The sequence below is a fragment of the Petromyzon marinus genome, chromosome 56 (assembly GCF_048934315.1).
Source record: "Petromyzon marinus isolate PM22_M1 ecotype Great Lakes invasive population chromosome 56, UKy_Petmar_22M1.pri1.0, whole genome shotgun sequence".
NCBI classification, from domain to species: Eukaryota; Metazoa; Chordata; class Hyperoartia; order Petromyzontiformes; family Petromyzontidae; genus Petromyzon; species Petromyzon marinus.
Genome location: NC_133722.1, coordinates 1366563 through 1510741, shown reverse-complemented (window position 1 = coordinate 1510741; position 144179 = coordinate 1366563). Strand labels below are relative to the sequence as shown.

General features: G+C 48.3%; 2 protein-coding genes across 2 annotated transcripts; both read right to left on the bottom strand.

Moving 5' to 3' along the window:
* Nucleotides 1–9633: 9633 nt before the first annotated feature.
* On the bottom strand, nt 9634–15692 carry LOC116954650 (frizzled-2-like). The gene has a single exon (XM_032975330.2). It carries the CDS (start codon nt 15404–15406, stop codon nt 13568–13570), a length of 1839 nt encoding a protein of 612 aa, XP_032831221.1. The 5' UTR covers nt 15407–15692; the 3' UTR covers nt 9634–13567.
* Nucleotides 15693–62826: 47134 nt separating this feature from the next.
* On the bottom strand, nt 62827–126867 carry LOC116954644 (pituitary tumor-transforming gene 1 protein-interacting protein-like). The gene is made up of 7 exons (XM_032975317.2): nt 126600–126867; nt 113377–113429; nt 112160–112268; nt 71030–71129; nt 70150–70218; nt 68879–68925; nt 62827–65975 (listed from the first exon to the last, which is right to left on the bottom strand). Exons 1-7 carry the CDS (start codon nt 126679–126681, stop codon nt 65929–65931), a joined length of 507 nt encoding a protein of 168 aa, XP_032831208.1. The 5' UTR covers nt 126682–126867; the 3' UTR covers nt 62827–65928.
* Between the last annotated feature and the right edge of the window lie 17312 nt (nt 126868–144179).

The following is a 144179-nucleotide window of genomic DNA, read 5'->3' as shown; positions in this document are numbered from 1 at the left end:
TTCGTGATCTGATCCCATCCGTGAAGGATGTCATTCCTGACTTACAGTACCCCGGGGTTTACAAATTGAGTTGTACCTGCGGTGATTGCTATATCGGGGAGACAAAGCGACATGTCTCTGACCGAATTCGCGAGCACAAATCAGATTTGAAACACGGCAAAACGAATTCTTCCGCCGTGGCTGATCACTGTTACAACGCTGTGGGTGATCACGATATAATTTTCTCCGATACCAAGGTTCTTTGCAAACCCACGGGTTTTTATCAGAGATTTGTTCACGAGGCAATTCAGATCTACAAACACAGACACAATTTCAACCGAGAAGATGGTTTCAAATTAAGCAACCATTGGAAAGATGTTTTAAATCGAACTAAACATTAAAATAATTTCAATGGTACAGTATATTTTTCAAGTAGTGGTACCCCAAACTTTCGCAGCTCTTATAAATTGCCTTTTCACACCATAAATAGGTAAACTCCCCCCCCCCCCCCGCGGCAAACGGCAAGTCCACCGGCATGTACACCACCTCTTTTCTAAAATCGGCCAATCAAATGCTAATTTTTATGCTAATTTCTTTGTCAGGACACCTTGTTTGCTCGCACACAGTTTAAAGGTCCGCGGTCTGAGCGTGGTTGTGTTTCGCTAAATTCTCCTGTTTGATTTGTACTAGGTGCCTCGGTGAATGTATATGCTCTGATTTTAACATAGCTATTTCTGTGACCAGTTACAAGCTAATCACTCAGCAATTTCAATGCTAAATTCTATTCTAATTCCTTTGTCAAGGGGTGCCTCTGCGGATGTGTATACTTTAACTTAGCTATTTCAATGAGCCATTTCAATGCTAAATTATATGCTAATTCCTTTGTCAAGGCGCTTTGTTTATTCTCACACAGCTTAAAGGTCGTGATCTGAGCGTGGCTTTTTTCACTGCAGCGCTGTCCTGCAGACAGTCTCGTCCCTTCACCTGATGAAGGCCGCTTGTGTTGTGGCCAAAACGTCGTGATTTTTGTTATTTTATTTTTTACCTACGTGACTTTACCCAATAGAACCAAAGAGTATGGATCCAGGCAGTCACGAAAGCTTTAAATCTAGAATTGGTAACCTCTATGGGGAGGGCTTTCACCTATCTGTTAGAGCTTTTAACAGACAACGGGACAAGAAGTCACAGCTCATCGAGAAGCTGACCTTCCTCAAAAGATGCCGCGATCACAAGGTAATACCCATCGCTTTCACACTCACTTCTGCTGCTGTATCTTCTCCGAATTCTAAACAGATTCTGCTTAAGGCCTGCCTATCTTTAATCTCAGAGAGGATAAGGCTACTCCGATTTGAACTCGATACTTTAGACAGGACTCTCCTACAAGCTCATTTAATGTTAAAACAAAAAATGTCACCTTTTGATTGGAATCACGTAGACAACATGACTGCTTCTTCTGCTGAGTCACTGTCAGTCAAATGTAAAGCTAACCTGATTTCTAAATTCAACCACCTATCAAAGAAGAACCCAGTTTCACATATATCAAAACTAGATGCTAACAAAATCGTCATTAATCAGAGTAGCACCCCGATTTCGGACAATCTGAAAACAGTACTGGCTAAGGGACTAAATTTTGCTGTCACTCCAAAACACATACCAGTAGATGATATCATCTCTCAGGTTGATGTAGCCCTCAAAGGCGTAGGACACATCGAAGCAGACGTTGCGAGAGCTGAAATAGCCACTATTCTTAAGAATGCTAAGAAACCCATTAGTAACATCAGCAAAAATGAACGCTCTGAACTCGCGAATAAAAAAAACAGAAGTGATATAGTCATCCTCTCAGCCAATAAAGGCAACGCTACTGTTATTATGGATAAAGATTCATACAACAACACAATCCAGAATCTGCTCAACGATGGAAGTTACTAAAAAAAAAATGACCCTACTAATAGCCTAGCGATGAAAACCAACAAGATCATCACAAGTTCGACCTCCCTAATCGACCCAACTAAACGTCCCTCCCTAAAACCTTCTGCTGCAAGACCCCCTAGATTCTATGGTCTTCCCAAGATTCATAAAGAAAGCACCCCACTACGACCCATCGTATCCACGATCAACTCCCCTACCTATAGACTAGCCCGTTTTCTGTCAGATACCTTGCTGCCTTTCACTGGCAAGACCGCCTCAGCAGTACTTAACTGAGCCCAATTGGTCTCTATGGTCAAAGATGTTGTCCTGTCCCCAGACGATATCCTTGTCAGCTTCGATGTCGTCTCTTTGCTCATCAAGGTCCCAGTACCTGATACCATTGAAATAATTGAAAATTTGGTCCAACATGGACTAGACCCCGACACACCTGCACTGGTTAGGCACTGCCTCAACAATACCTACTTTACTTGGAATGGCTCCTTCTACAAACAAAATGAGGGTACCCCCATGGGATCCCCCTTATCACCATTGATAGCCAATATTTTCATGGAAAAATTTGAATCAGACGCCATCCAGACTTCCACCCTCAGACCTTCCCTGTGGAAGAGATATGTGGATGACACTTTCGTCATTTGGCCACATGGCCTCCCAGCTCTGAACCTTTTCCTACACCACATCAATTCCAGACATCCCGCCATCAAATTCACCATGGAAGTGGAAAAAGATGGCAAGCTACCATTCTTAGATGTTCTGTTTGAGAGGAGACCTGATGGCTCATTGGGGCATTCTGTCTACAGGAAACCCACCCACACAGATTCCTACTTGAAACCTGATTCCCACCACCACCCAGCCCAAAAGAATTCTCTCATCAAAACTTTATACCATAGGGCTCATTGCATTTCGGACCAACACCACCTGACCAGTGAATTAAAACATGTACACCTGGCCCTCAAAAGGAATGGTTACTCTGACCGTACCATTCGCCAAGCTGTTTCTCCCTCCATACAGAAACAACCACTTGATACTCCGGTCAAAACCATCACACTACCCTATATAGCAGGCGTTACTAAAAAGATTTCCAAAATTCTAGACAAACAGAAGATCCACGTCCGGTTCAATACAGTACAAAAAAATTCGTGATCTGATCCCATCCGTGAAGGATGTCATTCCTGACTTACAGTACCCCGGGGTTTACAAATTGAGTTGTACCTGCGGTGATTGCTATATCGGGGAGACAAAGCGACATGTCTCTGACCGAATTCGCGAGCACAAATCAGATTTGAAACACGGCAAAACGAATTCTTCCGCCGTGGCTGATCACTGTTACAACGCTGTGGGTGATCACGATATAATTTTCTCCGATACCAAGGTTCTTTGCAAACCCACGGGTTTTTATCAGAGATTTGTTCACGAGGCAATTCAGATCTACAAACACAGACACAATTTCAACCGAGAAGATGGTTTCAAATTAAGCAACCATTGGAAAGATGTTTTAAATCGAACTAAACATTAAAATAATTTCCATGGTACAGTATATTTTTCAAGTAGTGGTACCCCAAACTTTCGCAGCTCTTGTAAATTCCCTTTTCACACCATCAGTAGGTAAATTCCCCCCCCCCCCCCACGCCAAATGGCAAGTCCACCGGCACGTACACCACCTCGTTTCTAAAATCGGCCAATCAAATGCTATTATTTATGCTTATTTTTTGTCAGGACACCTTGTTTGTTCGCACACAGTTTAAAGGTCCGCGGTCTGAGCGTGGTTGTGTTTCGCTAAATTCTCCTGTTTGATTTGTACTAGGTGCCTCGGTGAATGTATATGCTCTGACTTTAACATAGCTATTTCTGTGACCAGTTACAAGCTAATCACTCAGCTATTTTAATGCTAAATTCTATGCTAATTCCTTTGTCAAGGGGTGCCTCTGCGGATGTGTATACTTTAACTTAGCTATTTCAATGAGCCATTTCAATGCTAAATTATATGCTAATTCGTTTGTCAAGGCGCTTTGTTTATTCTCACACAGCTTAACGGTCGTGATCTGAGCGTGGCTTTTTTCACTCCAGCGCTGTCCTCCAGACAGTCTCGTCCCTTCACCTGATGAAGGCCGCTTGTGTTGTGGCCGAAACGTCGTGATTTAGTTATTTTATTTTTTACCTACGTGACTTTACCCAATAGAACCAAAGAGTAACAACTATCCAGTAGCGTAATATCGAGTGAAGATGGCAGCCACGATGGCGACGAGACGAAAGCGACGATGGCGATAAGACGGTAACAACAATCTTGAACAGCATGGCGGGGATCCCAACAGCCACAAGGTCCCCCACAGGGGCCCCTCTTATACTCTCAGCGTTGGCCTCGCTCTGCCCCAGCCACGCACCCTCTCTGGAACCTACTAGCAGGTTCCCGATGCTTCCCGATTGGCCCCCCTCTGTGACCTTTCCCCTAGATGTCCCCTCTCGTGTATATTATGGCCTGCTGACCTCAGTCCGGCTGTACACCGCAGATCCCCCTGTCTCTCCGCCCCACTTCCTATTCCCTTCTATTTCCACCTCCTTTCTAATCCACATCTCTGCCTAGCGCGCTGTGTGCGTGTGACGTTTGTACCCTTTAACCCTTGACCCTCAACTAGTGTATTCCCGTGCGTGTGATTGGTGTGTGATATGTTGAGTGCGGAGATTGTATTTCTGTGTGGTGTGAGTGTGTGAGGATGGCTCGGACATCCTATACATCACCCCCCCACCCCCCCCCACCCCCCCACTTTGAGACAGAGCCATCCTCGGCTCGAACAACTGTATGCCTTGGCCAGTAAAAACCCAACCATGGCTAGGCGCTTGTAATTTTATGAGCAAAAAAACCAGCAAGCAATACAAATGTGTAACAAATGCAAAAGTAACACAACAACACAATTACATCCCCGTCCGCTTGTCAACACGTATGCCGCCTCTGTCGCCAACATCCTCCATGATCCGACCCCTCGACCGAACACAACAGGGTCCCAGGGATGTCCATTTCCATAGCTGCGACGATGCGGCATGAGCGTGAACGGGTTAAGGGTCCCTGTCCTGTAGGCCAAGTCCTCGGCCGATGCTGCGGTTGCGTCTTCAGCCGCGGACGCCGATGGATCAGATGCTGGCATCCCATTCACCTGTAGTCCTGCAGGATGGACAGTAGCTGCATTGCCAGTTGGACATGTAACCGGCCGTGAGTGTCACAACCTCCTTCCAGCTGGCCGAAGTGACGATGAAGGCGGTGAAGGTGAAAATGCTCGTAAGGGCGGCTGGGCCGCGATGTGATGTTTTAGCCTAGAAGGGTGAACGTACCACCTACATTTCCCCAACTGAATTCGAACACATTGAGGTTGCAATACCTGCACCACTGTGACCGGGCTCTGCCAGGGCCGGTGCAGCTTTGCTGATGTATGTAACGGTACCTGTGGGCAGTGCAGCCAAGCCAGGTCACCCACCGCAAAGGGATCCGCGACCGGCAGCTTAGCCCACAAGCGCTCGATCGTAGCCTGCGCAGACGTGGATGCTGCCGAGGCCACCTCGCGAGCCTCACGCAAATACTTTAGTGAGTGGAAAAATGCAGCTGGCCAATCTCCCAACTGTAGCGGGACAGGGCGCAACTGTGACTCAATCGGAGGGCTCGGCTCACGCCCATACATCAAGAAGAACGGTGAGTATCCCGTTGATGCATGTGGCGCCGAGCCTTTGGCTGTCAAAACCACGGGGATGTGCAAATCCCAGTCCGTCTGCTGGTCATTCACCAAGTGAAACAGCATCCTCTAGATTGTGCAGTTAAAGCGTTCAACCATCCCGTCTGTTTGTGGGTGGTAAGTAGACGTCCACATCTTCTTGACTCCCAGCATGTAACACACTTCCTGCAAAAGCTTGGAGGAAAAGTTTCTGCCCTGGTCCATCAGCAGCCACTCAGGAGCCCCCTTGTCAGTTACATACCCATTTTTAAAGGCGTCCGCTATGGACGCCACAGTCTGGTCGGGCAGGCAAAGGGCCAGTAGGTATCCATTTCTTCGAGGAGTGGCGGGGAAGGTGCCCACTATATCGAGGGCCACAAGCTCTTGATTTAAAGCTTTCGTGACTGCAGGGATTCATATTCTTGGTTCTTTCGGTAAAGTCACATAGAAGGAAAACAATAAAATTGTCTCATATTCTCAGAATTGCATTGTTTTATATTTTTATTATTTTATTGTTTCCCTTCTACGTGACTTTACTGAAAGAACCAAGAATATGGCCACAAGCTCGTTTCCCCGGGAAACTTTAATGGACTGCAGGGGTGCGCTTCGCATGACTGGCGGGGGCTTCCTGCGCCCACAGTCCACGCATGTCGACACCCCATGGAGGATATAATAGCAAAGGCGCAGTGCTGCCTCGGTCTTATGGCTGCCTAGATGGAGCATAGCTGACTCTGCAGGTAAGAGGGCACCACCAGGACTTAATGGTTCATAGTCGTGTCTCAGCGCATCAACAAGCCTTCCCACATAAGGAAAAACTTCCTCGACGTGGGGAGATCGCCAGCGTGTGCCGCGTCCACTAGTCGGCAAAGCGGTGCCAAAGCCGCATCTGTCTGCTGCCGATCCCTCCATTCCCGCAGGGTGAGCCCCAAGTCCCTATCAAGCGATACCAGTGACCCGGTCCATGTCCCTGGCAGAAATCGGCACCATGACCTGGGGTTGTGCTGCGGCCAGCAGTCTGCAGCGCGCAGATCCATCGCAGCAGGCACAATTAAGGGGGCTGGCAACCAGGACAATGCATCGGTGTTGGTATGCCTGATTCCTTTCCACGGAACTATTATTACATAACATATTGTGTTCCATGTAACTATTATAACATAAATATTGTGTTCCCTGTAACTATCATAACGTAACGTATTGTGTTCCAAATATCTGTTATAATGTAATGTATTGTATTCCATGTAACTAGCATAATGGAATGTGTTCCATGAAACTATTATAACATGACATATTGTGTTGTATGTAGCTATTATAACGTAACATATTGTGTTCCATGCAGCTATTGTAATGTAACGTAATGTGTTCCATGTAGCTATTATAACGTATTGTATTCCATGTAGCTATTATAACATAACATATTGTGTTCCATGTAGCTATTATAACGTCATGTATTCTGTTCCATGTGTAGTGACATAGAATGGGTCACTACGGTGCATAGCGCTGGTTACTGACAGAGAGAGGGAATGTGGGCGTAACGGCCGACCTGCCGGCAGAGCAGGGTGTGGCAGCGGTTCTGCCAGCAGAGCATACATTTCTACAGAGTGGGTCACTTGGGGGTGTGGCGCTGGCTGCTGGCAGAAGGGGGCATATGAGGATGTGGCACCCCGGCCGGCTGGTCGAACACGTGATAGGCCAGGGTAAAGGATGTGGGGCAAAGATGACCGAGGGGACACGTGAGATATATCCCAGAACCTTCTGGTGGCTTCCAGAAGGGGGCGTGGCTGAGGGCGGAGCCAGGCAGTGGACACATGGAAAGTGGCCCAGAACCTTCTGGTAGGTTCCAGAAGGGGGCGTGGCCGAGGACGGAAACAGGCCACACCAGGGGGCATAAAAGGGAAGTCCCGAGGCTGGATAGGGGCTGTCTGTCGGTTGAATGGAACCCAAGGTGTTACGTCTTCGTCTTCGTCTCCGGCGTCGTGGGTCAGACAGCATGCCGGCTGTTCTGACCCATTTATAGTTATCCCATGCGTGAACAGTGTCCAAAGGTGTAGAATAAACGTGTGTTGCCTCCTACTATTAGTGTCTCAGAAGTGACTCACTACATTTGGTGCCAGAAGTGTTAACAATAAATTTTAAAAATTAGGGAAATTAAAAATTAGAGTTTCGATGTTGACGCTGAGGAAGACACTCACCGTGGTGTCTTCGGACGAGGAAGACGGCGGGGAGGTGATTCCCCAGACAGCCCCAGGACCCGGGACCCCAGAGAATAATCCCGAGGAGGCGCTCCCGGCGGATTAGTGGGAGGAAGACTGCGACTCCACACTGCCGCCTCACGGACCTGCTGTCTGTGGCGGCAGCACTGTTGGCGGAGATGGACGTGGAGGAGCTGGCAGAAGACGTGGTGGTTCAAGAAGGGCGAGTGGACAGCCCCGCCGTTAGTTGTCTGCGTTTATTATGGACGTGTTCCTTAATGGGTATGTGTTAGATAAAGGGGCACTGGAACGTCTCCTTACGGATCAAGGTCGGAATTTTTATTTTAAGTTGTTGAAGGAGGTGTGTGATCTGTTGGGTACGAAGAAAATCCGGACTTTGTCCTACCATCCTCAGAGTGACGGGATGGTAGAGTATCTGCACAGGACTCTTACGTCCAGAATGGCCCCTCACGCCTCAACGGGGTTATCCTCCTTTTTCCTCATGTATGGGAGGGAATGTGATCCCCCATGGAGGCTCAGTTGAACATGGATCGAGGCAAAAAGGTCGCGGTGCCCATGCAGCTAACAATCAAGCGGCTGACGGAAGCATGGGAGGCATCTCGGGATAATTTGGCCAAATGGCAAGCCACCAATTAAAAGCTTGTGGGACTCCATGGATCCGGAAACCCATGGAACCTTGGGGACAAGGCGTGGCTGCATTTCCGCCAGGTGCCCCTGGCCACGTCCCCTAAATTGCACAAGCGATGGCAGGGCCCGGTTGAGGTGATTGAGGTCAGGAGGCCACAGTGCGTGCGAATCCAGGTCAGTCGCAGGCGTTGGTATGCGTACCCATCACGGCTGAAACCCTATTCTCCACCTTGTGATGTCGCTTCATCCCCACTACCTGAAGGCCGGGTGTCTAATGTGTCCGACAAGGCCAGGCGTACGGTCTCGGAGGGTGTGCCTCAGCTGAACTCCGTTCTTTTGCCTACAGGATCCCAGCGCATGACACCCGCGGACCCACCAGCGATGCTGTCCACAGACGGATCAGGGATGACGGAACAGCCACCATCCACTTCTTCTTCCCCTTCATCTCTTCCCGGGAGGTGCCGCGCCCGTTCGGCCATTTACAAATTGTCCGGGGGGTCCTCAGGAAACCCATTCTTGTCCCGCCTGGGAGCCCGGCGATGAGGACCCGTTCCAAAACTGTTCGTTTCAAATAGCCCGCCGCCTTCCCGTTGTTCCATTTAGTCCCAACGCCGTCTGGCGGGTGGCCACAGAAGTGAGCCGGGCTGTGGCTGTCGGTTGATCTGAAGTTCTTCCCTTGCTCGCGGGTATTGTTGTATCCCTGGGAGTCGGGTTTATTGCTGTGCATTCGCGATTGTTAATTGTCCCGGTGAGTATTGTTCTTTGTTATTTCGATTCGCGGGGGGTATGTTGTTATTGTTCACTCGCGAGGGGGGGCTAACGGTTGTTGTTGTTGACACGTGAGGGGGGGGGGGGGGGCTAACGGTTGTTGTTGATGTTGTTGTAATCGGGATTGTTGTTGGTTGATGGTGGATCGGCCCGCTGTGCGAGGTATGGAGGTCAGCCGGGACGGCTGATTTTTTTTTTAAGGGGGGGTGATGTAGTGACATGGAATGGGTCACTATGGAGCATAGCGCTGGTTGCTGGCAGAGAAAGAGATCTGTGGTTGCAGCAGCCCTGTGTGTCAGCAGGTCACGTGATAAGCAGAGAGAGGGATGTAGGGCAAAGGTGATAGAGGGGGCACGTGACCAGAGAGACAGACTGTCACACACTCCCACTCACGACCAGAGAGACAGACTGCCACACACTCCCACTCTCAGAACGTGACTCGCACGAAGTAGCTCGGGTATATTTGAGTAACTTCCATCAGCGGATCCTCTCACTCACGTTGTCATGAACGTTTACAAAAATAGGCAGGTCGAGTCTTATCGTTCATCACCATGACTTGGTGTCCACGAAAAGCGACGTATTATCATCTTACCTAGGTATAAATTGCTGTAGTTGATAAGGTACCGACAAGCAGCGTGGACGGGAAGTCCGTGACACCGCTGCAACCTCTATGAGCATACCAACAATCTTTAACACGAGGGGGTGGTGGGGGGGGGGGCGTGTAGACACTTCCCGACCGGCCTGCAGCGCTTCCGCACTGCCAATAGCAGACGGGTGGTGTGGTAGCCACTGCGTGAACCACAACCCCACGTGTTCGTCACAAGCACGCAGCTAGCACATGGCTCGGAGCAGCCCCGTGTACGACTCGTACACGGATGACCGCACACACGGCTCGCACACGCCCGCGTCTCCAGCCAGGACCACGAGATGACAGCTCCTGCTGCTCCTCATCCTGCTTGGCCGCGTGCACGGTGCAGCAGGGGCCCACTTGTAAACCATCTACATTGAAATCGAATGTCTTTAGAACTGCATTTTGCGTTTTTAGTGTGTTGTCCTTCACCCCGCACCTCCGATTAGCACGGTTGGTTACGTACGGTGCGAAAGAAGTTCAACACACGTACACAGAGGTTGTGAACAGCGCGCAGCACGCAGACGCGGAGTGTGTCCAAGGCTTTCTGCGCAATTAATGTACAACAAAACAAATTTTCAATAACACTGCTTTCACGTTTCAAAAACACTGCCGACGTTTCAGACAACGGCCTTTCTAAATGATAGCTCCATGAATAAGGACTGTTGCCCAAAACATCGCTTAAAATGTATAATTGTCCTTGTTAAGCCCACACATTGTTATGGACGAACGCGCCGAGTTGTATGTATGCTGAACTCTTTTCGCACCGTACGTAGCCAACCGCGATACACACGTAACATGCCAGGGCTCCGCCAACCCCAGTCCGCGCTGACCCAGCAACTTAACCTCCCACGTCCGACAATCAATATAGTCCTTGCACGCTGCACGTGCCGAATGATTGCTAAACGCGTCCAACTTGACGTACGGTGCTCCCGATGGGAATTGAATAGCGCTCTATACGTTACGCGGGGAACGCGTGTGGTGCACACACCGGAATCTTAACTTAAATCAAGAAACTCAACACATTTGTCAATAACACTGCCTTAAAAGGGAAGAAAAGAATTGCGACGTTTCTAGAAAATTTGACTTTTTGAGCCATGAAGGGCCATTGCCCGAATCGTCGCCTTCGTTTCCCATCAAGGCCACAGTGGTATTGACGAATCTGTTGAGTTATTTGTGCTCTACGCCTAACGCAGCAGCAGCATCAGAAAATTATCATATTTTATTTCAATCACGGCTCACTCTCTCTCTAGGACACGCTAGGCGTGTTTACCAATCATCAGCAAGTGCAGCGCGAAACGAATCGGATTTGCACGGGCACAAAGGGTTCGAAAGGCAGGCGGTGGCTGGCTTGGGGGGGGGGGGGATGCACAACGGAGGGTTCCGAGCGCTGGAGCGTGGGGAAACTCAATCCATGCCCCCCCCCCCATGGGGCGATACATCTCACTCCTCGGTACCACTCCCACACCCAGAGGGTAGCGTCACATTCGAGGTTCCAATTCCTCTATGCGGCCAATTACAGCCCTGGTGCGTGTGGTGGTTACCGCCGCTGCCTGTTCACCCAGCGCTGTGGAGGCAGCAGCGAAGGGTTGGTGGATCACCGCAGATGTGATGTAACTAACCTATCCGTGCTGTGTCTACGAGGTTCCGTACACGCCATCCCCATCCATCCGTCTCAGCAGGAGGCGGTACAGCGAGTGGATTAATCTCCATCTGATGCGATTTGTACGAATAAAACCACATTTTATTTTACGAGGTAAGACCCACTGAGCTATGTAGCTCTTTTGAAGAAGCCACCTGGCCACGAATGATACCACAACGAGGTGGCTTGTCGTGTGGAAATGTATTGCAGTCAAATACTCTAAACGCGTGGTTAAACATGTGGAGGGAAAAATGCGGAGGGCTCGGAGACAAATCCACGTGACCACGGGGAGAGAGACAACGCAAACTCCCAATATACAGCAGGCGTCAGGGTCGGGATCGAACCCACGGCCTCCTGTATAACAGGCGAGGTCGTTAACATCTCGCCACAAGTATCCACCGCGTGTAATGCGTGTCATTGTTTAGTGCCACTCATTGGAGTGCCATGGTGGCGAGATGCGAACTACCTCGCGGGGTATACAGGAGGTCGTGAGTTCGATCCCAACCCTAACGCCTGCTGTGTAATTGGAGTTTGCGTGTCTCTCCCCGTGGCCGCGTGGATTTAACTCCGGGAATCAACATGCGTTTAGAGTATTTGGCTGATATAAATTTCCACGTGGTAAGCCACTTTGTTGAGCTATCATTTGTTAATAACCAGGTCGCTTCTAAAAATAACTATTTAGCTCAGTGGGCCTTAACTGGTATAATAAAAAAATTAGTGTGGCTAAATAAGTAAAGTTCGCCCCACTCAACTTGTTTTTCAGAAAATGTATATTGATAACCATTTGCAGTGAGTGATGCTCTCAAAGACATCACTCTTCAGTCTTATTATCCGTATAAATAAATCTGTACGAATAAAATACGCTTTGCTGTCTGAGGTGGGGGGGGGGGTAACCAATTGTTGTTACTCTGGCCTCTCTTCCCCATGTGGCGAGGCCGAGCCGGCAGCTCACTTCCAGTGGTGGAGGTATACGATTAAGACAAAGATGACCAACGTGTGGTCTTCAACAGATTATTGTTGAAGGCCTGCACGTCACCACCACACCCTTGCCACCTCGTACCGCTACAATGATGTTTACACAGACACACAGAACTAGGTACGGTGCTCCTTTAAGGCTGAGTCGACCTAGGGGAGGCCCGGCACCAGTTACAAGATATTCGTCACCAGTGTTGGTGGCCGTAAGCCGGAATCGAACTCGGGTCACCGGGTTTTCGTAGCGCGGCCGCGCTAACCGTTGCGCCATCGCTCCCACTCCACACGAATGCGCGTGTGCATCGCATACGGCACAAACAACAACACCACCACCAACACCACCATCAACAACACGGCGACACCTACACGCGGATGACACATCGCCACGCGCGTGCACAACGCCCAGCGAACACCGATCCGCCTGCGTCTCTGTGTGTCTGTGTATCTCTGTGTGTGTCTGTGTGGGGAGCGGTGGTGTAGTGGTTAGCGCACTGCGCTGCGACCCTGGCCACTCGAGTTCGATTCCTGCTCACGGCCAACACCACGGTGACGATTATCTGAACAGGGTCCTGGGCCTCCCCTAGGTCGACTCCGCCTCAAATGAGTACCTGGTGCGGTGTGTAAATATCGCCACTGGGGAGACAAAGGCGGTCGGGCGTGGTGCTGGTCACCCACCCCCTCGTGTGCCGTTCCGGCCTTCATAGGTGTTACTCGCTTGCAGCACGTGCCCCAACAGTCCGTTCAGGTTACACGGGGGATCTTTGTATATGGCTGTATGTATGTGTGTCTCTCTACGATGCGCGCCTGTGTGTGTGTGCGTGGCACTTTATAAGTGCTTGCTTGCAGCACCTGCCCCAACAGTCAAAGTCTATGGATGGGAGGGGGACCACTTTTGTGTGTGTGTGTTGTGTGCGAGCCTCTCTGTACGAACACATCCGCGTGTCTGCGCGTGCTGCTGTCACTCAACAGTCTATGCTGTTTGTTGCGGTTGCACGTGACTCAAGAGCCGCATGGCTCACAGGGCTATACCTAATAAATGAAACTTGGCGGTGGTCCGTCTTCTGCCTGTGTGTGTGTGTGCGGGCACGCGCGGGCAACTTCTCTCTCCGCCGTGCGCTCAAACCGTGGTCTCCCCGCCCCCGCCACGTCTGCAGACCCTCGCGTAGAAGTTGCGCCACGACTGCAGCGTCTTGCCCGACCAGATCCAGAAGCCCGAGGTGATGCCCACCACGAGCGTCATCAGGTACTTGATCATGAGCACCGCGAAGTCGGGCTTCATCGGCGGGTACGGGCGCAGGGGGCACGCGACGCCCAATTCGCGGCAGCTGCGGGTCGCCCAGCTGCGCTCCCACTGCGCGCGGAACGCCTGCTCGTAGAAGTAGCAGGCGATGACGATGGTGGCGGGCACCGTGTAGAGCACGCTAAACACCCCGATGCGCACCATCAGCTTCTCCAGCTTCTCGCGCTTGCCGCCGTCGTCGTCCTTCATGACGGTGCGGATGCGGAAGAGCGACACGAAGCCCGCCAGCAGGAACGCGGTGCCCACGAAGAGGTAGACGAAGAGGGGCGCCAGCACAAAGCCGCGCAGCGCGTCCACGCTGTTGAGGCCCGCGAAGCAGACGCCCGTCAGCACGTCGCCGTCCACGTGGCCCGTGGCCAGGATGGTGATGGTCTTGACGGCGGGCACGGCCCACGCGGCCAGGTGGAAGTACTGCGAGTTGGCCTCGATCGCCTCGTGGCCCCACTTCATGCCCGCGGCGAGGAACCACGTGAGCGAGAGGATGACCCACCAGATGGAGCTGGCCATGCTGAAGAAGTAGAGCACCATGAAGAGGATGGTGCAGCCCTCCTTCTTGGTGCCTTGCACCACCGTGCGGTAGCCGCCCTCGTGGAAGCGCTCGTTGCACACCACGGCGTCCTCGAGCACGTAGCCCGCGATGTAGGCCACCGAGACGGCGCAGTAGCAGCCCGACAGGAAGATGATGGGCCGCTCCGGGTAGCGGAACCTCTGCAGGTCCACGAGATAGGTGAGCACCGTGAAGAGGGACGACGCGCAGCACAGCATGGACCACACGCCCACCCAGACGCGCGCGAAGCGCAGCTCCTGCTGCCCGAAGAACATGAGGCCGTGCGGGGTGGCGGACGTCTCGCAGGGCGCGCCGCAGTCCGCCTCGCCCAGGAAGCGGTAATTGAGGTAGCTGGGCACCGCCAGAGCGGCGGGGCACGCGAATCCCGGGGAGCCGCCTGGGCGCGTCGAGGCACCGCCGTGCGGGGTCGCGCCCGGCGGATCCTTGTGGCCCGCGCGCGCCGTGGCGGACGGCTCCGTGGGTGGTGCCGCGCCCTCGCTGTGGTTCTGCCCGACGCACAGCTGCTCGGCGCCTTGCACGGGGAAGTTCTCGCAACGGAGCCGCTCGGGCCACTGGAAGCCGAACTTGTTCATGAGCGTCTCGCAGCCGTGGCGCGCCCTGTCGCAGAGCGAGCGGCACGGCGGGATGGCCTTCTCGAGCACGGTGCACACGGGCGCGTACATGGAGCACAGGAAGAACTTGAGGTCGGCCGAGCACTGCACCTTGACGAGCGGGTAGAATTGGTGCACTTCCAGCCCCGCGTCCTCCTGGCTGGTGTGGCCCAGCAGGTTGGGCAGGATGGTCTGGTTGTAGGCGATGTCCGCGCACAGTGGGATTGAGATGGGCTGACAGAACCCGTGGTCGGGGATGGTGATGCCCCGTTGGTCAACCGTTCCCGGCTGCTGCTGCTGCTGGTTCGGCTGCTGCTGCTGCTGGTTCGGCTGCTGCTGCTGGTTCTGCTGCTGGGGGTACTGAGCGAAACTCTGCCGAGTAGCGAGCGCGAGGGTCGCGGCTGTCGCCAGGATGAGGAGGAACGCAGCGCGGCGCGGAGAGAAGCGGCGCCAAGCCGCGTGCCCACCACTGCCCCGGGCGCGTCTCCTCCTCGCCATCGCGTTCACCAGGGGAACTCCTCGCTCACCCTCTCACTCACTCGCGTTCACTAGGGGAACTCCTCGCCCACCCTCTCACTCGCTCGGCCACCCTCTCACTCGCTCGGCCACCCTCACACTCGCTCGGCCACCCTCTCACTCGCTCGGCCACCCTCTCACTCGCTTGGCCACCCTCTCACTCACTCGTCCACCCTCTCACTCACTCGCCCACCCTCTCACTCACTCGCTCACCCTCTCACTCGCCCACCCTCTCACTCGCTCGCCCACCCTCTCACTCACTCGCCCACCCTCTCACTCACTCGCTCACCCTCTCACTCGCCCACCCTCTCACTCGCTCGCTCACCCTCTCACTCGCTCGCCCACCCTCTCACTCGCCCACCCGCCCACTCACTCGCTCACCCTCTCACTCACTCGCTCACCCGCCCACTCACTCGCTCATCCGCCCACTCACTCGCTCACCCTCTCACTCTCTCACTCACTCGCTCACCCGCCCACTCACTCGCTCACCCTCTCACTCACTCGCGCACCCTCTCACTCACTCGCTCACTCACTCGCTCACCCGCCCACTCACTCGCTCGCTCACCCGCCCACCCACTCACTCACTACTCACCCACTCACTCACTCACTAACTCACCCGCCCACCCACCTACTCACTCACTAACTCACCCACCCACACACGCACTAACTCACCCGCCCGCCCACCCACCCACTCACTCACTAACTCACCCACTCACTACCTCACCCACCCACTCACCCACCCACCAACTCACCCACCCACTCACTAAATCACTCACCCACTCACTAACTCACCCACCCACTCACTAACCCACCCACTCACTAACTCACCCACCCACTCACTAACTCACCCATCCACTCACTAACTCACCCACCTACTCACTAACTCACCCACCCACCCACTCACTAACTCACCCACTCACCCACCCACTCACTCACCCGCCCACCCACTCACTCACCCGCCCACCCACTCACTCACCCGCCCACCCACTCACGAACTCACTCACTCACCCACGAACTCACTCACACACTCACTAACTCACTAACGCACCCACTAACCGCCCAATCACTCATTAACCCACCCACTTTCTGACTTAGGAAATTAATCAATTGCGAACCTACCCACCCATGAACGCACTCACTCCCTCTAACGCACTCCCTCCCTCTAACCCACTCACTCTAACCAACCCTCAACTACCCCTATCACTAATTCACGAATCCATCCACCTAAACATGAAATATCACCTCCATCCACGAACCGCCTCACTAGTTCACTGACTCAATTACCCAATCATTGACTCATTCACTATCTCACCCACACACTGACACAATGACAAAGTCGCTCACCAACTCACTTACCCTCTCACATACTAACTCGCTAAGTCAATAATTCGTTTATGTTCTAAATAACTCACCTAATCACTCACTAACTCACTCACTCATTAACTCACTCACTAACCTGGCCACGCCTGCCCACCACGTGGGGTGATGATGACATGAGCCTGACGTGAGTGTGTCACAGCGTGCAGTGTGTCACAGCGTGCAGTGTGTCACAGCGTGCAGTGTGTCAGTGTCACAACGTGCAGTGTGTCACAGCGTGCAGTGTGTCACAGCGTGCAGTGTGTCACAGCGTGCAGTGTGAGTGTCACAGCGTGCAGTGTGAGTGTCAGCGTGCAGTGTCACAGCGTGCAGTGTCACAGCGTGCAGTGTGAGTGTCACAACGTGCAGTGTGAGTGTCACAGCGTGCAGTGTGAGTATCAGATTGTGCAGTGTCACAGCGTGCAGAGGCGGTCTAGCAGGGCTCGCGGTGAGCAGAGCACTGACAGAAAGTTTGGTTATCCGCCTCCCGTGCTCCCAGCGCCTCCTCCACCCTCTCCTCCTCTCCTCTTCCTCCTCCTCCTTCTCCCCTCTAGTCCTCCTCCTTCTCCCCTCCCCCTCTTCAAGAGCAGCGCTGGGCGCGAGGCTGCAGCGCCGCCTCCCCACTCAGCCCCACCACCTCCAACCCTCACCACCCCCACTCCTCACCACTCCCAACCCTCACCACCTCCGTTCCTCACCACCCCCGCCCCTTACCACCCCCACCCATCACCACTCCCAACCCTCACCACCCCCACCCCTCACCACCCCGCCTCTCACCATAACCGCCCTTCACCATAACCGCCCCTCACCACCTCCACCCCTCACCACCACCGCCCCTCACCACCCACGCTCATCACTACCAATACCCCTTGCAATCCACACACACACAACACAAACAATGCAACCGCACCCTCTGCATCTCCCTGCATCGCGTGTTACGCTGCTGGCTCATCCAGGACAGAGCTTGCTCGCAGGATGAATATGGGGGAAGGGGAGCGGCAGAGTACAATGGCGCAATTATTAATTTATTTACACGATATTTAAAACAGGACACGGGTTGGTGCGTCCCTCTGCCAACGGGCGACGTTAACTGCCGTGCACGTGGAGTCACGCGTGAGCGCCCGTGTGCTTCTGCTCTTTATCAGGAGCGACCTGGCCATCACGAATGATGATAGCCCAACGAAGTGGGCTGATATCATCGTGCGGAAATTTATAACAGTTGCCAAATATTGCAAACGCGTGGTGATGTTGATTCTAAATGTGGAGGGGGGAAACCCGGAGGACCCGGATAAAAAATGCACGCGACCATGGGAAGAGAGAGAGAGAGAGACACCGCAAACTCCAAATATACATCAGCAGGCGTCACGGTCAAAATCAATCCCACGACTTTCTGCATACGAGGCGAGGTAGTTAACATCTCCTAGCCACCGTGATGATGATGAGAAAGACACCCTCCTACCGTGGAGCATAGCTCTCCCATCTCGGACTGGATCGTCTCCACGGTAGACTGCAGTTTGGTCATATGGCCGCGTACTTGGGTCACCTCCCCGCCAACTCGGGTCACCTTGTCGTCTACTCGGGTTACCTTATCGTCTATCCCCCCGATGCCAGTCTGTATCCCGGCAACCCATCCCGGGGTTGTCTCGCGGGGTCCTGGGGGCTCCCTTTCCCGCCCCCTTACCGTCCTCCTCCTCTGGAAGCATGCTCGCGATGGCGCGCTCTCGTCCCAGCCCTCGGAACTGCGCGCGCTCACTGGAGAGTATCTCGCATGCACGCGCCCGCTCAACTCACTCGCCACAAGGTGCGAGCCAAATACCGCTGGGCCTTCTCGGCCGCGAGGTCCTCAATTATCTCTGTCGCGTACCCCAGGCGTGCGATCTGTGTTAGCGAAGCGCACGTCCTCGGCATAGTCGCGAAAGTCCTCGCCGGGTTGGCGGCGGCGCGCCTCTAAGGCCGCCTTCGCCTCCACATTACGCGCGCCGAAACGTAGGTCGAGCCGGCGCATTAATTCCCCCCACTGTGTTTGTGTGCTTGCGGGTAAAGCTTCCACGAAGTCGGCTGCCCGCCCATCCAAATGCATATTAAGCTGCTGTAATGCCTGTGCGTTCGTCTAGCCATTGATCTCTTTAGCACATGTGATTTTGCGGGCAAACGATTTCCATGAAGGAATCCCTTGGCCGGTGAATACACATCTCACCTTAGCGTGGAGTGAGGTGCCTCTTTCCCTTGGAGGTGTGGGGGATCGTCCCACTTCTGACACCAATTTATGGGGGCTGCTGCCCCCCGACTCCTCACTCGTGTGAGGGCTGCAGCTCCCCGACTCCTCTCCCCCTCCCTCCTTCCCTTCCTCCCTCCGCGCCACTGCCGCTCGAGTCTTCGGCCTCGCTGCCTCCGCGTCCTCCCTGTGAGGCATGACTCGTGGCTGGCGCTTGGCCACCTGGGGTTATCCACACACTCCCCGCGTACACTCCCCCAAATGTTAGGAGGGGACTCCCTGCACGTGCGTGCCCGTGCACGCTGCTGCCCACACTCGTGCACGCGCTAAAAATAGCCGTACGAATATGCACGGCCGCGGCGCAGCACCAGCACCACCAGCAGTACAACCACCACAACCGCCATCACAATAACCACCACCACAACAACCACCACAACCACCACCACAACCACCACCACAACCACGTGCTTGAATTTCGCACCCGCCGACACCCTTAAGGTGAACGTCACCACAAAAATCTACAGCATAAAACGCACGGAGTAAATAAGCCCCTGCTCTCAAACACCGGACAATGATGAAGGAACGTCGACGGGATTCGCGCGCAGTCAGCAGGATTCGCGCGCAAAACCCGGGTGAAATGATGGGGGAACGTCGACGGGATTCGCGCGCACAAACCGGGCCTAATGGCGAGCTATTACCGATGACACTCGTGCGTCAATTCATTGTGCAACCGCGCGTGGTTAGCATGGCGCAAACGCAACGACGATCGAATCGAAGCTGCCTTGCGTATTTCACCCGTTACTCATGCATACATTGAACGTCTGTGATCGTTTATCAATGAATGTGTGCCAGTCATCACACTTATGCGCGTGCTCACACCACCCCACGCTCTCTCCACACCCACAGGAACCACACAACGTCGGTATTTTATGCTAGAATTTATTCCCGATGCGACTGTAATTACACACTACCTGTCTCGGAGTCAGAAACACCCAGCAAGCAGCGTTTCCCCTATTTCTATTAAATCCCTCGGTAGGTCCCTACGCTACCTCTCCCCTCTCTCACGTACTCACGGTTCTGCCCGGACGCGCGGGGAGTCGGGGAGGAGCGAGGCCACACGAAGTTTCTTTCGGGGACAGGTCCTGGCTGTGCTGCGACGTGTCACTTGGACGCTCGAGTGGCCGGAAAATTGACTGCCCCGATTGCTGACTGGAAGTGAACCCTACTCGGTGCTCCTCTCCCGGGTTTTATGCCGTTCCACATCAAAGGGGTCCTTGGCCAAGCTCGGGGGGTTCCCAGCCAACCAGCATGCTCCCCTACGTGCCTTATCCTTCCCAGTACCCTCAGCCCGCCCAGCCAATCAGACGTTACCCGTCGCCTAACCCCCTTCACTTCAAAGAGACCCACGTGGGCTGCTGCGTTGTCTTTGGTGCTCCAGCGCGCTCGCCCCCCCACTATCTGGCTCAGGCCATTCTCCATACGCCCGTCTTTTACCCTGCCCCCACTCACTGCTCGCTGGAAGCTCGGCTCCCTTCCCCTGTGCGGGGTGTATTCTCACGGCGGTTGCTTAGTGGGCTTGCCGTGGCCGTACAATTTTAAGTTAATTTGCGGCGCCGCAGTGCCATTCGACCTGGGGAGGGTCCGCCAATTCCCCAGCGCTGGGAAACCGTGAGAGCTCCCCATGAGGGGGGGGGGGGGGGCTCTCGGGTGAAAACCCAGGCGCCGAGGGACCCTCCCACGAGGTCCTACGTGGGGGTACGTGTGTGCATTCGTGTGAGGGGTTGCGAGGGGGGAGCAGTGCCGGCAGAGCTGTTTCGTTGCTGTGGCATCACATACCCGCTGAGACGCTAAGGGCGAATTATTGACATAGAAACTCGTACAGGGGGCCAGGGAAACAGGCCTTGGGACAACGACAATGCCAGGGAAACAGGCCTTGGGACAACGAGAATGACCGGGTATGCAAGCGGCAGCAGAGATGAGGGGGACGAGGAGGAGGAGGAGGCGGAGGATGAGGTTGAGGCGGAGGAGGATGTGGAGTTTCATCAGTGTAAAACTTATTCTTATTTTTCATACTTTTGATACTGGCAAAACTGTATCCCGTGATATAGCTGCTCACCACGAGCTATAAATGCCCTGATACGTGCATTGTCTTTGCACTGTTCGCCTTTTGGCGTTCTCTGGTCTGACGCTGGTGAGACGAGGCCATATAAAGAAGGCAGTCTCTGGTGTAGGCCAATCAGTTTCAAAGACAATGCATCATATATTACACTGGTCTACAATTTTTTAGACGTCGTCTGCTTCAGAGATTAAATGTGCTGTTTATTATGGATATTGATGTGCTGAATTCAAATATGACAATTAAAACAACTGATTGGCTACTGTTCCCAAGATATTTTAGTTTTTACATTTTACGTCTATGTATATTGTGTAGACAGTAGAGTTTTACTCGTACATTGTAAACCTAGGTCTTTTCATGTGTTTATCGTTGCTTTACATGATAACATGTCACCTTTCCTGTTCATGTAACACTTTACAAATCAGCAAAAGGGTTATATAAATAAAATGTATTATGAAATAAAAAGCAAAAAACAATTATGTATATATAACTGTAGTGAGTTCAACTGAGTCGCAAACTTACTTCTTGGTGGCAACACATTTATGATAACCAACACACTGGGTACTACCGCTTAACAAGCTAACAACCTATAGTGGTGGACTACCAGGCTAACCGCACTAATTACACTGGGAGTAGCTATGATGGACCGGACCCTAGCTTGGGTTCCGGTCCACGTGTTGGTGGCTCTTGTAGGACGTAGAACGTAGATTATTCAAGATGAACAACAGCACCCGGTCCCTCTCAGGGACCCGGCTTATATCTTCCGTGGTGGGGCTGGCTCCGCCCTTAGCCACGACCACCTCGAACCCTCAAACAGGATCTCGGCCCTGACACGTGACTACCCCTAGCCCCCACCTGGAGGCCCTATGTAGACTTTACCGTTCACGTGTCCTCTAGGGTCAACCAGAGTGCCACGGCCTATAGTAACCCCATTCCCTTGGCCGGCACCCTGACACCCCATCCTGTAGGGGTCGGCACTGCACACAGTGTGGTGCCATCCAGCATTGTCGGTCAGTGCTCATCGAGCCTCTCTAGGGCCGGTACTGCACCCACATATACGTGGTGCCCGCGATGTCAATACATTGCATGCTGTGCCTCTATAGAGCCGGCATTACACAGTGACATCCGCGATGTCACTACATAATATATAGTTTAGTCCTTATTTAGTGTCTACTCGGCGCTTCTTGGCTTGTCTCTTGTATTCATTAAATAGAGCATCTCTTGTCACTGTCCAGCAATAGTCTGCAATAGAGGCCGACCAAAACTGAATTTCTGGTTTCGGCCGAAACCGAAACCAGACCGAAAGTAAAAAAAAATACTTTCGGCCGAAACCGAAGCCGAAACCGAAAGTTTAATTTCACTTTCGACCGAGACCGAAACAGAAAGGTATATAATCGAAGTTACTGAACACAAGATTGATTAAATATGTCATGATGCAATGCTACTTTAATTTAAAATAAATATATAACTAATCATTCAGAGCCTGCAGTAAGAGTCGCTAAATATCAAATATTTAGGTGTTACTTAGTAATTATATCCAAACAAACGAATGTTGTAGCTAAGAAACAACAGTTTTTCCGCATTCAGCCAGACAGGCTGCCGTCTATATACAGTAGCAGATCATGGTTGCGGCTGTAACCTCGCTCCCAAGCTGCTGCTGCTGACGTGTGTGTACGTGTGTGTGTTTGTGTGTACGTGTGTGTTTGTGTGTGTGTGTATGTGTGTGTTTGCAGCCGAGCGGCAATATCTTTTCATCGGTTGCGTAATGCTGTGTGGAAGCTACCTGGTCTGTCGCTCCGCACTAAGCTTCAGGTCTTCTCGGCCACGGTCATTCCCTCCCTTCTCTACGCTTGCGAAACGTGGACCCCCCTAATGGAACATCTTCGCCGGTTAGAAACATTTAGGTTGGCCTGCCTACGATCCATCCTGGGTTTAACCAGACTGGATTGTGTGAGGAGCTCACAAATCCTTGAAAGATCTGGGCAAGGTCCCATTGGTGAGCTCCTCCGGCGGGCAAGGCTGCGATGGCTGGGTCATGTAGCCCGCATGCCCAGCCACCGCATGCCGAAACAGCTTTTGTTCGGCCGGATTGAGGGGGCAAAGTGGGCGTGGCACGGGCTAGAGAAGAGATGGAGTGATGTGGTACAGGAGGACGTGGAGCTGAGTGGACTTGCCGATGACTGGTACCAGCGGTGTCAAGATCGGCCTCTGTGGAGGAGGCTCGTGAAGGATGCTACTGGGCAGTTGGAGGTAGTCGCCCTCCAACAACAACGGAGGGCGGAGGAGCGATGCTCACAACAACGAGCGGAGCGCCGGGTGGCTAAAGCACAGCGGGTTGGCACAGTAGGGGGCACAGGTGGTGCATCAGCCAGTCATCTCAGTCAGTCGACCCGTGGCACCTGGGTCTGCCCCGTGACCTCCTGCCAGCGGGCGTTCGACACTTCACGTGGCCTCAGGGTGCACATAGCCTGGCACAAGCATCGTGGTGACGTCACCGCCACTTAGTGGCGAATGGCGGTTGTTGTTGTTGTTTGCAGCCTATCGCATAGGATTGCCTAGCGCCGACTGACCGGCCGATAGGCAGAGTGATAGACGTAGCACTAGCGTTATATTCTAAAAATAGATCTTCGGTTGACGAATGATGACCGAAAGTCAATATCAGTTTCGGCCGAGACCGAAACTACACCGAAAGTTAAAAACTGACTTTCGGCCGAAGCCGAAAGTATGCCGAAAGAGGCCATTTGCCAACTTTCAGCGCCGAAATCGAAACCGAAACCGAATTTCGGTCGGTCTCTAGTCTGCAAGCATTGATGGGCTCCATTTGCCCTGATAGCGTTTCTCCATTGTTGCAATGTCCTGGTGAAATTGCTCGCCATACTCGTCGCTCATTGCTCCGCAGTTCGGTGGGAAGAAATCTAGATGAGAGTGCAAAGGCTTTTGTATGCTTTGAGTAGGTTTTCCACCAACTCTCTGTAGTTGTCTGCCTTGTTGTTTTCGAGAAAATGTGTTGCCATTATCTGGAAGGCTTTCCATGCCGTCTTTTCCTTGCCACGCAGTGCACTGTCAAATGCATCATCTCGAAGAAGTTCACGATTCTGAGGACCAACAAAGACACCTTCATCTATCTTAGCTTCTCTTAACCTTGGAAATTTTTCACGGAAGTACTTGAAAGCTGCTTGTGTTTTGTCCATGGCTTTGACAAAGTTCTTCATCAGACCCAGCTTGATGTGCAAGGGTGGTAACAAAATCTTCCTTGATTCAACAAGTGGTGGATGCTGAACACTTTTCCTCCCAGGCTCCAATGACTGTCGGAGTGGCCAATCTATATTGATGTAGTGGGAATCTCTCGCACGACTATCCCATTCGCAGATAAAACAGCAGTACTTTGTGTATCCAGTCTGCAGACTAAGCAAGAGATTAACAACCCTCAAATCGCCACAAAGCTACCACTAATGTTGGTCATAATTTATGCACCTCAAAAGTTGTTTCATGTTGACATAAGTTTCCTTCATATGGACTGCATGACCAACTGTAATTGATGGCAAAACATTGCCATTATCCAGCAAAACAGCTTTAAGACTCATCTTCGATGAGTCAATGAACAGTCTCCACTCATCTGGATCATGATCGATGTTGTGGGCTGCCATCACACCATCGATGTTGTTGCAGGCTACGAGAACACCTTCCCTGAAGAAGAATGGGACAAAATCCTTTTAACAGTCACGGACCATGGAAACCCAACATCGCCCACCAGGAGATTTCACTACTGCAATCTAGAGCCCAACAGCTCTGCCTTACTCTTGGGTAGTTCCAAATTCCTGACAAGGTCTTTCAGTTCACCTTGTGTTATGAGGTGTGGTTCAGAGGAGCAGGATGGGAGAAAAACTGGGTCATGTGACCTTGATGGTTCAGGACCAGAAGTTGTATCCTCTTCCTTTCTGACTCAAGTTAGAATGATTCTGGTGCATCAGGAACCACAATCCTTCTACGTGGGGTACGGGGCGTATAGCTGATGGAATGTTTTTATAAAGCACAGTCCAATTTTTCTTCCTTGACACACCTTTCCCAACTGGAGGTGCCATGCAGAAGTAACAATTGCTGATATGATCTGTTGGCTCTCTCCAAATCATTGGCACTGCAAAAGGCATAGATTTCCTTTTCCTGTTAACCACTGGTGAAGATTTGTTGCACAAGTGTTGTACCATATGTGTGGGGCCCACTTCTTGTCCTGATCTCCAATTTTGCAGCCAAAATAAAGATGATAGGCTTTCTCAACCATAATGGTTATATTGTGCTTTTGTGATGCAAAAGTCACTTCACCACAAACAAAGCAAATTTATCTGCTTTGTTCACACAAGTACGAGGCATCTTTGCTCACTTTGGCTAAACAGAAATGTGTCCCTTTGCAAAATCAAACATTGACAAATAAGAGAGCACTACACTGTATGATTTGTAGAGCTGATATAGGGCAATTTGTTCAGCAGAGGGATGAAAGCCTATTTATGATTGCGTCATCCATGACTTCTAGGTATAACACGATGCAATTCATATCGTGTATGATGCAATAGCAGGTTCAGATTGCATCATTCATTGTTTTGCTCAAAAAGCAAGTACTGTCCAAAATCCAGTCATAGATTTATTCATAGATCCAGTCAAATATGTATTTTAGTCATTTCTGGTTTAAATTGAGATCCCTTCCCTTCATAACTCACTTATCGCTAATTCCCAAGTCAAGGGTCGTATATACTGACCCAGTATCATATCTTGAAAACTAGAGACAATCAACAATTTTAAGCACCTTTTTCATTCTCACTGACCCATAATTAGTAAAGTTGAACTGCGTTTATTTCGGAAGCATTTTGGCTGTAGACCAGTGTTATCGAAGCATGTTTGTTTGCATGTTTACCACAATTACTGTGTGTGGTTGATGCAGACTCGATTTCTTGCAAAAAAGTTTCTATTTAGTGTTTGAACATCTTAAACACCTCGTATTGCCAGAAAGGGCAAAACCTATTCTTATTTTTCATACATTATAGTTTATATTTTCAGTCTTATGAAGCAACGCTTTGCTGTCATAGATGTCTGAAACGCCGTTGTTGTTGTTGATCCACGTTCGCGCGTCGCAGAATGAAGACTTTTAAGTGGAGCACTCAGCACACACTCGGCGTTGAACCCCCCCTGCCGCGTTTGCAGAGGCGTCACGGTTCGGAAAAAATCCAGGTGGGGCCCGCCCTGGTTATTGCTGCGGGGAAAACGTAGAATGAACTACGAGGATACCTTCTGCTTCGTATGCCAGCGCCTTTACTCGCAGTTGGATGCTCGAGATAGCCCGGGCGTCGTTCGCAAAGAGGAGGCCATCGTATGTCTGGCACCAATGGGTTTGGGTTCGGACTGTGCCAACGTTCACAAATGACACCGCTAATGAGTCACTTACATGGAATGAGTCCTGGATTAATGGCCCCGGGAACACTCCTGCAAAATGAGACTGGAAAATAATAATAGGGGTTTAGCTTTTCTGGCGAAAAAACAGGTCTTAAGATTTTCAAACACTAAATAGATGTTAAAGCTTACCCCGAGCTCTCAATACTCTGATGATGCGTTGTCTTTGAGTTGTGCGCCTTTTGGCGTCATCTGGTCCAACACCATGTGAGACTGGGCTCTAAGAAAAGCTGTCTCGAGTGTGGACCAATCAATTTCAAGGACAGTGCATACATTATGAGTGTTGTCTTTTTGTTTGCATTTTGACCGCAAGTGTTGTGGTTAATGCAAGCATGATCCCTTGTAAAAAGGTATCAGTTTTGTTGCCAGATAAAAGGGTAAAAACCTATTACCAAATAGATGAATAAGATACCCTTTGCCACAAACATGTGTGGTTGATGCAGCTTTGATGCCTTGCAAAAGACATTTATTTGGTGTTTGAACATCTGAACACATCCTGTTTTAGTATTGCCAGAAAGGGTAAAAACCTGTTCTTTTTTTTGGTCTTTTGGTATAGCCACGTCAATAGAAAAATAATAAAATTATCACGACGTTTCGATCGCAACACAAGCATCGAAACGTCGTGATAATTTTATTATTTTTCTATCTACGTGGCTTTACCGAAAGACCCACAGAATACGAATTCCTGCAGTCACGAAAGCTTTAAGTCAAAAAATAAACCGAACAGAATCTTCCACCCTGCTCATCCGTTTTTCGGCTTCCCTCCCCTTGTGTGAGTCCTTCTTTCTCTCCTTTAAACTATAAACGAAACATTTTTTTTTATTTTAACCAGGTAATGCCACCTGAGCTGGTGACGAAGGGATGGGTGGCCGGCACCACGCCTGGCCGCTTCTGCCCCCCCCTAACTGCACCAGGTAGTCATTAACGGCTGAGTCGACCTTGGGGAGTCCCATGCCGGTTAAAAAATTCGCCACTGTTATTGGTCGTGAGCCGCAATGGGACTCAACAGTTTATTGAGGCTACAGGAAGTGGGTGGGGGCTTTGTCTTTATTTCGCCTCTACACACAACGTCTTCATAATCCTGCATGAGTATTTAGACGTTGTACAACTATACTAATCATCATACATTTGTATGATTATTGCCGACGTCGTCGTTTAATTCACAAAAGCCACTCTGCGCTCGACCTCGTGAAGAGTTCCCGCATTCCTGGCTCTTCCAGCAACCCTCCAGCAACCCTGCCCGGGCCCCCAGCCCACGAATGCAGGAGCGGCCCGGGCCTTCTGATGGATCCGTGAGCCCTCCATTCCCGTGCGCCGCTCCACTCTCGCTGGCATTGGAGGGGGGGGGGGGGGTGCTCGCTGCTCCGCGCCGGTCGTTCACGTATGCCGGGAAACAAGTTCCCGAGGGTGGGAGGAAGGGAGGGGGTGCGTTGTGGATGTGGGAGAGGAGTGGGGGTGTCTGGACGAGCCAACAACTCCACAGTATTGGGGGTAGGGTGAGCGGGGTAGGTGGGGGGTAGGCGTGGTGGGGGGCGCTCACACGGAGCGAGGGGCAGTGGGGGGGAAGAAGGCGAATAACCCAGTCCTGACTAGGAATATCTGTGACAAAGCGCTTCATAGCTCATCAGATTTCTCCAGGATAAATATAATTTCTGATTCTGTGGGTTATTTCTTTGTTTAATGTGGTTGGCAAAATCGGAGGTACCGAGCATGATGAGCCACGCGTTCAGCGTGTGGGAGTGTGAGTGAGTGTATGTGTAGTCAGTGAGTGTGGGGAGCGGTGGTGTAGCGGTTAGCGCGCTAAGCTACGAACCCCGGCGACCCGAGTTGGATTCCCTCTCACGGCCAACACCGGTGACGATTATCTGAACCGGTCCTGGGCCTACCCTAGGTAGACTCAGTCTCAAATGAGTACCTGGTGGCAAATGTGGCCGGGCGTGGTGCTGTGTCGTTCCGGCCTTCAGAGAATGCTACTCGCTAACAGCACTTGCCACAAGAGTCTGTTACAGGTTATACGGAGGATCTTTTATGCTTTGCCTTTGTATGTTTTTTTATGAGATCAAGAAGCTCTGTTTGCTTTTGTTTAGAAGAACCTCGTAGTGGCCTCTTCATCAAACAGCACGGTTTGTTTTGACAAGAGTCGTGTGGCTTGGTACGCTGCGATGTGAAACCTCCTCTGCACAGCATGCGACTTTGATAACTCATGATTCATTCTCCCCACGCCCCCCCTCCCCCCTACCTCCGATCCCGGAAAGGCAATGAATGGTTTGACTCAGTTCGAGGTTGCGATTTAATTGAAGGGTCAAGTTTACGATCTCGTAGTTATTATTACGTACTGTATGTTGAACTTCGTAGCCAACCGTGCTAATCGGAGGGTGCGGTGGTAGGACAACGAAGTATGGGGTCTCCATGTGAGTCTATGGGTCTCCATGTGAGTCTCCGGGTATCTGTGTGAGTCTGTGGGTATCTGTGTGAGTCTATGTATGGGTCTTTGTGTGAGCCTATGTATGTATGTTTAACTTCTTTGGCACCGTACGTAGCCATCCGTGCTAATGCCGAGAGGATATCGTCATACATAGACCTACGACTGATAAAAACATATTAAGCGAATTCACGAATACAGACGTTCTCATGACACAGATAATACGTTTGTGATGATGATAGATATTTCTTATAATAAAAACATTCGGGGATTATGATTGCCCCAGCCGCTACCGAGAAGTTACACGCACATCCTAAGTCCTACAAAACGTAGTCAGAAGTGGCCACGGCCTGCAATCGAACCGACGTTTTGGGGTTCGTACAGCGCAGTGCATTCTCGAGCCACGACGGTACACAAAGACAAAGATCCCCGTGTAGCCTGTGACACAGACTATTGGGGGCAAGTGCTGTTAGCGAGTAGCAGCAGCACCTATGAAGGTGCCGGCACTGTGGCACACGAGGGGGTGGGTGGCCAGTACGACGCGCCCCTGCCTTTCTCTCCCCAGTGGCGATGTTATACACGGCACCAGGTACTCCTTTGAGGCTGAGTCGGCCTAGGGGAGGGCCAGTACCAGTTCAAATATTCCTCTGTTATTGATCGTGAGCGGGAATCGAACTCGGGTCGCCGAGGTCGTAGCGCAGTGTGTTAACCACGACACTACCGCTCCCCATACGCGAAATACAAAGCTCCTCTGTATAGCCTTAACAGACTGTTTGGGCAAGTGGTGTTAGCAAACCACACAAACACAAACCGCACAAACGCACAAACCACACACACACAAACCACACACACCACACACACACCACACACACACAAACCACACACACCACACACACAAACCACACACACACAAACCACACACACACAAACCACACACACACAAACCACTCACACACAAACCACACACACAAACCACACACACACAAACCACACTCTACACACATACAAACCGCACATACGCACAAATCACACACCCAAACCACACACTACACACACACAAACCACACACACACCACACAAACCACACACACACAAACCACACACACACAATCCATACACGCAAATCACACACACATCGCACAAAAATCACACACTCACATCACACACAAATCACACACTCACATCACACACAAAGCACACAAACCACACACACAAACCACACACTACACACACACAAACCACACACACACCACACACCACACACACGCACACCACACACACCACACACACAAACCACACACACACCACACACACCACACACACCACACACACGCACGATACACACACACACAAACCACACACCCACACCACACACACGCACGATATACACACACACAGCACATACACACGCCACACACACACACAAACCATACACACACACCACACACACGCACGATACACACGCAAACCACACACAAACCACACACACGCACGATACACACACCACACACACACCACACACACGCACGATACACACACCACACACACACCACACACACGCACGATACACACACACACCACACACACGCACGATACACACACACACAGCACACACACACCACACACACACACCACACACACACACCACACACACACCACACACACACAAACCACACACACACGCACAATACACACACACAAACCACACGCACAATACACACACACACACCACACACACACCACACACACACACCACACACACACTCCACACTACACACCACACACACCACACACACGGACACCACACACACCACACACACACGCACACCACACACACGCACACCACACACACCACACACACACAAACCACACACACCACACACACACAAACCACACACACACACAAATCACACACAAACGACACACACAAATCACACACACGCACGACACACAGCGATCATCTGGCAATGAGCGCTTTGACTGCAAGGAACGAGCGCAGAATTATCCGTCGGAGTGCGCGGAGGAGGAGGGAGGTGGGGTGAGGGGGGCGGGGTGAGGAGGCAGCGAGGAGTCGCACTCACAGCGTGGAGCTGCCACGCAGCCGCCGTGATGTGAGCCGTGACCGAGGGCGATGTCTCTCAGTGGGACGCGCACGCAGCCCCAATCGACACCCCGGCGAGGCGCTTTCACGCTCACCCCGGGGTCGTAGTCCCCTCCTCCCCGCTCTGTTACACCGATAGACGGGCACTGTTCACCAGCTACGGCACGTCCCGCATGGGGAGCGCAAGGCTGCGGGCTCGTTCAGTTCTGGTGTGTACGTGTGGTGTGTGTGTAGTGTGTGTGTGGTGTGTGTATGTGTGGTGTGTGTGTGTGGTGTGTGTGTGTGGTACGTGTAGTGTGTGTGTAATGTGTGTGTAGTGTGTGTGGTGTGTGTGTGGTGTGTGTGTGAAGTGTGTGTGTAGTGTGTGTGTGGTGTGTGTGTGGTACGTGTAGTGTGTGTGTAGTGTACGTGTAGTGTACGTGTGGTGTACGTGTAGTGTGTGTGTGTGGTGTGTGTGGTGTGCGTGTAGTGTGTGTGTGAAGTGTGTGTGTAGTGTGTGTGTGGTGTGTGTGTGGTACATGTAGTGTGTGTGTAGTTTACGTGTGGTGTGTGTGTGGTGTGTGTGTGGTGTGTGTGTGGTGTGCGTGTAGTGTGTGTGTGAAGTGTGTGTGTAGTGTGTGTGTGGTGTGTGTGTGGTACGTGTAGTGTGTGTGTAGTGTACGTGTAGTGTACGTGTGGTGTGTGTGTAGTGTGTGTGTGGTGTGTGTATGTGTGGTGTGTGTGTGGTGTGTGTGTGGTACGTGTAGTGTGTGTGTCGTGTACGTGTAGTGTACGTGTGGTGTACGTGTAGTGTGTGTGTGGTGTGTGTGTAGTGTGTGTGGTGTGTGTGTAGTATGTGTGGTGTGTGTGATTTGTGTGTGGTGTGTGTGTGTAGTGTGTGTAGTGTACGTGTAGTGTACGTGTGGTGTACGTGTGGTGTGTGTGTAGTGTGTGTGGTGTGTGTGTGTGGTGTGTGTGTAGTGTGTGTGTGGTGTGTGTGTGGTACGTGTAGTGTGTGTGTGTCTAGTGTGTGTAGTGTACGTGTGGTGTACGTGTGGTGTGTGCGTGGTGTGTGTGTGTAGTGTGTGTGGTGTTTGTGTAGTATGTGTGGTTTGTGTGTGGTGTGTGTGTAGTGTGTACGTGTAGTGTGTACGTGTAGTGTGCGTGGTACTGGCCACCCACCCCCTCGTGTGCCGTGTCGGCCTTCAAAAAGTGCTACTCATGAACAGCACTTGCCCCAACAGTCTATAGGGGCAATCTCTGTCTTTGTCTGTTTGTGTTGTGTGTACGTGTAGTGTGTGTGTAGTGTGTGTGTGTGGTGTGTACGTGTAGTGTGTGTGTGTAGTGTGTGTGTAGTGTGTGTGTGGTGTGTGTGTAGTGTGTGTGTAGTGTGTGTGTGTTGTGTGTACGTGTAGTGTGTGTGTAGTGTGTGTGTAGTGTGTGTGTAGTATGTGTGTGTGGTGTGTACGTGTAGTGTGTGTTGAACTTCTCGTGGGGAGCGGTTAGTGTAGTGGTTAGCGGCACTGCACTACGAAGCTGGCGGCTACCCGAGTTCGATTCCTGGATCACAGCCACAAACACCCAGTGACGATTATCGGAACCGGTCCTGAGTTTCCCCCTAGGTCGACTCAGCCTCAAATAAGTACCTGGTGTGGTGTGTAAACATCGCCACTGGGGAGACAAAGGCGGCCGGGCGTCGTCTTGGCCACCCATCCCCTCGTGTGCCGTGCCGGTCTTCATCGGTGCTGCTACTCGCTAATAGCACTTGCCCCAACAGTCCATCACAGGCTATACGGGGGATATTTGTCTTTGTTAAACGTCTTTCGCACCGTACGTAGCCAACTGTTGCAAAACGGAGGTGGGGGGGAAGGACAACAAACTAAACACGCAAAAAGCAGTTCTAAGGAAATTGGTTTTTCAATCTAGATTATTTAAAAGTACATAGCAGCAAGAGGATGCCCAATGTTGAAACCTTGCTCAGGCTATTATCTTAATTTGTGGGTTGTTTTTGTTATTTGTTTTTTGAAAAAGTCGACCGAGGTTGCATTAAGATGTTTGGGGAAACGAACTTCCCACGAAATGTAAACAACGGGACCGAGTCGCATCAGCGGTGCCGTGTTCTCCAACGCAGCGGTGTTATAATTGGATATTGCTTCAGAGTTGGCCGTTTTGTAAAATTGTAATCAACAACAACAAAAAGCGTCCGTCATCAGGTGGGACAACCACAGCAAGAAACACGGCGCACTAGGGGATGGGTGGCCAAGACGACGCTGAATTGTTTCTTGCTGTGGTTGTCCCACCTGATGACGGACGCTTGTGTTGCGCCCGAAATGTCGTGATTTAATTTATTTTATTTTATACCCACGTGACTTTACCGAAATAACCAAAGAGTATGGATCCCTGCAGTCACGAAAACTTCAAATCTAGATTGAACAACAAAGAGCTCAACACATTAGTAAATAACACCTTGGCTTTATAGAAGAAAAAAATAGATTCAATAGGCGACGTTCCGGGTAACGTCCCTTCTTCATGGTACACGTGCCCCTTTCGCCCCCCCCCCCCCACCAAATCAGTAAGGAGTGTTACGTAGACAGAACATGCCGATGTGTTACCGGTTCAGCACTCATCCGTTGCGTGTTGGAGAGAAAACTGACGACAACGTTTACGATTCGAGTACCGTGACGAGTCTGGTTGTTGTTGTGGTGTTTTTGTTGTAATTACGGGCGAGTTTGATTTTTTTAATAGCGAATTCTAAAAAAAACCCAAAGGGGCTCTGCTTGTTATTTGGGGTTGCCTGCCCCTCCTTGGCCAACAGCACGGGGGTCAGCAAGAGGCGCATCGTGGACACAGCACGCGGGAGTTGTCACGCGTGGCGCTCTTGAACCGGAGTTCAACGATGGATGGTGGCCGGGTGGCGTGGGGCGCAGGGGAGGTTCAACACCCACAGCAAACAAGGACGCACGACGGATACACGCGAAGTGAACTCGACCTCTCCTCCCTCGCCTACGCCAGCCCCATGGCGCAGTCACCCCTCTGGACGAGGTGACGGTGGTGAGCGGTGGTGAGCCACACGACCAGCACTGGGATGGAGACAAAGGCGGCCTGGCGATTGCTGTACGCGCGCAGTACCATGTTGACTTTCGTAGGTGCTCACTAACAGTCTGACGCCGGCAGGGTGCACGGGATAAATGGGGGCGGGGGGGGGGGCTGCGGGGGTGAGATGCAGAGAGCCGCGGTGGGAGGCCCGCGAAGACTTTGCGGGGATTGGCAGCTCGGCGTTTTCTGCAGGCGGCTCCAACTTGTCACGGAGCCCCGGGCACGGCGCGGGAGACAAAGGCGGCACCCCTCCCGTCGTCGCGGCGCGTTCGCGGGCAGCGCTCCGCGCTATCGCTCCCGGCGCTCAGAGAATGGAAATGCGGCGCGTCCCCACGGAGACGGCCCCGACGCCGCGAAAATCCCCGTCGACTCGCCCTCTCCTCTACCTCCTCTCCACCGCCTCCTCCCCCTCCTCCCGCTCCGCCACTTCGTCTTCCTCCTCCTCCTCCATGGTCCGTCCTCCTCGGAATCCTCCAAACGCTCGCCCACCATCCAAACACCACCAACCCCCTCCACTCACCACCCCTCCATTCACCACCCCCTTCACTCACCACCCCTCCACTCACCACCCCTCCACTCCCCACCCCTCCACTCACCACCCCTCCACTCACCATCCCCTCCACTCCCCACCTCTCCACTCACCACCCCCTCCACTCCCCACCCCTCCACTCACCACCCCTCCACTCACCACCCCCTCCACTCACCAACCCCTCCACTCACCACCCCTCCACTCACCATCCCTCCACTCACCATCCCCCTCCACTTACCACCCCTCCACTCCCCACCCCTCCACTCATCACCCCCTCCACTCACCACCCCTCCACTCACCACCCCCTCCACTCACCACCCTCCACTCACTAACCCCTCCACTCGCCACCCTTCCACTCACCAACCCCTCCACTCACCACCCCCTCCACTCACCACCCCTCCACTCACCACCCTCCACCCACCACCCCCTCCACTCACCACCCTCCACTCACCACCCTCCACTCACTAACCCTCCGCTCACCACCCCCTTCACTCACCACCCTTCCACTCACCACCCCTCCACTCACAAACCCCTCCACTCACCACCCCCTTCACTCACCACCCTTCCACTCACCACCCCTCCACTCACTAACCCCTCCACTCGCCACCCTTCCACTCACCAACCCCTCCACTCACCACCCCCTCCACTCACCACCCTCCACTCACCACCCTCCACTCACTAACTACCTTGAGTGAGAGTGACAGTCACGCGACTATGATGGGTGCACAATTTACCGGAGCGACGATGGACTAGCAGGTGGACCTGAAGATCACTGCCTGTGGCACACGAGCCCGGCTCTGGCTCATCACTCGGCGGTGGTGAGCCTGCAAAGCGACCAGTAAGCGGTCCAACGTTTGGCCAACGTTGGCACGTGGGGTTGTCGGCCCAACCTTGGCCCAACGTTCCGTGTTGACTGGGTACAGGGACTCCTCTACTTACGAACATTCGAATTACGAACTTTCAAAGATACGAACAAACCTGTCCGTATGTTCAGTTGTCTGTTCGGACCACCGCAATAGATAGCGGTGGTGGCATCTACGTCTGCAGAACACGAGGAACAAGTGGCATCTACATCTACAGGAGATTATACAACGTTTAAAGCCATTCCTTGTGTTTGGTGTGCATCCCGTACAACATGTTTGGAATCGACAGGAGCTCTGGAACCTAACTCGTTCATAAGTAGAGGAGTACCTGTATATAATTCAAAGAAGTGCAGCCGAGAGGCTGCCGCTTCCTCGGCTCGCGTCGGAGCCGTCCTCCGTTGCAGTGCGGCGCTCCCTGCCCTACCGACTGCACCCTCGTGCGCCCTGCGAGCAGCAGCTCTTGTGCCAGTGGCGAGACGTTAACTCCCTCGCCCGGTATACAGGAGTCAATGGGTTCGATCCCGATCTTGACACCTGTATATTTGGAGTCTGCGTCTCTCTCTCTCTGTGGTCACGTGTATATTTCCCCGGGTTCTCGGCTTTTTCCATCCACATTTAGAAACACACCTTTAGAGTATTTGGCTTCTAAACATTTCCACTTGATGATGAGCCACTTCGTTGAGCCCTCATTTGTGCCGAGGCCACATCTGAAAATGATCTCCGTCGCTCAGTGAGCCTAAACCTGGTACAATTAAAGAGGTTAAATGGAGAAGACGCTGCCGCAGGCGAGCTGTCATCTCTCGCTCTGGGCTCTCACCGACCCGTCGGCACCGATCTTCGCGCCGGTCGCTTCGTTTGGGATGTGGAAGTTTGCGAAGTCTTAAGGTTAAGGCATGCGATGCACATGACCTGCCGCCGGCCTGCCCACCCGCCCGGCAGAGCCGCCTTATTAGCGACCAATGTGGCGTCGATCAATGACTGGCGCTAGCAGCTTCTAGAGGGACGCGGGAAATTGTGCGTTATGTCGTGCCCTGACGAATTGGCAGCAGACGCGCAGGCACGGATCTAAGGGAGCGTTGATGGAATCTCTCGGAGGATGGAGCCGCCTCTAGTTCAGTTTACCCGGGTTTTGTTACCGCACAGGAGAATCCAGACGGTCCGTTTGCCTGGTAGACCGTCACTTTAGTACGCGTCCTTAACACCCCCCCCCCCCCTCTCTCTATACAAAGACGGCCAGAGATCTGCAGAAGGTTTGGGAGATGCGATGCTGAGTCTACTCATCCACTGCCACGTGTTGGCACGGGTGGGCTGCCAAGATCAAAGGCGGAACAGATCCTAACCGTGTCAAGGACAAAATCTCATCGATCTCTATGGGATGGCGCAGATGTACAAGTGGGTGAGGCTATTTAATACCGAAACAGGAGGATTTCTTCACAACTCTGGATGTTGCCTGATGATGCTGACTGTAATTACCGGAGAAATGTACGGTACTCCAATTGTAAATGTTGTGGGTTTACTCTTCAACATGTGTAGTGGGTTCCAGTGACACGGAGACGGTAGAGTAGAGGCAGCACTTATTTATTTATAACAAGGGGTCACACTGAAGGGGTAGCGGCCCCTTCACCCGAATACACTTAGGAATATCCCCCTAGGCTATCTAGCCTAAGCCTATGTTCCCCGGTTCCTCCAGCTAAGGGCTCTAGGGGAGGCTACCTGATCTGGCCCTGGTTAAGCGCAGATCACGGCACCCCGCCAACCAGACCGGCCCTTAGAAGGACGTTGGCTCTGTGGCTTCTGGGGCCGTACCACTGGCTTGCCCTGCCGATCCTGAGAAGTATAGCGGTCAGGGGAGTCCCAGGGTTCTACTTAGCGGGTCTTCCTTCTTCGCTGGTACTTCATTCTTGGCCCCAACACACTGCCCCGAGCTCTCTCACTCCCCGCCCTTTATACCCACAAACCGCTGGGCGGGGCTGTAGAAGCGGACGTGGTTGTAGCCACCTAGGATCACACCAAGGATCGGCTGTACCTCTGCATCTCACAACACCCCTACATATGCAACCGGTTAGTGCTGAACTTGTATCTAATTGGCACGTTTTGTTTACGTGACAAACCTTACTAATTGGGCTGTGGTTGGGTGGTGGCGGGTTTAACGACACCATTCATGTTGATGCGATTCAACCGAACAAAAAACTTCTATTATGGGTGAGGCTATAGGGCTGATTGACGAGAATTAGCGGCGTCTCTCGCCCGCGTTCACGTGCGGTCCTTTACTACACAGGCCTGTGATTGAGTCGCCTTCCCTAACAGCCTCCTCGCCACGTTGTGTGTGAGCGCTGGGGAGCGGTCGTGTAGCGGTTAGCCTGCTGCGCGATGAATCCGGGGACCCGAGTTCAATTACCCGCTCACGGCCAACACCAGTGACGATTATCTGAACCGTTCCAGGGCCTCCCCTAGGTCTATCCAACCCCAAATGAGTACCTGGTGTGGTGTGAAGTAAACATCGCCACTGGGGAGACAAAGGCGGTCGGGCGTGGTGCTGGCCACCCATCCCCTTATGTGCCGTGCCTGCCTTCATATTTGCTCGCTAACAGCACTTGCCCCAACAGTCTGTTCAGGCTATAGGGGTGATCTTTGTCTTTTGGTGGGGTCGCACGTAGGTGGACTGCCTGGTCACGTGGGCTGCGACCGAACTGAGCTGCCCGCGTGTCCACCCCCAGATTTTTTAGGCGGTCCACCGAGCTATATATGTCTTTTTCATAAGCGACCTGGCCACAAATTATAGATCAACGAAGTGGCTGGCTACGTACTGTGCGAAAGAAGCTCAACATATATGCATCATGTGGAAATTCATAGCAGTCGAATGCTCTAAATCATGTTTCTAAATGTGGAGGTGAAAACCGGAGGACCCGGAGAAATAATCCACGCCACACAAACTCCAAATATACAGCAGGCGTCAGGGTCGGGATGAAGCCCACAACCTCCTGAATACCAGGTGAGGCAGATAACATCTCGCCGGGCAGGATCATTTCTCGAAAGCTGAACGTGCATTGCGATGTGAGCAGTGTTCTTCACTGCATGATAGTCAGGTCCCATCTGAAAAAGAGCCACGTAGCTCAGTGGACCCTTGAACAACACAAAAAATATCATCATCAGGGCCGACGCTCATTCTGTCGGTTCCTCCAAAGTCGTCTTGAACTCGCCGCGTGCTACACAAAGAGGAGGCGTTCGCTCGCTCGCTCCCCCTCGCTGGAGCCCTCCCCATGTGGACTCCGAGGGCAGAGGGAAACACAAACTCGGGTCGCTCGGGCGATGCAATCATTCATATTCAACGGCGGTGCTGCACGCGGCGCTCCGTGAAGGGTAGCGGGGAGGGGGTAACTCGCACCAGATGCCGGCTCGCACAATAGGAGGTAGCGAGCATGATAAGCCACGCGGGTTCAGCGTGTAGGAGTGTGTGCGTGGGAGTGTGCGTGTGTGTGGGGAGCGGTAGAGTAGCGGTTAGCCTTGCTGCGCAACGAACCTGGGCCATCCGAGTTCGATTCCCGCTCATGGCCACCAACACCAGTGACGATTATCTGAACCAGTCCTGGGTCTCCCACTAGGTCGACTCAGTCTCAAATGAGTACCTGGTACGGTGTGTAAACATCGCCACTGGGGAGACAAAGGCGGCCGGGCGTGGTGCTGGTCACCCACCCCCTCGTGCGTCGTGCTGGCCTTCATAAGTGCTACTGGCTAACAGCACTTGCCCCAATAGTCTGGTAAAGGTTTTTTCGGTAAAGTCACATCGGTACAAACAAATGAAAACAACTAAATTAAATAACGACGTTTCGGACGCAACACAAGTGTCCTTCTTCAGGTGGGGACAACGTAGCGAAAGCACAAACGCTTAAGTGTGTCTCAGAGATGGCTGTGACGAGGGATTATATAGTCGTGGGGCATGGAGCGGGGGGGGGGGCATGGTGAGTGTGGGGGCGGGGTGTGGGCTGGGAGGTAAAGTTGGGAAGCCGAGGGTGCGCTGGGAGGCAACGACATGGGTCGAAATTGGGGCTTTGTGATGTAGATGGCGGAAGTAGATAAGCAAGCTAGAATTAAGCCGCATTTTGTTATGCTGCCGGGTGGGTAAATTCGCAATGTGCAGGCTAACAACGTATGGAGTTCAAACTGAAATGTGCAAGCTAAAAAACAACTTGTGGTACACACTACCATGGCGATGGTAGTGTGTAAAACTGGGGGTAATAGACTGGGAATATCGGTATATTTTTTGAAAATACATCTAAGCCGGCTGTAGAGCAGTAAACTGCCCGGTAGCTAAAGTTTGACTTGGTTAATTACATATTTCCAATGATTACTCAATTTCATTTCATTATGACGGTTGAAGTTATGTCTATGTTTGTATATCTGGATGGCTTCATGGACACATCTTTGGTAGTATCCAGGAGGCTTGCAGAGCACCTTGGTATCGGAGAATACAATGTCATGAGAACCAGCAGCATTATAACAGTGGTCGGCCACAGCCAAATAATCCGTCCCGCCATGTTTCAGATCCAACTTGTGCTCGCAAATGCGATCAGAAATATGTCGTTTCGTTTCCCCGATGTAACAATCCCCACAAGTGCAACTCAGTTTGTAGACACCAGGGTACTGTAAGTCAGGAATGACATCCTTTACAGATGGGTTCAGATCACGGATCTTGTGTACTGTACTGAATCGGACCTGGATCTTGTGTTTGTTTAAAATTTTGGAAATATTTTTGGTAACGCCTGCTATGTATGGTAACGTAATGATTTTGATCAGAGTTTCAGTGGGTTGTTTCTCCACGTTTGGAGAAACACCTTGGCGGATAGCAGGGTCCGAGTAACCGTTCATCTTGAGGGCCAGATGAACATGTTCCAATTCACTGGCCAGGTGGTGTTGGTCAGAGATGCAATGGGCCCTATGGTATAGTGTTTTGATGATGGACTTATTTTGTGCCGGATGGTGGTGCGAATCAGGCTTCAGGTAGGAATCTGTGTGGGTGGCCTTCCTATAGACAGAATGTCCCAAAGAGCCATTGGGCATCCTCTCAAACAGAACATCCAGGAATGGTAGCTTGCCATCCTTTTCCACTTCCATGGTGAATTTGATGGACGGGTGTATGGAGTTGATTTGGTCTAGAAATTGGTTCAATGCTGGGAGGCCATGTGGCCAAATGACGAAAGTATCATCCACGTATCTCTTCCACAGGGAAGGATGCAGGGTGGATGTCTGGATGGCGGCCGTTTCAAATTTCTCCATGAAAACATTGGCTATCACTCGTGACAAGGGTACAGTACACAAGATCCGTGATCTGATCCCATTCGTAAAGGATGTCATTCCTGACTTACAGTACCCTGGTGTCTACAAACTGAGTTGCACCTGTGGGCATTGTTAAATCTGGGAAACAAAACGACATATTTCTGATTGTATTCGCGAGCACAAGTTGGATCTGAAACATGGCAGGACGGATTCTTTGGCCATGGCCGACCACTGTTATAATGCTGCTGGTTCTCATGACATTGTGTTCTCCGATACCAAGGTGCTCTGCAAGTCTCCTGGATACGACCAAAGATTTGTCCATGAAGCCATCCAGATATACAAACATAGACATAACTTCAACCATGATGATGGATTCAAATTGAGCAATCATTGGAAAGATGTAATTAACCAAATCAAACTTTAGCTACCGGGCAGTTTACTGCTAGACAGCCAGTTTAGATGTATTTTCATAAACATACCCATATTCCCAGTCTGTTACCCCCAGTTTTACACACTACCATCGCCATGGTAGTGTGTACCACAAGTTGTTTTTTAGCTTGCACATTTCAGTTTGAACTCCATACGTTGTTATCCTGCGCATTTCTAACTTACCCACCCGGCAGCATAACAAAATGCGGCTTAATCCTAGCTTGCTTATCTACTTCTGCCATCTACATCACAAAGCCTCAGTTTCGGCTCCAGTCGTTGCCTCCCAGCGCACCCTCGGTTTCACAACTTTGCCTCCCAGCCAACACCCCGCCCCCACACTCACCATGGCCCCCCCTCCCTCCATGCCCCGCGACTATATCATCCCTCGTCACAGCCATCTCTGAGACACACTTAAGCGTTTGTGCTTTCGCTACGTTGTCCCCACCTGAAGAAGGGATGCTTGTTTTGTGCCCGAAACGTCGTGATTTAAAGGACGCGACCTAGGCTTGGCTGTCTTCACTCCAACGCTGTCCTCTGGACAGTCCGGTCCCTTCACCTGATGAAGGCCACTTGTGTCATTGCCGAAACGTCGTGATTTTTGTTATTTTATTTCTACCTACGTGACTTTACCGAATAGAACCAAAGAGTATGGATCCTTGCAGTCACGAAAGCTTCAAATATAGAATTGAGTCGTGATTTAATTTAGTTGTTTTCATTTTTTTTTTTTACCGACGTGACTTTAGCGAAAAAAACAAATAGTATGAATCGTTGCAGTCACGACAGCTTCAAATCTAGAATTAGAGTCTGGTAAATTGCCATACTGGGAATCTTTAACTTTGTAGGAGTGTGAGAGTGCGCGTGTGTGGGAATGCGAGTATGTTATTATGTATGTCCTTGTCTTGCTAGTGTGCGGGGAAGCGAAGGTCGATTGGTTCTCAAAGTCTGTGAGTGTGCTGTGCTATGAACTCGGCGACCCAAATTCGATTCTCGCTCAGGGCCAACACCAGTGACGATTAATTGAACCTGTCCTGGGCCTCCCTTACTTTCACTCAGCCTCAAATGAGTACCCGGTGTGATATGTAAACCGCCACTGGGGTGACAAAGGCTACCAGGCGAGGTTGCTGTGTGTGTGTGTGGTGCATTGGGGAAACACTATTCCGTTCACATGGCACAGATGGAGATTAGTTCACACTTGTGGGCGAGCTATTGTACGCGGCAGCTCAACACCCACGAGGTTCACGTCTTGGTGTGCGATCCACCAACGGCCGCGTAATCTAGGAGTTTGTTAACTACCTCGCCTGGTATGCAGAAGGTCGTGGGTTCGATCTCGACCCTGACGCCTGCTGTATATTTGGAGTTTACAATCAACGTCACACGTTTAGAGTAGTTGGCCGCTATACATTTCCACATGATAAGTCACTTCATTGGGCTATCATTTGTGATAGCCAGGTTGCTTTTGAAAAAGAGCTACATAGCTCAGGGGGGACGTATGTGCCAATATAAAAATAGTTTGAAAGTGTTTTTGTTATTAATTACCTTACCGCGAACGCGTTTTTAACATTTTAACATGGCATAATCCATCTGAAAGTCTGTGCAGAGCAGCAGTAGTGAAGTATCGGCCGGTGAACTTTAGCTGTTGCTTTTGGATGCCCGCCCACCCGAGGACAAAAATCTCATTCTTTGAGTCTTTCGGTAAAGTCACGTAGATGGTTCAAATAAAATAACAAAAAACTACAACGTTTCAATCACAATACAAGCGATCGTCATCAGGAGAGATAAATCCTCATTCATCCTGATGACGATTGCTTGTGTTGTGATCGAAACGTAGTTTTTTTTTTTATTTGAACCATCTTCGTGACTTTACCGAAAGACCCAAAGAATATAAATTTTTGCAGTCACGAAAGCCTTAAGTCAGGATTTGACAGAATATGTGTGTCTGTTCGAAATCTTTAGCATACTTCCGAACATGTAACAAACTTAAAATTTGGCATGTTGTTAGCTTCCAGACTGTAAATTTCGATTTAAAGCTTTCGTGACTGCAATGATTCATCTTCTTTGGTTCTTTCGGTAAAGTCACGTAGAATGAGAATAAAATAATAAATTGATAAAATAAAACAACACAATAATATTCTCACAACGTTTCGGCCACAACACAAGCGGCCTTCATCAGGTGAAGGGACGAGACTGTCTGGTAGGACAGCGCTGGAGTGAAAGAGCCACGTTCAGATCACGGCCTTTAAGCTGTGTGAGAGGAACAAAGCGCCTTGACAAAGGAATTAGCATATAATTTAGCATTGAAATGGCTGAATGATTAGCTTGTGACTGGTCACAGAAATAGCTATGTTAAAAGTTAAAGCATACACATCAGAGGGGTGCCTCTGCGGATGTTTATGCTTTAACTTTTAACATAGCTATTTCTGTGACCAGTCACAAGCTAATCATTCAGCCATTTCAATGCTACATTATATGCTAATTCCTTTGTCAAGGCGCTTTGTTCCTCTCACACAGCTTAAAGGCCGTGATCTGAACGTGGCTCTTTCACTCCAGCGCTGTCCTACCAGTCAGTCTCATCCCTTCACCTGATGAAGGCCGCTTGTGTTGTGGCCGAAACGTCGTGAGAATATTATTGTGTTATTTTATTTTATCAATTTATTATTTTATTCCAGACTGTACACAATGCAAAAATTATAAAAATAGACTTTTGTATTTTGGAGGAGGGCGGGGGCAATAATGGATATATTTTGCACGGCAAGTGAGCGGTGACGTCACATCTGTGATGTCACCCGTATGCGGCAGCGTCACGCAGTGTACCTGCTGACATCACGCATCCTCCCCCCACCCTCCGCGTAGGCCGTGTATTAATCCAAGACAAGAATCCAAGTCTCAGGCGAAGCCGGGTAGTAAAGCTAGTCAATTAATAAATACAAGCAACGTAATTATCTTGGCGTGGTACCAAGTTTTGGGAGGGGAAATCCATCAAAGAGGAGAGGTGTTCATTGGAGAGGAATTTCCTGTGTCATGACAGCCGGCACAGTAGTCTTCAATAATAGGAGTCTTTATTTCTTCCATCACGAGACACTCACAGGGTCTTCAAGGATTCCCTTCTGTCTCAGCGCCACGAACTCCCTCGCTTCCGCTTTATATATCGCTTAAGCCCCTTTCACGAAGTATCCTTGACTGACCTCTTTCGCATCTGAGTCTTGTGCACCTGTGTGTCCACACGAGTCTCCGTGCATGGCCACCTGGGCCAGTGGTCGGATTGCTGGAAGCCAGTTTGCTGATATCCAGATTGCTGGTAGCTGGATCGGAAATAGCCAGATTGTTGATAGCCGGATTGGAGATAAGCAGATTACTGATAGCCAGAATGATGATAACCAGATTGCTGTTAGCCAGATTGGTGATAGCCAGATTGGTGATAGTCAGATTGCTGATAACTGGATTGGTGACAGGCAGATTGTGATAGGAAGATTGCTGAAAGCTGGAAAGCTGTAATACCTCTCTCTTGCATTCCCCTGTTGCAAACCTTAGGTGGCGCAACGGTGAACTCCCAGGCAAAGTTGATTGTCATAATTCAGGTTCACGATTCAATTCAAGAATATTTGATTTTGTAATTATTTTGGCTATTATACTCTTTGGTTCTTTCGGTAAAGTCACGTAGGTATAAAATAAAATAAAACAAATCACGACGTTTCGGGCGCAACACAAGCGTCCATCATCAGGTGGGAAAGCATGATCTGCTGCTGAGGCAGACTGTTTTAAAAGGTTTGAAATGGGTGTAGCTCAAGGGTTATAAAGAAGTGGCCGGGGCTAGTGATGTTAATGTGAGAAATTAGCATGTAACTGTAAGATAGGAGAGCGGCCTCTTTGACGAGGGCACGGAAGTGGCTATGTTAATGTGAGAAATTAGCAATAGAGCTCAGTAGGGTCTGACCTGGTAAAATAAAAATAGTTTAGTTTATGCGGATCAATTACATGTACGTTCTCGTAATCACACCTGGAAATGTATACCGCCCTGAAGCTTTGAGGAACTTATTCGACTACAGTAATCACCTAATCTTGCAATAATGATGATAAATTATGATTATCATGAGGATGATGATACAATCATCATATTGCACGTCGTTATTCGAGTAATGTCAAAGGAATTATCCTTTGACGTTATTTGTGATTATAATTAATCATCCATAGATTTTTAAGCAACCGCCTTTCACCATTAAGTGACGGTGACGTCACCACGGCGCTTGTGCTAGGCTAAGTGCACTTTACGGCCACGTAAAGTGTCCAACGCTCGCTGACAGGAGGTCACGGGACAGACCAAGGTGCCATGAGTTAACTGATTGAGATGACACAGATGACTGTGCCCCCTACTGTGCCAACAAACACAAACAGTTGCATACCGACACACGGGCGAGCGACGAATGTAGACGCATCTCTCTCTCTGTGTTGGTATCCAAGAGTCGTTTTTGGTACCGCAGTCGATGGCAAAGCCGCCGTCAACTCGCGGGCAAGAACGGAAATCTGCGGAAGCGTTCAAAGTCGCTCAAGAAGAGCAATGGCAAAGACTCACTGCTGCAGACGCATGCTAGACAACACTTTAATTGTGCCAAACCGCTCACAGGTGGCTCGTGCCAAATGCCTGCAATTATTAATTTAAAAACAAAAGAGAAGGGAAGGAGAGAGAGAGAAAAAATTAGCAACATTTTGCACAAAAAACTAAGTTGGCACTTCCGTAAATGTCTGCAAGGCTCACGGTGTAATGACTACCACATGGCCCTGAGAATTGGACCTCTATTCCTCTACTCCCCCTCCCTTAAACCACGCGAAAGGGAAAGTGACTTCTAGGCAAAAAAACCCACCCAAGTCTGAGCCATTACCGGCGACGCGGCACGTTCGTCCAATCGCACGCGCGCGCGTCTTTGTCTTTGTGTGCGCGCGCGCGTGTGTCAAGTCGAAGTCGAGTCGGTCGACAAGGGTACACCTGGGATGTGTCCCGTTAACTTAATGCCAGCGGAGCCTTCGAGGCTTCACGTGGTCTCAAAGTGAGCTATCCTGGCACAAGCGCCGTGGTGAAGTCGCCGTCACTTAGCGGCGAATTGCAGTTGTTTTGCGTGCACGCTGTGCTCGGAACCCGGGCACGCGAGTTCGATTCCCGCTCATGACCACCAACACCAGAGACGATTATCTGAACCGGTCCTGGGTCGACTCAGCCTCAAATAATTACCTGGCGCGGTGTGTAAAACATCGCCATTAGGGAGACAAAGGCGGTCGAGCGCGGTGCTGGTCACCCACCACCATCGCGTGCTGCAGAGTAACGCTGCTCCTCGCTAACGACGCTTACCCCAAAAAGTCCGTTCAGGCTATACGGGGGATCTTTGTCTTCTTTGTTTGGTACGTTCGTGTTGACCTGTTGAACGCAGAAAGACAATGGGCCACTTTTACCCGGGGCCGTCACTCTTTATTGCTATCGTCTGTCTTCTGCACTTCTTAGGAATATCGACTGGCAGTGGGCAACTCCCCATGATACTGACTTTGTTCCAAAGAGAACTGGGCTTTATTACAGGGCCACCCTTGTGTTACGATGATCTGTGTTATACACAGATCCCCCGTGTAGCCTGAACACACTGTTAGGTGGCAAGTGCTGTGAGCGAGCACCGATGAAGGGCAGCACTGTGGCACACGAGGGGGTGGGTGGCCAACACCACGCCCGGCCGTCTTTGTCTCTCCAGTGGCGATGTTTACTACACATCGCACCAGGTACTCATTTTGAGGCTCAGTCGACCTCGGGGAGGCCCATGACCGGTACAGATATAATCGGCACTGGTGTTCGCCGCGAGCGGAAATCGAATTGCGGGTCACCGGGGTTCTTTGCGCAGCGTGGTAACCGCTACACCACCGCTCCCCACACACTCACACGGGTACTAACTATATAGTTTATTAAGGGGTGTAGTAGGTTGGCGGGGGGGTTATCGATAAGTAATGGAGAGACACCAACTAGACCAGCATACAGACGCATAACAATGGGACATAGCAGACATAGTAGGGTGATGCAGAAGACGGGGTTGGCCACTGACCTCTTGGAGTAAGGCCACCTGAGATTGGCTTAATAAAGAACAACGGATATAGGCGTTTTAATTTGGGTTCCCTGCCCCCTAAAAAGGGGACCGCTGCCCCCATAAAAAGGAGTCCCCTACTCCATAGAAAGGGGGCTGCTGTCCCCGAGAAGGTGATCTGTGGGTTTCGTGCTGGTCTCCGTGCTGCATTGTCAGCTGCTTTTTACGCGTTTGGTTTTACTTACTTGGTTATTTTAAATGAACTCTTTGAATTATGAACTCCGAATCTGCTTGGTGTCGCTCTAGCGAGCTCTCTGAGCCGACCGACCGACCTCGTGAATACTTGCGAAGAGACGGATCGCATCGCAAGGGGTTCTCGCCGGGCGAAAGCAAGAGTTACCAACTCGGTCGGTCGGTCGGTCAAGGACGGATGAGCTTCGGAGCCGGTCCTATTCTGTTACGCAGCTCGATTGCACCGGGCGTTTTTCCTTTATTAAGGTTCGAGCTGTTGAGTGTTGGGGTCTGTGTGTGAGAGGCGAATTTACATCGCGGGTTTTCATAGCCGATACGATGAGCCCATATTTGTTGTGGGTTTTTTTGGAGGTCAGGCAGCCCACGTGGGTGATAGTTTTATGCCCGAGTAACGTCATTAACTTCTCCACCAGCCGCCGAAGATTATCACGGGGACACAGATTGTATTATTATTATTTGCACCGTACGTAGCCAATCGGGCTAATCGGAGGTGTGGTGTGAGTGTGCATGTTGAACTTCTCTCGCACCGTACGTAGCCAACCGCGTTCATCGGTCCGGCTGCCGTGCGAATGCCGTTCCTCTACTCACGCGCCCTCACTGGTGAGTGGAGGGATTCTGGGAAGTAGCTCTGCAGAATCTCCCTCCGCAAGCTGCTCGCTCGTTTCGGTGTTGTTGGTGTTGCGCTGACTATGCGGGATACAACTTCCTCTGCGGGGTCACGACGCAGACTGCACGGTCGGAGTTGAACCGGGAGAGGCGCAAAACGTGGAACACTTTCAGGCAGTGGTTCTTCACCTTTACTGCAGGTTGCACCCCTTTGGTTCTGAATCGTAACAAAAATGTAGAATGTTAATAAATACAGAGGTTTGATGAAACACAGTAAGTTGTAATTTGCGTGCCCGTGCTTAATTTGTATTTTAGATTATTTACCTTCTAAAAAAATATGGCCATGTCTCACACAGCCAGAAAGGGCATCGCGCACCACCCCCAGGGGTGCGTGCACCCCAGGTTAAGAACCACTGCTCTGGACGACTGTGCACCGGTTTTTGCCATAATTAGGACTCATCAGCACGGTATCGTGACAAAAAATGTAATCATGATTGGGTTTTATTATTGCGTTTTCGACATCTTCTCTATTCCTGTAAGATGTGCAGTACAACACGTACCGATGATACTCGCCGTTTGTATGGCGAAATATAGTAACCATGATTGTGACAATACTCAGAAACGGAGCCTAACTGATCACTGGGTGCTTCCAGCTGAAACAAATCAAATCGATACTCTTTGGTTCTTTCGGTAAAGTCACGTAGTTAGAAATAAATTAAAATAAAACAAATCACGACGTTTCGATTGCAACACAAGCAATCATCATCAGGTGGGAAAACCACAGCAAGAAAATTGTTTTTTGCTGAAGTGGGAGAGAGAGCGCGCTGCTCTCGCGCTGCGCGCCGAAGACGGCTACGACCCGAGCTCCATTCCCCCTCACGGCAACCATCACCAACCGCCACTACCACCAGTCGGAGATTTATCTGAACCGGCCTGGGGCCTCACCTAGGTCGACTCGGTACTGCAAATGAGCACCCTGTGCGATGTGTGTAGGCATCGTCACGAGGGAGACAAAGGCGGTAGGGCGTGATGCTCTGCGGGGTGGGGATCTTTGTCTTTGTTATTTTTTGTTGTCGCTTGCCACGGTGAGGATTCGCCTCCACGTCCCGGCCGCATTTGTCTTGGATTCGCGTGTTCCTCCCTCCCAACCCCCAACTCCACCCCCACTCTTCCCCGCTCTACCCCACCACCTTGCCCACTCCTCCCCCAGTCCACTCCAACCCTCGCCTCTCCCACTCCACCCCCTCACCCTCCCCACTTTCTTTCCGCGCTATTCCCGCAGGATCCATCGCGTGCGACACGTGACGCATACCCGGGGTTCTTGGGAGGAAGGCCCCGGCTCGTTGGACATCCGTGGAAGCGTCGGGAATGAGCAAGGAGAGTTGAGGTTGTGTGGGGGCTGACGCTCTCGCCTCCCCACTCCCTGTGAGCGGGCGGGGCGCGGCGTTCACCCCTTCCACCCCCCGATCCTCCTCGTCGGCCGCCTCAATGAACGATGTTAAGATTCGCAGCGTCTTTTAAGCTAACTGTCCCGACAGTTCTGTTCCTTCACCTGAAGAAGGCTACTTGTGTTGTGGCCGAAACGTCGTGAGAATTTTATTGTCTTATTTTGTTTCATTGTTTTATTCTCATTCTACGTGACTTTACCGAAATAACCAAGAAGATGAATCCTTGCAGTCACGAAAGCTTTAAATCGAAAGTTAATGCTATTGATCTCGCGCAGACACGCGCGAGCGTTGGCGAGCGGGTTTTTAACGCACCCTGCCCCCGCCCTAATATTCGCACGGCAAAACTGCACGGACGCGTGAGCGTCGGCGGCCGTTTATGGTTTAATACACGCGCGCCTCGCCCACACCCTAAAAATACCAACACCACACCGATGCTGCAGCCCTGCGCCCGCTCTCCCGCGCACACCGTCACTCACCCTTTCTCAAAATGCGTGCGGCTAACCTTAAATGTAAACCTCAGAAGTGTCACCTTCTCCAGAAATCAGTTCGGTATCTTGGCCACATTGTTGACGAATCGGGTATTGTGCCCGACCCAGACAAAACTGCGTGCGTCCGAACTTGGTCGACCCCCACCTTGGTGAGTGAGGTGCACAGTTTCATCGGCTTTGCATCCTACTATCACCGTTTCGTTGCCGGGTTGATGTCAATTGCAAAACCTCTCCACGCATTAACGGCTAAGGGTCATAAGTTTCATTGGGGGAGGAGGCTGCATTTCGTGCCATCCGCGATTGATTGGTGAAAGTTCCAGGCACGGAAAGAGAACTGCGTTTTAGGATTGGTTGGGTTTTACCACCAGTTTATCCCAAACTTTGCTGAATTAGTCAGGGAGAACCGAACCATGTAACATGGAATGGGGGGGGGGGGCAAAGCAGAGTTTTGAGGGGCTATGAAAAGCCTTGACCCACGAACCAATTCTGAAGCTGATAGATGTAGACAAAGCACTTGTGCTCCGCACAGACGCATCGGAAAACGGACTAGGTGCAGTGCTACTCCAGGAATGTGAGGGAGAGTTGTTTCCAGTACTTTATGCAACTCTTCCACAATTGAGCAGGAGTGCCTAACTCTAGTATGGGCGGTACACAAGTTGTGAATGTATCTATATAGAAGGGAGTTCATATTAGAGACTGATCACAAACCCCTCTTGTACCTGATTGGGCTAAAATGAAAAGTCGCAAGGTGTTGCGATGGGCCTTGTCACTACAGCAATATAATTACAGGGTGAGGGTTCTCAAAGGATGTGAGAATGTAGGGGCGGATTTCTTGAGTTGAAGCAAGACTGGGTCCCCACCTGTTTAAGGATGCTCAGCGTGCTAGGCAAGGGAGAGTTGAGGGAGCCTCAACTTCTGAAGGGGGGAGGCATTGTTGCTTAGTGCGTGAAACATACCCCGTAAGCTGGAGAGAGAAAATTCGTGGTTTTGGCGCTGTCCTTTGTTTGGAGCCAGGAACCGCCACAGCTTGGTCAGACCGGTGTGGGGACAGGTTTTGGATGAGAACACGCCAACCTGGGGCAGGGAATCTCAGGCCATTTATAGACGGACCTCCCACGTGATTGGCCCTGGGACGAAACAATAAACTGAGCAGCACTATAAAAGGGGTGCCCGAATCGGCAGTGGGGGCTCAAGGCAGAAGCAGCGGGGGTGGCGGCGGGAGTGGCTGGGCGAGCACTTACCCTTAAGCAGCGACACGAGTGAGGACCAGGGGATCGTCACGATAAGTAGCAGTTGAGGGCTGCCTCCAACTCTACAGAATAGGTATTTTATAGGGAAACGTTAGGTGACAGTATTATTATTTCTAGATTTTAAGCTTTCGTGACTGCAAGGATTTATACTCTTTGGGTTTTTCGGTAAAGTCATGTAGGTAAAATAAAATAAATGAAAACAACTAAATTAAATCACGACGTTTTGGAGGCAACACAAGCTTCCATCTTCAGGTGGAACAGTCACAGCAAGATAGCTGCATCAAGTGGGGAGCTCTGAGACCCTCGAGCATATATACAGGTTAAGGGGGGTTGGGGGAGGAGCCAAGCAGGGGGCGATGGACGATGATGGCCTGCGAGGCTAAGTTAATGTCTTTTGTTATATTGAGGGTTCGGGGGAAGCGATGGTTCACTGCACGGGGGCAATGAAAAAATGGTGAAAAAGGCTGTGCGCTTATAAGGTATCTGAAGTTTTGACTTGGTTTATGACATCTTTCCAGTGGTTGCTTAATTTAAAACCATCCTCTCGGTTGACGTTGTGTCTATGTATATCTGGATGGCTTCATGGACAAATCTTTGGTAATAACCTGGAGGTTTGCATAGTACTTTGGTATCGGCTAAAACAATGTCATGATAACCCGCTGTGTTGAGACAATGATCAGCCACGGCCGAAGAATTCGTTCTGCCGTGTTTCAAATTGATTTGTGCTCGCGAATTCGGTCAGAAATATGTCGTTTCGTCTCCCCGATATAGCAGTCATCGCAGATACAACTCAATTTGTAAACACCGGGGTACTGTACGTCAGGAATGACATCCTTTACGGATGGGATCAGATCACGGATTTTGTGTACTGTATTGAACCGAACCTGGATCTTGTGTTTGTTTAGAATTTTGCAAATCTTTTTGGTAACGCCTGCTATGTATGGCAGTGTGATGATTTTGACCGGAGTGTCAAGTGGTTGTTTCTGTATGGTAGGAGAAACAGCTTGGCGGATGATGTGGTCAGAGTAACCGTTCATCTTGAGGGCTAGATGTACATGTTTTAACTCGCTGGTCAGGTGGTGTTGGTCAGAAATGCAATGAGCTCTATGGTATAATGTTTTGATGAGAGAATTATTTTGAGCCGGGTGGTGGTGGGAATCAGGCTTCAAGTAGGAATCTGTGTGGGTGGACTTCCTGTAAGCAGAATGTCCCAAGAGCCATTAGTTCTCCTCTCAAACAGAACATCCAAGAATGGCAGCTTGCCATCTTTTGCCACTTCCATGGTGAATTTGATGGATGGGTGTCTAGAATTGATGTGGTCTAGGAAATGGTTCAAAGCTGGGAGGCCATGTGGCCAAATGACGAAAGTGTCATCCACATATCTCTTCCACAGGGAAGGACGAAGGGTGGATGTCTGGATGGTGTCTGATTCAAATTTCTCCATAAAAACATTGGCTATCACTGGTGACAAGGGGGAACCGATAGGGGTACCCTCATTTTGTTTGTAGAAGGTGCCATTCCAGGTAAAGTAAGTGTTGGTGAGGCAGTGCCTAATCAGCGCAGGTACATCAGGGTTTAGTCCATGTTGGACCAAATCTTCAATTATTGTTGTGGTATCAGGTACTGGGACCTTGGTGAACAGAGAAACAACATCAAAGCTGACGAGGATATCTTCAGAAGATAGTACAATGTCTTTGACCATAGAAACCAATTGGGTTGAGTTAAGTACTGCTGAGGTTGTCTTGCCAGTGAAGGGGAGCAGAGTATCCGACAGAAAACGGGCTAGCTTGTAGGTAGGGGAGTTGATTGTGGACACGATGGGTCGTAGTCGGGTACCTTCTTTATGTATGTTGGGAAGACCATAGAATCTGGGAGGTCTTGCAGTGGATGATTTTAGGGAGTGACGTTTGGTTGGTTCGATTAGAGAAGTGGAACTAGTGATGATCTTGTTGGTTTTTATCGTTAGCCTGTTAGTAGGATCACTTTAAATTTTTGAGTAACTCCCATCATTGAGTAGGTCCTGGATTTTGTTGTTGTACGAGTTTTTATCCATAATGACAGTGGCATTGCCCTTGTCGGCCGAGAGGATGACTATATCATCCCTCTTTTTTTAAATTCGCGAGTTCAGAGCGTTCGTTTTTGCTAATATTGCTGACGGGTTTCTTGACATTTTTGAGAATAGTGGCTATTTCAGCTCTTGTAACGTCAGCTTGGATGTGTCCTATGCCTTTGAGGGCATGTTTCCAGCAGCCGACCTGGGGATTGAACCAGGGCCGGTAGGACGTCTGGGACCACAAGAGCATGCCAGGAGCGGCAAACCAAGCTGGCTGCAGCCTGGCACTGGCCAAGAGTGAAGTCTGTGGCTATCTGTTTACCCGGGTGGCTGCTTGGCTGCCCACGGATATCTCCCACTGTCCGAAGAGGGGTTAGCAGGCGAGGGGTGGAAACCCCGGAGGAGGAACACGGAGCACTCTGTGAAGCAGAGTTGCGTAGGGGAGGTGGATGAGCCGCCTTCCCCCATAGCTTCTGTGTGAGTCTCGGGAAAGTGGTCAGGACATTAGGTGTGATTGGATGTGTGTGGGTGATCTTGTGTTGATTCTTATTCGTTTGATGTTCTTTGTGGTAGCCTGCTCCCAGGCTATAACTCCTTTGCTTGGAGTTGTTGGTGTCAGCTCGGGTAGAAATTAAAGCTAACATCCCTAACAGCCAAGTCTCTGAGTGGTCTAACACCAGCTCCATGCGATACACCCCAACCGTCAGCCCTCCGTGGATAGGCAACGTGACAAACTCCGGTTAAACCATCACACAAACTGCGGTTAAACTATCACGCAATCGCTGGTTAAACCATCATGCAAACTCCGGTTAAACCATCACGTGAACTCCGGTTAAACCATCATGATACCTCTGGTTAAACCATCACACAAACTGTGGTTAAGCCATTACGTAAACTGCTGTTAAACCATCACGTGCACTCCGATTAAACCATCAACTGAACTCCGGTTAAACCATCACCTAAACTGCAGTTAAACTATCATGCGCACTCCGGTCAAACCATCACGGGAACTCCGGTCAAACCATCACGGGAACTCTGGTTAAACCATCACGCGCACTTCGGTTAAACCATCATGCGAACTGTGATTAAACTATCACGTAATCTCTGTTTAAACCATCATGCAAACTGCGGTTAAACCATCACGGTAACTCTGGTTAAACCATCAGGGGAACTCCGGTTTAAACATCACGTGAACTCCAGTCATCCTCGCAGTCGCTTTTGGTTAATCATTGAACAACGACGGTGATTACCGAATCGCTCGTTTTCAGATGTGCTTCTGTGGCCTTCTGGAACGCTTTTCCTTCTGATATTAGGAAGCCACTGGAGCTATGCACTTTCAAATCAGCTCGATTCAAAACTAATTTTTTAATAACTAATTTTTGTATTTTGTTGTCCTTCCCCCCCCCACACCTCCGATCAGCACGGTTGGCTATGTAAGATGCGAAAGATGTTCAACATACATATGTAGTGGCATTGTTGGGCGCGATGCGCGATCGCCACTACTCTTGGCCTGTAATACCGGCCCCGTGTCAACAGGGAGCGGACAAAGGGCCCAACTAGATTGCCTGGATTAAGTCGGGTCGTTGGGCTCAGGTGACTCCCAGGGAGGCTCGTGCAGACCCCAGACCCCCAAGAGGGGGCTGGGGGGGATGACGTCACACTCCAGGTCCCTCTCAAAGGTTCGAGAAGGAAGGCGTGACTAGGGGCGGAGAGAGCTGGGACTCTGAATTAAAGCCTGACCCCTGAACGGGTCCGGCTGTTGTTGTCCACTTGAAGATCTGAAGACGCCACCCTGAAAACCTGGAGCCAGGGGCAGGACCCGAGGACCTTGTCTGGGTCGGGTCAGCGTTAGCTTCCCGAGACCCCGTTAGCCAGAGGACCGACACTAGAGCTGTTCCTCAGTGTGTAGGGTACGCTAGCCCGGAGGACATACCTCCCTAGAGTATCGGGTGGAACGGGCCGTTACCTCTTTGTGTCAGAGACTGTTATCGTTATTGTTATAATAAACGTGTTGCCTCCAGAGAAGCTTCTCTCCATTTATACCCACTACACATACGTACAGCCCGCGTACAGCTGCTGGGATTGTGCCATCGGGTGGACTGTGAGAGACAGTGCCAGTTTAGTGAGTCCTTCATCCAGTTTAGGGAGTTCATCCAGATCGAGGCTGATGCTTATCATGAATATCCGTTTGGCATGTGGATCTATTCTAGTAAACATGATCATGAATGCACGTTCTCCTTTGTAAACGAGCTTGTGAGTGTGGTAGGTGCAGCGAAGACAAAGATCCCCCGTATAGCCTATAACAGACCGTTGGGGTAAGTGCTGTTAATGAGTAGCACTTATGAAGGCCGGTACAGCCCACGGCGGGGTGGGCGGCCAGCACCACGCCCGGTCGCCTTTGACTCCCAAATGGCGATATTTACACACCGCAGCAGATACTCATTTAAGGCTGAGTCCACCCAAGGGAGGCCCAGGAACCGGTTCGTTATTGGTGTCAACCGTGAGTGGGCCAACCGTTGGACCCCCCCCCCCCGCAAACATGCGCACGTGCGTCTACACACATCCACGTACACACGCGCCTGTTCACACCAGAGACACGCACGCACACGCCAAATTGAAGACAGGAGGAGAGACGAAAGGGCATCGTGAAGGCATGAGGCGGCCCAGCCGAACCCCCCTCCATTCCAAAACATCTTTTGGTTTGAGCCCGATTCCTGTCAAAGTGCGTTTTTTGTTGTTATTTTAGCAAGGGAGACATGCTTGGCTGCTCAGAATATTAAAATATTTGCTCCTCTGTCAGAGGTATAATGTTGGCTCTGCGTGGCCTCTCGGAAAATATGAGTTAACGTTACAGGCACGTTATTCAAGCTGAGCAACGGAACGCACGTGGCTGGGTTTGGGGAAGCTATGCGCTCGTGTGTGTGTCGGTGCGAATGTGCGTAGGTCTGTGTAACGTGTATCTGAAGCGGTCCTGGGTCACCCCTAGGTCAACTCAGCCTGAAATGAGTATCTGGTGCGGTATGTAAAAAACATCGCCACTGGGGAGACAAAGGCGGCCGGGTGTTGTGCTGGCCCACCCCTTCGTGTGCCGTGACGGCCTTCACAGCTGCTCGCTAACGCCACTGTTCAGGGTACACGGGGACGTTTGCCTTTGTTGTGCGTCCGTCCGTCTCAACAATGTCCCCGAAAACCTTTCACCAACTTGGACGAACATTTCAGGTTCTGCCCACGACCAGAATCGCTCGACTTCAGATGTTGTTTTGTTCTCCCCCCCCCCCCTCTCCATATGGAACACAGGTTCAGGGACAGAGTGGCACCGGGCCATTGCTTTGTTCTGCATGGAGCTATAACAGCACTGATTCATGATGGCCGTTTCCGCCAGAGGAACACACACACAAAGAATTAAAAATAAAATCGGCCAAATTTGCAGAAAACTCTTCAGTGTAATTTGTTTTCTTTTGTCATACCAAAATACCAACGGAAACTGCCTCATTCATCAGACCGCCCATCTCCGAGCGGCAATATTCTTCTTGAGCCGCGCGTGTTTGACGCGTTATTTATTTGCAACGGACAACTTAACGGGGCCTCGGACGGCTCCAAAATAACCACAATTGGCAGAACTGTGCCGAAACAACAACAAAAAGCTGCCAGAAGTTTGTGGATGAGCCCCGAGCGAGTTGACATGCGAGGGTGTTGCTGACTGTAGCTCTGTCTCAATCCGTGCCGGACGCGAGGTGGTGGCAGTGATGAAATGAGGGAACGGAAGTGTAGCCACTTTACGATCCTCCTACGAACCCGAGTTGGATTCCCTTTCGCGGCCAACGGCACCAGTGGCGATTATCGAAACCGGTCCTGGACTGCCCCTAGGTCGAACCGCCCCTAAGTTGACTCAGCCTCAAATGAGTACCTGGTGCGGTGTGGAGTAAGCATCGCCACTGGGAAGACAAAGGATGGGCGTGGTGCTGGCCACATCACCTACCTCGTGTGCCGTTGCGTGCCTTCATAGGTGCTTGCTACTCCCTAAAAGCACTTGTCCCACAACTCTGCTCGGGCTACGTGAGTGAGCTTTGTCATTTTTGTTTTGTTCGATGGTGATAAAAAGTTTGACATCTCCAAGTGCACGTGCGCGTGTGTGCGTCCGTGAAGCACGCAGCTCGGGGAAACCCAACGACCCCGTTCTGTGTCACGGTGTGGAGCCAACACATCCGAGAAAGACGCGAGTTTGTGGGGGCTAACGCTCCCCTCCTCCTCTCCCCCCTCCTCCTCCACCCCTTCTCGCCGGGCTGCCGCCGATCGTATGATCGGCCTCCCTGAACCAGCGTCCTCTCTGAGGGACATGGCTAGTGGCTGGCTCCCCACCGCCTGGAGTTATTCCACACACTCCCCACGTACTGTACACCACCACTAATGTGGAGGTGGCTGCGTGGACGCACGTGCCCGAGGAGCCGCACCTTCGTTCGCCACGGCTCGCGCTAAAAATAGCCGTATGAATATGCACTCGTCGTTCTCCCTGTGGGGTCGACTTTAATCCGCTGTGTAAGCATGCACGCGGGCACAGGCACGCGGGCTAAACGACGGCCGTATTGATGATAATATACACGCGCCCCACCGTTGATGGGATCGTCGCTACTTAAACACCCTGCGTAAAACGCGCTGTGTAAACACGCACGCGAGCGTCAGCGATCGTTTATGATTGAATACACGCGCGCTTCGCACGCACCTACTTACACCACACCTACGCTCTCCCCACACACAGAAATCACGCGGCGCCGATATTCTGAACTAAAGTTTATTAATGGCGCCAATATGCATTACCCGGAGGAGGAATATTTTGCGAGGAGAGCCTAGCGTAACTCTGCCTATGAACCCAATTACACAAACGTTCTACCACGTACTTCGTAGCTGTACTCACGGCGTTGGAAAGACGCTGTGAGAGTCGGAGGGAGAAGGACGAGAGACACCCTCGCTTATCACTGCCTCGTAGCAGCACTCACGGGCATCACACAGATGCTGCGAGCGGCTCAAGGAGGCAGGACAGCAGGGAGGGGTCTGGATCACCCGGAGGTTGAAGACAACTCAACTCACCTTCCCGGGGCACCAATCTTTATTCTCTAAACTTCAAAGGCCCAGGGTTACGTCATACCGCGCAGCCAATCGGGCGCTTACCCGTGCTTCCCGTCATCGTCCCCCTCCACCGTCTCTACCGTTGCCTAATTCCCTCACTTCAAAGGCCCTGGGGTGGCATTGTACTGCGCAGCCAATCACGTGCTCACCTGCGTCATCTACATGGAGGGTTACGGGGTCTGCTGCTGCTGCCCCTCACCCATTGTCCTCCCGTGCTCATTCATTCTAGCCCACTGGTCCACCCTCCGCCTCTCTCAGTATCGTAACTCATTGCGGTTGGCCTAGTGAACCTTTTCGTTCTGCGTCCATGCAATCTTTAGCCAATTTAGAGGCACCGCAATGTAACCTGTCCTGTGAGGGTTGGCCAATCTCCTGGCACCGGGAAACCATGGGACTCTCCCTCTAGGGGCCCTTCGGATTAAAACCCGATGTGCCAGGCAAGCCCCCGTCAGGACACTACGTGGGTGCGCTGTGTGTGGGTGTGTGTTTAGTGCGGGGGCCGGGAGGGGAATGCGGTGTTTGCGGAGTTGCTCCATGGTCGTGGCACCACAAGTTAAATTCCCGGATTGGCAGGGAGGCGAAAAGGCACAACGCGACCATTACACAATTCCTGCCTGCTCCCCCCCACCACTAAAGCGTCAGCATTTCCACTGGAGGGTGCTGACGCTTGATGCGAACCCGGTTGCACCTTCCACTGTGTGTGTGCGTTGTGTGTGTACTGTGTGTGCATGTGTACTGTTTGTGTGCAGTGTGTGTGCACTGTGTGTGCGCTGTATGTGCACTGTGTGTGGTGTGTGTGTATGGACAGCAGGATGTGAAGCTGAGTGGACTTGCCGAAGACTGGTACAGGCGGTGTCAAGATCGGCCTCTTTGGAGGAGGCTATTGAAGGATACTACTGGGCAGTTGGAGGCAGTCGACCTCCAAAAACAACGGAGGGCATAGGAGCGGATGCTCATAACAACGAGCGGAGCACCGGGCAGATAAAACGCAGCAAATTGGCACAGTAGGGAGCACAGCTGGTGCATCGGTCAGTGATGTCCCGTTACCTTCTTGCCAGCGGTCGTTCGACACTTTACACGGCCTTAAAGTACACCTGGCCTGGCAGAGGCATCGTGGTGACACCACCGTCACTTTGTGGCGAATGGCGGGTATTGGTATTATTTGTATATGTGTGTGCACCATCGAACAAAGACAGCGCATCGCGCACTTTCAGATGATCTTCCACAGCCGTCTGGAATGCTCTTCCTTCCGATATTAGGAAGCCACTGGAACTATGTACTTTTAAATCTAAATGAAAACTAATTTCTTTAGAACTGCTTCTTGTGTTTACCTTGATATACTTCTCCCCGCACCTCCAATTTGATACGGTTGGCTATGTATTCGACATACACACAGTACATATAAACAGCCTCCACTGAGATCCTAAATTCGAATCTGGGGTTTGGCCCCCGATTATTAAACTGAGTTCCCGTGTTGAGTGAGAGGATTGTGCTGGTTTGATCACCAGTGACTGCACTGAAAAGTTGGTTTTCCCACTAATTTGGCTCTGAGAATGAAAACTAAAATTGCCGGTTTTGTATGTATGTTGAACTTCTTTTGCACTGTATGTAGCCAACCGTGCTAATCGGAGGTGCGGTGTATGTGTAATGACGTGATGACACCTGCTGGCTGGGAAAGGGAAGCTCGGGTACAGGCACATTTAAGATAACATCCAATCGGAGAGGGAGAGGTATCTGGGGCAAAGGTAATTGGTGGGGTTGGCCGAGATGCTCCCGGAACCTGCTTGAAGGTTCCACGAGAGGGCGTGGCCGGAGGCGGGGCCTGGCCATGCCTGGGGGGATATAAGGGCGAGCGGACCCGGGGCTCGGGGTCCGGACTGCGTCGCTGCTCGCCGTCATCTCTCTCAGTCGTCCGGTCAAGTGGAAGATTTTTTGCGGGGTTTCCATCGCCATCCTCGTCACGCCGCCAGCTAGCAGCGCAGCCGAGTGAGGGCGGTGGGACCACGCCGAGTGATCGGCTGTGTGTAGCCATTAGAGATGTGAATATCTAAGTGTTGTACTCAGAGTGAGAAGGATAAGGCTGGCTTGTGTTGTCCCCGTGTGACAAATAAAAGTACCCTCGAAACGACGTGTTGCGGAAGTCACTTATTACATATTCGCACCGTACGTAGTCAACTGTGCTAATCGGAGGTGCGGTGTATGTGGAACTTCATTCGCACCATACATAGCCAACCGTGCTAATTGGACGTGCGGGAAGTGCAGTGGTTAGCACGCCGTGCTGCGAACCCGGCGACCCAAGTTCAATTCCCGCTTACGGCCAACATCGTTAAACAAAAATCTGAACCGGTTCTAGGCTCTCCCCTAGGTCGACTCAGCCTGGTGTGGTGTGTAAACATCGATACTGGGGAGACAAAGGCGGCCGGGGGCTGGTTCTGGCCACCCACCCCCTCGTGTGCCGTGCCGGCCTTCATAGGTGCTGCTACTCGCTAACAGCACTTGCCCCAAGTGTTAAAGGCTATATGGGGCATCTTTCTCTTCGTTGCACCTACCACACTCACGAACTTATTGACAAAGGAGAACGTGCATTCGTTCTCATGTTGCGCTATCATTTGTGCTAGCCAGGTCGATTTTGAAAAAGAGCCAGAGCTCAGTGGGGCCTTACCTGGTAACAATAAAAAAGTTACTTCGTAAAGACGCCCTTCTACCCCCACCGCGTCTTCTAATATTGTTCAAATTACAAGACGCATTCCCCCCCGAGTATTTTACAGCACAAACGTTTGGTAGTGCGTCTTTTACACTGTTTGTGTGCGTTTGAATGCGTTAACAGTGATGATCTTCCAAGCAAAATGCTGAGGGAGGGTGGCATTTGAGCGCAGACTGCCCTGTATAATAAGTCTAGACCAGTGAATGGGTCCCGCAGGATTGAAAGGATGCCCTGGTGGTCCCCCTCTTTAAGAAGGGGGACCGCACAGACTGTACCATCTACATGGGCATCTCTGTCCTCAGTGTGCTGAGAAAGGTCCTGGCAAGGATTATTCAATATCGCCTTGCCAGGCAGGCTGAGGAGAGGCTTGCGGAGCCCCAATGCGGTTTTAGGAAAGGGCGGTCCTGCACAGATGCCATAGTTTCTGTCCGTCTGCTACAGCAGAGGTGTAGGGAATTCCAATAGGACATACAGCTCTGCTTTATTGACCTGGTCAAGGCCTATGATAACATCAGTAGACCTGGGTTCCTGATGGTATTATTAAGGACCTTCATGATGGTGGGCAGGCCCGGCTCGTGAAGGACGCTACTGGGCAGTTGGAGGCAGTCGAGCTCCAGCAACAACGGAGGGCGGAGAAGCGACGCTCACAAGCGGAGCGCCGTGTGGCGAAAACACAGCACGTTGGCACAGTAGGCGGTACATTTGGTGCATCGGTCAGTCATCTCAGTCGGTCGACCGATGGCACTTGGGTCTGTCCCGTGACCTGCTGCCAGCGGGCATTCCGACATTTTACGTGGCGTGAAGGCGCACATCGCCTGGCACAAGCGCCGTGGTGAAGTCACCGCCACTTAGTAGCGAATGGCGGTTGCTGTTTTGATTTAAAGCTTTCGTGACTGCAGTAATTCATATTCTTAGTTCTTTTGGTAAAGTCACGTTGAAGGGAAACAATAAAAATATATATAAAACAATACCTAAAGAACTAAGAATATGGCGGTTGTTGTTCACAGATTTGCATAACGTCATTGATAATGTGCAAAAGTCTGGGATGCGCTTTAATTTTATAATCCGGACAATACAGAAACAATCCCACTCATGCTGTGCGACTACTCAACACCTGCAGTGAAAACTTAAATATATTTTTTATCTTACCAGGTAAGGCCCACCGAGCTATATAGCTATTTTTCAGAAGCGACCTGGCTATTACAAATGATAGCCCAACGAAGTGGCTTATCAAAATGTGGACATTTAGAGCTGCCAAATACACTAAACGCGTGGCGTTGACTCTAAATGTGGAGGAAACAGCGGAGAACACGGAGAAAAATCCAAGTGACCACGGGGAGAGACATGCAACTCCAAATAGACATCAAGCATCAGGGTTGTGATCGAACCCACGGCCTCCTGTATACCAGGCGAGGTATTTAACGTCTTGCCTGCATCTCACATCAGGTGACCGACTCTGCTGCACGGGTCAGATGTGTTTGTAGAGGTCGCATGATCGGCATGTCTACCTCTGACCTCACGAGTCAAAACACCACGAGTCTCGATGGGACACCACCTGGTGATGAAGGGATGATGATGATAATGAAATTCATGCTGCAAGCAATAAAACACAGTTATAAATTTATAAGTTTATTAAGCTTAAGGAGGAACAAAAAGTAAAACCAAAATTATCTAAAATAATATGAAGGAAAAAAATAACTCAAGCACAGGTTTTTGAAAGGGCAACTCAAGCCCAGGTGTAAATGTGTAGGGGGGAAGGTATGCAACTGGAACGTTCCAGACTGCTGTCGCAGTGCCCCCTCACTGCCAACACGTGGAATGATAAGCGCACCCCTAACCACCCGGAGGAAGCGATAAATAAAAACGGTAACCTGAGAAAAATCAAAAGCACGCTCGCAAGACCATCGGACGCAACCCGTGGCCAGTGGGTCGTGATGGCACCGGTTTTGTTGTTGAGATGTGAGCTACCGCATTGCGAGTGAGTGCATCTCCGCATGATCCTCACCCTGTCATCACAGCGGCTCCCATCAATTACCGCTCGGTAGAGACACTTTTTGTGTTGTGGCTTCACGCGCACGAGCGAGCGAAGAATCCCCCAAAACCGCACTGTCCACAGGGGTGTAAATCAATCACACTGCGTGGTTCACTCCCAGCGCCCTGGCACTGAAGTGCATTTACATCTGACATCTTGGCGTCGAAACGTAGGGCTAACCCACCGCCCCCCCCCCCAAAGCGAGGCGCCCAGGGCAGTCACCCTGATTCGCTGGACCCTAGGGGCGGCTCTGAGGTTGAGCGCGTAGCTCGTCTGGCTGTTGCGCAAGCAGCGAGCCCTCATCCTCTTCTTCTGTTGTACGGCAGCTGATGTAGATGCCGAGCAACAGCTGCAATTTCACATTCACTGTGGTCCAAGTCACCTGAACGTACTTTTCACTGCTGTCCGTGTTTGTATTATTCGTTGTTGTAGCGTTCTGATCCCTTACCCCTAGTGGACATCTTGAAAAAAAGAGCTTCATAGCTCATCGGATTCTTCCTCCAGTATACATATTCTGATTCTGAACTGCGTCAGGAGCGGCGGAGTAGTGTATCACCGTGATGTCTCCTTATTTTGCGGATCGGGGCGTTATTGCGTCCTTATACGTCGTGCGGCTCTGTTCTGGATGACCAGGGTCGCCAGACTACTAGATAGTTTATACTTTTCTATTTGTGCATCATCAGGTATCCGCATCTGCTGCTGCCATGGTTTGTGCAGTGATTGATGCGGTTTACAGGAGGACCGTGAGCTTCGTGGAAGATTTAAACCCAGGGGATCTTCTGTGTTTGGGTCTTTGACAAGGCAGATGATCCTGGGGTTTAGGTCTCTCACGAAGCTCGTGGCCCAGTGAGCAAGTAGGCCTCTCGGGAGCCTCTGTCTGCAGGAGAGGGCCCGACTTGACAAGCACGTCTATACCCAATGCTTGAAAGTGCTCGGATAGCAGCAGCAGCATCAGCAGCAGCATCAGCAGCATCAGCGGCAGCATCAGCAGTATCAATGGCATCAGCAGCAGCGGCATCAGCAGTGGCATCAGCAGCGGCATCAGCAGCAGCATCGGCAGAAACATGAGCAGCAGCAGCAGCAGTCATGTACATCAACGGATGCATACATTCTTACACTTAGAGAATATCTGACACACACGGTGCTTTTTTGCAAAAATAATGACTTAACTTTGCATTAGCCAACTTAACACAAGTGAAAAAAAACCGTATAAAAAATTTCCCAAGGTAAAACAAAAATAGGCACTTCAATCAGAATAGCAAGAACACAATCCCATGACTCTCCATTGAATGAGAAACTCGTCACAGACACAACAGTGCGTGCAGGCTGGAAACAAATAGGAATTGTACCACGCGAAACTATTCGTTTTGATTGGCAACAGGTGCTACTGTGACCTCTACATCAGTTCTCCTATCATGCCTTGCATGCACAGGGCATCACCATGTCATGTGAATAGTCTATACCCATATAGTCACTTGCCACATGACATGGTGATGTCACACCTCCGATTGGCACAGTTGGTTACGTGCAGTGCTAAAGTACAACATATGTACATACACTGCACCTATGATTAGGACGGTTGGCTGCGTACGGTGCAAAAGAAGTTCAACATACATACACCGCACCTCCGATTTGCCCGATTGGCACGGTTGGCTATGTACGGTGCAAAATAAGTTGTTAATCTCACGGTGACGAGATGTTAATTTCCTCGCCGGGTATGCAGGAGGTCGCGAGTTTGATCCCGACCCTGATGCCCGCAGTATATTTGGAGTTTGCATGTTCTCCCCATGGTCGCGTGGACTTTTATCCGGGTCCTCCGGTTTTTACCTCCACATTTAGAATCAACGTCACACGTTTGGAATATTTGGCTAATACTATACATTTCCACATGATTGGCCACTTCATTGAGCTATGACTTGTGGCCAAGTCGCTTCTGAAAAAGAGTTATGTAGCTCAGTGGGCAAAATCTAGTAAAATAAAAAAAGTTTAGTTTTAAAATAGTTTAGTTCCACAGTGTCTCACTAAAGTTAACAATGAAGTCAGCTTACGAAAGTTTTAAAGACATGAGCGAAACATTTACAAGGAGGAAGCGGTTCAAGAACTCTGCTAACTCTTAAAACAAGGAAGTACACTCAGCTGCAATCAGCCTCGAAAAATCGCCAGGCAAAGCCGGAGCCCAATGCTGCCCAGAAATACTCACCAACTCACATCTGCTCATTCGGAATTATGCGATATTTCATTAACTTTAGTCCCGACTCATTTCCCGTTCAAACGTACAGTTCCAACTTAATAGCCTGCGGTACTTGAGATTTGGCAGAACTGCAAAAAAAATCAGGGGGGTGAATCTTCCTGGAAAGAGGTGAGAGGGTGAGGAGGAGCAGGGCGAGGGTGAGGAGGAGGTGAAGAGAGGGGCAAGGGTGAGAAGGGTGAGGATGAGCAGGGTAACGGTGAGTGGAGTCAGGGTGAGGAGCAGCGGGGTGAGGGTGAGAAGGGTGCAGGTGAGGAGGAGCAGTGTGAAGGTAAGCGGGATGAGGGTGAGCAAGGTGAGGGTGAGCGGGGCGAGGGCGAGCGGGGTGAGGGTGAGCGGGGTGAGGGTGAGTGCGGTGCTTGCGACCGCATTCCTGTCGAGCGGAGTGGCAGCCGTGCGGAGCGCTGGCACCAGCGCCACCAGCGTCCCACTAGGCGCTGGCCAGGCGAGAGTAAGCGTGGTCATCCTTGATGAGGCCTGCAGGTGCGGTCACGCGCACAACAAACACGATGGCACAACGAGACGCGCGTTAACGACGACCACGAGTAACGGCAACCAACCTAGCCAACCGTGATAATCGGAGGTGCGGAGGAAGAACAAACTAAACAGAAAAAGCAGTTCCAAAAAAAATTGTTTTCAATCTAGATGATGATTTAATAGTGCGTAGCTCCGAGTGGCTTCCTAATATTGGAAGAGCGTTGCAGATGGCCGCAGAAGCACATCCGAAAGTGCCATGCGATGCGGTGACCGTCTTTGTTCGATGGCCAGCCAAAAGTCGATGCTGCTGTGTGGATGACCGTAGTTTGCGATTTAATGGTTTCTGCTCCTTGATGAGATCAGCAAAGTATTGTGGTTAAATGTCGCAAGCACTTCGTGTGTAATAAATTCAACCTCATAATGTATTTGTTGTCTTAAACTAACCACACGGAGACGTCTGCTGGAGGCAACGCATCTATTGAACAACTCTTAACACTCTGTAAACACTACTCTGTTAAACAGTACTCTGTTACAAACTACTCAACACGAAGGGATACGGCCCCTTTACCCGATAGCCTAAGGGAGCGACAGCCTCCCTTCGAGCGTGTCCTACACACGCCGGGCTACGCTACATGCCGACCCCTTGCCCCGGCTCCACGGGAAGGCTGGACCGACCGACCCACTCGGGGTACGGGACTAGCCCTGGTCCACTGGAACCCCGGCTCTACTCAGAGCCTCGGGGAGGGTTCAGGGTGTCCTACGCTACCTCGGGTTCGCTACAACCGGCTCTAACGAGAGCCTCGGTTGAGCGTCCCCGGGTACTGGTCCAGCCTTCAGGTCTTCAGATGTGTTCAAGCTTGAGTTGGCGAACACTCCTGACCGTCCCGAGGGCTGGCCTTTTATCCCCAGGTCGGGGTCACCCCTCCCCTCATGACCCCCCCCCCCAGAACCTTCTGGAAGGTCTTAGAGGGCCTTAATTCTTAAGGGGTATTACGAAGTGGTGGGGGCCCCCATCCCCCTCAGCCCCCAGCCCCTGGGGGGTCTGGGGTGTCAACCTCTGGTCACGGAGGGGCGGGGGTTTTACCTTCGGTCAGCCCCTACCCACCTCGCTCTCTCGGCTGCCCCCTGTTGGTCCGTGAGCGTGGCGGCAGGTCAGCTGCCTACAGCGCCTTATTATGGCGCATGGATTTTTCTCCGGGTCCTCTGGTTTTTCCCTCCACATTTAGAGTCAACGTCACACATTTAGATTATTTGACTGCTATACATTTACACGTGATAAGCCACTTGGTTGAGCTATCATTTCTGATAGCCAGGTCCCTTCTGAAAAATATATATAGAGCTCAGTGGGCCTGACCTGGTAACATGAAAAGTTTCATAGTTTATTAACAGTTGAATTTTGTGCGTGGTTGCCATTTATTATGCTCAGTCTGCGCTAGCCACTGTAATGCGCACCGACGCCAAACGTTATCGAGGGTGATATGGGCACGTAAAATAAAATAAATAAAAATGTCATCGCTCGACCGATGACCACATCCATACAGCAGGCTATGGTCACACGCTGGAGGTTGGCTCCACGATGGAAAACGTGGACTCGAATCCCCTGGAAGGCTAATGGTGGGGGGGGGGGTGTCGGCGATGAGGAGAGTCTTTTTCTTTCTGACACCGTTTGCTTTGTTATTCACGACGGAGATGGTCGTCTGGTTCTCCGAAGGGCAGTTTGGCGGCGTTGCCAAGTGAACGAAATTCAGCAGCCGTGGGCTGAGGTGCACGTGCTCGGCTCGTCCGCATTTCCCACGTACAGATTGGCAGAGGCGAGATGCATCATCAGGATGCTCGACGCTAATGTGGAGGTCTCCTGCGGTCCTCACGACCGGGTGACTCGGTCCTCACGACCGGGTGTCTCGGTCCTCACGACCGGGTGTCTCGGTCCTCACGACCGGGTGGTCTCGGTCCTCACGACCGGGTGACTCGGTCCTCACGACCGGGTGACTCGGTCCTCACGACCGGGTGACTCGGTCCTCATGACCGGGTGACTCGGTCCTCACGACCGGGTGACTCGGTCCTCACGACCGGGTGACTCGGTCCTCACGACCGGGTGACTCGGTCCTCACGACCGGGTGACTCGGTCCTCACGACCGGATGACTCGGTCCTCACGACCGGGTGACTCGGTCCTCACGACCGGGTGTCTCGGTCCTCACGACCGGGTGACTCGGTCCTCACGACCGGGTGTCTCGGTCCTCACGTCCGGGTGACTCGGTCCTCACGACCGGGTGACTCGGTCCTCACGACCGGGTGACTCGGTCCTCACGACCGGGTGTCTCGGTGACAAGGCGGGAAGCTCTCACCTTGTCTAGACGCAGCTACACTAAGAAAGGAAAAAAATGAAGATCGAAAACTCATTTTTTTACAACTGCTTTTGTGTTTAAATTGTTGTCCTTCCCCACCCGCACCTCCGATTAGTACTGTTGGCTACGTTATGGTCCCAAAGAAGTTCAACATGAATACATACATATGTTGTGTGTCGCAGGCTGTGCAACTACATTTTAAAGCTTTGTTCATTGGAAAATAAAGCATTTGAAAATATTCCTTCGAATGCCGCCACCACGGCACCACGGTACCACGGCACCGACGTTCAATGATGCGTGAACGAATTTTTATTTTTATTTGCGGAGGTAAAAATGGCGAGCGACATCACCTGACTGCCACGACGACTGATCTACCCGTGATTTATTCAAATCTGCTTTCTCGTTCAACACAAGATTTTGTGACAACCTCGGTGCGACTACGCAAGAGCTCCTTAAAATCCCACAAAACGCTGGCACTGCGACTTATCAACGACCAGATGTGTGCTCTGCCAGACGACGGTGTGCAGCAGTCGAATAACAACGAGAGAGACATTCACCGTATTTCTTTCGGATCTCGTCGTGTCTTGCCTTACGATCGGCCCGCCTGTCAAAACACACGCACGCACACCACACGAAGGATGCGGGTTTACTTAAAAGAATACGAGAGACTATTTTAAATGTTTGAAAATCAAACCTCCTCACCAAACCATAGTAATTCGTAGTCTGTGTCAAATTTGGCAAAAAATAACACTGCAAAGAGGGGGTGCTGCAAAAAAAAGCACTGTAAATAATTATTCATAGATGTTCATTCCCCAGCTGTATATTTGGATTTTGTGTGTCTCTCTCAGCCTCTCTCCCTGTGGTCACGTGGATTTTTATCTGGGTCCTCTGGTTTTCCCCCTCCATGTGCAGAATCGTCACGCGTTTAAGAGTATTTTCCACGTGATGATAAGCCCACTTCGTTCAGCTATCATTTGTGATAGCAAGTTCGCCTCTGAAAAAGAGCTATATAGCTCAGTGGGCATTAGTTTTATAGTTCAGTTTACTATTTCTATTCCTACTATTTATTTTTATTTTACTAGGTAAGGCCCACTGAGCGACCTGGCCACAAATGCTAGTCCAACTAAGTGGCATATCAGCACGTGAAAATGTATAGCAGCCAAATACTCAAAATGCATATTTCTAAACGTGGAGGGAAAAAACGGAGGACCCGGAGAAAAATCTATGCGACCACAGGGACAGCATGCAAACTCCAAATATACAGCAGGCATCAGGGTTGGGATCAAAAGCACAACCTTCTGTATACCAGGTGAAGTAGTAACATCTCACCACCGTGGTCATGTGAAAAGTTTGAGGTCAAGATTTTCTCAACCCCGCTCATTGGATGAGTGCGCTTTTACGCCACCATCTTAATCAGCGATGGATGTGATGATTTCCACATCGCTGTAACACTTGTAAAAATCCTGCCCGGTTAAAACGCCAATTAAAATATTGCAAAGCGCGCAACGACGCGTTGATTTGTCGTGCAAAACGTCTTGCTACGCTCGCAACGCGGACAGTCGCCCATGAAGAAATCGGTTGCCTACGATCCGTCTTGATTTCAATGTCACCAGTTCTCTCAAATCGCTGCAGCTGCTAGAGGCAACACATTCACCACTTCATAAATAAAAACGAGAGAACCGACTCTTGGAATCAAACGCCGATCGCGAACTGCCAACAAATTTAGCGGTTTGTTGCGCGGTGACGAGTTCACGCGAGTCGGCATGCGACTACCGATGCCGGCTGCCCGCATGCTGGAGGGGACGAGGGCGGCGAGGGGCAGCCATACCTCTCCTCGCTCTGCGCGCGCCGCTCCTCCTGCTGCTGGTGGAGGCGTTCATCCTCGCGAGTCGGGCCGCTGTGGGGGCGCAATCGCACCGCCACCACGCAGCACACCACCACCACGCAGCACAGACACAGCACACCGCCACCACACAGCACAGAACGCACAGCACACCGCCATGCCACCAGACAGCACACCTCCACCACACAGCACACCGCCAGACATACAGCACACCGCCACCACACAGCACAGACACACAGCACACCGGGCGGTCACACAGCACACCACCACCACACAGCACACCGTCACAGTCCACCACACAGCACACCAGTCCACCACACAGGACACCGCACCAACACGCAACGAAATTATTCACTTGGAAACATTTATGTTGTTTCACATCACACGTACTGAAATTGTGGACATAGTAGGATGCAAAATATTCGTGCATTAACAACTGTTAACACATGTGCAAACAGGGCTGCCATTCACCATAATGCTCATCCATTGGTCACTTAAGACTCCAATTAACTGGGTCTCCCATTCACCACGACAGGGTCTCCCATTCAGCAATTGGGGCTCCCAATCACCGTGACTGAGGCTCCCACTCATTGTGACTGATGATGCCATTCCCTGTGCCTGAGGCTCCCATTCACTGTGACTGATGCTCCCATTCACTGTGACGGGGTCTCCCAATCACCGTAACTGGGTCCCCTATTCACTGTGACTGATGCTCCGATTCAATGTGACTGAGGCTCCCATTCACTGTGACTGGGTCTCCCAATCACCCTGACTGAGGCTCCCATTCACTGTTACTGAGGCTCCCATTCAATGCGAGGCTCCCATTCACTGCGAGGCTCCCGTCCCCTGTGTCACTCGACATCACCTTTTGCGGGAGCGGCAACAGCAGTAACAGCAGGTGGCCAGGCCCAAGAGGAGGATGCCTCCCACCACCGACATGGCGATGATAAGAGCCTCAAAGTTCACTGCGGACACAGCAATGGCACACGTGCACGCAATGCCACGTTATTTATAGTAGACTCAATTATCCACGTTAATCACTGGGAGGATGGCCACGGGAAAAAAAAATTCGCCGATAATCCAAAAATATACATTTTCCTTAGATCTCTATACCAAAAACCACTTATATCGGTGTACATTATGTTTAAGTTTCTCTGCCATCCCACAGTTTCTCAATTAAAACCAAACAAAATAAATGATCGGATAAAGCACTCAAAACGAAGCACAACTGACAACTCTTTCGGTTTAGAATGAATACTCACGATCGACCGGTCGATGCCCGTGCTCATTGATAACACTTTCCTACGCCTGCGCAGTGGATAACAGCAGAGCCATGCCAATCAACGTCAATCAAACTCCGCCCACTGTTGTAAAGATATGGCAACTACTGTACTGTAAAGGCAATCACGTAGATTTCGGATTAACTAGATCACATATTTGTTCGGTTTAAGCACGTGACTTGAAATCAACTTTTCCAAGAATAACAATGTATAACTGTTTTTAGATGATTAATTTGGGCTTCATGGAAAATTTACGAGTTATTCATTTATCTTGACTTAAAGCTTTTGTGACTGCAGGAATTCATACTCTTTGGGTTTTTCGGTGAAGTCACGTAGATAGAAAAATTATTTTAAAAATCACGATGTTTTGATCGCAACACAAGTAATCATCTTCAGGTGAAAACAGTACAGCGAGAGAGCTGCTGAAGCAGGATGTTTTTAGGCCTGAGATGGGTGCATCCCAAAGGTAAGTGGGCGGGGTTAGAGACGGTATTTGCATGGAAATGTATGATCGGAGGGCGCCCTGAGGCTGTGGCCATTATATTGAAAGAAATTATCATGTCAATGTATTGTGAGAACGGAGGGCGCCCTGAGGCTGTAAAGGTAGCCATTGTATTGTGAAAAAACGAGAGCCACCGCCAACATCGACGGAAAGGAGCATTAGGTGACTGTGCTAGGAAGACATCCAGCCTGTCAATGCAAAGACCTCCAACCTGGCAATGCAACTCATAGAGTCGGAAATAACTGCTAACATCGGCAGGTAGGATGAAAACATCAGAGCCAGTTATGACTGTAACTGACTAATACCCATCTGTACCCATCTTCTCGGTTGAAATTGTGCCTGTGTTTATACATCTGGATGGCTTCATTAACAAATCTTTGTTGATAGCCAGTGGGTTTGCATAGTACCTTCGTCTTGGAGAAATCAATTTAATGTGGGCCAACAGCATTAAAACAATGATCAGCCACGGCAGAGGTGTTGGTCCTACAGTGTTTCAGATCTGCCTTGTATTCACGAACATGGTCTGAGACATGTCGCTTAGTTTCCCCAATGTAACTACTGCCCGCAGGCACACCAACTCACAGGAGGCCGCCTCAAATCCTTATTGGCAAAATCCATAAAATCCTTATTGGAAAAATCCATAAAATCCTTATTGGCAAAATCCATAAAATCCTTATTGGCAAATCTGTGCTATACTTAGCTAATTCATTATCCCCATTGTCAAATCCAAGCAAGCTAAGGCATCCATCTACAGTTAATCATCGATTATCCAGTGCACGGTTATCCAGCTGCTTCCAACATTATCCGGCGGTCAGGTGTCAATCCGGTAACACCGCTCCAAAGGCTGTAACCTAGTCAAGTGATTGGCACCGTATGCGTGACGACAAAAGCAGCTTTGCTTGATTTCAACATTAAATATTATATACAGTACATTATACACTACATATAAACAATGAAAATACTGCACGTGTGTACATCACCCCATGCAGAATCTTCGAGATTGGAGTGGTAAGTACAGTACAGTAAACACAGTAACTTTTTACAGGATATAAATTTTTGTCTATTTGTATGTTTACTTGTGCAATTTGAACATCGTAAACAAATTTAAAAGACAAAAATAATATATAAACGACACCTAACAACAATGTTATGAAAGATTGTGCAAAAATAAGCTACTTTAAATAATGATTGAGTGATTATGCGGCGTTTTTGAAAATCCAGAACCCTGGCAACGGTGAGAGAGAGGGCGGGTGAGGACATGGCCCTTGGGTGAACCCGGGAGGACACGTACCCAGACGAGGTGGAAGGGGCTACCCCCCAAAGGGGGTGAGAGGGGCACGTGATGGGGAACCAGAACCCTCGAGAAGAATCTGGAATGGGGCGGATAAAAGCCTGGTGCGGAGAAGTAGGCGGGGTTGTCGTTGTTGCTGTCCCAGGAAATGGAATCCGTCAGCGAGGTCCTCGGTCTTCGGGCGCCGGACAAGCCGTCGAGAGCCGGGCAGCGTGTTAGCTGACCCGGCCGATTATATAGTGTCCCCGTGTGTGGTTATGTAGCTATCTGTGGTGGTCACCACCCTTAGTTGTTATCCCGTTGAGTGTAGACTTACCTGTTGTGTTAATAAATAAAATGTGTTGCCTCCAGATTCAAGTGTGCGCTTTAATGGAACCCAACACACTTGTATCGAGAGTTCGATGTTAATGTGCAACGTTACTGGGGGACGACTGCTGCTTGGTGTGTGGTCTGGGACTGTTTTGGTTTTGGTCCTCGCCAAATGCTTGATAAACCAGACCTATATAATGAATTTGTTTATCATTAATTTACATTCCGTGACTTGCTTACAATTTTCTTTATTTTGCACTCCTATCACGTGTTATTGTATCGTTTGCTGTTGTAATTTGCTGACCTGCCCATGCTGGACATTTGTGAACAAAGGGGTTTCATAGCTTTACTGGATTCCTCCTTTAGTCTAAATAGAGACTCTGATTCTGTAAACCCAATTGAATAAATGTGGAAAATTCTGACGAAAAAAAGGCTAATTTAGAGCATGATGTCAGCTCAAACTATAGCCTCCTCTTGTGAAGGAAACCACGGAATCTCGAATTCCAAAGGTGAAGCAGACTTGGCGCGTAATTGTATCACAGCAAAACGCTCCGTTATCCGGCATCTGTCATAGACGGTAATGACTCTTCCTTCACGTATCCGGACAAAATTCCGACAGACATCCGGTATCTTCCCATGCCGCCTATTGTAGACCCGTTGTTATTGTTGTTGTTTATGGGAGCTTCAGGATACTGCCGAGTGGTGGCGCTTGCCGAAGAATGTAGTACAGTACTGTACTACCGTATACAGTACTCTACATGGCCCCATTGCTTCTCTGCAATCAACTTAGAATGCTCTACAACTGACTGGTGAGTACATCTGTAAAATAGTATGTTATTTCTTACGTCCTTGTTAAAATTTAGGCTTAGTTCATTTTTGAAGAGTTTTATGCACTTGGAAAATTTGGTGAACCATGAGTACTGTACAACTCTCAGATAACTGGCACGTTTGATTAACCGGCACCCTCTATCCCCCCCAATGGATGTCGGATAAATAGACGCTTTCTCTTGCAGCTCCGTAGTGTTCATACCGCACAGCATCAACCAGGGCAGCCCGCTGGATCTGAACGGGCGAACCAACGCAACGAGAGACGAATGGCACGTCAGCCGGGTCGGGTAACCGCCACCCCCCCCCCCCGCCAAATGCCAGCGTGATTGTAATGGAAATCATCGGTCGACGTTAGCACGCTCTGCGAGGATGGCGGGTCATGGCGTCTTCATCAAAAACAAAAATACAATCTGGGAAGATGAAACTTGGAGCAGATTTTTGTGCGTCTTCTCATTCTAGCGCTACGTATTTGGATTCCTCGGGTTACAAGACTGAGAAGAGAAACAACGCTGAGTACATCAACGCCTCTGGGTACATGTGTGATCTTGTGCAAGACGTCTACTCAGACTCGCCTTCCAATGAAATATAAAATGAAAGGGAGGGAAGTTTCTTTACTTATTATTTATTTTATTTACGATAGCAGTTCCTCGGTTAAACAGGGACATCGGTTAACATTTTATCCGGTCAACGTTTCGCCTTCCAGAGGACCCCATGGTTTCGACTCACATTAACGTTGTGACTAATGGTACGTTTACATTATGTACGTGGGGCGCCAATTTCGGGAAATCCGAACGCTCTTAAGTGGGGCTGAACCACGGCCTAAGCCAATCAGCGACGCCCAACTATGAGCCGTTTAGACCTCGACTGGCTTCGTTTACATTACGATTTTTTTATTTTGCCAGTGCAGCTCTATTGCAGTGATTTTTATTTATTTTTCAACTTATAAGCGAATTCTATTAAAACAGTGGTTCCAGGTTAAAAATAGTTTTCGTGGAATGGATTAAAAACATTGACCGAGGGACTACTGTTCTTACTTTTCTCACGCTATTCGCTGCGTACGGTCGCACTTTATTTTGCACGCGGTTTTTATTTACTTTGCTAATAATAATAATAAGTTAGATTTAGAAAGCACCCTTAAACAACTGTTCGAAAGGCACTATTTTATCTATCTTCATTCTATCTACAATCCTCTTGCTCCGTGCCCTCTGTACCGTTTCTGTTCCGCTGTAATGTGCACATGATGCCCACTTTATTGAGGGCGATATTGGCACTTAAAATAAATAGTGATTAATTGAACGGCAGGAGCAGGGTGCACAGCCTTTTCCAACACGGAGCAATGCTGCCCCACAGTGAGCCAATGTGGAAGTACTGCCAAACTCGAAATTGTAAACTGAACTATAAAACGAAACACTTTTTTATTCTACCAGGTAAGGTCCACTGAGCACATGCATCTTTTTTTTCAAAAGAGACCGAGCTATCACAAATGATCGCTCAACCAAGTGGCTTAAAAAGGGGATATTTATCGCAGCAAAATAATCTCAACGTGTGATGTTGATTCTAAAATGTGGAGGGAAAAACCTGACAGCAAGAAAAATCCACGCCACCACAGGGAGAGAGAGAGACATACAAACTCCAAATATACAGCCGGCGTCAGGCTCGGGATGGAAACCACAACCTCCTGTATAACAGGCGAGGGAGATAACATCTTACCACTGAGGCACCCCACAACCTACCACCGCACTCCTGCACATCAACAGCAACCGTGCCAATCGCCACCAAGATGTGCTGACGTCAGCACCATGGCACTTGTGCCAGGCTAGGTGCATTATGAGACCACGCAGAGTGTCAAAGGCTCGTGCTGGCAAGAGGTCACGGGACATTCCCAGGTGTAATGGGTTAAGGAAGATGACTGCACCTCTCTCTATCTCACTCTGTCCCGCACATAAACGTCACACATTTACTGTGCACCGCTATTTGGCTTTTGGTATGCACGTTTCAACTAATAAATCGCCACAAACGCCCCAGTTATCCACATTAAATTTGAACAACATATTAAAATTTGAGTAATAACATTTTAAAGTGTATCTTGCCTCTTGTCAATATTACCAGGGAAGGCACCATGGGTTTCTTAATAGCTCTTTTTCAGAAGTGACCTGGCCACAAATGATAGCTCAACGAAGTGACTTATCATGTAGACATTTATAGCAGCCACACACTCTAAACGCGTGACGTTGATTCTAAATGTGGAGAGTGAAAAAACGGAGCACCCGTTAGCTGTGTATCTCTTATTCAGAAGCAACCTGGCTATCACAAATGATAGCTCAATGAAGTGGCTTATCATGATGTCATGATGTGGAAAATTATAGTAGCCAAAAACTCTTAAGCACGTGACGTTGATTCAAAATATGAAAAACCAGAGGACCTGGAGGAAAATCATCCACGCCACCATGGGGGGGTAGGGGGGAGAGAGACACGAATTCCGAACATTCAGCAGGCTAGGGTTGCGATCGAACCCACAACCTTCTGCATATCAGGCGAGGTAATTAACATCTCACCATTGTGGCACGCATTCGAGACCAGAGAGATAGAGTGAATAATCATAAGAGTTGAAGATTGCAATCTACACCATCAGATTTTTTAATGTTTTATGATTAATTAGTATGGAAATTGGCATATGACGTTACCGACCTATTGAGTACCATACAAACCCTTTAATAAAAAAGTACTAATATTACTTAGAAACCTAATTTACAGGAAAATAAACGTAGCATATTACCAGTGCATTGCATTGTGGGAAGGTTTGAACTTTGTAAGCGCAAGGTACAAACCACTTCCGAAATGCACCCTGGGCCCAATCACCATTTTAAACAAGAGTAACACCTTAACTACCTTCCCGAAGTGGAGAAATCGGAGAGATAAAATGTGAGGTACAGTGTACACACACAAATATATAAGAAACTAGCGGGAAGTACCCGGCATTGCCCGGGCGAAAAAGAGAGACTCACAAATTGACCCACACACACAAAAGACATGGACTTACACACACACACATGGACTCACACACACACATGCACCTACACACACAAAGAAATTGACTTACACACACATATGGACCCTCACACACACACATCGACTGACACACACATATCGACTCTCACACACACACATATGGACCCTCAAACAAACACACACATCGACTCTCACAGACACTGTAGCTCACACAAACACATTGACTGACACAGACAGACACATTGACTCACAACAACAACCGCCATTCGCCACTAAGTGGCGGTGACGTCACCACGACGCTTGTGCCAGGCCATGTGCACCTTGAGGCCACGTGAGGTGTCGAACGCCCACTGACAGGAGGTCACGGGGCAGACCCAGGTGCCATGGGTCGACTAAGATGACTGGCTGATGCACCACCTGTGCCCCCTACTGTGCCAACCTGCTGTGCTTTAGCCACCCGGCGCTCCGCTCGTTGTTGTGAGCGTCGCTCCTCTGCCCTCCGTTGTTGTTGGAAGGCGACTGCCTCCAACTGCCCAGTAGCGTCCTTCACGAGCCTCCTCCACAGAGGCCGATCTTGACACCGCTGGTACCAGTCATCGGCAAGTCCACTCAGCTCCACGTCCTCCTGTACCGCATCACTCCATCTCTTCTCTAGCCCGTGCCGCGCCCGTTTAGCCCCCTCGATCCGGCCAAACAAAAGCTGTTTCGGCATGCGGTGGCTGGGCATGCGGGCTACATGTCCCAGCCAACGCAGCCTTGACAGCCGGAGGAGCTCACCGATGGGACCTTGCCCAGATTTTTCAAAGATTTGTGAGCTCCTCACACAATCCAGCCTGGTTAAACCCAGGATGGATCGTAGGCAGGCAAGCCTAAATATTTCTAAACCGGCGAAGATGTTCCATTAGGGGGGTCCACGTTTCACAAGCGTAGAGAAGGGAGGGAATGACCGTGGCCGAGAAGACCTGAAGCTTAGTGCGGAGCGACAGACCAGGTAGCTTCCACACAGCGTTACGCAACCGATGAAAAGATATTGCCGCTCGACTGATTCGGAGTGAGACCTCTGCTGTTAAACTGGAGCTGGTCATAAGCACACTGCCCAGGTATGGGAAACTCTCCACTCTCTCCACAACTGCCCCATCACTGATTGGGAGTTGTGGGGGTAGAGTGTCCGATGGTACAAAATACCCAGGCAGGTGCTTAGTTTTGGTGGGGCTGATGGTAAGGCCCCACCTCTTAGTGGCACGCTCCAGTCTCAGCAGCAGCGTCTCCAACTCCTCCTCTGAATGAGCAGCTATTACCAAATCATCAGCATACATAACGTGGTTGAGCAATAGGGAGCCATCCCTTGACCGCACCCGGGCGTCGATCAGCCTCCCATTATATCTGTACCATATGGAGATTCCCCCGGTACAGCTATTGAAGGCTTCACGAACTACGTGGTCAAAATAGATGTTAAACCCTCTACCTCCTCGCGGTGCCGGACGGGCAACTCTGTCGTGGACAGTGCTGTGGAGGGAGGTCTAATTTTGATTGGCTCCTCCCCTCATGGCATATGTGTCCACCACAGGGGCTAAACGGGGGCTCTGGACGGGTGCGAGGGGCTGATAACCCCTCCATCTTCAATTAATTACCACTAAACCACGAGTTAAACTGAAATATGTAACTAATAAGCTTGTGCCGGAGGCCCCGGGGGGTCAGGCGTCTATGACGTCTCCTGGCCAAACCCCAATTGGCGGAGCCAGGAGATTGAATATCTACCCTCGGGGCTCTTCCAGAAACACACACACACACGGACGTAGACACACACACATGGTGGCAGACACGCACATGGACTCGCACGCACACAAGGCTGTGTAGACACAATAAAAAAGATAATAACATTCGATTTAAAGCTTTCGTGACTGCAAGGATTCATCGTCTTTGGTTCTTTCGGTAAAGTCACGTAGAATGAGAATAAAATAATAAATTGATAAAATAAAATAACGCAATAATATTCTCACGACGTTTCGGCCACAACACAAGCGGCCTTCATCAGGTGAAGGGACGAGACTGTCCGGTAGGACAGCGCTGGAGTGAAAAAGCCACGCTCAGATCACGACCTTTAAGCTGTGTGAGAAGAAACAAAGGGCATTGACAAAGGAATTAGCATATAATTTAGCATTGAAATGGCTGAGTGATTAGCTTGTGACTGGTCACAGAAATTGCTATGTTAAAGTTAAAGCATACACATCCGCAGAGGCACCCCTTGACAAAGGAATTAGCATAGAATTTAGCATTGAAATAGCTAAGTTAAAGCATACACATCCGCAGCGGCACCCCTTGACAAAGGAATTAGCATAAAATTTAGCATTGAAATAGCTGAGTGATTAGCTTGTAACTGGTCACAGAAATAGCTATGTTAAAGTCAGAGCATACACATTCACCGAGGCACCTAGTACAAATCAAACAGGAGAATTTAGCATTGAAATAACTAAGCGAATTTAGCATTGAAATAACTGAGTGATTAGCTAGTGACTGGTCACAAAAATGGCTATGTTGAAGTCAAGGCCTACACATCTGAGCTATTCACAGTAACTGGGTATACAATACAATATATAATGAATACTATATAGTGAACCAATACAAAACTAAAATATAAATTACCTTAATGTTATCAAAAAACTCTATATTCTCCAATCAGCTAAGCTACCAACAATAAGTCGTTATATATCACAATGCTATATGGCGAAAAAAATGCGTGGATTCTTACCCTCAACTTTAGCAACACGGATAGCTACGGGCCCCGTTCAGACGGACGAGTTCATCCATGGTCGGAACAGAGGAGGGGGAGAGAGACAGCTGCGAGGCGCTATTATACTCCATGTTGTAAACCATACCATTAACCGTGGTGTGAGAGGTATTAAGAGTCAATGCTGGCGAAAGAGCTGCGGTCTGAAGGTCATCGTAAAATACAATTAATTAAGAACGGAAATGGTTTAAAACGTCTTTCCAATGGTTACTAAGCCAGAATCCATCTTCTCGGTTGAAATTGTCTCTGTGCTTGTATATGTGAATGGCCTCATGAGCGAATCTCTCATGGTAGCCGGTTGGTTTGCAAAGAACCTCCGTCTTGGAGAAGTCAATGTCATTTGAGCCCACTGAATTATAACAATGATCTGCCACGGCAGAGGAGTTCATTCTACCGTGTTTCAAGTCTGCTTTATGTTCACGGATGCGGTCCGAGATATGTCGTTTGGTTTCTCCATTGTAGCTACTACCACAGAGGCGCTTTAGTTTGTAAACACCCCGGTACTGTACGTCTGGAACAGCATCTTTTACAGATGGAACTAAATCACGGATTTTATGTACTGTGTTAATTGATGAGATCAAACAGTTCTCGTTGAAACCCTCTGCTGCCAGACCACCAAGATTATATGGCCTTCCAAAGATACACAAAGAAGATACACCCCTTCGTCCCATCGTCTCTACTATCAACTCCCCCACCTATAAACTGGCACGTTTTCTTGCTGATATACTGCGACCTTTCACTGGAAAAACCACCTCTGCAGTACTAAATTCTACTCACCTGGTATCGACAATCAAAGGCATTTCCCTGTCCCCAGACGACCTGCTTGTCAGTTTTGATGTGGTGTCCTTGTTCACCAAAGTCCCGGTACCTGACACCATCGCTATCATTGAAGACCTGGTTCATCAAGGACTGCATACTGATGTACCCCCCCTGGTGAGACATTGCTTAACCAACACATACTTCACATGGAATGGAACTTTCTACAAACAAACTGAGGGCACCCCAATGGGCTCCCCCCTATCTCCGGTTGTAGCCAACGTATTCATGGAAAAAATTGAAACTGACGCCATCCAAACTGCAACTCTACGCCCGACCTTATGGAAGAAGTACGTGGATGACACCTTTGTCATCTGGCCACATGGCCAGCCTGCTCTAGACCAATTCCACGACCACATCAATTCCATACACCCAGCCATCAGATTTACCATGGAGGTCGAAAAAGATGGCAAACTACCCTTTTTGGATGTCTTAATTAAAAAGAGACATGATGGTTCAATGAGCCACTCTGTCTACAGGAAAGCTACCCATACAGATGCTTACTTGAAACCGGATTCCCACCACCATCCATCCCAGAAGAACTCCCTCATCAAGACTCTATACCATAGAGCCCAATGCATTTCCGACCAGGAACACATTACCAGTGAACTCAAGCACGTACACCAGGCTCTCAGGGCTAATGGTTACTCCGACTACACAATCCGCAAAGCCATCACTCCAGTCATGAAGAAGGATCCTCTTGTGGAGCCACTCAAAACCATCACCTTATCCTACATTGCAGGGGTCACTAAAAAGATCTCCAAAATCCTGAATAAACACAAGATCCAGGTCCGATTCAACACAGTACATAAAATCCGTGATTTAGTTCCATCTGTAAAAGATGCTGTTCCAGACATACAGTATCCACGAACATAAAGCAGACTTGAAACACGGTAGAACGAACTCCTCTGCCGTGGCAGATCACTGTTATAATTCAGTGGGCTCACATGACATTGACTTCTCCAAGACGGAGGTTCTTTGCAAACCAACCGGCTACCATGAGAGATTCGTTCATGAGGCCATTCACATATACAAGCACAGAGACAATTTCAACCGAGAAGATGGATTCTGGCTTAGTAACCATTGGAAAGATGTTTTAAACCATTTGCGTTCTTAATTAATTGTATTTTACGATGACCTTCAGACCGCAGCTCTTTCGCCAGCATTGACTCTTAATACCTCTCACACCACGGTTAATGGTATGGTTTACAACATGGAGTATAATAGCGCCTCGCAGCTGTCTCTCTCCCCCTCCTCTGTTCCGACCATGGATGAACTCGTCCGTCTGAACGGGGCCCGTAGCTATCCGTGTTGCTAAAGTTATGGGTAAGAATCTACCCATTTTTTCGCCATATAGCATTGTGATATATAACGACTTATTGTTGGTAGCTTAGCTGATTGGAGAATATAGAGTTTTTTGATAACATTAAGGTAATTTATATTTTAGTTTTGTATTGGTTCACTATATAGTATTCATTATATATTGTATTGTATACCCAGTTACTGTGAATAGCTCAGATGTGTAGGCCTTGACTTCAACATAGCCATTTCTGTGACCAGTCACTAGCTAATCACTCAGTTATTTCAATGCTAAATTCACCTAGTTATTTCAATGCAAAATTCTCCTGTTTGATTTGTACTAGGTGCCTCGGTGAATGTGTATGCTCTGACTTTAACATAGCTATTTCTGTGACCAGTTACAAGATAATCACTCAGCTATTTCAATGCTAAATTTTATGCTAATTCCTTTGTCAAGGGGTGCCTCTGCGGATGTGTATGCTTTAACTTAGCTATTTCAATGCTAAATTCTATGCTAATTCCTTTCTCAAGGGGTGCCCCTGCGGATGTATGCTTTACCTTTAACATAGCCATTTCTGTGACCAGTCACAAGCTAATCACTCAGCCATTTCAATGCTAAATTATATGCTAATTCCTTTGTCAAGGCCCTTTGTTTCTTCTCACATAGCTTAAAGGTCGTGATCTGAGCGTGGCATTTTCACTCCAGCGCTGTCCTACCAGTCTCGTCCCTTCACCTGATGAAGGCCGCTTGTGTTGTGGCTGAAACGTCTTGAGAATATTAGTGTTATTTTATTTTATCAATTTATTATTTTATTCTCATTCTACGTGACTTTACCGGAAGAACCAAAGAAGAAAATAACATTCACCAAGTAAATTTATAAATCTTTGTTATGAGCACACAAACATTATCAATGTAATATTTGCAAGTTGATTGTTTAAAAATCAGGTTTCTATCAATGTGAGTTGACACAATAATAAGAATATTATAAATGACCAAGGTAATTTAAAAATATTAGTTGTGAGCAGACAAACAAAAGTAGTTGTCTGCACACAAACATAGTTAATGTAATATTAGCAAGGTGAATATTTAAAAAATGGGATTCTGTAAACGTGAGTTTAGAGAACGAAGCAAGGAACTAGTACTTAAAATTGCCGTGGTGAGGCAATCTCGCCTAAACTGCCCAGCCGGCCGAAGTGTCACCTTGGGAGGGTGTGGGCTGGGCCGCTCCCCCTGGCCGTGCTACAATAATACTATCTAAGCGCAGTAATATTCATATCTAGGGACTCTATAGTAGTAACAGGACACATGGGGTGGAGTGGGGAGAAGAGGACGTCACACTGTGAAGAATTAAGGTCAGTGTTGTGTTTTTGTTGCATTTTTAACACGAATGCAAAATGTGTGCCCATCTTGTGTGCGTTGCTAGGGGCAACCCCTGTCAGCAGTGCGAAGTGTAATTTTATAAATGCGTATAATACTAATGTGTGCGACGTACCTTGTAGAGTGTGCAGGTGAATAAAAAAGCCCGCACACCTGCGGCGATGGCGCGTGAGAGTTTAGAGGGGCTAACCATGATGAGCGTTGTGCGCATGCGCAGCTGTGCGCGTCCCACCCCAACCGGCGAAGGTAAATAAATAAATAATAGGGCAACAACACTTTTTTATATATATAAAGAGAAATCGCAAAAAACCTGCTATTTGAACTATTTTAAAGGAGACGGGAAAACTGAATCGCGATTGCCCACCGCAATGCTTACGGCGTGGTGCCAGGCAAATTTTACGTCACGTAAGCCCCACCGTTTGAGAGCCAAATCCCTCGCAAGCGTGCGTGCGCAGACAGACGGCCAAAACAGACAAAAAATTACTTTACAGGTAATATTAAATCAATCAAAATAAAACTACAAGAGATGAGATTTTCTCAAGCACTCAACGACCGTCTCACGGATGGTCGCGATGGAAAAGGGCAAAGTAGCATGGACCCAGAGTTGGCGAGGGTGGTATTGGTGACGGAGTTTTTTTATGTGTTCACACGTGACACTTGAGGCCACTGTGAAGGGGCTGCCCGTGGTGGCTAGGATATATTATCTCCGTCGTCTGGTACGCAGGAAGTCGTGGGTTCAATCAATCATCCGGCGGCTTCAGTGGAGGGAAGGGGGCGCCGGATTATCAACAACGCCGGATAATCACGAATCATGATTTAAAATAGCTTATTTTTGCACATTATTGAATAACATTATGTTTTCAGGTGTGGTGTTAATGTTTTTAGTGTTTTAAATGTATTTACTGTATCAAATTGGCATAAAAAAACATACAAAGAGACGAAAAATAATATCCTACATTAAAAAGTTACCGTGTTTACTGTACCGTACTTACCACTCCAATCTCGAAGACTCTGAATGGGGTGATGTATATACGTGCAGTATTTTCATTAAGTATTTATATGTAGTGTAAAAATGTACTGTATATAATATAGGCACTGAAATCAAGCATAGCTACTTTTTTTGTCTTGAAAATGGTGTCAATAACCGGACTGGTTACAGCCATTGGCGCGGTTTTGCCGATTTCGCCGGATCAGCCCGGGACCATTGGGTAATGTTGGAAGCAGCCGGATAATCGATGATCAACTGTGTTTGGAGTTTGTGTCTCTCTTTCTCTCTCTCTCCCTGTGGTCGCGTGGTTTTTCCTCCGTATCCTCCCACATTTTCCCCTCCATGTAAATATTCGACGGGCGTTAAGCGTCTGACGGGGGACGCGAGGAACCACAACGATGACATGTATAGGGGAGTTAAGGTTGAGTTGACCGCCGGCGGTCAAAGTCGTGCGAGTAAAAAAACAATGTATAGCTTTGGGTTTGAACACTGCCAAGGAAGCTAAGATTAAATATCATTAAAGTAAAAAAATAAACAGGATTCCATTCTCAGAAAATGGAGGCATATCATGAGTGACATACAAAATAAGCAGGAAGAGCCAGAGATGCACCATGACTCAACAAAACCTTGCACGCAGCAGATTGTAGGGTGATTCAACATCGCTTCGCCTTAAACCGTTTCCCCACTCAATATTTTGGGGAATCCACTTTTCCCCCTATCGACTGTCAGCATCAAACACAGCAGGGACACGTCCATAAAATAAAGGGTTTAGAATTATGTAGAGAGGATACAGCTCACACATTGTGCACCACCACCCCCGCCCCACTCCAGCCACCCTTATCCATGTTTGGTAACTGTATTCAGAAAGAATTCCATGACAAATAAAGTTTGGGTGATTCATGATACTCACTGTTGAGTTTTCACTCAACATGTACTCCTCCTGCAGAGACCAAGTCTAATTCTTAGCCGAAACCCTCACAATGTCCTGGGCCCTAAGTCAAGTTCACACGCTGTGTCACTGATGTAAAAAAAAATTGCGCTCAAGATTTCTCCCATCCATCTACCCAGAAAACATTTTGAACAGTCCACTGGTTTTCCTTGCCACTCTGCAATAACCATTTAATCAACGCTTATCGGTCACCGTGTCGCGCGCGCGTTCATACGCCCTTTTGTGGCCGTCTGGAACACTCCTCCTTCCGATATTAGGAAGCCACTTGGGAGCTGTGCACTAACAAAATCACTTAGATTGAAAACTAATTTCTTTAGTGCTTTTTGGGTTTAGTTTGTTGTCCTTCCACCCCGCACCTCCGATTAGCACGGTTGGCTAGGTACAGTGCGAAAAAAGTTCAACATACATACATAAGCGTACTATTAAATAAAATATATATTACAATTACAATTCCTTATTGGGGAAACAAATACTGATGAATAACAATTGAATGATTACCAATCTATTATATAATTACAAAACCCTCCCCCTCTCCGCCTCAAATCACTGCACCAGATTGAGTTAAAAGATGACGTCACCGTGCTGCTCTATTTAAGACCGGGAGCAAGTGGAGGGCCTCACCATTCTGGCAAATTGCCCGATGTTGCTGGATGTTATTACCAGCGAAACGTCGTACTCAAAATTTTAAATGTTGATTCACTCTTCAACACACCGGTGGGCTATATTAGTGAACTATTTGTCTTTTGCAAACGTGACACATTTTTTACTGTTTGGCCGTGTCGGGTGATGGAGGGTTACGACACATTCATAAATAACGCGATCTAACCCAAAAAACTTTATTATGAATAATATTGGTCGCGCAACCCTACGTGTTAAACTGATACATACATACACTGAATCTTCGGTAAGCACGTTTGGCTACGTATGGTGTGAAAGAAGTTCAACGTACATACATGTGTCTACCCTACAATGAATGTCTTGTCCACTATTTTTGAGTCATGTGTAATGGAGAGGACATGGAATCGGCGATTAAAATTAATCCACACGCGCAGAATACGTGGCTAAAATCTCCCGTGGGAGAATTATAATTTTTTATACGTATAATAATATGCAAACAAGACAACATACACAGCACACAAAGTGGCAGAAACAAAACAGACAGAACAAAATTAAATAAGCACGGGATAGTACAAACGAACAAGACAGCAAAGCATGACAGACAATACAAACAAAACAGGGAGTTGCAAGCGAGGCACACACCTCAGGAAATGCAAGGGTCACATTGATATCCTAACGGAATTCATATATAGTGCGTTAACTAAGGCTTTGGCAATGGGCGTTCCCATTGGGTCAGTGGGGTAGGCCTTACCTGGTAAAATAAAAATAGTTTAGTTTAACATCTTTTATAGTTTAGAATGGTAATTCTAATAGCTTCAGCAGTCAAGCACATCCTCCGGAATGGACTACAAGTAGCGTGGGGAAAACAAGTGCTGGTGGGAAATGCAAATGTGAAAGCTTCAGATATTTCCAGGAATTGAAAAAAAACATTAATTACTCAGGCAATGGAGGCAACGTCAGGGATACAGCTCATAGATGCACGAGGTGAAGAGTTCGATCCTGACCCTGACAATGCCTGCTGTTGTACTTATTTCAAGAAACAAAATGTAAGCCACATGAACAATCTAAAACAAAACGAACTACATATTTTATTTTACCAGGTAAGGCCAACTGAGCTGTATACAGTGAGGGAAAAAGGTATTTGATCCCCTGCTGATTTTGTACGTTTGCCCACTGACAAAGAAATGATCAGTCTATAATTGTAATGGTAGGTTTATTTAAAGTGAGAGACAGAATAAAAAAAATCCAGAAAAACGCATGTCAAAAATGTTATAAAATGATTTGCATTTTAATGAGGGAATTGACACCGCACTTTTAAGTGTTTGGCTGCTGCTATACATTGCCACGCGATAGGCTGCTTAGTCGAGCTATCATTGATGAGCCAGGTCACCACGGTAGTGTGATATTACCTTCCTCGCCTGGTATGCAGGAGGTTGGTGGTTCGATCCCGACACTGACACCTGCTGTATATTTGGAGTTAGCATGTTCTCCCCGTGGTCGTGTGGTTTTTTTTGTCCGGGTCCTCTGGTGTTTCCCTCCATATTTAGAAACATGCATTTAGACAATTTAGATTATTTTGCTGCTATAAATGTGCAAATGATAAGCCACTTTGTTGAGCTATCATTTGTGCCAGGTCACTTAAAAAAAAACTCAGTGGGCTTTGTCTGCTAGGATGGGGATGGCTTAGTTTTATTTGTATGTGTTTGGATGATTTGTTTACTTTTCTTATACTTTGCACTCCTATCATCTATATATATAAAAGGGAAATTAGTGAATGTGTCTGTTCGAAATGTTTAGCATACTTCCCAACATGCAACAAACTTGAAATTTGGCATGTTCATAGCTTCCAGACTATACTCAATGCAAAGAGTATAAAAATAGCCTTTACACACACATGAATATTTAAAAAACTTACTAACTTAATTTCCAAATTGTAGTTGTCTACGCACACACACAGACTACGCACACACATTGACTAACACACATTGACGGACACATACACATATCGACTCACACACACACATGGACTTACACGCAGAGCGACTCACACACATGCAGAGCGATTTACACACACACACATATCGACTCACTTACACATGGACTTACACACATACATCGACTCACAGACATAGATATACATGCAGACAATAGATTTTTTAGTTGCACTTACACACATATATACATCAACTCACACACACATGCACCTACACACACAAAGAAATGGACGTACACTCACATGGGGCCACGCACACACATCGACTGACACACAAATCGAGTGTCACACACATACATCGACCCTCACACACACACATCGACCCACACACACACACATCGACGCAGACATGCACATCAACTCACACGCACACATGGACTTAGACACACACACATAAATATTAGGAAACGTCAAAATAGTTTAAAAAATAATTAGTTTAACACGTAGGCTTTCGCGACCAATATTATTCATAATAAAGGTTTTTTTTGGGTTAGATCGCGTTTATTTATAAATGTGTCGTAACCCTCCACCACCCGACACGGCCAATCAGCAAAAAAAAGTGTCACGTTGACAAAGACAAATAATTCACTACTTCAGCCCACCGGTGTGTTGAAGAGTTAATCCACATTTACAGTTTGAGTACGACGTTTCGCTGGTAAATACTTCCAGCATCATCGGGCAATTCGCCAGAATGGTAAAGCCCTCGCTTGCTCCCGGTTTTATATAGAGCAGCAGGGTGACGTCATCACTTAACTCATCAGGTGCAGTGATTAGAGGCGGAGGGGGGGGGGTAATGTAATTATATAATCGATTAATAATCAGTCATTGGTTATGATTAGTAATGAGTTGTAGATTAGTAATTCTTTAAATCAAAATGTAATGTGTGTTATTTAATAATACGCTTCCAGGCCGCACTAAGCCGGTAGCTGTCAGAGCGATTAAAGTTATTCTTGTTCCTCTCAATTTCAATGGATTCTCTAATTAGTCTTTGCCAGTAATAATTAGTTTTACACACCACTGCAACATTGTCAAAATCAATTGAGTGTCCTTGTTGACAAGCATGTTCTGCCACTGCCGACAGTTGTGTTTGAGATAATTTAATATTTCTCTGATGTTCTTTTAGTCTTACACTGATGTTACGTCCCGTCTGCCCAATGTAGCAGCTGCCACATGAACAATTAATCCGATATACACCTTCTGTTGATAGTTTAGGTAATGCATCTTTAGTGCAAGATACTAGTTTTTGAATTTTGTGTACTGTACCAAATCTTACTGTAATGTTTTGCTTTTGCAAAACGCGGGCTAATTTGTCAGTTACTCCTGAGATATATGGAATTTTTATTGTTTTAACAATCTGGTCGCTTTCAGTAGTATTGCTTTGCGATCGTGATTTGGCATTCAGTGCTCTGTTAATTTGAGCATTATTGTAGCCATTCTGTCGTAGTGCGTCTTTAACGTGTTTAATCTCTCTCACTAGACTCTCACCATCTGATACTGTTTTCGCCCGATGTACGAGCGTCTTGATAAGAGAGGATTTTTGAGCTGGATGATGATGTGATTCTGCATTCAGATAGGCATCAGTGTGCGTTTGCTTTCTGTAAACGCTGTGTGTTATTTTACCGTTTAGGCCATGTCCAAGCAAAATATCTAGGAATGGGAGTGTGTTATTCACCTCCATTTCCATGGTGAACTGGATGGCCGGGTTTTGTGCATTGAGATGATTTAGAAAATCATTAAGTGTATCTTTACCATGTGGCCAGACAACCAAAGTGTCATCCACATACCTAAACCAAAAGGATGGTTTTAATGTGCTCGAGGCAAGTGCTCTTATTTCAAAGTTTTCCATGTACAAATTTGCTATAGCAGGGGATAAAGGAGAACCCATTGCTGCTCCTTCCTTTTGTTTAAAGAAATCCCCTCTCCATAAGAAGTAAGTGTTATTTAAACAATGGCCAGCAAGTTTCGGAATATCTTTTTGTAAACCGGTATTCTTTACTAGTGTATCAAGTAATTTAAGCGATTCGTCCACTGGAACCTTAGTTGTCTACAGACACAGACCACGCACACACATTGACGAACACATATACACATCGACGGACACACAGATATATCAACTCATGCACACACATCGACTCGCACACACATGGACTGATACACACACACACACGGACGTAGACACACACACATGGTGGCAGACACGCACATGGACTCGCACGCACACAAGGCTGTGTAGACACAATAAAAAAGATAATAACATTCACCAAGTAAATTTATAAATCTTTGTTATGAGCACACACACATTATCAATGTAATATTTGCAAGTTGATTCTTTAAAAATCAGGTCTCTATCAATGTGAGTTGACACAGTAATAAGAATATTATAAATGACCAAGGTAATTTAAAATATTAGTTGTGAGCAGACAAACAAAAGTAGTTGTCTGCACACAAACATAGTTAATGTAATATTAGCAAGGTGAATATTAAAAAAATGTGATTCTGTAAACGTGAGTTTAGGTAACGAAGCAAGGAACTAGTACATAAAATTGCCGTGGTGAGGCAATCTCGCCTAGACTGCCCAGCCGGCCAAAGTGTCACCTTGGGAGGGTGTGGGCTGGGCCGCTCCCCCTGGCCGTGCTACAATAATACTTTCAAAGCGCAGTAATATTAATATCTAGGGACTCTATAGTAGTAACAGGACACATTGGGGTGGAGTGGGGGAGAAGAGGACATCACACTGTGAAGAATTAAGGTCAGTGTTGTGTATTTTTGTTGCATTTTTAACACGAATGCAAAATGTGTGCCCATCTTGTGTGCGTTGCTAGGGGCAACCCGTCAGCAGTGCGAAGTGTAATTTTATAAATGCGTATAATAATGTGTGCGACGTACCTTGTAGAGTGTGCAGGTGAATAAAAAAGCCCGCACACCTGCGGCGATGGCGCGTGAGAGTTTAGAGGGGCTAACCATGATGAGCGTTGTGCGCATGCGCAGCTGTGCGCGTCCCGCCCCAACCGGCGAAGGTAAATAAATAAATAATAGCGGGACAACACTTTTTATATATAAAGAGAAATCGCAAAAAACCTGTGCTCGCGAATTCGGTCAGAGACATGTCGCTTTGTCTCACCGATGTAGCAATCACCGCAGGTACAACTCAATTTGTAAACCCCGGGGTACTGTAAATCAGGAATGACATCCTTCACGGATGGGATCAGATCACGAATTTTGTGTACTGTATTGAACCGGACCTGGATCTTGTATTTGTTTAGAATTTTGGAAATCTTTTTAGTAACGCCTGCTATATGTGGAAGTGTGATGGTTTTGACCGGAGTATCAACTGGTTGTTTCTGTATGGAGGGAGAGACAGCTTGGCGGATGGTACGGTCAGAGTAACCATTCCTTTTGAGGGCCAGGTGTACATGTTTTAATTCACTGGTCAGGTGGTGTTGGTCTGAAATGCAATGAGCCCTATGGTATAAAGTTTTGATGAGAGAATTCTTTTGGGCTGGGTGGTGGTGGGAATCAGGTTTCAAGTAGGAATCTGTGTGGGTGGGTTTCCTGTAGACAGAATGCCCCAATGAGCACAAATCAGATTTGAAACACGGCAAAACGAATTCTTCTGCCGTGGCTGATCACTGTTACAACACTGTGGGGGATCACGATATAATTTTCTCCGATACCAAGGTTCTTTGCAAACCCACGGGCTTTTATCAGAGATTTGTTCATGAAGCAATTCAGATCTACAAACACAGACACAATTTCAACCGAGAGGATGGTTTCAAATTAAGCAACCATTGGAAAGATGTTCTAAATCGAACTAAACATTAAACTAATTTCAAGGGTACAGTATATTTTTCAAGTAGTGGTACCCCAAACTTTCGCAGCTCTTATAAATTCCCCCTTTTCACACCATCAATAGTTAAACTCCCCCCTCCCCCCTTCCCCCCCGCGCCAAACTGCGAGTCCACCGGCACGTACACCACCTCTTTCCTAAAATCCGCCAATCAAATGCTAATTTTTTTACTAATTTCTTTGTCAGAACACCTTGTTTGCTCGCACACAGGTCCGATGTCTGAGCGTGGTTGTGTTTCGCTAAATTCTCCTGTTTGATTTGTACTAGGTGCCTCGGTGAATGTATATGCTCTAACTTTAACATAGCTATTTCTGTGACCAGTTACAAGCTAATCACTCAGCTATTTCAATGCTAAATTCGATGCTAATTCCTTTGTCAAGGGGTACCTCTGCGGATGTGTATACTTCAACTTAGCTATTTCAATGACCCATTTCAATGCTAAATTATATGCTAATTCCTTTGTCAAGGCGCGTGGTCTTTTTCTTCTCACACAGCTTAAAGGTCGTGATCTAAGCGTGGCTTCTTCCACTCCAGCGTTGTCCTCCAGACAGTCTCGTCCCTTCACCTGATGAAGGCCGCTTGTGTTGTGGCCGAAACGTCGTGATTTTTTGTTATTTTATTTTCACCTACGTGACTTTACCCAATAGAACCAAAGAGTATGGATCCTAGCAGTCACGAAAGCTTTAAATCTAGAATTGGTTACAGCCATTGGCGCGGTTTTGCCGATTTCGCCGGATCAGCCCGGGACCATCGGGTAATGTTGGAAGCAGCCGGATAATCGATGATCAACTGTGTTTGGAGTTTGTGTCTCTCTTTCTCTCTCTCTCCCTGTGGTCGCGTGGTTTTTCCTCCGTCTCCTCCCACATTTTCCCCTCCATGTAAATATTCGACGGGCGTTAAGCGTCTGACGGGGGACGCGAGGGACCACAACGATGACATGTATAGGGGAGTTGAGGTTGAGTTGACCGCCGGCGGTCAAAGTCGTGCGAGTAAAAAAACAATGTATAGCTTTGGGTTTCAACACTGCAAAGGAAGCTAAGATTAAATATCATTAAAGTAAAAAAAAATTAACAGGATTCCATTCTCAGAAAATGGAGGCATATCATGAGTGACATACAAAATAAGCAGGAAGAGCCTGAGATGCACCATGACTCAATAAAACCTTGCACGCAGCAGATTGTAGGGTGATTCAACATCGCTTCGCCTTAAAACATTTCCCCACTCGATATTTGGGGAATCCACTTTTCCCCCTATCGATTGTGAGCATCAAAAGGGTGGGGGATGATGCCACATCATGCACTCAGCATGCGCCATCAGCGCGCAAACACAGCAGGGACACGTCCATAAAATAAAGGGTTTAGAATTTTGTAGAGAGGATACAGCTCACACATTGTGCACCACCACCCCGCCCCACTACAGCCTCCCTTATCCATGTTTGGTAACTGTATTCAGAAAGAATTCCACGACAAATAAAGTTTGGATGATTCATGATACTCACTGTTGAGTTTTTCACTCAACATGTACTCCTCCTGTAGAGACCAAGTCTACTTCTTAGCCGAAACCCTCACAATGCCCTGGGCCCCAAGTTCACACGCTGTGTCACTGATGTAAAAAAAAATTGCGCTCAAGATTTCTCCCATCCATCTACCCAGAAAACATTTTGAACAGTCCACTGGTTTTCCTTGCCACTCTGCAATAACCATTTAATCAACGCTTATCGGTCACCGTGTCGCGCGCGTTCATACGCCCTTCTGTGGCCGTCTGGAACACTCTTCCTTCCGATATTAGGAAGCTACTTGGGAGCTGTGCACTAACAAAATCATTTAGATTAAAAACGAATTTCTTTAGTGCTTTTTGGGTTTAGTGTATTGTCCTTCCACCCCGCACCTCCGATTAGCATGGTTGGCTAGGTACAGTGCGAAAAAAGTTCAACATACATACATAAGCGTATTATTAAATAAAATATATATTACAATTACAATTCCTTATTGGGGAAACAAATACCAATGAATAACAATTGAATGATTACCAATCTATTATATAATTACTAAACCCTCCCCCTCTCCGCCTCAAATCACTGCACCAGATTGAGTTAAAAGATTACGTCACCGTGCTGCTCTATTTAAGACCGGGAGCAAGTGGAGGGCCTCACCATTCTGGCAAATTGCCCGATGTTGCTGGATGTTATTACCAGAGAAACGTCGTACTCAAAATTTTAAATTATGTTGATTCACTCTTCAACACACCGGTGGGCTATATTAGTGAACTATTTGTCTTTTGCAAACGCGACACATTTTTTACTGTTTGGCCGTGTCGGGTGGTGGAGGGTTACAACACATTTATAAATAACGAGATCTAACCCAAAAACCTTTATTATGAATAATATTGGTCGCGCAAGCCTACGTGTTAAACTGATACATACATACACTGAATCTTCGATAAGCACGTTTGGCTACGTATGGTGTGAAAGAAGTTCAACGTACATACATGTCTCTACCCTACAATGAATGTCTTGTCCACTAGTTTTGAGTCATGTGTAATGGAGAGGAGATGGAATCGGCGATTAAAATTGATCCACACGCGCAGAATACGTGGCTAAAATCTCCCGTGGGAGAATTATAATTTTTTATACGCATAATAATAATATGCAAACAAGACAACATACACAGCACACAAAGTGGCAGAAACAAAACAGACAGAACAAAATTAAATGAGCATGGGATAGTACAAACGAACAAGACAGCAAAGTATGACAGACAATACAAACAAAACAGGGAGTCATCTTCTTTGGTTCTTTCGGTAAAGTCACGTAGAATGAGAATAAAATAATAAATTGATAAAATAAAATAATAATATTCTCACGACGTTTCGGCCACAACACAAGCGGCCTTCATCAGGTGAAAGGGACGAGACTGTCTGGAGGACAGCGCTGGAGTGAGAAAGCCACGCTGAGATCACGACCTTTAAGCTGTGTGAGAATAAACAAAGCGCATTGACAAAGGAATTAGCATATAGAAGTTGCAACAGCAGAGGTTAGTGTAAATGCGGTTGGTATTACCTTAGAGTCGCGGCATCTCTTCAGAAAGGTGAGAGACTCGATTAGTTGAGCCTTCTTATCCCGGAGTCTGTTGAATGATCTTAAGGTGGTGTGGAATCCCTCTCCGTAGAGGCGGTTAAATTTCGATTTAAAGCTTTCCTGACTGCAAGGATTCATCTTCTTTGGTTATTTCGGTGAAGTCACGTAGAATGAGAATAAAATAATAAATTGATAAAATAACAATAATATTCTCACGATGTTTCGGCCACAACACAAGCGGCCTTCATCAGGTGAAGGGGACGAGACTGTCTGGAGGACAGCCCTGGAGTGAGAAAGCCACGCTGAGATCACAACCTTTAAGCTGTGTGAGAAGAAACAAAGCGCCTTGACAAAGGAATTAGCATATAGAAGTTGCAACAGCAGAGGTTAGTGTAAATGCGGTTGGTATTACCTTAGAGTCGCGGCATCTCTTCAGAAAGGTGAGAGACTCGATTAGTTGAGCCTTCTTATCCCGGAATCTGTTGAATGATCTTAAGGTGGTGTGGAATCCCTCTCCGTAGAGGCGGTTAAATTTCGATTTAAAGCTTTTGTGACTGCAAGGATTCATCTTCTTTGGTTCTTTCGGTAAAGTCACGTAGAAAGAGAATAAAATAATAAATTGATAAAATAACACAATAATATTCTCACGACGTTTCGGCCACAACACAAGCAGCCTTCATCAGGTGAAGGGGACGAGACTGTCTGGAGGACAGCGCTGGAGTGAGAAAGCCACGCTGAGATCACGACCTTTAAGCTGTGTGAGAAGAAACAAAGCGCCTTGACAAAGGAATTAGCATATAGAAGTTGCAACAGCAGAGGTTAGTGTAAATGCGGTTGGTATAACCTTAGAGTCGCGGCATCTCTTCGGAAAGGTGAGAGATGCCGCGACTCTAAGGTAATACCAACCGCATTTAGACTAACCTCTGCTGTTGCAACTTCTATATGCTAATTCCTTTGTCAAGGCGCTTCGTTTCTTCTCACACAGCTTAAAGGTCATGATCTCAGCGTGGCTTTCTCACTCCAGCGCTGTCCTCCAGACAGTCTCGTCCCCTTCACCTGATGAAGGCCGCTTGTGTTGTGGCCGAAACGTCGTGAGAATATTATCGTGTTATTTTATCAATTTATTATTTTATTCTCATTCTACGTGACTTTACCGAAAGAACCAAAGAAGATGAATCCTTGCAGTCACGAAAGCTTTAAATCGAAATTTAACCGCCTCTATGGAGAGGGATTCCACACCACCTTAAGATCATTCAACAGACTCCGGGATAAGAAGGCTCAACTAATCGAGTCTCTCACCTTTCTGAAGAGACGCTGCGACTCTAAGGTAATACCAACCGCATTTACACTAACCTCTGCTGTTGCAACTTCTATATGCTAATTCCTTTGTCAAGGCGCTTTGTTTCTTCTCACACAGCTTAAAGGTCGTGATCTCAGCGTGGCTTTCTCACTCCAGCGCTGTCTTCCGGACAGTCTCGTCCCCTTCACCTGATGAAGGCCGCTTGTGTTGTGGCCGAAACGTCGTGAGAATATTATTGTTATTTTATTTTATCAATTTATTATTTTATTCTCATTCTACGTGACTTTACCGAAAGAACCAAAGAAGATGAATCCTTGCAGTCACGAAAGCTTTAAATCTAAATTTAACTGCCTCTACGGAGAGGGATTCCACACCACCTTAAGATCATTCAACAGAGTCCGAATTAAGAAGGCTCAACTAATCGAGTCTCTCACCTTTCTGAAGATGCCGCGACTCTAAGGTAATACCAACCGCATTTACACTAACCTCTGCTGTTGCAACTTCTATATGCTAATTCCTTTGTCAAGGCGCTTTGTTTCTTCTCACACAGCTTAAAGGTCGTGATCTCAGCGTGGCTTTCTCACTCCAGCGCTGTCCTTCAGACAGTCTCGTCCCCTTCACCTGATGAAGGCCGCTTGTGTTGTGACCGAAACGTCGTGAGAATATTATTGTGTTATTTTATTTTATCAATTTATTATTTTATTCTCATTCTACGTGACTTTACCGAAAGAACGAAAGAAGATGAATCCTTGCAGTCACGAAAGCTTTAAATCGAAATTTAACCGCCTCTACGGAGAGGGTTTCCACACCACCTTAAGATCATTCAACAGACTCCGGGATAAGAAGGCTCAACTAATCGAGTCTCTCACCTTTCTGAAGAGATGCCACGACTCTAAGGTAATACCAACCGCATTTACACTAACCTCTGCTGTTGCAACTTCTATATGTAAATTCCTTTGTCGAGGCGCTTTGTTTCTTCTCACACAGCTTAAAGGTCGTGATCTCAGCGTGGCTTTCTCACTCCAGCGCTGTCTTCCGGACAGTCTCGTCCCTTCACCTGATGAAGGCCGCTTGTGTTGTGGCCGAAACGTCGTGAGAATATTATTGTTATTTTATTTTATCAATTTATTATTTTATTCTCATTCTACGTGACTTTACCGAAAGAACCAAAGAAGGTGAATCCTTGCAGTCACGAAAGCTTTAAATCTAAATTTAACTGCCTCTACGGAGAGGGATTCCACACCACCTTAAGATCATTCAACAGACTCCGGGATAAGAAGGCTCAACTAATCGAGTCTCTCACCTTTCTGAAGAGATGCCGCGACTCTAAGGTAATACCAACCGCATTTACACTAACCTCTGCTGTTGCAACTTCTATATGCTAATTCCTTTGTCAAGGCGCTTTGTTTCTTCTCACACAGCTTAAAGGTCGTGATCTCAGCGTGGCTTTCTCACTCCAGCGCTGTCCTCCAGACAGTCTCGTCCTTCACCTGATGAAGGCCGCTTGTGTTGTGGCCGAAACGTCGTGAGAATATTATTGTGTTATTTTATTTTATCAATTTATTATTTTATTCTCATTCTACGTGACTTTACCGAAAGAACGAAAGAAGATGAATCCTTGCAGTCACGAAAGCTTTAAATCGAAATTTAACCGCCTCTACGGAGAGGGTTTCCACACCACCTTAAGATCATTCAACAGACTCCGGGATAAGAAGGCTCAACTAATCGAGTCTCTCACCTTTCTGAAGAGATGCCGCGACTCTAAGGTAATACCAACCGCATTTACACTAACCTCTGCTGTTGCAACTTCTATATGTAAATTCCTTTGTCGAGGCGCTTTGTTTCTTCTCACACAGCTTAAAGGTCGTGATCTCAGCGTGGCTTTCTCACTCCAGCGCTGTCCTACCAGACAGTCTCGTCCCTTCACCTGATGAAGGCCGCTTGTGTTGTGGCCGAAACGTCGTGAGAATATTATTGTTATTTTATTTTATCAATTTATTATTTTATTCTCATTCTACGTGACTTTACCGAAAGAACCAAAGAAGAAGGCTCAACTAATCGAGTCTCTCACCTTTCTGAAGAGATGCCGTGACTCTAAGGTAATACCAACCGCATTTAGACTAACCTCTGCTGTTGCAACTTCTATATGCCAATTCCTTTGTCAAGGCGCTTCGTTTCTTCTCACACAGCTTAAAGGTCATGATCTCAGCGTGGCTTTCTCACTCCAGCGCTGTCCTCCAGACAGTCTCGTCCCCTTCACCTGATGAAGGCCGCTTGTGTTGTGGCCGAAACGTCGTGAGAATATTATCGTGTTATTTTATCAATTTATTATTTTATTCTCATTCTACGTGACTTCACCGAAAGAACCAAAGAAGATGAATCCCTGCAGTCACGAAAGCTTTAAATCGAAATTTAACCGCCTCTACGGAGAGGGATTCCACACCACCTTAAGATCATTCAACAGACTCCGGGATAAGAAGGCTCAACTAAATTTCGATTTAAAGCTTTCGTGACTGCAATGATTCATCTTCTTTGGTTCTTTCGGTAAAGTCACGTAGAATGAGAATAAAATAATAAATTGATAAAATAAAATAACACAATAATATTCTCACGACGTTTCGGCCACAACACAAGCGGCCTTCATCAGGTGAAGGGACGAGACTGTCTGGTAGGACAGCGCTGGAGTGAAAGAGCCACGTTCAGATCATGGCCTTTAAGCTGTGTGAGAGGAACAAAGCGCCTTGACAAAGGAATTAGCATATAATTTAGCATTGAAATGGCTGAATGATTAGCTTGTGACTGGTCACAGAAATAGTTATGTGTGAAATAGTTATATGTGTATGCTTTAATTTTTAACATAACTATTTCTGTGACCAGTCACAAGCTAATCATTCAGCCATTTCAATGCTAAATTATATGCTAATTCCTTTGTCAAGGCGCTTTGTTCCTCTCACACAGCTTAAAGGCCGTGATCTGAACGTGGCTCTTTCACTCCAGCGCTGTCCTACCAGACAGTCTCGTCCCTTCACCTGATGAAGGCCGCTTGTGTTGTGGCCGAAACGTCGTGACAATATTATTGTGTTATTTTATTTTATCAATTTATTATTTTATTCTCATTCTACGTGACTTTACCGAAAGAACCAAAGAAGAAGGCTCAACTAATCGAGTCTCTCACCTTTCTGAAGATGCCGCGACTCTAAGGTAATACCAACCGCATTTACACTAGCCTCTGCTGTTGCAACTTCTATATGCTAATTCCTTTGTCAAGGCGCTTTGTTTCTTCTCACACAGCTTAAAGGTTGTGATCTCAGCGTGGCTTTCTCACTCCAGCGCTGTCCTTCAGACAGTCTCGTCCCCTTCACCTGATGAAGGCCGCTTGTGTTGTGACCGAAACGTCGTGAGAATATTATTGTGTTATTTTATTTTATCAATTTATTATTTTATTCTCATTCTACGTGACTTTACCGAAAGAACCAAAGAAGATGAATCCTTGCAGTCACGAAAGCTTTAAATCGAAATTTAACCGCCTCTATGGAGAGGGATTCCACACCACCTTAAGATCATTCAACAGACTCCGGGATAAGAAGGCTCAACTAATCGAGTCTCTCACCTTTCTGAAGAGATGCCGCGACTCTAAGGTAATACCAACCGCATTTACACTAACCTCTGCTGTTGCAACTTCTATATGCTAATTCCTTTGTCAAGGCGCTTTGTTTCTTCTCACACAGCTTAAAGGTCGTGATCTCAGCGTGGCTTTCTCACTCCAGCGCTGTCTTCCGGACAGTCTCGTCCCCTTCACCTGATGAAGGCCGCTTGTGTTGTGGCCGAAACGTCGTGAGAATATTATTGTGTTAATTTATATTATCAATTTATTATTTCATTCTCATTCTACGTGACTTTACCGAAAGAACCAAAGAAGATGAATCCTTGCAGTCACGAAAGCTTTAAATCTAAATTTAACTGCCTCTACGGAGAGGGATTCCACACCACCTTAAGATCATTCAACAGAGTCCTGGATAAGAAGGCTCAACTAATCGAGTCTCTCACCTTTCTGAAGAGATGCCGCGACTCTAAGGTAATACCAACCGCATTTACACTAACCTCTGCTGTTGCAACTTCTATATGCTAATTCCTTTGTCAAGGCGCTTTGTTTCTTCTCACACAGCTTAAAGGTCGTGATCTAAGCGTGGCTTCTTCCACTCCAGTGTTGTCCTACAGACAGAAGGCCGCTTGTGTTGTGGCCGAAACGTCGTGATTTTTTGTTATTTTATTTTCACCTACGTGACTTTACCCAATAAAACCAAAGAGTATGGATCCTAGCAGTCACGAAAGCTTTAAATCTAGAATTGGTTACAGCCATTGGCGCGGTTTTGCCGATTTCGCCGGATCAGCCCGGGACCATCGGGTAATATTGGAAGCAGCCGGATAATCGATGATCAACTGTGTTTGGAGTTTGTGTCTCTCTTTCTCTCTCTCTCCCTGTGGTCGCGTGGTTTTTCCTCCGTCTCCTCCCACATTTTCCCCTCCATGTAAATATTCGACGGGCGTTAAGCGTCTGACGGGGGACGCGAGGGACCACAACGATGACATGTATAGGGGAGTTGAGGTTGAGTTGACCGCCGGCGGTCAAAGTCGTGCGAGTAAAAAAACAATGTATAGCTTTGGGTTTCAACACTGCAAAGGAAGCTAAGATTAAATATCATTAAAGTAAAAAAAAATAAACAGGATTCCATTCTCAGAAAATGGAGGCATATCATGAGTGACATACAAAATACGCAGGAAGAGCCAGAGATGCACCATGACTCAATAAAACCTTGCACGCAGCAGATTGTAGGGTGATTCAACATCGCTTCGCCTTAAACCATTTCCCCACTCGATATTTGGGGAATCCACTTTTCCCCCTATCGATTGTGAGCATCAAAAGGGTGGGGGATGATGCCACATCATGCACTCAGGATGCGGCATCAGCGCGCAAACACAGCAGGGACACGTCCATAAAATAAAGGGTTTAGAATTTTGTAGAGAGGATACAGCTCACAGATTGTGCACCACCACCCCCGCCCCACTCCAGCCAACCTTATCCATGTTTGGTAACTGTATTCAGAAATAATTCCACGACAAATAAATTTTGGATGATTCATGATACTCAATGTTGAGTTTTTCACTCAACATGTACTCCTCCTGCAGAGACCAAGTCTAATTATTAGCCGAAACCCTCACAATGCCCTGGGCCCTAAGCCAAGGTCACACGCTGTGTCACTGATGTAAAAAAAAATTGCGCTCAAGATTTCTCCCATCCATCTACCCAGAAAACATTTTGAACAGTCCACTGGTTTTCCTTGCCACTCTGCAATAACCATTTAATCAACGCTTATCGGTCACCGTGTCGCGCGCGCGTTCATACGCCCTTCTGTGGCCATCTGGAACACTCTTCCTTCCGATATTAGGAAGCTACTTGGGAGCTGTGCACTAACAAAATCATTTAGATTGAAAACTAATTTCTTTAGTGCTTTTTGGGTTTAGTTTGTTGTCCTTCCACCCCGCACCTCCGATTAGCACGGTTGGCTAGGTACAGTGCGAAAAAAGTTCAACAAACATACATAAGCGTATTATTAAATAAAATATATATTACAATTCCTTATTGGGGAAACAAATACCAATGAATAACAATTGAATGATTACCAATCTATTATATAATTACAAAACCCTCCCCCTCTCCGCCTCAAATCACTGCACCAGATTGAGTTAAAAGATTACGTCACCGTGCTGCTCTATTTAAGACCGGGAGCAAGTGGAGGGCCTCACCATTCTGGCAAATTGCCCGATGTTGCTGGATGTTATTACCAGCGAAACGTCGTACTCAAAATTTTAAATGATGTTGATTCACTCTTCAACACACCGGTGGGCTATATTAGTGACCTATTTGTCTTTTGCAAACGTGACACATTTTTTACTGTTTGGCCGTGTCGGGTGGTGGAGGGTTACGACACATTTATAAATAACGCGATCTAACCCAAAAACCTTTATTATGAATAATATTGGTCACGCAAGCCTACGTGTTAAACTGATACATACATACACTGAATCTTCGATAAGCACGTTTGGCTACGTATGGTGTGAAAGAAGTTCAACGTACATACATGTCTCTACCCTACAATGAATGTCTTGTCCACTAGTTTTGAGTCATGTGTAATGGAGAGGACATGGAATCGGCGATTAAAATTGATCCACACGCGCAGAATACATGGCTAAAATCTCCCGTGGGAGAATTATAATTTTTTATACGTATAATAATATGCAAACAAGACAACATACACAGCACACAAAGTGGCAGAAACAAAACAGACAGAACAAAATTAAATAAGCACGGGATAGTACAAACGAACAAGACAGCAAAGTATGACAGACAATACAAACAAAACAGGGAGTCATCTTCTTTGGTTCTTTCGGTAAAGTCACGCAGAATGAGAATAAAAGAATAACTTGATAAAATAAAATAACACAATATTCTCACGACGTTTCGGCCACAATACAAGCGGCCTTCATCAGGTGAAGGGGACGAGACTGTCTGGAGGACAGCGCTGGAGTGAGAAAGCCATACTGAGATCACGACCTTTAAGCTGTGCAAGAAAAAACAAAGCGCCTTGACAAAGGAATTAGCATATAGAAGTTGCAACAGCAGAGGTTAGTGTAAATGCGGTTGGTATTACCTTAGAGTCGCGGCATCTCTTCAGAAAGGTGAGAGACTCGATTAGTTGAGCCTTCTTATCCCGGAGTCTGTTGAATGATCTTAAGGTGGTGTGGAATCCCTCTCCGTAGAGGCGGTTAAATTTCGATTTAAAGCTTTCGTGACTGCAAGGATTCATCTTCTTTGGTTCTTTCGGTAAAGTCACGTAGAATGAGAATAAAATAATACATTGATAAAATAAAATAACGCAATAATATTCTCACGACGTTTCGGCCACAACACAAGCGGCCTTCATCAGGTGAAGGGGACGAGACTGTCTGGAGGACAGCGCTGGAGTGAGAAAGCCACGCTGAGATCACGACCTTTAAGCTGTGTGAGAAGAAACAAAGCGCCTTGACAAAGGAAATAGCATTTAGAAGTTGCAACAGCAGAGGTTAGTGTAAATGCGCTTGGTATTACCTTAGTCGCGGCATCTCTTCAGAAAGGTGAGAGATGCCGCGACTCTAAGGTAATACCAACCGCATTTACACTAACCTCTGCTGTTGCAACTTCTATATGCTAATTCCTTTGTCAAGGCGCTTTGTTTCTTCTCACACAGCTTAAAGGTCGTGATCTCAGCGTGGCTTTCTCACTCCAGCGCTGTCCTCCAGACAGTCTCGTCGCCTTCACCTGATGAAGGCCGCTTGTGTTGTGGCCGAAACGTCGTGAGAATATTATTGTGTTATTTTATTTTATCAATTTATTATTTTATTCTCATTCTACGTGACTTTACCAAAAGAACCAAAGAAGATGAATCATTGCAGTCACGAAAGCTTTAAATCGAAATTTAACCGCCTCTACGGAGAGGGATTCCACACCACCTTAAGATCATTCAACAGAGTCCTGGATAAGAAGGCTCAACTAATCGAGTCTCTCACCTTTCTGAAGAGATGCCGCGACTCTAAGGTAATACCAACCGCATTTACACTAACCTCTGCTGTTGCAACTTCTATATGCTAATTCCTTTGTCAAGGCGCTTTGTTTCTTCTCACACAGCTTAAAGGTCGTGATCTAAGCGTGGCTTCTTCCACTCCAGTGTTGTCCTACAGACAGAAGGCCGCTTGTGTTGTGGCCGAAACGTCGTGATTTTTTGTTATTTTATTTTCACCTACGTGACTTTACCCAATAAAACCAAAGAGTATGGATCCTAGCAGTCACGAAAGCTTTAAATCTAGAATTGGTTACAGCCATTGGCGCGGTTTTGCCGATTTCGCCGGATCAGCCCGGGACCATCGGGTAATATTGGAAGCAGCCGGATAATCGATGATCAACTGTGTTTGGAGTTTGTGTCTCTCTTTCTCTCTCTCTCCCTGTGGTCGCGTGGTTTTTCCTCCGTCTCCTCCCACATTTTCCCCTCCATGTAAATATTCGACGGGCGTTAAGCGTCTGACGGGGGACGCGAGGGACCACAACGATGACATGTATAGGGGAGTTGAGGTTGAGTTGACCGCCGGCGGTCAAAGTCGTGCGAGTAAAAAAACAATGTATAGCTTTGGGTTTCAACACTGCAAAGGAAGCTAAGATTAAATATCATTAAAGTAAAAAAAAATAAACAGGATTCCATTCTCAGAAAATGGAGGCATATCATGAGTGACATACAAAATACGCAGGAAGAGCCAGAGATGCACCATGACTCAATAAAACCTTGCACGCAGCAGATTGTAGGGTGATTCAACATCGCTTCGCCTTAAACCATTTCCCCACTCGATATTTGGGGAATCCACTTTTCCCCCTATCGATTGTGAGCATCAAAAGGGTGGGGGATGATGCCACATCATGCACTCAGGATGCGGCATCAGCGCGCAAACACAGCAGGGACACGTCCATAAAATAAAGGGTTTAGAATTTTGTAGAGAGGATACAGCTCACAGATTGTGCACCACCACCCCCGCCCCACTCCAGCCAACCTTATCCATGTTTGGTAACTGTATTCAGAAATAATTCCACGACAAATAAATTTTGGATGATTCATGATACTCAATGTTGAGTTTTTCACTCAACATGTACTCCTCCTGCAGAGACCAAGTCTAATTATTAGCCGAAACCCTCACAATGCCCTGGGCCCTAAGCCAAGGTCACACGCTGTGTCACTGATGTAAAAAAAAATTGCGCTCAAGATTTCTCCCATCCATCTACCCAGAAAACATTTTGAACAGTCCACTGGTTTTCCTTGCCACTCTGCAATAACCATTTAATCAACGCTTATCGGTCACCGTGTCGCGCGCGCGTTCATACGCCCTTCTGTGGCCATCTGGAACACTCTTCCTTCCGATATTAGGAAGCTACTTGGGAGCTGTGCACTAACAAAATCATTTAGATTGAAAACTAATTTCTTTAGTGCTTTTTGGGTTTAGTTTGTTGTCCTTCCACCCCGCACCTCCGATTAGCACGGTTGGCTAGGTACAGTGCGAAAAAAGTTCAACAAACATACATAAGCGTATTATTAAATAAAATATATATTACAATTCCTTATTGGGGAAACAAATACCAATGAATAACAATTGAATGATTACCAATCTATTATATAATTACAAAACCCTCCCCCTCTCCGCCTCAAATCACTGCACCAGATTGAGTTAAAAGATTACGTCACCGTGCTGCTCTATTTAAGACCGGGAGCAAGTGGAGGGCCTCACCATTCTGGCAAATTGCCCGATGTTGCTGGATGTTATTACCAGCGAAACGTCGTACTCAAAATTTTAAATGATGTTGATTCACTCTTCAACACACCGGTGGGCTATATTAGTGACCTATTTGTCTTTTGCAAACGTGACACATTTTTTACTGTTTGGCCGTGTCGGGTGGTGGAGGGTTACGACACATTTATAAATAACGCGATCTAACCCAAAAACCTTTATTATGAATAATATTGGTCACGCAAGCCTACGTGTTAAACTGATACATACATACACTGAATCTTCGATAAGCACGTTTGGCTACGTATGGTGTGAAAGAAGTTCAACGTACATACATGTCTCTACCCTACAATGAATGTCTTGTCCACTAGTTTTGAGTCATGTGTAATGGAGAGGACATGGAATCGGCGATTAAAATTGATCCACACGCGCAGAATACATGGCTAAAATCTCCCGTGGGAGAATTATAATTTTTTATACGTATAATAATATGCAAACAAGACAACATACACAGCACACAAAGTGGCAGAAACAAAACAGACAGAACAAAATTAAATAAGCACGGGATAGTACAAACGAACAAGACAGCAAAGTATGACAGACAATACAAACAAAACAGGGAGTCATCTTCTTTGGTTCTTTCGGTAAAGTCACGCAGAATGAGAATAAAAGAATAACTTGATAAAATAAAATAACACAATATTCTCACGACGTTTCGGCCACAATACAAGCGGCCTTCATCAGGTGAAGGGGACGAGACTGTCTGGAGGACAGCGCTGGAGTGAGAAAGCCATACTGAGATCACGACCTTTAAGCTGTGCAAGAAAAAACAAAGCGCCTTGACAAAGGAATTAGCATATAGAAGTTGCAACAGCAGAGGTTAGTGTAAATGCGGTTGGTATTACCTTAGAGTCGCGGCATCTCTTCAGAAAGGTGAGAGATGCCGCGACTCTAAGGTAATACCAACCGCATTTACACTAACCTCTGCTGTTGCAACTTCTATATGCTAATTCCTTTGTCAAGGCGCTTTGTTTCTTCTCACACAGCTTAAAGGTCGTGATCTCAGCGTGGCTTTCTCACTCCAGCGCTGTCCTCCAGACAGTCTCGTCGCCTTCACCTGATGAAGGCCGCTTGTGTTGTGGCCGAAACGTCGTGAGAATATTATTGTGTTATTTTATTTTATCAATTTATTATTTTATTCTCATTCTACGTGACTTTACCAAAAGAACCAAAGAAGATGAATCATTGCAGTCACGAAAGCTTTAAATCGAAATTTAACCGCCTCTACGGAGAGGGATTCCACACCACCTTAAGATCATTCAACAGACTCCGGGATAAGAAGGCTCAACTAATCGAGTCTCTCACCTTTCTGAAGAGATGCCGCGACTCTAAGGTAATACCAACCGCATTTACACTAACCTCTGCTGTTGCAACTTCTATATGCTAATTCCTTTGTCAAGGCGCTTTGTTTCTTCTCACACAGCTTAAAGGTCGTGATCTCAGCGTAGCTTTCTCACTCCAGCGCTGTCCTCCAGACAGTCTCGTCCCCTTCACCTGATGAAGGCCGCTTGTGTTGTGGCCGAAACGTCGTGAGAATATTGTGTTATTTTATTTTATCAATTTATTATTTTATTCTCATTCTACGTGACTTTACCGAAAGAACCAAAGAAGATGAATCCTTGCAGTCAAGAAAGCTTTAAATCGAAAAACAGGGAGTTGCAAGCGAGGCACACACCTCAGGAAATGCAAGGGTCACATTGATATCCTAACGGTATTCATATATAGCGCATTAACAAAGGCTTTGCCAATGAGCGTTCCCATTGGGTCAGTGGGGTAGGCCTTACCTGGTAAAATAAAAATAGTTTAGTTTAACATCTTTTATAGTTTAGAATGGTAATTCTAATAGCTTCAGCAGTCAAGCACATCCTCCGGAATGGACTACAAGTAGCGTGGGGAAAACAAGTGCTGGTGGGAAATGCAAATGTGAAAGCTTCAGATATTTCCAGGAATTGAAAAAAAAACATGAATTACTCAGGCAATGGAGGCAACGTCAGGGATACAGCTCATAGATGCGCGAGGTGAAGAGTTCGATCCTGACCCTGACAATGCCTGCTGTTGTACTTATTTCAAGAAACAAAATGTGAGCCACATGAACAATCTAAAACAAAACGAACTAAATATTTTATTTTACCAAGTAAGGCCAACTGAGCTGTATACAGTGAGGGAAAAAGGTATTTGATCCCCTGCTGATTTTATACATTTGCCCACTGACAAAGAAATGATCAGTCTATAATTGTAATGGTAGGTTTATTTAAACAGTGAGAGACAGAATAAAAAAATCCAGAAAAACGCATGTCAAAAATGTTATAAATTGATTTGCATTTTAATGAGGGAATTGACACCTCACTTTTAAGTGTTTGGCTGCTGCTATACATTGCCACGCGATAGGCCGCTTAGTCGAGCTATCATTGATAAGCCAGGTCACCACGGTAGTGTGATATTACCTTCTTCGCCTGGTATGCAGGAGGTTGGTGGTTCGATCCTGACACTGACACCTGCTGTATATTTGGAGTTAGCATGTTCTCCCCGTGGTCGCGTGGATTTTTTCTCCGGGTCCTCTGGTGTTTCCCTCCATATTTAGAAACATGCATTTAGACAATTTAGATTATTTTGCTGCTATAAATGTCCAAATGATAAGCCACTTTGTTGAGCTATCATTTGTGCCAGGTCACTTAAAAAAACCTCAGTGGGCTTTGTCTGCTAGGATGGGGATGGCCTAGTTTTATTTGTATGTGTTTGGATGATTTGTTTACCTTTCTTATACTTTGCACTCCTATCATCTATATATAAGGGAAATTAGTGAATGTGTCTGTTCGAAATGTTTAGCATACTTCCCAACATGCAACAAACTTGAAATTTGGCATGTGGATAGCTTCCAGACTATACACAATGCAAAAAGTATAAAAATAGACTTTTGTATTTTGGGGGTGGGGGACGCAATATTGGATATATTTTGCACGGCAAGTGAGCGGTGACGTCACATCTGTGATGTCACCCCCATGCAGCAGCGTTACACAGTGTGTCTGCTGACGTCACGCATCCCCCCCCCACCCTCCGCGTAGGCCGTGTATTAATCCAATACAAGAATCCAAGTCTCGGGCGAAGCCGGGTAGTAAAGCTAGTGTTTTATATTTTGTTGTAACATTCTTACTCGCCTCGACTGGACATCTGTGAAAAAATGCTTTATAGCTCACCGGATTCCTCCATGATGAAGTTTTCTTCGCGTTTCATAATCTTTACGAGATAAATCGTGCCTCCCCCCCATCTTGTATATGTAATACGTGAACACTTTCAAATTAAAGTTGGAATGTACATTTTTTTTTACTCTTTTCAACTTTAGTTGTAAAGTGTTGTAAATGGTATTGCATTGTACAAGGTGGTCCAGATGTCTTGTGACCCCCCATTTAATTCTCTAAAACTGAATGTATAATTATTTTTAAGAGAGATTTATTTAAAAAAACAAAAATGAATATGCAAAGGAAAAAAAAATGTTAGGGGTCAATTAATTAATAATAATACTTTAATGTTATATGTAGCAGCGTCATTCATGCCAATAGCATCCCACAACGCTGTACGTTAAATGTGAGGACCAAATCCCATATACGCGGTTGGCTACGCACGGTGCGAAAGAACGCACATACACACACCAAGCAAATGAAAACCCCTACTGCTACTACCACCACCGAGCAACAATAAAACATGAATGAACGAATACAAAAAATGGCACCAAAACTAAAGATATTTCCGTGATCTGATTTACAGTGAGGGAAAAAAGTATTTGATCCCCTGCTGATTTTGTACATTTGCCCACTGACAAAGAAATGATCAGTCTATAATTTTAATGGTAGGTTTATTTGAACAGTGAGAGACAGAATAACAACAACAAAATCCAGAAAAGCGCATGTCAAAAATGTTATAAATTGATTTGCATTTTAATGAGGGAAATAAGTATTTGACCCTCTCTCAATCAAAAAGATGTCTGGCTCCCAGGTGTCTATTATGCAGGTAACGAGCTGAGATTAGGAGCACACTCTTAAAGGGAGTGCTCCTAATCTCAGCTTGTTACCTGTATAAAAGACACCTGTCCACATAAGCAATCAATCAATCAGATTACAAACTCTCCACCATGGCCAAGACCAAAGAGCTCTCCAAGGATGTCAGAGACAAGATTGTAGACCTACACAAGGCTGGAATGGGCTACAAGACCATTGCCAAGCAGCTTGGTGAGAAGGTGACAACAGTTGGTGCGATTATTCGCAAATGGAAGTAACACAAAAGAACTGTCAATCTCCCTCGGCCTGGGGCTCCAAGCAAGATCTCACCTCGTGGAGTTGCAATGATCATGAGAACGGTGAGGAATCAGCCCAAAACTACACGGGAGGATCTTGTCAATGATCTCAAGGCAGCTGGGACCATAGTCACCAAGAAAACAATTGGTAACACACTACGCCGTGAAGGACTGGAATCCTGCAGCGCTCGCAAGGTCCCCCTGCTCAAGAAAGCACAAATACATGCCCATCTGAAGTTTGCCCATGAACATCTGAATGATTCAGAGGATAACTGGGTGAAAGTGTTGTGGTCAGATGAGACCAAAATGGAGCTCTTTGGCATCAACTCAACTCGCCGTGTTTGGAGGAGGAGGAATGCTGCCTGTGACCCCAAGAACACCATCCCCACCGTCAAACATGGAGGTGGAAACATGCTTTGGGGGTGTTTTTCTGCTCAGGGGACAGGACAACTTCACCGCATCAAAGGGACGATGGACGGGGCCATGTACCATCAAATCTTGGGTGAGAACCTCCTTCCCTCAGCCAGGGCATTGAAAATGGGTTGTGGATGGGTATTCCAGCATGGCAATGACCCAAAAGACACGGCCAAGGAAACAAAGGAGTGGCTCAAGAAGAAGCACGTTAAGGTCCTGGAGTGGCCTAGCCAGTCTCCAGACCTTAATCCCATAGAAAATCTGTGGAGGGAGCTGAAGGTTCGAGTTGCCAAACGTCAGCCTCCAAACCTTAATGACTTGGAGAAGATCTGCAAAGAGGAGTGGGACAAAATCCCTCCTGAGATGTGTGCAAACCTGGTGGCCAACTACAAGAAACGTCTGACCTCTGTGATTGCCAACAAGGGGTTTGCCACCAAGTACTAAGTCATGTTTTGCAGAGGGGTTAAATACTTATTTCCCTCATTAAAATGCAAATCAATTCATAACATTTTTGACATGCGTTTTTCCGGATTTTATTGTTATTCTGTCTCTCACTGTTCAAATAAACCTACCATTAAAATTATAGACTGATCATTTCTTTGTCAGTGGGCAAACGTACAAAATCAGCAGGGGATCAAATACTTTTTTCCCTCACTGTAAAAAAAAAACCCTCTATCATGGACAATATTGGTTGCGAAAGAATACTGCGTGTTAAACCCACAAAAGTTATCACCATAGAGAAATAAGTCTGTTGAGTCTCACACATCCCAAATCAGAGTTCCAACTTCCCAACCAAGCCAGAAAACCTTCACAGGAGGAGCAGTGGTGGAGCGGCCAAAAAGTTACGACTCGCTTCGACCGATCGGTCCAAATTAAACTATCAACTAAACTGGGGGTCACAAGACATTTGGACCATAACCGTGTACAGTCGGGTAGCATTTCAAGCAAGAGCCATTGCTGTTTGTGTGCGTTAACAGCACAACCACCACCAGTCCCTACTTATTTGGGTTTCCCCTTGGAGATTTGTATAAGGTCATGCTCATTACACAAAGTACTCGCCACAAACGAAACACAACACCTTGCTGATCTCATCAAGAAGTGTAAACCATCACGCAAACTCCAGTCATCCTCACAGCAGCAGTGGCTTTTGGCTAACCATCAAATAAAGACGGTCACCACCTCACGTGCTTTAAAATGCGCTTCTGTGGCCATCTGGAACGCTCTACCTTCCGATATTAGGAATCCGTTGGTGCTGTGCATTGTTAAATAATATAAATAAAAAACTAATTTATTTTGAATTGATTTGTGTTTAAGTGTGTTGTCCTTCCCCCTCGCACCTCTGACTGATCAAGTTGCCTCCGTACGGTGCGAAAGAAGTTCAACATGCACACAGACATCATCATCACAGCGATGCACCACTCCCGCTACTCCTGACGCAACAATCATTTGGCCCATCAACCACAATTTAAACTTATAGTTGTGGCTCTACATCAACATCAGCCATAAGAAGAAGACAGATCTATTGTTTCACACTGAGACCCCTGCCCCCAAACCACCCATTCCCCCGCGCGACGGCAACGCCGCCAGCATCTCTCTCACCCCAGCACACGCCCCAGCGAGCCGCCGACAAAGCGCAGTCCTCCGTGTGCGGCAGGATCCTCTTCACCGGGTAGTCCATGCATCGGCTGTTGGTGTTGCACCACAGGCACTGCGGTTACATGGTGGGGGGAGGGGGCAAAGGCGGGAGCAGTCGGGTTAGAGTATGCAGCAAGCTCGGTACCGATGAGCTGACGGCGTCGTAATTCCGACTCAGAACAACTGCGGCGTGTTAACTATTTTTTTATTTACTAGGCAAGGCCACAGATGATAGCTTAACAAAGTGGCTTATCGTGTGGAAATTTATAGCAGCCAAATACTCTTAAACGCATAAAGTTGATTCTAAATGTGAAGGGGGAAAAAATCGGAGGACCCGTAGAAAAATCCACACGACCACGGGAAGAGACACGCAAACTCCATATATACAGGTGTCAGGGTTGGGATCGAACCCACGACATCCTGTATACCAGGCGAGGAAGTTAACATCTCCTGGCCACTGCGGTGCCCTCCCCCACCTGTCCCCCTCCCTCGTTGAAAAATAGGTCCCTCACGTTTAGGCATGCTCCCTACGGGGAGAGATGCCAGCCCAGAGGACGCAATTTGGTCGCGAGGAGATGTTAACCTCGCCTGGTATACAAGAGGTTGTGGGCTCAATCCTGACTCTGACTCCTGCTGTATATCTGAAGTTTACGGTGTCTCTCTCCCCATGGTCACGAAGCTTTTTCCCCGGGTCCTCCGGTTTTTACCTCTACGTTTAGAAACATGGCTGCGATAAATTTCGATACAATAAGCCACTTCGTTGAGCTATCATTTGTGGCTAGGTCGCTTCTGAAAAAGTTCTATATCGCTCAGTGGGCCTTATATTCTTTATGCATGTGGATTATAATCATTTATAATTATAAATGTATAATTATAAATGTATATTTATAAATGTGGATGAAATAACCAAAGGACCCAAAGAAAAATCCATGTTACAACGGGGAAAACAAGCAAACTCCAAATATACAGGCGTCAGGGTTGGGATCGAACCTACGACCTCCTGTATACCAGGTGAGGCGCTATAGTGCAGCCCATCCCTTTTGTTTATACAAACGGACAAATACATTTACGCTTTTGCCCTTGATAGTAAAGCATTACACGAGGAAAGGTATGGAGATTAATGTAATCTGAATGCTACTTTGCAAGCAGCTTCCGAGCCTAGTCTCCTAAGGTGCCCTTACCGTCACATTCTTCAGGCACTTCTCACAGCTGCTGTTGTTCAAGGATGAACAGTCTGCAAAACGAGAGACACGTGGTTACAACAAAGGAACATCTAGGGAAAGACTGTGGTTTGGGAGGAACAGCCTGGCGAGAGTGTGCCAAGCGGTCAGAGGAACGGCTCGGAGAGAGTGCTGTTGTACAGAGGGAAAAAAGTATTTGATCCCCTGCTGATTTTATACGTTTGCCCACTGACAAAGAAATGATCAGTCTATAATTTTAATGGTAGGTTTATTTGAACAGTGAGAGACAGAATAACAACAAGAAAATTCGGAAAAGCGCATGTCAAAAATGTTATGAATTGATTTGCATTTTAATGAGGGAAATAAGTATTTAACCCCTCTGCAAAACATGACTTAGTACTTGGTGGCAAACCCCTTGTTGGCAATCACAGAGGTCAGACGTTTCATGTAGTTGGCCACCAGGTTTGCACACATCTCAGGAGGGATTTTGTCCCACTCCTCTTTGCAGATCTTCTCCAAGTCATTAAGGCTTCGAGGCTGACGTTTGGCAACTCGAACTTTCAGCTCCCTCCACAAATTTTCTATGGGATTAAGGTCTGGATACTGGCTAGGCCACTCCAGGACCTTAATGTGCTTCTTCTTGAGCCACTCCTTTGTTGCCTTGGCCATGTGTTTTGGGTCTTTGTCATGGTGGAATACCCATCCACGACCCATTTTCAATGCCCTGGCTGAGGGAAGGAGGTTCTCACCCAAAATTTTACGGTACATGGCCCCGTCCATCGTCCCTTTGATGCGGTGAAGTTGTCCTGTACCCTGGGCAGAAAAACACCCCCAAAGCATGTTTCCACCTCCATGTTTGACGGTGGGGATGGTGTTCTTGGGGTCATAGGCAGCATTCCTCCTCCTCCAAACACGGCGAGTTGAGTTGATGCCAAAGAGCTCCATTTTGGTCTCATCTGACCACAACACTTTCACCCAGTTATCCTCTGAATCATTCAGATGTTCATGGGCAAACTTCAGACGGGCATGAATATGTGCTTTCTTGAGCAGGGGGACCTTGCGGGCGCTACAGGATTTCAGTCCTTCACGGCGTAGTGTGTTACCAATTGTTTTCTTGGTGACTATGGTCCCAGCTGCCTTGAGATCATTGACAAGATCCTCCCGTGTAGTTCTGGGCTGATTCCTCACCGTTCTCATGATTATTTGAACTCCACGAGGTGAGATCTTGCATGGAGCCCCAGGCCGAGGGAGATTGACAGTTCTTTTGTGTTTCTTCCATTTGCGAATAATCGCACCAACTGTTGCCACCTTCTCACCAAGCTGCTTGGCAATGGTCTTGTAGCCCATTCCAGCCTTGTGTAGGTCTACAATCTTGTCCCCGACATCCTTGGAGAGCTCTTTGGTCTTGGCCATGGTGGAGAGTTTGTAATCTGGTTGATTGATTGCTTCTGTGGACAGGTGTCTTTTATACAGGTAACAAGCTGAGATTAGGAGCACTCCCTTTAAGATTGTGCTCCTAATCTCAGCTTGTTACCTGTATAAAAGACACCTGGGAGCCAGAAATCTTTCTGATTGAGAGGGGGTCAAATACTTATTTCCCTCATTAAAATGCAAATCAATTTATAACATTTTTGACATGCGTTTTTCTGGATTTTGTTGTTGTTATTCTGTCTCTCACTGTTCAAATAAACCTACCATTAAAATTATAGACTGATCATTTATTTGTCAGTGGGCAAACGTACAAAATCAGCAGGGGATCAAATACTTTTTCCCTCACTGTATATATAAGCCTTTTTCCATTTTTTATTAAGAATGAGGTTGCCAATTTTTTTCGTGGTGTCGCTTGGAGGCCAGAGGGAGTGAGGTGAACAACCCCCTTCCCTCACAGCAGCCGCCATTCTCACACACAACAGGCTGCCGGAGATAAGCCGTAAAAAGTAATAAAACCCAAAACAAAGAGGAAAAGGGGGGGAAATTACTAATGAGACTCGAGGGGAACTCTACAGAACTTCAAAGGCCCCCTTTTTGAGAGTACTGACAACCAGGCGCCAGGAGCACAGGCGAATTCTAAAATAATTTTCCCTTTCGTTGCTATTAATACAACGGTTAAAGTTCAGAACTTAGCGACAAATGAGTCGAAATAATAGACTGTCCACACACTCACTACGATAAAAAAACACCAGACTATAATCTCCCTAGTGGGTTATCACTTCTCATACATGTCATATTAATACTAATGTTATTCACCTTAAATTATATTACCTCTTGCCATCTACGTGACCTTACAAAAACCAAAGAATATGAATTCCAACAATCAAGAAACTTAACTGAAACTTAGCTATACCTCCAAAACTCAGGACATCAAAAAGAATAACTCAAGCATAACAACACCGATCCCCGGATACAGACAGGGGGACGAAAGTTAATAAAACCCTAGGAAATACGTGGTGATGATGTAAAATCACGAATCTTGGAAAACATAAACCAAATAATGATCATTAGAGTTAAGCCAAGGGTCGCCCAGGGGAGATGGAGCGATATGGGTTGATCACGTGACCGAGAGAAAAGGATTCCATAGAGGAAGCCTACCGGCCACCTTGTCTCCTAGCCACATGGGGTAGCAATAAAATCACAAAGGGAGAGACCACGACTCCCACCGAGATAGACAAAGGCAACACCCGACCGCGAAGGAAGGAGCCAGGCCTTGAGGAGACATCTCATCACCACAATAAAATAGAACAAACACATATACATCAGACGAAATAGGACAAAACTCATCAACAAGAATAAGCTGGCATTATAGGTATCTACACTCACTACGATTAAAAAAAGACTACAATCTACATAGTGGGTTATTACTTTTCATACATAATATTGATACTAACGTTATTCACCTTAAATTACACTATCTTGCCATTTACGTGACTTTACAAAAAACAAACAAATTAATTCCAGCAGTCAAGAAGCTTAACCGAAACTTAGTTATACCTCTAAAACTCAGGACATCAAACTCTAGTATAACAGCACGGATCCCCGGATACAGACGGGGGGACGAAATTAATAAACCCTAAGAAATACGTGGTGATGATGTTAAATAAAAAATCTTGGGAAACATAAACCAAATAATAATTATGCAGTATTAAACCGAGGGTTATCCAGTAGAGATGAGGCGAGGTGGGTCGATCTCGTGACCAAGATAAATGTATCCCAGAGAGAAAGAGAGCCGCCTGGCCACCTTTGTCTTCCAGCAGCACGTGATAAGAATTTGCATATGCAGGCAGAGGGCATCTCCTCCTAAAAATAAAAATCAAACACCACGATCGAAACACTACTACAACATACCTTGAGTCACGTACAGAATCATAACTACAAGTGGTACGGTATCAAACTATGAGGTAAAATAAATGTTTAATTTCAAAAGCCTCAACACACCCTTTTTGCGAGGCAAAAGAATCTCACACTGGGAGGGAAGAGCAGGGGGGAGAGGACTCGACCGGACAGAGGGCACCCCCCCTCCTTCCAGATTAATTAGTGCAGAGGGTGAGAAAGAAGGACGCACTCGGGGGCAATCTGGAACATGTTTTTTTTATGGTGGGATGGCTTGAGGAAGGCGACAGGGAACTATGCCTTGATGAAACTCATATTACCTCAATAAATGACACACACGGACACACGTACAACCCCCACACCCACAACACAGAGTGAGATCAAAGGAAGTTCCAGTCCTTTGTGAGAAGGCGAGCAGAGGAAGAAATTTTGGCATAAAAAGAGAGACACATACATTGCATCACAGCTACCAGCGGCAGAAGACGGCGACCATCAGCTACCGAAGATGACCAGCTACCGAAGATAACAGCCAACCACCGACGCAGAAGATCACCACCGACACAGAAGAAGCTTGCCAGCAGAAGAAGAATCCGCGACTCATCCAGGATGGCGAGGCTCGCTGAGTAGTGACATGCTACGCCGTGCAAATTCAGAACCATCAGAAGGAGTATCGCTCGAAAATCATTCCGCTCTGGCCATCGACTCACAAGAGCCACTGCAGTTCGAGCTAAGCTGACGAGAATTCCAGCATCATCCGCGAGAGAGGGCGGAAAGCGCCAAACGTCGACCAAGCCTGCCATTAACGAACGAAAGGATCGTTCATCGCCAGAGAGCCGGAGCCGGAGAGGGCGCACAGCAGCGCCACCAGCACCACCAAGCAAGGGTGTCAGCTGCCAGCGGACGAGCTGTGGGTGCTACCTGACAACAGACGACGGTGAGCGTCGTGCCAACTCTTCCAACCAGCTGTGGACCGAACTCCGGCCGCCCGTGTGAAAGAAGAACCCAGCTATCCGTATGATACGCACACTGCCACACATTACAACGCATCACCTGGCATCTGCTTGATGCAAAGAATTGATCAAGAACACATCTCCACTCAACCCATACCAACCCCACTCAACACATACACTCATGATAAGTGCGTCAAGTTTCAACTGATAACGAAGAACACGGTTGCCATTGGGTTACAGGGAAACGGTCATTTAGAAGTATTTTAGTAGTTATGTTTCTTTTTGATTTGCATAAATATTATCAACAAATTCATCGATAAAAACTAAACGTTTAAAAACCTAAGTTACGAATCCACACACTCACAAGGAGAATATTGTGTTGAAATCTTCTTTTGATCACAGAATCTGCCCGTGAATTTATTGAAACCTCAGCCAATTCATGAGTATTTGCTGAAGCAGGCATACTGCTGCACACCATGGTTTCAACATTTCGCAATTACGTAATCTTGCTCGTGAATTAATTACTGTATACTTTGCCTTCAGGACATGTTTCTTAATTGCTTTCGTATATCTTTGCATGAATTTTTAAGGACTTTTGGTTCCTATCGTCGTATATGCTCGTGTTACTCTGAGGAAGTAATCAATTGTTGTTACCCAGTTAACAAACGTGATCATTGAGGGTTCAATGTATGGATCAATGAGGAGAACATCTCCTGGAGTACTGTGTTGACAATTTCAAGCATAAGAATTTGCATATTAGAGTGTTAAGGTTGTGTTTAGAAATCAAAATTGCTTAACACAGAAGTGTTTGAGTATTTCTTTCCTGAGTTCATGCGTAATAATCTTAATAATAACTGCATCCTGCGGTGAGACTTGAATTTGGAGACGTGACATAACACACTAATACATAATCAGTAAATGTTAAAGCGAGAATAATTGTATTATACCGATCGAAAATACGAACCTAGACAACGAAGCCGAGCGTAATCTGGCATACTTTCAGCAGACCTGCATAAATTTCGATTTAAAGCTTTCGTGACTGCAAGGATTCATCTTCTTTGGTTCTTTCGGTAAAGTCACGTAGAATGCGAATAAAATAATAAATTGATCAAATAAAATAACACAATAATATTCTCACGACGTTTCAGCCACAACACAAGCGGCCTTCATCAGGTGAAGGGACGAGACTGTCTGGAGGACAGCGCTGGAGTGAAAAAGCCACGCTCAGATCGCGACCTTTAAGCTGTGTGAGAAGAAACAAAGCGCCTTGACAAAGGAATTAGCATAGAATTAGCATTGAAATGGCTGAGTGATTAGCTTGTAACTGGTAACAGAAATAGCTATGTTAAAGTCAGAGCATATACATTCACAGAGGCACCTAGTACAAATCAAACAGGAGAATTTAGCATTTAAATAACTAGGCGAATTTAGCATTGAAATAACTGAGTGATTAGCTTGTGACCGGTCACAGAAATGGCTATGTTGAAGTCAAGGCCTACACATCTGAGCTATTCACAGTAACTGGGTATACACTACAATATATAATGAATACTATATAGTGAACCAATAAAAAACTAATATGCAAATTACCTCAATGTTATCAATAAACTCTATATATTATCCAATCAGCTAAGCTACAAAAAAAATAAAAAGAGATCCCACCAACAGCCTGGTTACCAAAACGAACAAAATCATCTCTGATTCAACAGCATTAATTGATGAGACCAAACAGTTCTCGTTGAAACCCTCTGCTGCCAGACCACCAAGATTATATGGCCTTCCAAAGATACACAAAGAAGATACACCCCTTCGTCCCATCGTCTCTACTATCAACTCCCCCACCTATAAACTGGCACGTTTTCTTGCTGATATACTGCGACCTTTCACTGGAAAAAAACAACCTCTGCGGTACTAAATTCTACTCACCTAGTATCGACAATCAATGGCATTTCCCTGTCCCCAGACGACTTGCTTGTCAGTTTTGATGTGGTGTCCTTATTCACCAAAGTCCCGGTACCTGACATCATCGCTATCATTGAAGACTGGGTTCATCAAGGACTGCATACTGATGTACCCTCCCTGGTGAGACATTAACCAACACATACTTCACCTATAATGGAACTTTCTACAAACAAACTGAGGGCACCCCAATGGGCTCCCCCCTATCTCCGGTTGTAGCCAACGTATTCATGGAAAAATTTGAAACTGACGCCATCCAGACTGCCACTCTACGCCCGACCTTATGGAAGAGGTACGTGGATGACACCTTTGTCATCTGGCCACATGGCCAGCCTGCTCTAGACCAATTCCGCGACCACATCAATTCCATACACCCAGCCATCAGATTTACCATGGAGGTCGAAAAAGATGGCAAACTACCCTTTTTGGATGTCTTAATTAAAAGGAGACATGATGGTTCAATGAGCCACTCTGTCTACAGGAAAGCTACCCATACAGATGCTTACTTGAAACCGGATTCCCACCACCATCCATCCCAGAAGAACTCCCCCATCAAGACTCTATACCATAGAGCCCAATGCATTTCCAACCAGGAACACATTACCAGTGAACTCAAGCACGTACACCAGGCTCTCAGGGTTAATGGTTACTGCGACTACACAATCCACAAAGCCATCACTCCAGTCATGAAGAAGGATCCTCTTGTGGAGCTACTCAAAACCATCTCCTTACCCTACATTGCAGGGGTCACTAAAAAGATCTCCAAAATCCTGAATAAACACAAGATCCAGGTCCGATTCAACACAGTACATAAAATCCGTGATCTAGTTCCATCTGTAAAAGATGCTGTTCCAGACATACAGTACCCAGGCGTTTACAAATTAAAGTGCCTCTGTGGTAGTAGCTACATTGGAGAAACCAAACGACTATCTCGGACCGCATCCGCGAACATAAAGCAGACTTGAAACACGGTAGAACGAACTCCTCTGCCGTGGCAGATCACTGTTATAATTCAGTGGGCTCACATGACATTGACTTCTCCAAGACGGAGGTTCTTTGCAAACCAACCGGCTACCATGGGAGATTCGTTCATGAGGCCATTCACATATACAAGCACAGAGACAATTTCAACCGAGAAGATGGATTCTGGCTTAGTAACCATTGGAAAGATGTTTTAAACCATTTCCGTTCTTAATTAATTGTATTTTACGATGACCTTCAGACCGCAGCTCTTTCGCTGGCATTTACTCTTAATACCTCTTACACCACGGTTAATGGTATGGTTTACAACATGGAGTATAACAGCGCCTCGCAGCTGTCTCTCTCCCCCTCCTCTGTTCCGACCATGGATGAACTCGTCCGTCGGCCCGTAGCTATCCGTGTTGCTAAAGTTGAGGGTAAGAATCCACCCTTTTTTTTTTCGCCATATAGCATTGTGATATATAACGACTTATTGTTTGTAGCTTAGCTGATTGGATAATATATAGAGTTCATTGATAACATTGAGGTAATTTGCATATTAGTTTTTTATTGGTTCAATATATAGTATTCATTATATATTGTAGTATATACCCAGTTACTGTGAATAGCTCAGATGTGTAGGCCTTGACTTCAATATAGCCATTTCTGTGACCAGTCACAAGCTAATCACTCAGTTATTTCAATGCTAAATTCGCCTAGTTATTTAAATGCTAAATTATCCTGTTTGATTTGTACTAGGTGCCTCTGTGAATGTATATGCTCTGACTTGAACATAGCTATTTCTGTGACCAGTTACAAACTAATCACTCAGCTATTTCAATGCTAAATTCTATGCTAATTCCTTTGACAAGGGGTGCCTCTGCGGATGTGTATGCTTTAACTTAGTTATTTCAATGCTAAATTCTATGCTAATTCCTTTGTCAAGGGGTGCCTCTGCGGATGTGTATGCTTTAACTTTAACATAGCCATTTCTGTGACCAGTCACAAGCTAATCACTCAGCCATTTCAATGCTAAATTCTATGCTAATTCCTTTGTCAAGGCGCTTTGTTTCTTCTCACACAGCTTAAAGGTCGCGATCTGAGCATGGCTTTTTCACTCCAGCGCTGTCCTCCAGACAGTCTCGTCCCTTCACCTGAAGGCCGCTTGTGTTGTGGCCGAAACGTCGTGAGAATATTATTGTGTTATTTTATCAATGTATTATTTTATTATCATTCTACGTGACTTTACCGAAAGAACCAAAGAAGACCTGCATAACTTCATACAATTAATTGTCTTATTCCGATTGATGATACAACCCTGGGCAACGAAGCTAAGCCTAATTATCATAACTACCAACATTAGCATAATCGCAAACATTTGCATAAATTAATTCAATTATAATTTATGCACATAATTACATCAATTAACGTAATTTTAGACAATTACGCATTTTTCCAAATTTCATTTAAATTGTATTCTTTTCATCAAAATTTTCATACCCGGCATATACAACAGTGCGACACAAACATTCTGGAGAGGATGACACGTCAAGAAGGACCTGATATGTGGGTTAAGAGGAATAACCTGGAGAGAGAGAAGCAACGAAGAGCACGCCGTGTGGTCCATGTAATCGGCCGTGGACTACGGAGCTTGCTACCTGCTCGAGTAGTCTCTGAATCGTAAAAATCAAACTGACTGTGTGTATGTACCGTGCTCTGTCAATCCGCTGCTGGATGATGAGTGCCTCCCCGGGCGAGCGATGTGCGTTGCGGGGTTCATCTGGCCATGCTGTGTCAGTGCGGGTCGGTGGAGCACGGGGGGGGGGGGGCACACGAGTGCTGGGTTTCCCCCTCGCATTACGCGGTAGATGTATTCCAAATTTAAAAAAGGCGATGAAGTGAATCGCGTTAAACGGAGCCACATTTGGTTTAACACGTAGTAGGCTTTCGTGAGCAATTATTATCCATAACAGTTTTTTTTGTTAGATCGCGTGAATATAAATGTGTCATGAAACCCGCCACCACCCAATACAGCCCAATTAGTAAGGTTTGTGATGTAAACAAAATGTGCCAATTCGTTACTAGTTCAGCACACTGGTTGTGTGTTGGAGAGTAAACACACAACATTTACTTTGAGGACCGTGACCTTTCGCCGGTAATTACAACCAGTCTCATCAGGCGACAGCCAGAGTTGCCATATTTACGTTTAAAAGAGAGGAATGTTTCACAACCTCTGCTGCTGCCCCAGACCAGACGCACTTTTACCACCCCTATGCGCAAAATGAAACAACCGCCTAACACGGTCAAAATTAAATATAATAAAGTTATAAAATATAATTGGAGCACAGAAAAACTATTAAAATGCTCACTTTAATATGTTGAGTGAGAGAGAGACACACACACACACGAGTCTACTCCCCAAGAGAAGGAACACGCAACCACAAGCCATGGTGCTGGTGGGCATGGTGAGTGGTGGTTGTATAGCGGTTAAGGCCCTGCGCTACAAACCTGGCAGAACCCCGAGTTCGATTCCCGTTACACGACCACCAACACCTAACATCTAAACTGGTCCTTGGCCTCCCGCAGGTCGACTCAGCCTCAAATGAGTACCTGGTGCGATGTGTAAACATCGACACTGGGGGGGGTTAAGGCGGTTGGGCATGGTGCTAGCCACCCACCCCCTCGTGTGCCGTGCCGGCCTTCATAGGTGCTCGCTAACAGTACTTGCTCCTATAGTCTGTTAAGGCTACATGGAGGATCTTTGTCTTTGTCTCTGGTGGTCTTGATGGTGTGAGTGTCGTCTGGGTTCAGACTCGACATCCACAGGCAGGGTGACATCCAGCGGAGGGTGCACATGCACGGGGCTGGCATCACCAGACAGCAGGAATGGAGGGGGGGGTGGTGGTGGAGGTGCTGCAGGCATCTGGTGCAAGAAAGGCACCAGGATTGATGGTGCAGATGGAAGGACCAACAGGATCGATGGTGGAGGTGGAAGGAGCAGTAAGATCGATGGAAGTGGAAGGAGCAGCAGGATCGATGGTGGAGTTGGAAGGACCCACGGGATCGATGGTTTAGGTAGAAGGACCAGCAGGATCTATGGTGGAAGGACCAACGTTTCTGTGAAAATGCCTTCTTGTACGGAGCAAGGACATGAGTTCAAAGCACGCTTGATCTGTAGGCTCCCCTCTAGATTAGGGTCTCCATATCCATGGCAGTTTGAGCAAAGAGATTCAGCCCGAGTTCGAAAGTCTGTTAACTTCTTCGAAGTCATGTCCTTGACAATGAGGACCACACCTCTTGCTCCTCCTGCGCTTCTTCTTCGTAATCATCAACCGCAGCATATTGACACCAAGTCATCAACACTCAATTCCCACATTGTGGATATCGCCGAGTTCCAAGACGTCCGCTCACCTCCCCCTCCTAACTCCCCATCCAAGGTGGACAGTATCTTGCACAGCTGTTGCACATTTTGGATAAGCCCCTGAAGAAATTCGCAGCACTCCTTCCCGAACAGAGTTTCTGAGCACAATTCATGGTAGATTGCTTAGATTCATCCCATGAGGATGAGGGCATGCAATCTTGTTGCAGGCCTGCCTGATACATTAGCATCCTCGAGCAGCTGGCAAGATGGTGCACCTGAATAGGCCTTAAGTGTGATTACAAGCTCCCTGATGTACGCATGCATGTTTAACTTATTTGGCACCATTTTTATTTAAAGCTTTCGTGACTGCAGTAATTCATATTCTTAGCTCTTTCGGTAAAGTCACGTAGAATGAGAATACAATAATAAATTGATAAAATAAAATAACACAATATTCTCACGACGTTTCGGCCACAACACAAGCGGCCTTGTTGTGGCCGAAACGTCGTGAGAATATTATTGTGTTATTTTATTTTATCAATTTATTATTTTATTCTCATTCTACGTGACTTTACCGAAAGAACCAAAGAAGATGAATCCTTGCAGTCACAAAAGCTTTAAATCGAAATTTGTTTCGGTAAAGTCACATTGAAGGGAAACAATAAAATAATAAAATATATATAAAACAATAAAAATTCTCACGACGTTTCGACCATAACACAAACGGTCGTCATCAGGTGATGACATCAGGTGATGACGACCGTGATGACGACCGTTTGTGTTATGGTCGAAACGTCGTGAGAATTTTTATTGTTTTATATATATTTTATTATTTTATTGTTTCCCTTCAACGTGACTTTACCGAAAGAGCTAAGAATATTATTTGGCACCGTTCGTAGCCAACCGTGTTAATCGGAGGTGCAGTGTGTGTACGTATGTTGAACTTCTTTCGTACCATACGTAGCCGTGTTTAAGATCAAGAGCCTGAGGTAGCGATGTCGTGTTGGTGAGAAGGAACAAGACGCTCACATTAGGGTTTATGTTCGCTAAGTGTTTCGGGTAACCAGGCACACTGTCAAGGATGAGCAACATTTCAAAAGCAAGATTCTCCTTGCTGCAGTACCGCTCCGTTTCCACCCAAAAATGTTGAGTGAACCAGTTCCTCAATGATTTGTTCCATAATCCACGCCTTCTCTTTTGCAGTCCAGTGTACTGAACAACATGTTTCTGCTCAGCCCTCTTAATGCACATGGGTTGATAAACCGGCACCGGCTTTCACTTGAAATCATATCGCCACGGTGGCGAAGAGATGTTAACAGCCTCGCCTGGTATACAGGTCATGGGTTCTATCATGACCCTTATGCCTGCAGCCATGAAACAGGATGCACCCTTTTCTCCTGTATTTAATTAGGTCCCAGATGACATACGCTTCCAGAACAGCATGGTTTTCGTCCACATAAAAAATTACTTGCTTTGAGGCTGTAACCTTCAGCTTTGATGGCTTGCAGCTCCTCTGGAAACTTAGCAGCAGCTTCATTATATGCACTTGAATACACCTCCACTGAGCTCGACATTGCAGGAGAGACGGAGATGGGTAAAAAAATATGGAGTAAATACCCTTCTCGGCGGTCGAGAGGAGCAGAGGGAGGCCGTCACATCCGCGCATGATACTGCGAGTGTGGTATATGATTTGCAGTGTTCCTTGACATCCTCCATCACCCTCTCGCCTCCTCCCCTTACTCCTGGTCTTCACTTAACATGTTGGTTGTCTATTTCCATCCCCGTATGCCCCCCATATAAGCCTTCAATCTCCCTTCCCACAAATGACCCAAAGTCCCTGTTGGTTGGGGCAACGATCCCATCGCTACCCCCGCCCCAATTACATATGGCCTTGAATGCGCCAACGGACCCCCACCCCCGCCTCTCCCCCAGGATTCTCCGTTCCCCTCTAAAGACCTCCGATTTCGGCCTCTTGGCAAACAGCGGTATGTGTGTGAGTGTATACGTCACAAAACTCCTGATTTCGTCGGCGCTTTTTTTCGAAGGCGTGTTTTACGGTCGACTTGCCAAAGCTTGAACGCGCGGCCCGAGGAGAAGCCAACCGGTGCCTCGCCAGTTTTTAATAAGTTGACTGGCATAAGGATGGCCCAACAATAAGGACCCAACATTCGCCAACTGCTGGGATGTCATACCTATCAACCCCTTATCAGTGCCTACCTTATTACAGACCGATTCAGACATTATTGGCCACCCCGTGCCCTTATAAAGCTCAACGTTCATACCACAAGGGAGAAACACAAATAGACAAAAAATGTGCCCAGATTGAAACGGCTGTAACGCCGTATGAACCTGAAAACTCAAGTTCCCTGGACAAGAATACGGGCAAACCGTACCCCCCGATAATCGTCTGGTAATCGACTTATAATCCTATAGTAATCACCTGGTAATACCCTCTTAATGCCCTAATTATCCCGTGGTGAACCTATAGCAATCCCCTGGTGATACCCGAGTAATCATGTGGTAAATTAGTAATCCCGTTGTGATCCCCTAGTAATGCCCTAGTAATCCCGTTGTGATCCCCTAGTAATCCCCTAATAATCCCCTAGTAATCCCATTGTAATCCCCTAGTAATCCCCTAGTAATCCCATAGTAATCCCGTCGCTCACCCTGGGCCGCTCCGAGTCCGGGGAGGCCGCACAGCGTCAGCGCGGCCACCGCCACCACAAGCAGCAGCCGCCTCGTCGCCATGGCAGCGGCAGCAGCAGCAGCACAGTAGGGAGAGACAAACACGGCCGGGGGAAGAGGAGTAAAACGACTGCCAACGCCCTGCAGGGAGAGACAAACACGGCCGGCACCCACAACAGCAACACCACCACCACGCAGCACAACACGGAAGTGGTCGTCACGAGCCCCGCGCCCTGGGAGGCGACTTCCGTATCGGTGACGTCACGCGCCGCATGCGCGTGCAGCGAGCTGCAAAGCAAACCCGGAATGAGACGTCCTCTGAAGATAATAATAATTATTATATGCATTGTTAATGCTTATATATTATATGCATTGTCAATGCATATAATATATTCAACGTTGAGATAATTTATGTATTAACAATGCATATAGTATAATATATGCATTACATGCATTGTCAATATATATGGTGTATATGGTAATATACTCATACGCTGTCAATGCATATGATATATGCATTGTCAATGTATATGCTGTGTATGATATATGCTGTATGATGGAAAAATAAGACTGCGCGTTTCCCCTTTTCTGGCAATAAAACAGGTGTTAATATGTTCACCAAAATCGATCCAAGTCATTCAGTCTGCATTAACCACACGTACTTGTGGCATAACATGCAAACAACACACACTCTGATAATATACGCATTGTCTTTGTAACTGATTAGCGTATACCAGAGGCATCCTTCTTTATGTCATTGTCTCACTACAAGTGTTAGACCAGAGAACGCCGAAAGGCGAACAGTACAAAGACAATGCAAGTATCAGAGCTCTTATAGCTCAGATTGAGCAGTTATATCTATGGGACCTTTTGTCAGTATCCAAGATGATTAATGCATATATTGTCAGAGCATGTTTTGTTTGCACGTTTTGCCACAAGTATGTGTTGGTTAATGCAGACTTGATGTAAAAGGTATCTTATTTTGGTGTTTGAACTTCTTAACACAACTGTTTTATTGCCAATGGTAAAAAAACTATTCTTTCTTTTCAAAATTTTGGATGAGAATTATTATTGATGTAGTGGAGTAAACGATACGCATAGGAATTGGCCACATACATTACATACAGACATACAAGGAGAGTGGGTCACATGAGGTCGAACAGGTGGTCGAGTCACGGGTGGCGTAAATAACCCGAAGTAATTAAGGGAGTCGTGGCACGAGGGCTGTGATTGGTCGAGAGGCTGTTAGCGTTAAGTGGCGACGTCTCGAAGTCTGACCGTGGGACAGGTGCGAGTTGGCGGGAAAATGCCAGCGAGCCACGTGGCAATTAATTGAGGCTAATTGGAAAGGGGGATAAAACGCTAGGTGATTTGAACGGAGGGGGAGTTGTTGCTGGGCAGTTGTTGGCGAGAGGTGGAGGGATACGAAGAGGACAGCTGGAAATGTTAGGGAAGAATAGATAGAGAGCCGAACCCAAAAGACAGTAAATAGCGATAGGGAGAGTTAGCGTTAGTGGAGATAGATAGAGTCACTGTGTGTGAATAGACAGGCAAGTCACTGTGTGTGCGGAGACAGATAGAGTCACTGTGTGTGCGGAGATAGATAGAGTCACTGTGTGTGAATAGATAGATAGAGTCACTGTGTGTGAATAGACAGACAGGGCACTGTGTGTGCGGAGATAGAGGAAGTCACTGCGTCTGAAGAGATAGCGGCGACACTGTGTGTGAGGAGATAAAGGAAGAACCACTGTGTGTGGAAGGGAAGTCACTGCGTGTGAAGAGATAGCGGCGACACTGTGTGTGAGGAGATAGAGGAAGAACCACTGTGTGTGGAAGAGGATGCGCGGACGATGCTGAAGTGAATCGGAGTGTCCGAGTTGGCGGAGAGCGAAGAGGAGAATTACTGTGTGTACGGAACGATGGAATAAAAGTGACGGTGGAAGAAAGACGGTTGTCCGAGTGAATTCACGGCACTACATTTGGTGTCAGAAAAAGTACGGAACACGCCACGATGTTAAGGAAAGCGGCAAAAAAAAGAAATGTGCCAGTGGACTCGGGCGGCGACAACGACAATTTTCAGCCCGGCCAGATGGCCGGCAGTACTCTGGACGGCGACAGCGGTTCGGGTGGTGCTGAAGGCCCGGGATCGCCAGAGGATTGGCGAGTCCTCATGACCCAGTGGGAGGCCAGGATGGAGAATTTGTCGGAGGAGTTCCAGAACTTCTTGACGGAGAACCGCATTCAACTACCCGTACCGGGTCCACCGCCGGAGGTTGCCGCTCAGCCGGAGCGGTTGGACGATTCTGACGACGAAGACGACCAGTCGGCGGGACCGCCACGACGGCTACACGTACAACGATTTGAGGCCAAAGTGGGAGATTGGACGGCGTTCATACGAAGATTCTGTGTGGCTTACGAGTCCCTGAATTGGACGGAGAGTGCCGCGTTACGAGCACTGCCGACGGCATTGGATGATGACTCCTTGGCGACTTTTAACGGACTCCCTGCCGCTGTCAGAAAAACATTGGATGGTGCTATTGCGGCAATGAGGAAGGTCTACGAGCCGCGGTCGGTCGCCAAACGTCGATTTCAACAGAGGAAACGGGAGGCCACAGAGTCCCCCCTGGCATTCCGCAGCGCCTTGCTGGCCCTCGGCCAGGTTGCGTACCCGGCAATGGACGAGGAGGGCTGGGACTCCCTGCTGCAAGAGAAGATGTTACAGCTGGCGAAGGAACTGAAAGTCGTCTTGTCGCTCCCGGACAAGGATGATGACGACGATGTATCATCGTTGCTGATCGCCAGGAACATACAAGTCAACCTTGACATACGAGACGAACCAGCGACGGCGGTGGCGTAGCCGTCGCTGACGACCCCTGCCGGGGCTGCGAGCACGGTGGCAGTGGTGGTGGACGAGACGCCGCTGATGGCAGCGGCGGCCGGGGTGTCGACCGGAGAACGACAGCGTCGTCCCGGGGTATATGGAGACGGCGTGCATCGGACATGCTACGAGTGCGGGCGGAGGGGTCATCTCGCCCGCGACTGCTGGAGACGGAGAGGTGGTCCTCCGTGGGCGCCGAACTACTACAGCGGGCGGTTCCCCCAAGACCAAGGATCCCGGGTGAGTCGAGATGCATTCAATACACGGCCGCCCTATCCACATCACTCATCCGCGTCATCTCACCCGTATTCATCGGGTTCGGATAGTACGCATGGCCGGGATACATGGGGCGCATTGGTACATTGTGTGTTGGGGGCCGCGCCGGGATCGTCGGATGTGATGGCATGTATTCAAGGTGTTATGGTACGGGTTATTGTAGATACCGGGGCGTCGGCAACTCTCATTTCGTTGCAAACTTTTCGGTCGCTGCCGACGTCGCCTGGATCGTTAGCGCCAGTGGAAGGGCCATGTGTAGCGGCAAACGGGGGTAGTTTGGGCATTATGGGCTGCATGGTTGCGACAATTCAAATTGGGGAGGTTATTGTGACAGGAAGTGTTTTGGTTTCAACGGCCTTGGCGGTACCGTGTTTGTTGGGCACGGATTTCTTGCAAAAGATGCCAATTAAGATTTCAGTGGAAAAAGGTTGTTTGGAATTACCGTCGGGGAGATGTATGAAATTTTTGGGGACGCCTTCGAAATTTGCGGTGGCGAACGCTGTGGTGCAGGCCGTGGTGAGCCGCACCGTGCGCGTCCCGCCTGCATCGCAAATATTGGTACCGCTACGGTGAAAGAAGGAATTGCCTTGGGATGAGCTGCAGGAGTGAGTGCTGTTGACACCCTCAAATGCTGTATTGAGAATGCCCACCGTGGTAGGAGCTTTGACCATAATAGCAACATATTGTGATCCCTTCATTCAAATTGTAAACGCGGGGCACGAAGAGGTTGTTATTCAAGGGGGCACTACGTTGGCGCACGCAACAGGTGCGCCGGGTCCAAAAACAAAAACATGTTTTGCTACGGGACAGGATGAAATGTTGTCAAGGGATGAGGACGATCCGGAATGGTTAAGGGATCTTTACAAACAAAACCCAGAGTTATCGCCTGTGCAACGGTCGAGTTTGCATGCGTTGCTAGTGGAATTTAAGGATGTGTTCAGTTCAGGGAAATACGACGTGGGTCGAATGACGTTGTTGCAGTATCGTATTGACACGGGGAACGCACCCCCGATCAGGTTAAATTTGCATCGTGTAGGTCCTCTTGAGAAAGAATGTATTCGGCGATCTGTTGATGAAATGCTAGATCAAGATATTATCGCCCCATCGTCCAGCCCGTGGGGAGCCCCTATTGTCCTCGTTAAAAAACGTGATGGAACCATGCGATTTTGTGTTGACTATCGGAAATTGAATAAAGTTTCGGTGGCGGAAGCGTACCCGCTTCCACGAATTGATGATTCACTGGACGCCCTGTCCGGCGCCAGAATCTTTTCGACCCTCGATTTGTTGTCGGGCTTTTGGCAATTGCCCCTGGATAAGGAGTCAAGACCTAAAACGGCATTTCGGACACCACAAGGATTGTATCAATTTAACGTGCTCCCGATGGGACTCCACTCAGCGCCGGCGACCTTCCAGCGATTAATGGAACTCGTGTTGTCGGGCCTGCAGTGGGAGTCATGCTTGATATATTTAGATGATGTGATTGTTTTCAGTAGGAATTTCGATGAACATTTGCAACGGCTGCGCGCCGTTTTTGGCAGAGTGCGGCGCGCCGGATTGAAATTTAAACCACAGAAGTGCCAATTGTTAAGAACATCGGTGAAGTATTTGGGGCACGTCGTTAGCGCGTCAGGAGTGGCCACTGATCTGGAAAAGACGAGTTGTGTGCGAACATGGCCGTTGCCGAAAACAGCAGGGGAAGTGCGTAGCTTTGTGGGCTTTGCGTCGTATTATCGGCGGTTCGTTAAGGATTTTGCCACGATTGCTCGACCATTGCATACGCTGACCGGGAAAGGTGTGAAGATTCAATGGGGGATTGCTGAACAAAAATCGTTTGAAGCGTTATGGGCCGCACTGGCGGACGCACCGCCGTTGGGATACCCGGATTTTACGAAGCGATTTGTACTTGACACGGATGCCTGTGATACGGGCATAGGCGCGGTTTTGTCACAAATGGTTGATGGCGTCGAGAGAGTGGTGGCATATGGCAGCCGGGTGTTATCGCCGGCGGAGCAAAAATACTGTGTGACGCGTAGGGAATTATTGGCGATTGTCCATTTTGTGCGCCAGTACCGACCGTATCTATACGGCAGGGAATTTTTGATCCGCACTGATCACGCGGCACTACAGTACTCGCTGCGCATGGATCAGCCGTCGGGGCAAATGGCTCGCTGGCTTGAGACCCTCCAGGAGTACTCTTTCACGATTGAGCATAGGAAAGGAATGCACCATGTAAACGCGGATGCTTTGTCGAGGTTGCCGCGACCAGCTGAGACGTGTCGGTGCACAGAGGGCTCGCTGCGTTGCGGCCCGCCGCTGCAGGAGGTTCCACAAACGGTCGCTGCAGCGGGTTCGCGGGTGCCAGGGATAATCCCTGGAGCAGAAATTAGATTGTTGGGGTTGTCATTGAGGCAGTGGAAGCAACTGCAGGTGAAAGATTCCTCGCTGACCAGGATGAGGCTGCGTGCCTCTCGTTCAAGGGGATCGGAGGATCGCCCATTTTTGATGTTAACGGAGGGGTTGCCTGTTCGCTGGGATGTGGAACACAAAAATTTTGTATTGTTGTCTCGAGGGTGTTGCGGGGGAAACTGATTAACGAGATACATGAGAAATATATGCATCTGGGGGAGAAGAAGACCGCGTTGGTGGTGGGGAGTGAATTTTACTGGCCGGGAATGTTTAACGATGTGAAACAGCATGTAAAAGCGTGCCAGGAATGTGCACGGAGGAAAGCGCCGGCACGGCCATATCGTGCCCCTTTGCAATCGATTCAAGTTTCGAGAGTGAACGAAATTGTGGCACTAGATATTTTGGGTCCGTTCCCCGTCACCCCCGGAGGGCACAGATATTTGCTCGTCGGGGTGGAATACTTAACTCGTTGGCCGATGGCATGGCCGCTAGTAGACCAGTCAGCGACGTCGATCGCTGAGGCTTTCTTGAAAGGATACGTATTAGATAGGGGGGCCCCGGAACATTTGCTTACTGACCAAGGCAGATATTTTTCATCAAAATTGATTAAAGACGTGTGTGACTCGCTGGGAACAAAAAAGATCCGGACGTCCCCGTACCACCCGCAGACTGACGGGATGGTCGAGCGGCTGCATAGGACGCTGATGTCCATGCTTTGTCACCAAGTAAACACCGCTCAAGATGATTGGGATCTGCATGTTGTAGCGATGCTGGCCGCGTATAGATTGGCCCCGCATGCCTCAACGGGGTACTCGCCATTTTTTCTGATGTATGGACTGGAACCGGAAGCGCCGGCTATTGTTAAATTGGGGATTCAAAAACGGGAGAAATCTACGATGGTGCCTGCTCCGATGCAGGTGGCTTTAGACCGTTTGAGGGAAGCCCGGGAGGCTGCATTGAAAAATACAGTACGACGACAAGCCGCTAACGAAAGATTGTACGGCAGGCAGCGGCCACGAGAGCCGTGGAGTGTTGGAGATAAAGCCTGGTTGCACTGCCCCATGGTGCCGGTGGGAACGTCCCCGAAGTTTCACTGCCCCTGGCAGGGGCCCGTTGATATTGTGGAGGTTTTACGGGATCAGAGTGTGTGAATAAAATTCGGTCGTCGGACATGGTTTGTTCACCCGTCGCGCCTGAAGAAATTTGTGTTACCATATGATGCGTCATCCCCCATCCGAGAGCGGCCTGTATTGGATGTGTCCGACGAACCTGTGGGGAGGTCACAGGTGCGCGTGTCCCAGAGATCTGCCCCTCGTGTGCCTGCAGGATCGCCCTTTTTGGGCAGGGTTACCGACCGGACGCCGATTGAATGGCCACAGATCCGGACCAATGGCCGTCCCGACCGTGAACGACGGACAGCCCCGCCAGCTGAGTGTCGCTGGGACAGGGATGGGCGCAGGGTTCGTTGGCAAGACGAGCGAGGCCCTCCCTTACCGCAGGGTATCCCATGCAGGGGAGATGGACCGGCAGTGGGAACCCGTTCCAGGAGGAATACAATATGTTGACTTTGGGGATTGGGAATTCTGTATAAAGGTGTTGTGTGTGTGTCGTTGTGTGGTTGTACAAAATGGTTGTGTATTGCAAATGCGTTATGTATATATGTTGTCATCGTTCCGTCCGCTTCACTCCACTACTCCAATTCAAGTATATCGTAGCCGGGGACGGCTAGGTTCTTTCATCACGGGGGGGGGGGGGGGGGGGGGGGGGGTGATGTAGTGGAGTAAATGATACGCATAGGAATTGGCCACATACAGTACATACAGACATACAAGGAGAGTGGGTCACATGAGGTCGAACAGGTGGTCGAGTTACGGGTGGCGTAAACAACCCGAAGTAATTAAGGGAGTCGTGGCACGAGGACTGTGATTGTTCGAGAGGCTGTTAGCATTAAATGGCGGCGTCTCGAAGTCTGACCGTGGAACAGGTGCGAGCTGGCGGGAAAATGCCAGCGAGCCACGTGGCAATTAATTGAGGCTAATTGGAAAGGGGATAAAACGCTAGGTGATTTGAACGGAGGGGGAGTTGTTGCTGGGCAGTTGTTGGCGAGAGGTGGAGGGATACGAAGAGGACAGCTGGCAATGTTAGGGAAGAATAGATAGAGAGCCGAACCCAAAAGACAGTAAATAGCGATAGGGAGAGTTAGCATTAGCGGAGATAGATAGAGTCACTGTGTATGCGGAGATAGAGTCACTGTGTGTGAATAGACAGACAGGGCACTGTGTGTGCGGAGATAGAGGAAGTCACTGCTGTGAAGAGATAGCGGCGACACTGTGTGTGAGGCGATAGAGGAAGAACCACTGTGTGTGGAAGAGGATACGCGGACGATGCTGAGGTGAATCGGAGTGTCTGAGTTGGCGGAGAGCGAAGAGGAGAATTACTGTGTGTACGGAACGATGGAATAAAAGTGACGGTGGAAGAAAGACGGTTGTCGTCTGAGTGAATTCACGGCACTACATTTATACTGCAGGAGGAATCCGATGAGCTATAAAGCTCGTTTTGCGCACAGATACCCCGTAGGGGCAGGCCACAACATTACAACAATGCAAAAATGATAGCAGTGCAAAGTATAGGAAAGGTAATATATAGCAGTCAAAGACAAGCGTTCCCCCGGGTAGCCTTTAACAGGCCCAGGCCATTGGCGCAAGTGCTGTCAGCGAGTAGCACCTATAAATATTAACACAGCACACGCCCGACCGCCTTTGTTTCCCCCAGTGCCGATGACCACACACTTGTACCAGGTGCCCCATTTAAGGCCGAGTCCGACTTGGGGGAAAGCCGCCACTGTGAGCGGGAATAGAACTCGGAACTGCCGGGGTTCGTAAAAGGGTTCGTAATAAGCGGAGTGCGCTAACCACTTGCGCCACCACTCATCCACCTAACTCCTCCAAGCCAGGTGATTATTGTGTCAAGGCCTTCTCTCTTATCTCTCTCATCCCAGCCATTCTCCTCCCACTCGTCACGCACTCGCGAAATGGGGCATGTTTCGGCCTCGCTGTGCGCTGCGTTGCACCACTATCCGAGTAGTCAACCGCGCATTCAATTAACATTCAGAGCCAGGGTGAACATGCGACTCCAAACGTATTTAATTAATTTGAATGAGGTAAAACTGATGGAAAAACATAGCACAAAATACAGCATCTGTTAATACTTGGAATATCAATACAATTGTAGAAGAGTAGTGGATGACATGACATCATGTGCGCCGTGAAGTGGGATGACATCATGTCATGGGGATTGTAAGGGGGGTACTTAAGGGGAACCCCGTGACGTGAGTGGGGTCGGGGGAGCCCGGGATGCTGAGTGTCTGAAAAGGAGGTCTCTCTTGCTCGTGACCGGAAGGAGTTGGCCGATCCCCCGTCCGGGTTCTACGAGTAGGAGAGCCGAAGAGATAGCCAGGGGAGGGCTCAGAGAAGTCTAGGAGAGCCGGCTAGAGTTACGAGGGGTGCTCCTCTCCTCAGTCGGGTGGTGTTGGCTGAACCCCCGTCCCGTGACTCCTGCTTTCACCGCCATGTCAAAATCGGTGGCGAAATGCAAGAACCCACCTGTGGTGAGGTTCGACGACGAGGACAGCATGGAGGAGGTCCCCGCAACATCCCCGGAGTCTGGGGCCCCAGTGATGCGCCCCGTGGAGCCCGGCCAAGCCGCGCAGGAGGCGGGAGTGGCCGCGGCCAGCCTCTCACCATCGCGGGAGAGCTGGACCCTTCTTCTCCACCAGTTTGGGCGACTGCTCCAGTCGACTGAGCATCTCACCTCCATTGTCGGAGGTGGGTGCCCAGTCATGCGCGCTCATCACCCTTTTGGAGCAGGATTGGCCGATTCCGCCATTGCGCCTCCCGCCTCTTTTGAAATTGGCGTTGTTTTACCAACGGAGACGAGACACCAGTTGGGCTCCATTGTTTCGCGGGACGCGATGCAGCAGCCGGGCGCCATTTTTGCCGTAACTTCACAACCGGGCGCCATTTTGTCCGCGACTCCGCAACCGGGCGCCATTTTTGCCGCGACTCCGCAACTGGGCGCCATTTTGTCAACGACTCCGCAACGGGCGCAATTTTCTTCACGACCCCGCAACCGGCTGCCATTGTTGACGCGACTCAACAACCGGGCGCCGTCATGCTGTCCATGGCGTTGCCTCGGGTGTGCCGGTTGATGCGATCACGCCGGTGGTCGCTTCCGGTGTTCAGAAGCTCCGTTGCCTGCCTCCCGTTTATCCGTTCCTCGTGGCGGGAGGTGACTGGACGTTGTTCCAGGACTGATTCGATGTGGCGTACGCCTCGGTCGGGTGGCCTATGGCCGAGGTCCTCAAGGTACTCCCAACAGCTTTGGATGACAGAGCCCTGGCCGCCTTTAAGTCCATTCCGCTGGCGGATAGAGCAATGCTGCCCATGGCCTACGCTATTTTTGAGCCGCCCTCCAGCGCTCGCCTTAAGTTCTCGCTGCGGAGGCGAGAGGAGACTGAGATGCCTCTCGCCTTCCGCAGCTCCTTGTTGGCTCTGGCTCGGGTGGCCTACCTCAGAATGGCTGATGAGGTGCTTGATTCAATGGCTCTGGAGCGGCTGCTTTCCCTCGCGCGGGAGCTCGGGGTGGTTTTGGCCATTGCCAAGGAAGCGGATATTTCTTCCCTTAGGGTAGCACAGGGTATTCAGGCCCACCTCGCCCTGCACCAGTCGCCCAGTGTGGCGGTGTGCGCGGGGGTCCCGGGTCCTGCCGGTGCTGATGCGCCTCAAAGGGAGGATGACCTGGCTGCCTTCATTGTGGGCGACCGACGCGGGAGAGTCGCCGGAGGCCGCCGACCGGAGCAGCGGTGGCGGGCGAGGAACCCTCACTCGCAGGGGTCAGGCGTCCACCACCTGCTTCCGCTGTGGCCAGCGGGGGCCTATCGCCTTGGGCTGCCGCAACGCACCCGGGGCCTTCAACAAGACGTCGTCTTCCTCCACCTCCACATCGGCGTCATCATCCGGGCCTCAGGCGAGTCGCGACGCATCGTTCATTCGGCCGCTTCCTTCTCCTCACACATCTAGCGGGGTTAGGGTTCATAATCACACGGCCATCACTAGTAATTCCAGAACGCTAAGTGCTCGTTTGTCGCCATTTTCCGGGTGGCCTAAGCGGGTGCGGCAATGGAATGCGCTCGTGCATCAGGTTGTGGCGGCCGCTGCGGGTTCCTCCACGGTCGCTGGGTATGTCCAGGGGGTGGAAGTCCAGGTTTTGGTGGACACGGGTGCGTCGGCCACTATTATATCCGAATATATTTTCGGGTTATTGACACACAGCGTTGGCCCATTACGGCCGGTGCAAGGGGCTTGTATTGCCGCAAATGGCGGTAGCTTGGGTATTCTGGGCCACATTGTGGCCTCCATCAAAATTGGCGATATCGAATTGGAGGAGTCTGTCTTGGTCTCCAAGGCATTGGCAGTGCCATGCCTTTTGGGGACGGACTTCTTGGCCAAAATACCCATCAGAATACTCATCGACCAGGGTTGTGTGGAGATGCCATCGGGCCGTCGGTTGCACTTTTTGCGTTGTCCCACCGTTTCATCCCCCGTTGCTGCCTGTGTCCGTGCTCTGTCTAAAGATTCCATGACCATTCCACCTGGATCACAGATGTTGATACCCCTAAGGTTGCACAAACCCCTGGATTTGCAATCACCAGAGGTGGGCATTATTTTGTCCCCCTCTAACTACTTCTCGAGAACGTCCTGTTTGGTGGGTGCCCTGACGGCCATGTCCAAAGACTAGGATCCCTTTTTACAAATTCATCATTCGGGTCCTTCGCAGGTGACAAGTCCGGTAGGCACCGTTTTGGCACACGCGACCCCAGCTCTTCCACCCGATGACGCCATGCCAGCTGGGAGAGTTGTGGCGGGCGTAATGCGGGATGGGAAACCTGACACATCTTGGATCGATGCGCTGTGTCGGGAAAACGCCCTCTTGTCCCTCGAAGAGCGCCAGCGGCTCCTTGCGCTTATTGAATGATTCACCAATGTATTTAGCCAAACCAAATTCAATATGAGGTGCACGTCTTTATTGGAACATCACATTGACACGGGAAATTTGCTCCCCATTCGGCTTAAATCACGCCGTTTCAGCCCAACAGAAAAAGATCATGTCCGCTTGGCTGTTGATGAGATGTTGGCGGTGGACATTATCTCTCCCTCTACTAGCCCTTGGGGTGCCCCCATTGTGTTAGTCAAGAAACGGGATGGGAGACTCCATTTCTGCATCGATTTTCAAAAATTAAACAAGATTTATGTGGCTGATGCCTATCCCCTTCCTCGCATGGATGACTCCCTCAACGCCCTCTCGGGTGCGCAGTTCTTTTCGACCCTGGATTTACTTTCGGGTTTCTGGTAGTTGCTGTTGGATGAGGCCGCCAGACCCAAGACAGTGTTCCGCACACCCCAGGGGCTGTTCCAATTCAATCGGCTTCCGATAGGCCTCCATTTGGCCATGGCCACCTTCCAACGCCTCATGGAGATGGTTTTGGGAGGTCTCCATTGGGAATCTTGCTTCATTTACTTAGACGACGTCATTGTTTTCAGCCGTACGTTTGACGAACACCTATGACGCCTTGAGTTGGCCTTCGCCAAAGTACGCGTTGTGGGCTTGAAACTTAAACCACAAAAGTGCCATTTGTTTCAACCATTGGTCAAATATTTGGGCCATATTTTTAGCGCGTCAGGTGTCGCCACTGATCCCGACAAAACAGCTTGCATTTGGGCGTGGCCGACTCCCACATCTGTCACCGAAGTATGCAGTTTTATTGGCTTCGCCTCATACTAACGCTGCTTTGTGCGCGATTTTGCGACGATTACGAAGCCACTGCATGCTCTGTCCTCAAAGGGGCAGTAGTTTCATTGGGGCGCTGAAGAGGAAGCTGCTTTTGTCGTGCTTTGAGCCTCCCTGGCGGATGCGTCACCATTGGGGTATCCCGACTTCTTCATGCCCTTCGTGCTCGACACTGACGCCAGCGACATGGGCATTGGGGCTGTGTTGGCCCAGGTGGTCAATGGCGTTGAAAGGGTGGTGGTATATGGCAGTCGTGTTTTGTCCCCCATGGTGCAGCGATACTGCGTGACTCGTAGGGAGCTGCTGGCCATTGTGTTTTTTGTACAGTTGTACAAGCCCTATTTGTATGGCAGACGGTTCACCGTTCGGACAGACCATGCGGCCCTGCAATATTCCTTACGGATTGACCAGCCCTCGGGTCAGCTGTCCTGCTGGCTCGAGGTGCTGCAGGAATATACCTTTGATGTCATCCACAGGAAGGGGACACAGTACGGCAATGCGGATGGCCTGTCCAGGCTGCCAACAGGTGGCAGGTGTGCATGCACCATCGGTTCGGGCCACTGCAGGGCCCCAATTGACACCACAGCGCAGTTGGTTGCCAAGGCCGATGTGACCCCCTCTTCGGATGTGTCGCGGCCTGCTGATTTTGGCCTAGGTCTCCCACGGGAAGAATGGTCCAAAATGCAGATGGAGGATTCCTCGATGCTGAAGCTGCAACGCCGTGTTGGGCAAAACGCACGGATGTCCGGTTCATCGGCCACACCCAGTTGTCACTATGCACGATGGCCTTCTTATGCGATGGGAAACCGAGCGTGAGAGATACTGTGTGGTGGTGCCTACTCCCCTATGAGGGACACTGACCCAGGCAGTTCACAAGAAACTCATGCACCTCGGTTATCATAAAACCTTGTTGACCCTTAAGCGGGATTATTACTGGCTGGGTGTGGAGAGTGACGTGGTACTGCTGTTGAAGGGCAGCCACGATTGTGCACGGCGGAAGGCCCCGGTTGGCCATGATAAGGCCCCGCTGCAGTCCATCCGAGTTTCTCGCATTAACGAGCTCGTGGCCCTTGACATTTTGGGCCCATTTCCTTGTCAGGGTCGAGTACCTTACACGTTGGCCTATGGCGTGGCCCTTGGTGGACCATCGGACTAGTCCATCACTGAGGCCTTTGTGTAGGGTTACGTCCTCGATAAGGGCGCTCCCGAACAGCTGTTGACCGACCAGGGTCGAAATTTTTCTTCGCGGTTGCTCAAGGAGGTCTGCGACCTCCTGGGCACCAAGAAAATTCGCACCTCGCCTTACTACCCTCAGTTCGATGGAATGGTCAAACGGTTGAACCGCACTCTCACGTCTATGCTCTGCCACCATGTGAGCATGTCCCAGTCGGACTGGGACCTGTTTGCTCTGGGAGTCCTGGCCGCATATAGGTTGGCCCCTCATGCCTCAATGGGGTTCTCGCCCTTTTATTTGATGCACGGGAGGGAACCGGAGCTTCCGATGCATGTCCAATTGATCCTGGGGTCGTCTAAAAAGGGTTCTACAGTGCCCCCTTCAATGAAGGTCACACTTGACCGGCTGCGCGAAGCGCGAGAAGCGGCAGTTGACAATTCAGCTTGTCGGCAGGTGGTTAACAGCGCTTGCCGAAACATCAGGGTTCTGGCCTTCCGTGGAAAAAGGGCCAAAAAGCTTGGCTCCATTGTCCCCAAGTGCCTGTTGGGACATCCCTGAAATTTAATCGCCCTTGGCAAGGCCCGGTTGAGGTTGTGGAGGTCCGACGGCCACAATGTGTTCGTATCTGGTTCGGTCGCCGGCACTGGATTGTCCACCCATCTAGGCTGAAGAGATACGTGCCACCTAGCCCTGTTGACCCATCTCCACTTCCTGAGCAGCTGATGGGTGATGCTTCCAATGAGCCGGGCCGTCTGGGATGGGATGATATGCGGGTAATCACTCTGTCTGTGTGCCCACAGAACCTCCCCGAGTAGCTCCCGAGTTGCCGCCTATTCCTGCTGGGGCTCTGGCGACGGGGCCGACATCGACGGCGGCTCCACCTTCTCCGACACCAGACACCGCCTGCGGGAGCGCACCGGCGGCTAACACGCGCTCTCAGGATGCTCGCTTCGGTTGACTGCCCCCTTTGGGCCCTTGTCGTCGGTCACCAACCATCGCCGCTGTGTGTTTGGCACCTTGCGCCGTGATATGAAGGCCTTCCTACCTTGCCATCCTGCCTTATTATCTGTTGTTCCCCTGCAGATGGCTTCATACTCGCTTCCACATAGTTGTCTAGTTGTTGTTATTCTTAATATTGTGACTGGTTCATATTGTGGACATTGGGTTCGATGGGGTGTCGCTTAATATTGTTGACAGCCGGGACGGCTGATTTTTTTTTACAGGGGGGGGGGGGGGGGGGTGTGATGTAAAGGAGTAATGGATGACATGACGTCATGAGCGCTGTGAAGCGGGATGACATCATGTCACAGGGATTGTAAGGGGGGTACTTAAGGGGGACCCCGTGACGTGAGCGGGGCCGTTGGGGGAGCCCGGGATGCTGAGCGTCTGAAAAGGAGATCTCTCCTGCTCATGACCGGACGGAGTTGGCTGATCCCCCGTCCGGGTTCTACGAATAGGAGAGCCGAAGAGATAGCCAGGGGCATGGCTAAGAGAAGTCTAGGAGAGCCGGCTAGAGTTGAGGGGTGCTGCTCTCCTCAGTCGGGCGGTGTTGGCTGAACCCCCATCCTGACTCGAGTGAGAGAGCCCAAGAGATAGCTGAGGCTAGGGACAGATAGAGTTTGAGGTCCGAGTGAAGGACCGAGTGTAGGGACACCTATCTCTAGTGTAATTTGTTATCCTTGTGTTAATAAACTGGCGTAAGCCCCTACATGAAGTTCTGTCTTCGTGTGCATCTTCACTGCACAACACAATGGACACTGCAGCATCGTAACATTGTCTTAGATAACATGAAACTCCACAATAGCTTCTGGATGGACCAAGCACCTACATTAGCACTGAATAGCTATACAAGAGAATAAGCTACTGTGTTGAATAAGGTAACTTCGTGTAATCACCATACTTCAGCCTAAATGCATAGCGCTGCACAACACACTGAACTGTGGATGAGATACTTCTTCATCCTTTCTCTCAAGATCGCATTAAAGTTACATGGGTGCAAATCTGAGTAACATTCACAATAATGCAAGTGGCAGGCTTCGTTGTTTTCTAGGCCTCATATTTATCATAACAATTTAACAGCATTATAAAGGCATTTACATCATTATCACGACAATCCTAACAATATAACAACATTCCCAGTATTATAAGAACATAACCGGACTTAGAGACAATGCTTCTCAAAGTCCCACAGTGAAGAGATGCACCTGTCTTCACTGAGACACTATTTGTGCCTCCATTTTGTACTCTGTGTAATGGATGATACTTTGCCTCATGGATTAAAGAATGTCAAATCGTAGCTTCCTGGTCATGTGACCAAACTCAACATCATATCAGGAAATTCCTGTGTACGCACACCCCCACACCTGCCATGAGGCAGAACACTCCCCATCTGGTAGCTAGGAGATACCACCATTTATTTTCCTATCTCAAAAACAAATGTATAACAAACTTCAATGGCTCAAATTATTTGTCCATTTCTTTGCGAGAGAGAAGTAGTACTGTCTCAGCTATAGGCCTAACGAAAGTTCTTGCGACACCTTGCTTCGCTATCATAACCTCAACCTTTTGAACTTTTCCATCGGCACTGGGAATCGTCTTGAGCATGCAGCCCATTGGCCACTCATTCCGTTTGAGTTGCTTGTCCTTAGTAGGACGAGGTCACCTTCTTGGATGTCTGGTCTGTTCGACTGCCACTTGGTGCGCACTTGAAGTGTCGTAAGGTACTCGCTTTTCCAGTGACGCCAGAACGTTTTGGCAAAGCTCTGCACTTATCTCCATTGACATCTGTAGAGGTCTGCAGTGCTGACCTCCTCAGTGGGTGGTGTGAGCACGTCCGTCTTCTAGATAAGAAGTGGAGCAGGAGTCAAAATGAATGGTGACTCCGGGTCAGTTGAGACGGGGATCAGGGGTCTTGAGTAAATTATAGCTGAGACCTCGGCCATGAGTGTGGTCAAGACCTCGTGAGAAAGCCGTGTGGACCCGACATCACTCAGCATGGAGTCGAGAATGCGTCGAGCAATCCCGATCATGCGTTCCCAGGCTCCACCCATATGCAAAGAGTGAGGAGGATTGAAGATCCATGTGCAGCCCTGGTCACTTAGACATTTCCCCACAGAATCTTCTTCAACATTTTCCGTATTGATCTTAAGCTCTTTACATGCTCCGGTGAAATTGGTTCCACAATCAGAACGGAGTTGCTTGGCCAGCCCTCTGATGAGGAAGAATCTCTGGAGTGCATTTATAAAGCCCGAAGAGTCCATGGACTCGATGAATTCGATGTGCACTGCTCCTGTACTCATACAGGTGAACAGCACTGCCCAACGTTTGCTGTCCGCGAGCCCTCCCCTGGTGTGGCGGGAGATGACTGTCCACGGTCCGAACACGTCAATCCCTACAGAGGTGAAAGGAGGTTCCATACTGAGTCGATCAGCTGGGAGGTCTGCCATTTTATGTTCTTCTTGTTTTCCACGTAGCTTGCCACACCTAATACATTTGTGAATTGTGCTGGTGATGCACCTCTTTGCTCCAACAATCCACAACCCTGCAGATCGGATTGCTCCTTCTGTTAGTGCCGACCTTGGTGCTTGACCTTCTCGTGGTAGTAGCGCACAAGTAAAATTGCGATGTGGCTTTGGCTTGGTATTATGGGGGGGTTTCATTCATTCTCATCTAATTTTGCATTTCCTAGCCGACCACCGATCCTGAGCAAGCCGTCTTTGTCCATCCTGGGGTTTAACTTCCCGAGGGAGCTGACCGTAGGAAGGTCTTCTTCCTTCTTGATGGACTTGATCTCACTTGCATAAGCTGCATGTTGCATACAATCCAATCGAAGATTAATTTCCTTGTTCTCGAAAACTCATCTTCAGTGTGTGGCACTGTGCAGTGATGCCACCCATTGCAGCTACCAGTGGTGCCTCTCATCGGGCGATGGAAGTGGTCTGCGATATGCATTAGATGTGCTATCGCTCACACTAGCGTCTT

Coding starts and splice junctions, on each gene's coding strand:
- LOC116954650 (XM_032975330.2), bottom strand. CDS start 15,406: ATGGCGAGGAGGAGACGCGCCCGGGGCAGTGGTGGGCACGCGGCTTGG.
- LOC116954644 (XM_032975317.2), bottom strand. CDS start 126,681: ATGGCGACGAGGCGGCTGCTGCTTGTGGTGGCGGTGGCCGCGCTGACG. Junction 68,926..70,149: donor CGCGCGCAGAGCGAGGAGAG/GTATGGCTGCCC, acceptor GTGTTTTGACAG/GCGGGCCGATCGTAAGGCAA. Junction 65,976..68,878: donor CGAGATCCGAAAGAAATACG/GTGAATGTCTCT, acceptor CCGCACCTGCAG/GCCTCATCAAGGATGACCAC.